Raw genomic sequence first — 144,179 nt, forward strand, 5'->3', positions numbered from 1 at the left:
CCTAGAAATAAGCAGTGGAGTTTCCCCAAGTTCATTTTAATAATGGCTTATGGACTTTTCTTTTAGGAAGCTATCCAAACCTTTTTTAAACCCCGCTAAGCTAACTGATTTTACTACATTCTCTGGCAATGAATTCCAGAGTTTAATTAGACGTTGAGTAATTTTCTCCAATTCATTTTAAATTTACTACTTTGTAGCTTCGTTGCATGCCCCCTAGTTCTAGCATTTTTGGAAAGAGAAAACAAGCAATTAATGTCTACCCGTTCCACTCCACTTATTATTTTATAGACCTCTATCATATTTCCCCTTAGCCATCTTTTCTTCAAGTGGAAGAGCCCTAGCTTCTTTAGCCTTTCCTCAAAGGGCTGTGAGAGGACCATGGACTGGACTAGTGATCGGAACATATTTCTATGGAAGTAGTTCTTTTAATGTGTTTTAGTTTCCAGATGATGTGGAACATTTTCATCGTAGTGTGTGAGATTTGTTTATTGAAGGATAGATAGCAGTCAATAGTGATTCTACTACTACTACTACTACTTATTTCTATAGCGCTACTAGATGTACGCAGCGCTGTACACTTGAACATGAAGAGACAGTCCCTGCTCGACAGAGCTTACAATCTAATTAGGACAGACAAACAGGACAAACAAGAGATAAGGGAATATTAAAGTGAGGATGATAAAATAAGGGTTCTAAACAAGTGAATAAGGGTTAGGAGTTAAAAGCAGCATCAAAAAGGTGGGCTTTTAGTTTAGATTTGAAGACGGCCAGAGATGGAGCTTGATGTACCGGCTCAGGAAGTCTATTCCAGGCATATGGTGCAGCAAGATAAAAGGAACAGAGTCTGGAGTTAGCAGTGGAGGAGAAGGGTGCAGATAAGAGAGATTTACCCAGTGAACGGAGTTCCCGGGGAGGAATGTAGGGAGAGATGGGAGTGGAGAGGTACTGAGGAGCTGCAGAGTGAATGCACTTATAGGTCAATAAGAGGAGTTTGAACTGTATGCGGAAACGGATAGGAAGCCAGTGAAGTGACTTGAGGAGAGGGCTAATATGAGCATAACAACACTGGCAGAATATTAGTCGTGTAGCAGAATTTTGAACAGATTGAAGAGGGAAGAGGTGGCTAAGTGGGAGACCTGTGAGAAGCAAGTTGCAATAGTCTAAGCGAAAGGTGATAAGAGTGTGGATGAGGCTTCTGGTAGTGTGCTCAGAAAGGAAAGGGCAAATTTTGCTGATATTATAGAGAAAGAAATGACAGGTTTTAGCAGTCTGCTGATTATGTGCAGAGAAGGAGAGTGAGGAGTTGAAGATGACCCCAAGGTTACGAGCTGATGAGACAGGAAGGATGAGAGTGTTATCCACAGAAATAGAGAAAGGGGGAGGAGGAGAGGTTGGTTTGGGGGAAAGATAAGAAGCTCAGTCTTGGTCATGTTTAGTTTCAGATGGCGCTGAGACATCCAGGCAGCAATGTCAGACAGGCAGGCTGATACTTTGGCCTGGATTTCGGCTGAGATTTCTGGTGTGGAGAGGTAGATCTGGGAGTCATCAACGTAAAGATAATACTGAAAACCATGGGATGAGATCATAGTACCAAGGGAAGAAGTATAGATGGAGAAAAGAAGAGGTCCCAGGACAGATCCCTGAGGTACACCAACTGACAGTGGGATAGAAGTAGAGGAGGATCCACTAGAGTATATACTAAAGGTACGCTGGGAGAGATAAGAAGAAAACCAGGAAAGAACAGAGCCCTGAAATCCAAGTGAGGACAGCATATCAAGGAGAAGGCTGTGATCAACAGTGTCAAAAGCAGCAGATAGATTGAGAAGGATGAGGATAGAATAAAGACCTTTGAATCTGGCCAGGGACAGATCATTGGAGACTTTAGCAAGCGCTGTTTCAGTTGAATGAAGGGGGCGAAAGCCAGATTGAAGTGGATCAAGAATAGCTTGAGATGAAAGAAAGTCAAGGCAACAGCAGTGGACAGCACGTTCAAGTACCTTGGGTAGGAAAAGGAGGAGGGAGATGGGGCGATAGTTGGAAGGACAGGTAGGGTCCAATGAAGGTTTTTTAAGGAGTGGTGTGACTACGGCATGTTTGAAGGCATCAGGAAAAGTTGCAGTGGACAGTGAAAGATTGAGGATATGACAGATAAAAGGGATGACAGTAGGAGAGATAGTGTTAAGTAGATGGGTAGGAATAGGATCAGAGGAACAGGTAGTTAGTTTCGAGGAGGAAATAAAATGTGTAGTTTCCTCTTCAGTGATTTCAGAAAAGGAAGAAAAGGAGGCAGGGGTTGGAGGGTTGAGAGAATGGACTAAGGAAAGGAGAGGTGGAGATGAGCTGGTTGAGAATTCAAGTTTAATCTTGTGAACCTTATCATGAAAGAACTCAGCCAGAGTCTGGGGGGGAAAGTGAAGGGGGGTTGGAGGTGAAGGCACTTTGAGGAGAGAGTTCAGTGTGGCAAAGAGACGTCAAGGGTTTGAGCCAAGAGAATTTGTCAATTGGATGTAATAGTCCTGTTTGGCAAGTAAAAGAGCAGACTGGAAGGAGGTCAGCAAGAATTTGAAATGTATGAAGTCAGCATGGCCATGGGATTTCAGCCAAAGGCATTCGGCAGAGCGGGCACAGGAATGTAGGTAGCGGATTCTAGAGGTCAGCCAAGGCTGGGGTTTGGTATGTTTTACAGAATGGGGAATGGGAGGAGCGAGAGTATCCAGAGGAGAGGAGACAATAGTATTATAGGAAGAGACAGCCTCATTGACAGACTTGGATAACATAGTGGTAGAGAAGAGATTTGAAACACTGGAGGACAGAGTAGAAGGGTCAATAGCCTGAAGATTCCTAAATGTATTGGTTAAGATTGGACGGGACTGGGGAGGAAGGTGTTTAAGTGTGAAAGTTATCAGATGATGGTCGGAGAGGGGAAGAGTTGAGGCACAGAAACTGGAGAGTGAGCAGTTTGAGAACAGGATAAGATCAAGACAGTGGCCATTCTGGTGAGAGGGGGCAGTGGAGCACAGTTGAAGATTGAAAGAGGATGTAAAAGCAAGAAACTGAGAAGCATAAAAGTCAGAGGGATCATTAGCTGAATGTTAAAATCCCCAAGAATGAGGGAAGGAGATGAAGGTTCAGGAAAGAAGGAAAGCCAGGCATCAAAGTCAGTGAGAAAGGAAGAAAGGGACTTATCAGGGGGTCGATAAATGACTGCTACTCGGAGAGGCAGAGGAGCAAATAGACGGATGGAGTGGACTTCAAAGGAAGAAAAGCAGTGAGACTGAGGTGGAAGAAGAGGTTGAAATCTACAAGAGGGTGAAAGTAGTAGCCCGACACCACCTCCGCGGCCAACCGGGCGAGGTGTATGGGAGAAAAGATAACCTCCATGGCATGGGGCCGCGACTGAAGTAGAGTCTTCAGGGTAAAGCCAAGTTTCAGTTAGGGCAAGCAGAAGGAGAGTACGAGAGATAAAGAGGTCATGGATGTAGGAAAGTTTGTTACAGACAGAGCGGGCATTCCACAGAGCGCAAGAGAAAGGCAGGGAAGAAGGGGGGAAGAGAGGAACAGAAATTAGATTGGAGATATCACGGTGTGACCTGCACAAATAGGATGAGAGCTGATATGGAGGACCAGGATTGGGATTAATGTCCCCAGTGGAGAGCAGAAGAAGCAAGAGAGTACGGAGAAGAGTAGGAGAAGTATGATGACAGCGACGAAGGTGAGATGTACTCAGATAGAAAGGAGAAGGATGAATGGAAGGAAGGAAATGTTGAAGGTTGAGAGCTGAGAAAAAGGAAGAGGAAAAAAGAGATGGTGAGATGATGAATACAGAGGGTGGACAATGTGTTCCTGCATTGTATAGTGGTTTCAGATGGAGAAACAGATTAGGAAGGGACAGTACCAAGAAGAGAAAGTGTACTGGAGCCATAAGTAGTAACTGGGAGAAAAATAAATGTAAAGAGAAAAATGCCCCTAGAGTGGAGGCCCTCAGTGGATCGGAGTGGACCTGGGAGTCACCCCGGAGAAGGCTGTAAAGGATATGCAGATGAGCTGCAAGTCCTCCACAGCACCTGAAAGGCAGCCGGTGGTAGAGCTGGGCACCTCTCAGCCGAGCTAAGGCTTACCAGGGGTTAGGCCGAAGCCAGCATTCCTCCCCCTGAGGGTCGCCTGATTCCCAATATTTTCAGATTGTTGATTATTGGAAGGGATGTGCCCATGATGGTGATGTTTGAGAAAGGGATTGGTATTGTTTGACGATGTATCAGGCAGTGTGTTGTTTCTTTGTTCAGTTTGAGCTTGAATGCTGCCGCCCATGATTCCATTATGTTTATGCCGTCCATTATCCTGGTTGCGATTTTGTGCAGATTCTTTTTGAAAGGGATATAGATTGTTATGTCATCAGCGTATATAAGAGGATTGAAGCCTTATTTGGATAGTGTTTCGGCAAGAGGGGCCATCATCAAGTTGAATAGCATTGGTGAGAGTGGCGATCCCTGTGGAACCCCACATTCTGCTTTCCATGGAGGGGAGAGGGAGGAATTTGTCTTCACTTGGTAGGATCTAGTAGTCAGGAAGCCTAGGAACCAGTCTAACACTTTCCTACCAATACTGATTTTATGATCAACCATGTCAAAAGCATTGGACATGACAAATTGTAATAGGAGAATGTTTTTTCCATTGGTAATTTCCTTTTTGAGGTTGGTTAATAGTGTAATCAGCACTGTTTTGGTGCTGTGTTGTGGTCTGAAGCCTGACTACGATACGTGTAGTATGGAGTATTTGACATGTAATCAGTTAGTTGTTTGGCCTCTATACCTTTCATTATTTTTGTTGTTAGAGGGCTGGATGCCACTGTTCTGTAATTCGAGGTATCCTTGATGGGGTTTTTTGGTGTCTTTCGGGATAGGTGTGAGCAGTATATTCCCTTTTAATCATGGGAAACAGCCTTCCTGAAACATGTAGTTTAGATGGGAGGTGAGTTGATCTACGAATTGGTCCAGTGCTGTTTTAAATAGATGATTAGGACAGGTGTCTAGCATTCAATGGGCAGAATAGAATTTTCTTAACGCTTGAGCTACTAATGTATGGGTTGTGTGAAGGTGGCCCATGTCCTGTCCACTGGGGCTTCTTCTGGGGGCTGATTGAGTTTATCTATGAATGTTAGGCTCTTCCTGAAGTTGAGGATCTTTTCTTTGAAGAATCTGGCAAGTTCATTCGCTGTTGTCAAAGGTTTGGTGTTTATTAAGTTATCTATAAGTTTATATAGTTTCTTTGTATCTTTTTAATCTGAGGCAATGTGTTCTTTGTAGTATTTTATTTTAGCCTGGCTAATTTTTTTTTTTAATCATTTCATGCTTCCCTCCATGCATTTTTGTTTGCATCATTTTTATTTTTTGTTTATGCTCGTTCTAGTCTTCAGCAATGGGTTTTGGCCATTTTTAGTTCTTCATCGTACCATGGTACTGTTTTGTGCCTCTGTCCTGTTTTTGTTTTCAGAGGAGCTATAGTGTCCAATATGTGAGTGCCTCTTTTGTTCCAATCTAAGAGGAATTCTTCCGCATTAGTCGGTGGTGACCATTGACCGTTGTATATGGCTGTCCAAAATTTGGTTACATCAATCTTTCCTCATGATTTGTATGATATTTGTGATTTTGTTAGATGGGTTTTGTATTCTTTCCTGTAAAGGGCCATGTTTAGCTTGAAGTGATCAGAGCATGGAATTTCTGTCCATCTCAGGTTCTGTATTCTGAAGTCATTGTATTGTGAAAATCTGTAGACTAGTAGGTCTATGATGTGTCCTTTGATGTCGGTTTTATTCATTGGTAGTTGCTGGAAGTCCCATAATTGAAGCAATTCGTCGTATTCTTTGTAGCAGTCTGTTCTCTGGTAATCTAGATATATATTAATATCTTCTAGTAGTAGGGTATTGGGGTTAGCTACACATGTGTTTGAGATTAAGTTCATGAAGTTTATTTGAGTCATTTTCCAAGTTCCTGGGGGTTAAATAGGATGCAGCACAATTGGTTGTGTAGAGTTTGATCCTTAATTTAAAATGAGGCAATTTCCAGTTGTGGTGTTATAGATTCCGCATAGGTTTTGACCATGAAGAAGGATCTGTATATTAATGCAATTCCACCGCCTTTTTTCCCATTTCTGGTCCAATGTAGGAGTTTATATCCTAGTGGGCATAGGTCCAGAGTGAAAGGGTCTTCTTTGTCATGCATCCATGCTTCAGTGATGAAAACCAAGCCAAGGTCTTCGTCAGTTATCCAGTCCTTTATTGTTTCTGTTTTGTTTATCACTGATCAGGCGTTGATGTATCCCACTGGGATAGGTAGGTAGTTGCCCTCCATTAATGCAGTAGTGTTAATTTTTGTTAGTTGACGTTGATTTGGGTTTTTGTGTTTCTTGGTTTCTTTTTTGGCCCTTTGTGTGCTTCGAGTGATTGATTTCCATTTTTTGGTTGCCTTGTCCAATTGTTTGGGTTCTGCCTGGGGGGGAGGGGGGGTGGCTCTTCCAGCTGGGTGACGTAGATTGCATAATATTGATATATTGTTGTTTTCCCCTTGGGTTAGGGCATCCATGGATGTTATTAGCATTAGGGTTGCTAATCCTACTAGTATGTTTGTAAAGTACATTTTAACTCTTGAGATGCAAGGGATTTTATTTTTTTATTAGTATGTGTGAGTATTCAGTTGAGTGAGTTCGTGAGTGCATGAGAGTATTTTAGGTAGGCCTTGAGCTACATGTGTCTTGTTGGTGTTGACTGTGGTGGATGCTCTCAGCCTCGTTAGTGATGCTTGTATGCCATGAGTCTATTGATAGCTTCATGCCTTTGAGTTCATTGATCTTTCTGGATGGTGTTTCTTCTCCAGTGGTGAGCTTGGTCTCTGGCTCCGCTTGAAGTGTTGCCATGGTGTCGGTTCCAGAGGTCACTGCAGGCACGCTTCACGTGGCTGTCCACCAACTGCGACTCCTCTCCTTCCCCAGATGCAGGCCATGGGATCCTGCAGACCCAGCGTTCACTCACCACGTGGTTGATGGTGGTACTAGGTGTGCTACTCCTCCAAGCGCTGAGTGCAGAGGGAGTGTTCCGGTGTCTTTTAGTGGCTGTCCAACTTGCTGTATCACCTCTTTGTCCCCAGAGGTAGGGGGCTGTGAGACTCTGAGGGCTGGATTTTCGTCTGCCACATGGTTGCTGGTGGCATCGGGCATGCTCCCCAATCGGTATCCGACACAGGAGGGAGAGTTCCAGCAGGGAGGTTGGTGCGGCATAAGTGTCTGCAATAGGCAACAGAAGTCGGCGCCCCAGTGCCTGGTGAGTCTCGGCGAATTCTGGTGATAGGGAGACTGAGTGTTTAAGCAGCTGGAATGCGGCGCTCCCTCTGCCAGATTACCTGGTGGTGAGTCTTGTCAATCAAGGGCCTTGTAGGGAGTAGTCTTGGGACATAGAGAGAAGACTCTGATAGAGGTTGAAGAGGGGCTGCTGGCCTGGTGGAGCTCAGAGACAGTAAGCATATCTCCCTTCCTGATAACCAGCTAGATCAGAGGCCCACAAACTTTATGGACTGATGTCAACATTGTCCGTTTTCACTCACTCAAAGGGCCAGGGAGTTTGCAGAGTGGGGGATGGGCAGGAAGGTGGTTCACCCCTCACCATCCTCATCTCCCCCTTCTTCTTCTAAAAAGTATCTCCTCCCACCTCTTGTCCAGCAGCCTTATACAGCAGATGTAGCTGAAGCTCCAGGCCATAGTTTGAGGACTCCCTCCCCCCCTCACCTCTCTACCCCTCCAAGCCATGTGGTCAAGCATCTGTACGTCTCTGTTCCCTTCCTCCCATACATGGTCCAGCATTTCCCCTCTTTGGCATCACAAAGCAGGGATCACTTCAGTATGTTTAGAGGCAAAGATGTTGAACTGCACCTCACACTGGGATGTGTTGGAGCATAAACATGATATCATGCACCATACTCAGTAAATCCCAGTGGCAGAAAAATGGCACTGTTCTTCATGCCACTATGTTTAGAGGGAGAGATAGGACACCAAGTGTTACTGCAGTACATTCAGTGGCAGAGAGGCAAAACTATATACCATACCAGTGCATTTAGTCACAGAGAGTTGGCACAAGGCAGTGCCTCGATCTAATACATTCAAGGGCAGAAATGTGGTACTATCCATTACCTCAACACATTCAGTGGCTGAAATTGGCACTATGTTTCACACCACTACATTCAGTAACAGTGATGTGGCATCATGCATCATGGGATAATGTGGGATACAAATGCAATAAATAAATAAAATAAAATAAATCAGTAAGTTCAGTGGCCGAGACATGACACCATCCATCTTATAATCGAAAGAGAAAAATGCCCATATTCTGACCTAAATCGGGAGATGGACGTCTTTCTCTCACGGGCGTCCAAATCAGTATAATCGAAAGCCGATTTTGGGCGTCTTCAACTGCACTCCATCGCAGGAAGGAATAAAGTTGACGGGGGCATGGTGGAGGCGTGGCGAAGGCGGGACTGGGGCGTGGTTATCGGCAGAGGAGAGATGGGCATCTTTAGCTGATAATCGAAAAAAAAGGCGTTTTTACCGCGATTTTGGGTCACTTTTTTTGTACCCTTTTTTTTTCACGAACAAGTCCCAAAAAAGTGCCCCAACTGACCACTGGAGGGAATCGGGGATCACCTGCCCTGACTCCCCCAGTGGTCACTAACCCCCTTCCACCAAAAAACCCCCCCCACTTTACAAACTTTTTTCCCAGCCTCAAATTCCGTACCCACCTCCATGACAGCAGAATGTGTTCTATCCTCTGACAGCCTTTCCCTGGTTCTGATGTGGGTCTCGGGTGAGTATGACACCTTTTCTGTTAAGGGCACTGCAGAGTCACATCAGCAATGCATTGTGGTGGGTGTAGGGTATTGGGCTCCGTGATTCCACTAGCTTGTGTTAAATTCTCACGATGTTGGTAGTTGGTAGGCTCTACTCCCATGGTGCTTTTCCCTCTGCTTACTGTGTCAGTGTACCCTGTTTTCTTTCCGGTAGTCCATGAGGTAGTGGCCATTTTTGTAAGCCAGTTTTAGATCCTGTTCATGTGTTAGCCACGTTATACCACTTAGTTCTTACCTTGAATGTTGCTGAAAGAGGGCATTGTACACCATTCTGCCAGCTCGGACCTACTGCTAATCTCAGTACTAGCGAGACTCATTGCCAGTGGGGCACAACCTCTGATCTGCAGTTAACTGTGAGTAAACGTGCTTATTCAAATAAAGGACATTTTCAGCGAGATTAGTCTTCAGGTGTCAACTGGTGTGCCAAGGTTATACAGCAGCAACAAGTCTTGTCCCTGGAGCACTTTTAGTGGGTACTGCAGTGCACTTCAGGCAGGCAGACCCTGGCCCATCCCCCCCACACCTGTAACACTTGTGGTGGTAAATGGGAGGCCTCTGAAACCCACTGTACCCACATGTAGTTGCCCCCTTCACCCCTAAGAGCTATGGCAATGTTGTACATTTGTCCCTCCCACGACCAAATGGCTTGGATTAGGACGTTTCTGAGCTGGACGTTTTTATTTTCCATTATCGCAAAAAAAAAAAAAAAAGCCCAGCTCAGGACCAAATCCATTGCATTTGGTCCGTCCAAACCGTATTTTCGAAACAAAAGATGGACGCCCATTTTTTTCGAAAATACGGTCTGTCCCGCTTCTTCACTTACCCGTTTTCGGACATAGATGGCCATGGAGATGGGCGTTCGCGTTCGATTATGCCCCTCCATGTATCCTTCCATTGAATCTATGAACTTTTACCTAGCTTTAATTTTAAAAACTGCAGCTACAAATTCTTGCATGCAGTGGAGCAAAACCAGAATTGTCTCAGCCTCTGCCTGAACCTGAAACCATTTACAAGCCCTAGTCCTTATGATCCAAATCCCTTTCAAATCATAGCAGCATACACGTTTCCTAGACATGTTCTGAATGATTGCTCCATCTCTTGCATTCCTGGCCTATTTTGGCAGCTCCTGTTTTGTTTATGAGGTTTGAAACTCAAATCTTTAAGGATTTACTTGTCTAATCCTGGCATTTCTCCCTGTATCTGGCACAATCAGTGGATGAAAAATGAGACAAATGGTGAGAAAGATTTGTGTTTCTCGCAGGGCTGGTGCTAGACATGATGGGGCACAGGGCAGATGCTAGGGAGGGGGGGCCCCAAAGCTTGCTTGCAGATTGTCCCACTTTCAACTTTAGGCAGTTTGGGGTCCCCAGTAACATGGGGGCTCAGAGTAATTGCCCTGTTTGTCCATCCCTAATGCCGGCCCTGGTTTCTTGCTGCAGGAACATGGTTGGTTGCTCTATGGTGCCAACTTAAGGCACTGCCTTCTTCCTTGAAATGCTATTTTGAGTGATTTTGTGAATTAAAAACAATTAATACTGATGTGGTGGTGCTTTTGTTTTATGTTAATTTCTTGAAGGAGATTTACATCACAGTTTCTCATGCACATTGAGCTAAAAAAAAAAAAGACCATCACAGGCCGTGATGAGAGGATGAAGCTGGATGCAGCCAGTGTGCATGCCCAAAAGCTTTGTTTTGCTCAGTTTCCCATGTTGTGCTTGAGAAACTTTGTTTTGATTTTTTTTTTTTTTTTGCTGATGTTTGTTCTTGATGTTTTTCTCTTTTAAAGACAATGAGGGGCATAATCGAACGCGAACGCCCATTTGTAAAAACGTCCATCTCCGAGAACGGGTCCGTGAAGGGGCGGGCCAAACTGTATTTTCGAAAAAAATGGACGTCCATCTTTTTTTTCGAAAATACATTGGATTAGGGCGTTTTTTGAGCTGGGCGTTTTTGTTTTTTAGCGATAATCGAAACCGAAGCGTCCCAGCTCAAAAACGACCAAATCCAAGGCATTTGGTCGTGGGAGGGGCCAGCATTCGTAGTGCACTGGTCCCCCTGAGATGCCTCTATGCCAGCCTCAAATATCATACCTAGCTCCATGACAGTAGTATGCAGGTCCCCAGAGCAATTTTACTTTAGTTGGTGCTGCGCGGGACCCATGCAGAGAGGAAAAATCGGAAGAAAAAAAAAAACAAGTAAGCAAGTGCAGTCAGGGACGTCCAAATTAAAAGATAGTAAAAGGGGGAATTGAACGAGCAACCTTTTGATTACAAGCTCAGTGCTCTAGCCAGTGCACCACTGATTAGATGTCCTTCCCTTTCCATTAAGTCTTTCCAAGTTTCTGTCAGCCAATCACAGCTCATTTAGCTGACATCTGTGTCAGCTAAACAGCGGTGATTGGCTGACAGAAACTTGGAGGGACTTCATGGAAAGGGAAGGATATCTAAGCACCTGAATAATGTAGCTCACTGGCTAGAGCACTGAGTTTGTAATCAGAAGGTTGCTGGTTTGATTCCCCCTTTTACTATCCTGGTAATTTAGACGTCCCTGACTGCACTTGCTTGTTTTTTTTTTTTCTTCCGATTTTCCCTCTCTGCATGGGTCCCGCACAGCACTAACTAAACTAAAATTACTTCGGGGACCTTCATACTGCTGTCATGGAGCTGGGGGATGACATTTGAGGCTGGCTTACAAGTTGGAAAAAAAGTGTTTAACATTCATTTTTTTTGGGGGGGGAGGGGGTTAGTGACCACTGGGGGAGTCAGGGGAGGTCATCCCTGGTTCCCTCCGGTGGTCATCTGGTCATTTAGGGCACTTTTTTGGGACCTGTTCGTGAAAAACACGGGTCCAACAAAAGTGACCTAAATTCTCTCTGAAAACGCCTTTCTTTTTTCCATTATCGGCCGAGCACGCACATCTCTGCTCAGCCGATAACCACGCCTCAGTCCCGCCTTCACCATGCCTCCGACACGCCCCCGTCAACTTTATGCGTTCCCGCGACGGAGTGCAGTTGGAAACGCCCAAAATCGGCTTTCGATTATACCGATTTGGGCACCCACAAGAGAAAGACGTCTATCTCCCGATTTAGGTCGGAATTTGGGCGTTTTTCTCTTTCGAAAATAAGCCTCACTGTCACAAAGAGTGTGCACAGTTTCCCTGTCATTTCAGGGCACAAATGGCATGAAGCAGCAAAGGAAATATATTTTCAAATTAATGCACATCTCTAGTGCACTGCTTCTCAACCTACTCCTTGGGGCATACCCAGCCAGTCAGGTTTTCAGGACACCTACAGTGAATATGCATGAGATTAATATTATAAAGAACAAAATTACATAGCATAGCATGGATTAATGAGACAAAGCCAACATGGATTCAGTGATGAGAAATCTTGCCTCACCAATCTATTACATATCTTTGAAGGGGTGAATAAACATGTAGATAAAGGCGAGCCGGTTGATGTGGAGGGGCATAATTGAACGCGAACGCCCATCTCCATGGGCATCTATGTCCAAGAACAGGTACGTGAAGAGGCGGGACAGACCGTATTTTCGAAAAAAATGGGCGCTCATCTTTTTTTTCGATAATACGGTTTGTGCCGGGCAAATGCATCTGATTTGTGCGGATTTGAGCTGGGCGGTTTCGTTTTTCAGCAATAATGGAAACCGAAGGCGCCCAGCTCAAAAATGAACAAATCCAAGGCATTTGGTTGTGGGAGGGGCCAGAATTCATAGTGCACTGGTCCCCCTCACATGCCAGGACACCAACTGGGCACCCTAGGGGGCACTTGTAACAATTAAACAAAAAAGTAAAATACCTCCCAAGTCCATAGCTCCCTTCCTTTGGGTGCTGAGCCCCTCAAATCCCCCCCAAAACCCACTCCCCACAACTCTACACCATTACCATAGCCCTTATGGCTGAAGGGGGGCACCTAGATGTGGGTACAGTGGGTTCTGGGGGCGGTTTGGACGGCTCTCATTTACCACCACAAGTGTAACAGGTAGGGGGGATGGGCCTGGGTTCACCTGGCTGATGTCCACTGCACCCACTAACAACTGCTCCAGGGACCTGCATACTGCTGTGATGGAGCTGGGTATGGCATTTGCAGCTGGCTTTTTGGTGGGAGGGGGTTAGTGACCACTGGAGGAGCTAGGGGTGGTCATCCCCGATTCCCTCCGGTGGTTATCTGGTCATTTAGGGCACTTTTTTGTGACTTGTTTGTGAAAAAAAGGGTCCAAAAAAGTGACCTAAATTCGCGCTAAAACGCCTTTCTTTTTTCGATTATCGGCCGAGGGCACCCATCTCTCCTCGGCTGATAAACACGCCCCAGTCATGCCTTCACCACGCCTCCGACACGCCCCTGTCAACTTTGCCCGTTTCCGCGACAGATTACAGTTGAAGACGCCCAAAATCGGCTTTCGATTATACCGATTTGGGCGCCTTTGTGAGATGGGCGCCCATCTCCCGATTTGAGTCAAAATATGGGCACCCATCACTTTCGAAAATAAGGCCGATAGTGTATCTGGATTTTCAAAAGGCGTTTGACAAAGTACCTCATGAAAGACTCCAGAAGAAATTGGAGAGTCATGGGATAGGAGGTAGTGTACTATTGTGGATTAAAAATTCGTTAAAGGATGGAAAACAGAGAGTAGGGTTAAATGGTCAGTATTCTCAATGGAGAAGGGTAGATAGTGGGGTTCTTCTGGGGTCTGTGCTGGGACTGCTGCTTTTTAACATATTTATAAATGATCTAGAGATGGGAGTAACTAGTGAGGTAATTAAATTTGCTGACAACACAAAATTATTCAAAGTTGTTAAATCGCGGGAGGATTGTGAAAAATTACAAGATGACCTCACGAGACTGGGAGACTGGGCGTCTAAATGGCAGATGACATTTAATGTGAGCAAGTGCAAAGTGATGCATGTGGGAAAGAGGAACCCAAACTATAGCTATGTAATGCAAGGTTCCACATTAGGAGTCACCGACCAGAAAAGGGATCTAGGTGTCATCATTGATGATAAGTTGAAACCCTCTGCTCAGTGTGCTGCAGCAGCTAAGAAAGCAAAAATAATGTTAGGTATTATTAGAAAAGGAATGTAAAACAAAAATGAGGACGTTATAATGCCTTTATATCGCTCCATGGTGCGACTGCACCTTGAATATTGTGTGCAATTCTGATCACCGCATCTCAAAAAAGATATTTACATTATCCTGATTGTAAAGGCCTTAAACATAAATCTACCCACGCCTCCAACTTCTCATACATAGGCACACAACTATGGAATGCTTTACCCAAATCCATAAAATCAACTCAGAACTATCTAAATTTTAGAAATTTTTGAAGACCATCCTGTTCAAGAAGGCTTACTTTCCTGACTCAACCTAACCCACCTATTCCTGGTTTTCAGCAAGATTCATCGACCTTATTAACATGTAACTTTGGATTATCTTTTGCTACCTTACTTGTTTAAATGATACCGATTTTTTTATTACCTTACTTTTACATTGTTTAATTGTACTTTTCTGTACTGTAGTCTTCCCTACGGTTCTATGTAAGCTACATTGAGCCTACAACTAGTGGGAAAATGTAGGGTATAAATGTATTAAATAAATAAATATAGTGGAATTAGAAAAGGTACAGAGAAGGGTGACAAAAATGAAAATGGGGATGGGACGATTTCCCTATGAGGAAAGGCTAAAGGCTCTTCAACTTGGAGAAGAGACGGTTAAGGGGAGATATGATAAAGGTCTATAAAATAATGAGTGGAATGAAATAATGAGTAGAATAGAACGGGAAGATGTGAATTGCTTGTTTACTCTTTCCCAAAATACTAGGACCAATATGAAACTACAAAGTAGTAAATTTAAAATGAATTGGAGAAAGTATTTCTTCACTCAGTGTGCAATTAAACTCTGGAATTTGTTGCCAGAGAATGTTGTAAAAGAAGTTAACTTAGTGGGGTTTAAAAAAGGTTTGGATAGCTTCCTAAGAGAAATGTTCATAAGCCATTATTAAAATGGACTTGGGGAAAATCCACTGCTTATTTCTAGGATAAGAAGCATAAAATGTATTGTACTGTTTTGGGATCTTGACGGGTACTTGTAACCTGGATTGGCCACTATTGGAAACAGGATGCTGGGCTTGATGGACCTTCGGTCTGTCCTAGTATGGCAATACTTATGCACATTGGTATTCCAAGGAGGCACTGCATGAAAATCTATCTCATGCATATTCATTGTGAGTATCCTGAAAACGTGACTGGCTGGGGGTGCCCTGAGGTCTGAATTGAGAACCCTTTTAAGATCCCTCTAGTCCCAGCATTGCATGGGGGGGGGGGGGGGCGGAGTACAGGTACTGCTCCCTGTCCCCCACACACCTCCAAACTCCACCCATGGTATGGTTGAAGAGTCTGTGAGGGAGACCTTCTTGCCAAGACTGTGGCAAATATAAGGCTCAGAGACAAGTATTTAGCCTTGCTATGTCACCCAGACTAGCACAAATAATGCATTACAGTATGTGATAGGGGTGCATGTAACACAGCCTAATTAGTTGCTGGCTTGTGCATTGCAGAAAAATCAGGGAACCTTCTGCAGCCCACAAATCACAGGAAAAGAGAAGGATATACCTGATTTGCTTCGCTAAAGCAACTCTGACACATTTAGACATAGAGCCCTGAAGAAACTTTTGCTGTGGTACCCCTACGTCAGGGCCCGCATTAGCTTTTCCCACACCTGCCAGACCACCCACATCAGCTCCCTTCCAGCCAGCTCCTACTCACCTGCTTGGAACCTAGGCGCCAAGGTTCTATTATACAATTGGATCCTACCACACAGCCTCAGGGTGCCTAAATGGAAGCACTCTATTATTTCACACAAATCATGTAAAACAGTGGTTCCCAAACTTGGTCCTGGAGTAACCCCAGTCTCCAGGACCAGCCTCCACTGCATGCAAATCTATCTCATGAATATTCATTGTGGATATCCTGAAAACCTGACTAGCTGGGGTGCCTCCAGGACCAGGTTTGGGAGTCACCGATGTAACGTACAATTATTCACAAAGGGCATTCCTAAACCAACCAATATAAAGCAGACATAGTGGCAGAGGAGAAAACGATAAAAAGCAAACATTACTAAACGAAGAATCAGTACCAAGTGACTATTCTGTATTGGGTCTGGAGAGACAGAAGATCATCAAGTATTAAATGATGCAATCAGAAGCCAGGACAAGGTTGCCTAAAGATATAGAAATAGTTCTAATTGTATCGCGCACATGGGCCTGATTAAAAAGAACTTCCAAGCTCACTTTGATATGGTGTCTGTACATATTACACTGTACAGGCTCTGAAAGAACACTGTTTGGCACAAGCATTAAGAAGAGCACTCTAGGAATGGAGAGAGAAAGAGTGGAAGGGTGCAAAGTCTGTAGCTGAGGAGAGGAAGAGAGGACTGTGTTTGGGGATGGGGGAGGGAGAAGGGGGTGAGGGAGTGAACTCCCCAATCCCTCTTTCCCCCATCTTATCTCACCAAACGCCATTTTCTCTGCCTCCTACTTCCTTGCACCCCAGTTCCTCCTGTCTTCTCCTCCTATCTCCAACCCGTCTCTCCACTCTCATGCCTTAATCCCACTTGACCCTTTTTCTTTCTCTGATCACTTTGGTCTCCTTCTTTTACTGTGTCTTTTTGCCTCTCTCACCCTCTAGCCACTACTGGTATCCCTGATCCAACTCCCTCTCTTTCCCCTTTCTATGGTGCTCAGCATCCTCCTTCTTCCCTCACACTTCTTCTCCCATCCTATCTCCCACTGTTCCCTCCCTCCTTCCCGCCTCCCTCAGAAGGCTAATCATAAAATAGGCAACAATCAGAGTTTTTCCCATAATGCCTCCTCCTACCAGCTGCTGCAGTCTCTGAGTTGGTTCCCAGGCAGGCTGCACTGGTCTTAGCCTACCAGTTCAAAGGTCTGGGCTGTGCAACTTCGGTAGTGCCAATGGGGGCTGTCTAGCAGTACCTTTCTCTACTTTGGCTCCCCTCTGTGACCAGTTGGCAATGGAGAAACTCACATTTCTTTTGGCTGCTTGCTCACTTCTCATAACTCCCTCTTATGAATTGCAGCTGTCATAGTGGTGCTACTTGAGCTGCCTGGGACTTTGTGGGCCCTGCACTTCAAACTGTGTTGCTATAGGAAATGAATTGCCACAAGAGAAAATTATAAGGACTAAGAATGTGGTTAAAAAAAAAAAAAAAGAAAGGATTGGCTTTGCCAGTGCTGACTGGATACAGAGTGTAACTGAGGCAAGCCTAAGTTAGGACCAAGGGGTTAGAACTGGCAGAGCACCATTTTTTTTGTTACATTTGTACCCCATGCTTTCCCACTCATGGCAGGCTCAATGTAGCTTACAAGGGGCAATGGAGGGTTAAGTGACTTGCCCAAAGTCACAAGGAGCTGCCTGTGCCTGAAGTGGGAATCAAACTCAGTTCCTCAGTTCTCCGGGACCAAAGTCCACCACCCTAACCACTAGGCCACTCCTCCACTCCATTTAGCAGAAAGGTCAACCAGGCCAGGTCAACCAGAAAGGTCAACCAGGTCTGCGTGGCTCACCCTTTCTGACACCTATGTCTGATTTGGTCCTGGACAGAAGAACAAGCCAATCAGATATAGAGCCTTTTCTGCGGCATCACCGGAAATATGGAATAAGTTATCTTTGATGTGTCTAGAACAAAATTTGCTTTTGTAACCCTTGGTTAGTTTAAAAATATGATAGAGAGCCCTGGGTAGCAGGTCATTAGGGAGTGACTGGAGGACCCAGAAGGAGCCAAAGGTTATAAAAGGGAAGCTCAGAGCAAAAGGATTTGTCCCTGGTTCTGCCTCTTGATAGAGTTCTGAGCTACATATAGCCCCCCCCACCAGGTGACCCATTGAAATTAAAGGGGGCCCTGTAGTGCTGTAACCAGCCCTTTTTCTTTTTGTGGTGATCAGAGGTGATATTCAGTGGCACTGCCCACTTTAGTGCCCCTAAATACTGGGGATTACACAGCAACAGGCAATTTAAATCACTTTGAATAGTAGCTGGTTAGTTCTTAAACCACTGTGAATGACTTTGTTACCCATAAGAGTGGTATGCAAGTTTAATAAAAAAAATGAAAAAATGTGACTCCTGCAGTATTAAACATGGGGTGGAAGAGGCATAAAGGGGGATTGTAAGAAGAGGGAGAGCACGTGAGGAAGGATAGGCAGAAAACAGAGAGGAGAACGAAGGAAATTGTGTGAGTCTTGAGAGTTCCCTGGTGAGCAGAGGTGAAGGTAGGTGAGAAAACTTGTGCAGCTCATGGCCATTTAGCCTATGTTCCTCTGCATCAGCTGGCCTCAAATAAGTGAGTCATGGGAGTGACCTGGACCATGGTATTTAAGGGGTCCTTTTACTAAGGCATGCCAAAAAATGGCCTGCGCTGGTGTAGGCACATGCATCGGACATACACAGGTCCATTTTTCAGTGCACCTGCAAAAAACAGCCTTCTTTTTAAGCCGAAAATGGATGTGCGGCAAAATAAAAACCAGCATGTGTCCATTTTGGGCCTGAGACCTTACCACCACTCACTGACTTAGCGGTAAGGTCTCATGCGTTAACCGGGCGGTAATCGTCAGCACGTGTACACTGCCGATTACCGCACTGTTAGCACCACGCGGTATAAAATAGAAATTATTTTCTGCCACGCGTTTTGCACGCACGTCAAAATTAGAATTACCACCCGGGGCAGGTACTTCTAATTTGACGCACGTTTTATGCGCGTCGGCACCTATGCGCCTTAGTAAAAGGGCCCCTAAATCTCTCATTCTTATGAAGGTTACTTTGCTTTCCATATCATTTTTAGAACACCTCCAGTAGTTTTGAAGAGTAGAAACATTTTATTTATTAAACCATATATAGCAGGAATATTCCAGCAGGAAGTGGAAAAGGTTAAGGAACATGGTATAAAAACATGAAGCAATCACTCTTCTTGTAATAAGAAGAGCCCTTGCTTTCTCTTTTGGAGACACTCCAGAGATGTTCTGCTGTCCCCAGAGTCCTGGAGTAGGCTCTTTCAAGCACAACTTCATGGAGCTGAACTGTCAGGTTCTTGTAAAAATACTTTTGATTCTTCTTAAATTTCCAGCAAAGATCAAGACCTATAAAGAGAGAGAATATAGTGAAAAACTGGGGTAGGTTAACAGGCTATTTAATTATATAAGATTTAGAAAGAAACTGAAAGCCTATCTTTTTAATTGTTATTTAGGTAATTAAATTTTGAGTATACTCTAATTTTGTAATTTTCTCAGTCTATTTTAATTTTGTAATTTCCCAATTAAGTCAATTGGTCATTTTTATTGTAATCTGCATTGAACTGGTAGGTAAATACAAAATATAATGTAATGCTATGTAGTCTCTTCTGACACAAACTGAACAGGTGTCATGATTCTGATACAGAACCACAAATACCAAGCAAAAGGAAAGGTCAAGACCCCCTATGGGCAAGACCCCCTATGGTGAAAATACCAAGAAACAGAGTAGGAGTGGACCGAAGAACTTCCAGTAGTCATGTTAAAAAAAACCTTTTTTTACTGACAAAGCACCAACTTAAAAGGACCACACACGGGGTCGTGTTTTGGCGGTGAACTGCCTTGCTTTAGGGGTCAAAAAAGCTCTGTCAGATGTATTATAAGGTTGAAAGATAAAAACAGAATCCAAATAGCAGCAACCGGAAGTCACCTGGAAGGTATCAATAGAATAAACCACGCTAACAACCAACTATAGCAGTTAACTGTCATCAATTAGGATCTGCATGCACTACTGGTTGTGCGTTATTCTAAAAGCTTAGCCCCCAATTCTCATAGCATCTATCTGAAAAGAGGGAGTGGTTGGGGCATTCTAAAATGTTGCACTCATAATTACAGAATACTGTGTTATCATACCTAACTTAGGGGATCTTTTACAAAGGTGTGCTAGCATTTTTAGAGCGCTCTAAACGTATAGATGCCCAAAATATTCCTATGGGCGTCTACACATTTAGCACGCACTAAAAATGCTATACACCTTTGTAGAAGGGACCCTTGGACGCCAACATTTACACCTGGTTTTAGCAGTCGTAAGTCTGGCGCCCAAAAGGTACGCTCAGGATCCATGCTAAACATTATTTTATATAATTGCCTATTGCTCATGTTTGATTATTCTTACTGTACACGCCTTGAGTGAATTCCTTCAAAAAGGCGGTAAATAAATCCTAATAAATAAATAAGTTAAATAAATATAAGGTGCATACCATTTATAGAATAGCGCTTTGGACCCAATTCTATATGGCGCCTACAATCTAGGTAAAAACAGAAGAAACAAATCTCCGCAGGAATATAGAATGCAAAACAAAACAGCAAACGTGACTTAAAAAAAGGCTGAATCTCAAGATAAAAATCACTATTTATTGATTGATGAACAAGACTCGACACAGCTGTGTTTCAGCCTACAAGGCCTGCATCAGGAGTCTCTTGTATCCAATAAATCCACTTGTAATATTCGTCTTTCAAATGATGATTCTGAAATGGAGCTGCAGCGTCTCATGTGCCAAAATGGAGTGGAGCTTATGTAAGCTTTCTAACCTCGAGAGTAAACCCGAATATTAGAAGTGGATTTATTGGATACAAGATATTCCTCATGCAGGCCTCGTAGGCCGAAACACAGCTGTGCCAAGTCTTATTCATCAATCAATAAATAGTGATTTTTATCTGGAGATTCATCCTTTTTTAAAATCATCTCCGCTGTTTTGTTTTACGGCCTACAATCTAGGCACTTCCGACTGAATGTGTATAATGGACTATGTTCAGTAAATGGTGCCCAAAATTTGGGTGTCAAAAAAAGTGCACTGAACACTATTCTATATATGACATTTCGAGTGGGGCGCTCTTTATAGAAAAGTGCATAGCGCCGGATCCACACCCAAACATTTATACCAACTGAAACCCGGTGTAAATCCTCACACATAAGTTAGGCGTGGATCCCCCAAACTCTGTAACACCGTACTCATCTTTAGTGAACTCTCCTGGCCCCATCCATGCCCCTCCCATGGCCTCATCCCTTTTTCAGTTGAGTGCTAAAAGATTTGCATGCACATCATTACAGAACAGTGCTTAGTAAGATGCATGCGCAAATCCTAACTGGAGCCAATTAACTGCAATAATTGGTTATTAGCACCCAATTATTGCTAGTTACTGGCATGTTACTTAATTAAATTGCGTGTGTAAACTGGGCTCATGCCTACATTTGCGCGTGCAATTTTGGACTCCATATCTGGAATCCGGGGGTATGTGCAAATAGTGCACATTTTTTTAAAGAAAGTGTGTGCTATTCCTCTAATTCTATATAGTGCAACACAAATTAGGGGTCTGAATGGAGGTAAACGGCTGCACTCAGGTGCTATTTTATTAGGGGTCCTTTTACTAAAGGGTTGCCGCGCAGCTGCCGGCAGTAGTTCTGCCTTGAGCATGCACCATTTCCTGATCTACGTAAAATAATTCCATAAATTTCTAGCACGGAGCCCGTACCGCCATCTCAATGGGTGGTGGTAAGTACTACCCCTCCCTCAGCATGGCCACGTGGTAAGAATAATCTTACCGCATGGCCATGTCTTCTTTAGGAGCTTTTTAGCTGCTGCAGTAAAAAAAAAGACCCTGGTGCACAGCAAAAACGGCCCCTGCCGCTACCCGCAGGGCCCCTTTTACCGCAGCTTGGTAAAAGGACCCTTTAGTGCCTAAATGCTTTAGCGAATACCTGCAAAGAGGGTGGGCATGTGGGTAGGGCATGGGCGGTTCTCACACTTAGGCGCCAGACTTACAGAATACTGTGTTGTATGCCTAGGTGCCAACACTTAAGTGCTCACAGTTACACAGGCCAGGCACGACACGGTAAGCACGGCAGGGGGGTGCCAACATTCGGGGGCTCCAGAAACTGCCGATGCTTACCCATTGCGCCGACCATGAATCAAGACACTCCACTGGTTTTGGCCCTCCCCAGCTGCCCTGCTCTTTGGAATACTTAGGAGAGTGACAGGACCATCTTTTTCACTGCTGCTGCTCAGCTACTAGTCAAATGGGTCTGGTGCGCCAGCACCGTGGACTCCTCTGAGTCACAAATTAGTTAATCTGTGGCTTGGAGCACGCGTTGCCATCGTGCCAGACCTGTTTGACTAGAGGTAGAGCGGCAGCAGTGAAAGAGATGGTCCGGTCACTCTGCTAAGTATTCCAAAGCAAGGCAGCTAGGAGAAGGGGAAGGCTAGATGGGGGGGGGGGGGGGGGGGGGGGGGGGGGTTGGGAGGAGGGAGAAGACAAAAAACAGATGCTGGACCAGGGAAGGGGTGGGCAGGCGGGCAAATGCTGACTGATAGTTTGCAGCGGGGGCTGCTTATGCAGACTGATAGCTTGGGGAGGGGTGCCAGAGATTCTAGCACCGGCCCTGCATTTACACCTGCCTTTTAAATGGTGCAAGTATGAGCACCTAAATACCAACTTAGGCTCTATTCTATAACAGAATCCCAGATGCCCTTATAGAATACTATATCTCAGTGCACAGATTTTGGGCACCTAATTTTTTAGAGCACTTTGTAGAATGGCCTCTTATGTGTGTATAGTGTGACCTTTAATGATATCCATTTCTAACTGGGGGGGGGGGGGGGGGGGGGAAGGGGAACAAACATGAAATAAAAAAAATTCTGGATGTCCATCCTTGCTACCTATTACCAAAATCAATGATATTGTATTATACCGTCCAAGGGCCTATGAGACAGACAGAGGATTATAAATGCACAGGCTTTGGAATCAGCATGCCACAGAAATGCATGCACAAAAGGCTACATTCTGCAGCTGTCAGGCTTTTCCAAAATTTTCAGAGTTTTCTGCAGCTTTTTGATCATTCTTTACTAAGTTCATTTGACTAGTCTCCAGGCCTTCTGCACCTGATGCTAAATAGTTATTTGGCAACCTTAAGGTTATCAGCTGTGAGCTGTCAGGGAAAAAAATGAAAAAAGGAACAGCAGGGAAAGGAAGTAGTGTCAAAAAGGAAGATGAAGGAGACAAGAGTTTGAAAGCAAAAGCAGATAAAGGGGGTGAAATCTAAATTGCAAAACAGGAACATTTCATCTAATATCCTTCCTTAGCCATCAGGCTTCTTATCTCTTTTCTAACTTTCAGTGTATAATTACTTGACATCTTGAACCAACAGTTCAACTTAATTTGATCACTATTCGACTATACTGAAATATGCTGTCAAGTATGCATTTATACAGGATAGTTTTCTAACAGGGCACCTAGTTTAAAAGGGCAATAAGGTGCTGAATTATAAAGACACATGCACAGGCACCACATTTCTGGTGAGTTTGGGATATTTTTTAAACTTCTGCAGGCATTTCTTTTCAGTAAGGCATGAAATTTCTAGTGGAATCTTTTCTTGGGTGTTCAACTCTCCCTTCAGAAAAGTAAACTAGATGAAAACGCAAGATTAAGGTTTTGAGAGCGACTACAATAATTATGGGGTAAATATTCATCCGGTGGCAGCAAGTATTTTGCTGACTGCAGCCGGCATTATTCCTGGATATTAAGTACTGGGCCATGTCCAGGTTTTGCTTATGCAGAGCCAGCTAACTCATAGCCGGTTAAGTCGATATTCAGAACTTAAGCGGCTATAGATCACCGCATTAAGGACTGTGTTTTATATGGTTACTCTGGTTACTTAAGTGCTGAGTATTGGTACTTCACTGGTCAACAGCTGACTGCACCCCGGAACACCCCCCAAAATAGCTGGTTTTCACTTAGGCGCTAACCACTAATTTTCAGTGGCAAAAAAAAGAGTTAGGTGCTGCTGAAAATTAGAAGCTAGCCCCAAACAAGCAATTTAACATGTCAGCGGCTGTTTCTGGCCAGTTAAATCATTTTGAATATCAACCGGTATAATTCTTAGTTCTTACTGGGAAATTCTGCAGTTTTTGGTGTTTACAAAGCGGCCCGTGTAGTGAATATTGCACCTCACCACGTTGTTGGTAAAATCAGATTCCAGTACTGTGTACTTAGGGTTCACCACAACCTAAAAGTGGAACAGAAAAAAGATAAGATCAGAGAATTCACACCAGCATTTCATTCCCCATTGAAATAAATATGTCCTGTCGTAGGTAAGGTAATTTTTTTAAACCTTTTTGTATGGGTAAAGAACCCTGCTGAAAAGTTTCCCTCACTTCCCAAGCTCACTATAAATACACATACTTGAGAAAGTATGAAGAGCATAACTCATGGAATTCTTTCCAACCCTTCTGCATTTAAATGCATGTGTGTGTGGTGTGGTGGGGGTGCTGATGGGTGTGTTGTACATATTTGTATGTGTCTGTACATGTATGTTGTGTGTTGCTATGTCTGTGTGTGCATACGTGCACGAATGTGTGTGTATGTTTTCTGTATGCCTCTTTTCAGGAGAGATGAAGAGAGGGAAAGGCAGTTAAAAATGTGTGATTCCTTAATCACAATGTTACATTAAATCAGTGAATGTGTACTGCAACTGTTAGAACTGCTTTTTCCATAGATATATATTGTGTCATTTTTTTGGTGGGAGTTCTTTATCTTCTGCCTCCCAGCAGATAGATAAACTTCACTTATACAACATAGAAACTTCTTCCAGATCACCATCTCCCTTCCTGTGATAGGAGGTGCCTTCCAGTGCTCCTCCCCCCATTGCCATCCCACTGGTAAGATCCTACCTTTAGTCTCTGCTGCTAGTTAATACAGAAGCAAGCAGGGCGGGCTTACTCAAAGAGGGGTGACGCAGGGGGAGAGGGAGAGAACTGGAGAATTACAGATAAAAGTTTTAAAATTCTGAAAAATGTCCAGACAGATTACCTATCCTTCTATCTTCTGGAAATTAATATACAATTCTGTTGACTTATGAAAAAATCCAGACGGCTGGCAATCCTAACCTTCTGAGTCTTGAGTACATCTTGCAGGGCTCACCTAAATACATGGGCCCAAATTTGCCAATGGTTCGATCTGACCTCACCCACGGCAGCAGATATTACTTGGCAACAGAGAGAGCAATCAATAAGAAAAATGTATGATTCATGAATTAGCTTTCAGAGCAGAATTAATCCCGCCCTCAGAGAGCCAGGTACACCCTACCTTACCACCAGTGCTTTGTAGTCTAAGTGGCCAATGCCTCAGACATGATCTGTCCCGGAGGGGCAAAGGCACATAAAAAATATGAGAAGCAAAGGTAAAAAGGTAAGGAAATTCTAAAACAAGGAACTAAAGGAAAACGGGGGAAAATAGGGGAAACAGAAAGGATAAAAACACTTTCAATAGTCCCTTCTCTTCCTCCACCCCATTTTTCCTTCCTTGCTTTTCTTTCCTCACCACCCTTTCTCTTCTTTCTTCAGTCCACTTCTGCCCCTTCCATCCAAACTCACCATTGTCTCAGCTCTTCTTCTCCTCTCATCTATCTCTAGCCCCCAAAACAGCCCCCTCATTCCATCCTCAGCATCTACCAGTATCAGTCCCATTCTCCCATCTCCAGCATCTGAAAGCATCAGCCCCCAGCGTTCGCATCAGACCCTTCTCCCAACTCATTCCCCAGCCCCAGCCCATTTTTTCCATTCTCAACCCCTGCTTTAGCCTTCAATCCCCTTCTCCCAGCTGCAGCATCAGACCCTTCTCCCATATATCAATCCCAACTCCAGCATTGCCAACATTAAGCCCCTTCTCCCACCCCCAATATGTGACAGAATCAGCCCTTTCCCCCATCTCCATCATCTGCAAGTCAGCCTCCATCTTCCACCCTCAACCCCAGCATCAAACCCTCCCTCACCTATCATATGCCAGTACCTGCCTCCTGGTCTCTCCTCTCCTGAATCCAGCATCTCCCTTCTGGCTTCCTTTTTTCTCCATCCCCTTGTCCAGTATTTCCATGCTTGTCCCTCTATCCCCTATCCAGAATGGTCCTGCATTTTCCCTCCTCCTAGTAAGGCCTAGCAAATCACCCTCTCCCTCCAACTACCCCCCTCTCCCACACACACAAGCATCTCCTTCTCTCTCCCCAAACCTTCATGTTGCACCTTCTCCCTTTTGCCATGACATATGGCTGTGGCTGTGCACTTATGTCCAGACCTACTGTTTCTTTGTATCTGGCTCTGTGACTGTCTTTTCCCTGCTGTTGATGTTCCTGCTAGCCAAGCCTCGCTTTGGTGTCCCTGAAGCCAAGCCTCACTTTGGTGTCCCTGCCTTCAAGCCTCATTTCCTAGTGTGACATCATCAGCCAACTCCTTTATAAGGACCCGGGGAACTTCCATGCCTGGCCTTCGCAATAGGTCTATTTTCCTTTTTCTCGTAGTGTTGTTGTTTGATTCTGAGGGAACTGGCCTTCTTGTTTCTGTGCCTCTGGGCACAGCCCTGAGCCCTGTGTGTGGTTCTTGTTTGAACCTGTTTGGATTACTTTCCTGTTAGCTTTGCTCTCAAGCAAAGCCCGGTGCTGTTCCCTGTGTGTGTAGTTCTTGTTGGTACCTAAAAGGACTACTTTTCAGTTAGCTTTGCTTTCAAGCATAGCCTGTCCTGTTTTTGTGTGTAGCTCTTGTCCTTCAGACCTGGGGATTTTTATCAATTTGTTTGTGATGGCACCACAAGAGAAACTTCCTATGGTGCTGGGTGAGTTCGGACCATTAGAGGTAGTTGTGGGGGACTGCATAGGGGGATGGGGAAACGTGTGGGGTGGTGGCTCATTTGCAAACGGTAGTTTTGGGGGTTGGAGCAATATGTGAGGTATTGTATCAGTTGTGGGTTATCAGTTGTGGGTTGTGTAGTTTTGGGGTGTGGGGTAGTTAATAGGGGGCTTGGGCAATTTGTGGGGTAATATAGGGGGATAGTTTTTGAGGGTAATGGGGCAGTTCACGGGTTGGTGGGACAGTTGGAGGGTTTAATTTTTTTGGAGTGGGGTAGTTTAAAGGAGGTAATATAAGGGGATGGGATAGTTTAGGGGTGGTGTGGCAGTTGCAGGGGATATTTTGAGGTTATAGGGGCAGTATGTGGGGTGGTGTGGCAGTTGAAGGAAGCAGATTTTTGGAGATGGGGAAATTTGAAGGGTCATGAGACAGATGTAGTGTGATACGTTTTGGACTATGGTGGCAGTTGTGAATGGGGTATGCTTTTGGGAGTAGGGCAGTATATGGGTTTGGAACAATAGAGAATTCCACATTTTAAATTGCCTTGCCCTGTTCTCTAATGCCACATTTCACTATATCCAAATTTCTCTGCTACAAAAGATAAAACTCCTTTTCCCAAAGAAATGCATTGGGTCATATTTTGGGAGGCTTGTTTCTATAAAACCCCTGGTCCAATATGGCAGATTTGCAAACTCAATATGTCATTTTATTATTTTTTCCCCACATGGCAAGTATTATCCCATTCTGTTAATTATTCTCTGTTACAGACATTGAACTGCATCTCCCATAAAAATGCACTAGCTCATTTTTGGGGGAACTTGTAACTTTGGAACTCTGAGTGCAATGCCCAATTTTGAATTTGTTATATTTGTTTACTAGTTTTTTCTTCATGCCAAGTTTTATCCCATTCTCTTAAATTTTTGGAGAGTTATTTTGCCCCCAGACATGCAGTCAGATGGGCATTCTCAACCCCTTTTGTTTAATTCTTTCTAACTTTCATTGAGTTATAAAAAATAAAAAAAAATCTTGAGTGGGTGTCTGAATGCATCTTTTTTTTTCAACTTTAATTTTATCAATGTTCCATTACAAACACCAGTACAATCTGTAGCATGGTTACATTCTTTCTTTGAAAAAAAAAAAAAAAGATAGCCACTTCTGCACATCCCCTTCAGATTTCTCTGATCCATCCCCTCTTGCTTTTTCCAAAAGAACAAGTGTTACATACAAACAACCTATCTACTTAAACTGTCTCTGCCTACATACTGTAGACGCCAAGCAACTCAATGCCATCTTATGCTCTACTTCTCTTACAAGTCTTTCCAACCACCTATTCCAAAACAAAATATGTGGGGGAACCTCCTTTATGGTGTTCTCATTTTTTTTTTAATATTGGTAGTAAGAATATAAAAAGCAGAGAACAAACTGCCTGGATCTAGCTAAGCAAGCTTTGGGAGCCATGAGGGTTACTGATTAAAACAATAAATCACCAGACTAGAAAATTGAGCTCCAAATTTATATCTTCTCTATCACTAGCTCTGTGACCCTCCAGGCAACTCACTTCATCTCCCTGTGTTTCTCTTTACACGACAAACATTTGATAAGAATAAAACTGTATCTTCTCCCCAATCCCCACTGGAAAATTTCACACAACCTCACATCAAATATCTGCTGCCGTCTCATCCGTCCCTAGGCTGACTCTGGATATTTCTAAACTGTTAAATTGTACAGTGCTTTGGAATCCTGCATGGTCAAAGTTCCAATATAAATTCAAATTATTTTTTTTAGACCTAGCAGTTTCCTACAGCTCTTTTGACCTTTTGGAATCAGGCCTAAGAGATGGTGTCAAAAGCCTTCATTTGCATCAACCCATGATTTTTTTCTGCTATTTAATATCTCTTCCCAACAAACCTAATCCAGACATTGCCATGATGATCTTTGGCTAGGCTTCTTCTTGTACCCTGCAATCACGGGGCCTGACTTTGGCTACCAGATGTCAGCCTAAAGCAACGATCCTGACTCCCTGCACCTCAGCTGATCTGGGGAGCAGAAAACCTGACTTAAGTGGTCCAAATTATTGTAATTAATTATAAAATGCTAACCGAAGAGTAATAACCAACATACTCTTTCCTAAGAAAATAATTCCTATTACAAAAGCATTCATCTATTGTTACCCCCCCCCCCCCCCCCCCAACACCACTAAATGCAGGTACAATCCTACACTGGAAATAGTTCTAAAAATATATATTTTTTCACTGTTCTTTTCTACTTTGGTGTTTTCCACAGTTTTCTACCCCCTTCCTCTCTTACGCAGTCGTTGCTAGAGGTCTCAGACCAGGGTTTCCTTTAGAAACCTGTATGCCAAGACTCAACAAGTCGTGGCCACCAGATTCCGTGGCACCTAGAAATTCCTGCATTTGTGAGTTCTGACTGTCCTTCCTCAATGCTCCCCCAGGAATAGCTGCCTTCTTCCAGGCCAGCATTGCATGGCTTTCAGTAAGTTTGAGCTGTGTAGTGCCTGACCAGAGTTTTATAATATTTGGGGCCTGTTCTAAATTGCCCCAGACTTCTGCCTCAGCACACCACTGTCCAGCCTAGACTCTTATCAACTGAATCCACAGGAATGGTTACTGCTACTTTCAGGTTTGGCCCAGACATGTGCAATTCTGGTCACTACATCTCAAAAAAGATATAGCGGGATTAGAAAAGGTACAGAGAAGGGCGAAAGAAATGATAAAGAACTTCCTAGTGAGGAAAGGCTAAAGCGACTATGGTTCTTCAGCTTGGAGAATAGATGATTGAGGGGAGATATGATAGAGGTCTATAAAATACTGAATAGAGTGGAATGGGTATACATGAATCACTTGTTTACTCTTTCCAAAAATACAAAGGACTAGGGAGTATGCAATGAAGCTATGAAGCAGTAAATTTAAAAAAAAAAGGTCAGAGAAAATATTTCTTCATTCAACGTGTAATTAAACTCTGGAATTCATAGTCAGAAAAAGTGATAAAAGCAGTTAGCTTAGCAGGATTAAAAAAAAAAAAAGGTTTGAATAATTTCTTGAAAGAAAAGTCCAAAAATCATTATTAACACTGACTTGGGAAAATCCACTGCCTATTTCTAGGATAAGCAACATAAAATCTGTTTTACTTTTCTGGGATTTTGCCAGGTAGTTGTGACCTGGATTGGCCACTGTTGGAAACGGGACACTGGACTTGATAGACCTTCGGTCTGTCCCTATATGGCAACACTTATATTCTTACGTTCTTATGTGACTCTTCACAGGTTACAATGTCATAGAGATTGACTCAGCTGGTCCAATGGGTGGGTGGCAGGAGGGTACTGCCTAGGAGTTGAAAGTTGAACCAACCCGGAGAGTGTAAAAAAATGGAAGAAAAGTTTTAAATTTAGCTCTGTGAAATAGTTTAGCTCTGGAGTTCGTTGTCAGTGGATACAGTTACAATGATTATGGGTTTAAAAAAAGGTTTGGACAAGTTCCTGGAGGAAAAGTCCATAGTCTGCTATTGAAATAGACATGGCGGAAGCCACTGCTTGACCTGGGATTGGTAGCATGGAATCTTGTGACCTGGATTGGCCACTGTTGGAAACAGGATAGTGGGCTACATGGCCCATCAGTCTGACCCTGTATGGCTATTCTTATGCTCTTAGAGTGCATTTCTCGAGCCTTCTGATGCAACCCTGATCCTGAACCAGGAAGTGAGACTGCTGCAGTAGCAGCAGTAGTCACAAAGAGTCAGGTGAACTGCTGCTGGGAAGAGCGTGGGAGCAGTGAGCCCTGGGAATGGAGATTTCCCCAGCAGGTCCATTGAGGCAGGTGGGCCACAACAGAGAAGAGCTGTTATGGAAAGACCTGTCCGCAGCAGGCAATAGGATTTTAGCCCCTAAGATAAGTGGTAAGAGAAACAAGACTCCCTAGAAAGAGTACACAACAACAGTGCCTGACTAGCAGAAGGAGCCAGCCAGGGATCAGGGCTGTGACAAAGAAAGGCTGCCAGGCAGAAGCAAGAGTGACAGCTGCAGCATCAGTAGGGAGCAGCAATACTGGGGCACAGGGCTGGTCTTAGCAAGTGCAGGGCCCTATGCAGACCAATTTGATGGGGCCCCACCCTAGCCCTGCCCCCATCGTAACTCCGCCCCACCTAGCTCCACCCCCACCCTAGCTCCAGGGCCGGCCACCCCTCCCTCCGAGCTCCCAGGCCACTCCCTCCGAGCTCCAAGGCCCCCAGCTCCAGGCTTCCCCCCCAGGGCTCCCAGCTCCAAGACCCCCCCCCCTCCCTCCCGGTCATTTTTTAACACCCCCCTCCAAAATCCAGTACTAGGTATGCCGAGAATACAAAACACTCAGGACCTATAGAGCAATTCTACCACATCATAAGCAGTCATTTCTACGAATCACACAAAGAAAAGGAAAACATCTTAAAACACTACAGTGAGCACTAGAACATCAATTCACCTATTGTAAAATGAAACCAGGCAGAATAGTACAGATCGTCGATCCTGCACAGTCAATGCCAACTGAAAGTCATGTCTTTTTCACAAACACAGATACACCCTAATCCACTATAGAATAAGTAGTAATATTTAAACTTTCTGTTTAGACAAAAATTAAACTGAACCCCCAAGATGTCAGACACTGCATACAATGCAACACCACAGAAACAGAAAATGTCCCCTAGTACTGTGCAAAATATAAAGACAGCAGATGTAAATTTGAAAAAAAAACTAACAAATACCAATCACCACTTTACAAATTAACAAATAGAAATAAAACAAATATAGAACATAAAATATTACCATTTTATTGGACTAATAGATTTAGTTTTCAGAGGCCAAAACATTCTTCCTCAGGTCAATATAGTATAGTACTGTTACAGTATCCTATCCTGACCTGAGGAAGGGGGTTTTGTTCTCCGAAAGTTAGCCAAAATGTATTAAAATTAGTCCAATAAAAAGATTACCTTGTTTACATGTTCTGTTATAAACATTTATTAACACATCTACATTACTACTTTATCTTAGAGCAAAAAAATAAAAATATATATTTTATTTACAGTTTGTTGTCTCTGGTTTCTGTTTCCTCATCTTCTTTTCACTGTCTTCCTTCCATCCAGCATCTGTCTTTGGTCTCTCTCTGCCATCCAGTGTCTGCCCTCTCTGCTATCCCCTCCATCCAATGTCTACCCTCTCTCCCTGCTCCTTCCATCCACATCTGCCCTCTATCTCTGCCCCTTCCATGATCCATCCACCATCTGCCCCTGTCTGCCCTCTCTCTCTCCCCCCATCCATTCACTGCCTGCCCTTTCTAACCCTTCAATCCACTGTCTGCCCTTTCTCTCTGCCCCTTCAATCCACAATTTGCTCTCCCTCTCCCATCCATCCAGGGTTTACCCTCCCTCTCGCTCCCCCATCCAGGATCTGCCCCTCTCTCCGCCCCTTTTTTCAGCCCCAGCCCTTTTCTCTCACCAGTCCCCAGCTTCAGCCCCCCAGCCACTTCTCCCTGTCCCCTTTTCAGCCCCCAGTCCCCAGTTTCAGCCCCTGCCCCTTTTCAGCCTCCAGTCCCAGTACTAGCCCACTTATCCCACCTACCCTCCTTTTCAGCCCCCAGTTCCAGCCCCCTTCATCCACATGCCTTGTATTAGGGCCCCCCTTTTCAGAACCATTCTCCCACCTGACCCACGCATGCCCAATTTTCCCACCAGCCCCAGGCATGGCCCCCATTTTCCCATATGGCCCCTTCTCAGACCCCAGTGCCAGTCCCCTTCTCCCATCCGAGAACCCCCTCCCCAGTCCCCTTCTCCCATCCAAGAACCCCAGTCCCCTCCCCACCCGTCCCCTTCAACCATCCAAGAACCCCCTCCCCATCCCCTTCTCCCATCCGTGAACCCCCTCCCCACCTCAGTTCCCTTCTCCCATCCAAGAACCCCAGTGCCCTCCCCACGGGCCCCACCCATCCCCTTCTCCCATCCGAGAACCCCCTCCCCTGTCCCCTTCTCCCATCCAAGAACCCCAGTCCCCTCCCCACCCGTCCTCTTCAACCATCCAAGAACCCCCTCCCCACCCCCTTCTCCCATCCGTGAACCCCCTCGCCACCTCAGTCCCCTTCTCCCATCCAAGAACCCCAGTCCCCTCCCCACGGACCCCACCCGTCTCCTCCCATCCGAGAACCCCCTCCCCAGTCCCCTTCTCCCATCCAAGAACCCCAGTCCCCTGCCCACCCGTCCCTTCAACCATCCAAGAACCCCCTCCCCACCCCTTCTCCCATCCGTGAAGCCCCTCCCCACCTCAGTCTCCTTCCATGGGAACCCCCACCCCACACCCTTCTCCCATCTGAGTCCCTCCCCCCCGACCCACCTACCTACCAGCTCCATTCTCCTGCCACTGACCCACCACCCTCACTGCCTTCTGAAAAAAACAATTTGGAAGCGCCGGAGTGACAGGCAGTGCCTTGCGTCTGCCCTGCTACTAAAAATCTCTTCGACGTCGTTCGGGCCTTCCCACATTGAGTCCTGCCCGCCCTCGCGGTAATTGGAAGTTACCTCAGAGGAGGGCGGGACTCAATGTGGGAAGGCCCGAACGACGTCGAAGAGATTTTTAGTAGCAGGGCAGACGCGAGGCGCTGCCTGTCACTCCGGCGCTTCCAAATTGTTTTTTTCAAGGCTGGACAGGGTGGGAGCAGTGGGAACGGACTCGGAGCACCCCCCCCACCCGCTGACATCTGGGGCGGACCGCCCCCCACCACGCTGCCATCGCGCACCGTTGGGAGGGAGGGAGGACTGGAGCTTGGGCGGTTGGGGCGGGGTGACCTGAGGCGCGCCGCGCGGGGCCCCCCTGAGTGTGAGGCCCTATGCGGCCACCTCGGTCGCCTCACCTTAAGACCGGCCCTGCTGGGGCAGCCCATACTTGGAGCCCCTAGCACAGGAAGCATGAAGAGTATTCCTCCCACAAGCCCAGCTGCTCAGGAGGATGTGACCTCAGGGTAAATTGGGAAGTATCTAGATTTGTTTACATCTTTTGGCATAAACCCCACATCATTTTTGTCGTCTTCCTCTGAATCACCTCAAGGCTTTTGATGTCCTTAGTGAGATACGGCCTCCAAAACTGAACACAATACTCCAAATGGGGTCACACCAATGACTTGTAGAGTGGCGACCAGGGGTTGCCTGTGGGGAATTCGGAAAGATGTGGGGCTATGTGTAGGGACTCATTGTGAGGCCTTATTTGCTTAAATCAGTACGGCTGAAAACCCAGGGCCACTTTTGAAAAACAGTTGCTCAGTGGTAGGGCTGGCCCTGGTATTGAGTCACTATCGAATCCCAGAGGACTTGAAAGAGTTTGCACAACCGGGGTCTGTCTGGAAAACTATGTAAGGGACTTTGTGGGATAGACTTGGGACAGGGTGTGACCTAATTCTTGTAATTTTATCTATCCACTAGTAAAAAAGGCCTGTTTCTGACACAAATGAAACAGGCGCTAGCAAGGTTTTCCTCGGAGTGTGTATGTTTGAAGGAGAGTGTGTGTGTCAGAGAGAGAATGAGAGAGAGACAGAGACAGCGTGTGTGTGTGTTTGTGTGTGAGAGAGAGTGTGTGAGAGACAGAGTGTCTGTGTGTGTGAGACAGAGAGAGAGTGTGATAGACAGGGAGTGTGTCAGAGAGAGTGTATGTGAGAGACAGTGAGTGAGTGAGTGTGAGCCCCCACCACCCCTCTCGCAGGGCCCCCCTCCCCACTCCCACCTCTCTGGTCTCAGGACCCCCTCCCCACCTCCCTCTCCCCTGCCCCCCTCCAGCCATCCATGTCCAGCGACCCTCCTCTCCCCCTGCCCCCCCTGCAGCCACCCATGATCAGCGACCCTCCCCTCCCCCTCCAGCTACCCATGTCCAGCGACCCTCCCCCCCCCCCCCCCCCCCCCCCCCCACTCATGGTATTCAGGTATCCACTATCCTTTTTATGGAACATTATTTTCTGATTTACTCTTAAATCTACACCATGATGGCTGTGCACAGACTAGGAAGACAATAAAATCTCTACTAGATAAGAAATTATATCTTTAAAAGGTCACACCCTATAGCTCAGTGTGCACAATATGAACTGGACATATTGGATGGGTGAATTGTCCTTTAGTAACATCAAAGATAATGACAGAAAAAGGATGCTACATACCTTCAGAATGTAATTTCCAGGCTGTACATCTGTTATATCAATCCACTGGCAGTCAATATCTGCATTGTAAGTGTCATAGCAACCGGGGCTCAAACCCTATGAGAAAGTAAGGAAAAGAAGAAATGACACATTGTACTTTTCCCCTCTATGATCTTGTTTAGAAAGGACCCCAGAAGCAACAGGAACTATGTGGACTCCATGGGAGAAGAGAATAGTTTACAACTCCCTTCTGTTCCCATGTTTCCAGATGCTAATGATATTTCAGGACAAAGGTCACATTTTGATTTTCTGTGGTGAAGACAGTGTGACGACACTACTACTACTACCAGACATACGCAGCGCTATACACATTATATGCAGGTACTTTTTCTGCCCCTAGTGGGCTCACAATCTATGTTTTTGTACCTGGGGCAATGGAGGGGGTTAGGTGAATTGCCCAAGGTCAAAAGGAGCTGCAAGGGGAATCAAACCCAGGTCACCAGGATCAAAGCTCTACTCCTCCACTTCACAATAGTGGTGAAATACCTTATTTGTTTTCATAGACTGTAGCGACCATCACATACTTAAAAGAATATCACTACAGTTGCCTCCTGAAGCCCACAGCACCTGGTCTTCCCAGGGAATTTGCCAACCATGTACCAGCCCGGTCTGACTCTACTAATGAGGCAGGTCTATAAGCCGACACCTAAAGTTGGGTACCAAATAGCAAATGTATGCTACAGAATATTAGCACTTAGACATGTGTGATAACCGCCACTAATTGGTGTTTCCATGTGTTAGTGTTAGGCACTATTCTGTAACTGGCATGCACAAGTTGCTTAGCACAACTCCAAGGGGGAGAGGATACATGTGGTTGGAGCATGAGCAGGCCATGGGTGTGTCACCAAGCAACATCCCCAACTTATAGAATACTATCAGTTTTGCACCTTGCATGGTATACTTAGGTACATTAAAATATACCACTCATTGACCTATCATAAGAGGGTGTGTGTACACTTTGGTGCACCAAAGCAACTTTATGCTAGTATTCTAAAATGGCTTAGGTGCACCCAGAGCCCATTACAGAATTGGTATCTCAATATATACCTCGGAAGAAATGCGGGGGGAGGGCATTTAAATACTTCTCTGGGTCAGGAGTGGATCTCTTTCAATTGAAAGAAGGTTCCAACAGCTGGACTATCAGTAGGGGTCAAGACATGCTATTTTGAATACGGGCACTGGCTTGAGCAGGAGCAAATGGGATCACTTCTGCTCCCTACTACATCTTCAGGGAAACCACCATAAGTTCCAGAAAGGATATCAGAGGAGATGTACATGGGTGTCTAGGATGTGCTGTAATTGTGTCGGGGAGAAAGGTGTCTGAGAGGGGTAAGACAAGGGGGGGGGGGGGTTCTGCTGGCTTTTGCACCTGCACTTTCTAGTTGGCACTCGTGTGTGCCTCAGGGCATTTGCAAAACCCAACATGCATATTTTTTTTTAATTCTGACATGGCTTCCCACTGTAAAACAGGAAGCACACATCTAGTTTTTTGGCATGTCCAAACCATATCCCTGCCACTTTCCCACCATGTCTCCATTCAATCTCAACATCAGGTGGTTAAAGCAGATAAACAGCAGCTTTATTAAGTCAATGTTTGCACATGTACACAATCTACACCAGTATTTCCCAGGTCGGTCCTGGAGTACCCCATTACTAGTCAGGTCTTCAGGATATACACAATAACTATGCATGAGATTGATTTGCATACTGTCACACTGTCTCCATTGTATGCAGATCTCTTTCATGTATATTCATTGCAAGGGGGTACACCAGGACCAACTTGGGAAACACTGATCTACACACATAAATGATGCTATTTACACTTGTAAATGCTTTTAAAATAAGGACCTTTATCTATTTGTTTTACAAAGGCTATCATCACCTTATTATCTAGGTGTGTGTGTGAGACACTGCCCCTAATAACAGCCCTTTACATTCTATTCAAACTTGTCTCATGAATTCCAATTTGACCAACACTTATTTTCTATATGCAATTTTTAAATTTTTTAAATTCCCTATAAACCATTCCCTATACCCTAATGAAATATTTGTAGGTGGGGTGCACATGATAAGCAATGACAAAGATAATGATTGAGGACCAAGGATGCCATGCACATTGAGAATATATTTTTCAGACTGTTTGCCTATTATAGCAATCCATTCGTTGCCAGAGAATGTGGTAAAGGCGGTTAGCTTAGCGGAGTTTTAAAAAGGTTTGGACGGTTTCCTAAAGGGAAAGTCCATAGACCGTTATTAAATGGACTTGGGGAAAATCCACTATTTCTGGGCTAAGCAGTATAAAATGTTTTGAACATTTTTGGGATCTTGCAAGGTATTTGTGACCTGGATTGGCCACTGTTGGAAAGAGGATGCTGGGCTCGAAGGACCTTTGATCTTTCCCAGTATGGCAATACTTATGTACTTACATACATTAGCAGTCAATATCTCTACTACAAGTGTCAGCAACTAGAGTGCAAGACTTACCCATTCAAGATCCTGTACTTGAATGCCCCTTTCCTAAGTGAATGCACTACATTGCCCATCGAAATCTCCTTACCTGAGTGTGTGCAGTGCAGGCATAGCGCTTTAAGTTACCAAAATCACACGTCGTATCCTCCAGACAGAAGCTGGCTTTGTGACCTTCAGCAACTTTCCTCCCTGTGGCAGCATCAAGCAGATCGTAATGACTAAACTCATCCATGCTGTGATAGTGTCTATTAGAAAATTAACAAGAAGAGGACTTATGTGTAGGAGCCTTAAAACACATATTCAAACCACAATTTAAAGACAGAGAAAACAAATCTTTTATTCGTAGAGTTGGGTTCACACATACAATAAGCCTGCCATTCTTCTCAGGCTAGTAGTTCAAGTTCAACATAAAGATTATAACGCAAACACAACAAAGGCATGGTCCATAACAGGCCTACCAGTTCAGTCTCAAAAGGTTCTCTAAGCAACCTCTGGCAGTATATAAAGAAGCCTTTCCTACCTTCCAGGCTGTAATGCTCAAACTTCTTAGCAGTCCCTCAGCCATTGCTGTAGGATCTTGGAGTCTTCCTTTAGCTACTCCAGGAGTCTCTCTGATTTTCCTTATCTCAGACATTTTATCCTTCCTGATCTAGGCCACACCCTCCTGCATAGGCTTCCTAGTCTTAACTCTGTTATGGTGACATGGGGAGGATGTGCTTTAAAAGGAATTAGAGATTGCCTAGGCAATTCCTCACACAGGTACATGGCACCACGAGAGTGAAAATAATTTGCTTTCTCAGAGCAGCATGTATCATGGATGTGATGAGACCTGATGTGGAAGGAGACCTTAAACCATTTTTGTTTGTTTTTTTTACATCTCTTCCTTATCCATTTCCATGCAGCACTTCATATTGTCAGAGGTAAGAATCAGAACTATAAGATCATCAAACTGAAAACACGACTAGAACCTCACACATATAAAAAAGCTACACCATAAATAATACATTAATAATTACATAATTAATCCAATTATTAAAATATCATCTCAAAATACCATCACTGAAACATGCAAAGTAACAGACTACAATAAAACACAAAGATGTGTGTAGGGGGGGGGGGGGGGGGGGGAACAAAAAATCAGAACATATTCTTACGGTGTAAACCACTCAACCTCATCATAGTATTACTGCAGGAGAAAATAAGTAAAAATAAACTCCCCTGTATACTAAGCCACACTAGTGGCTGCCACGCGGCAATGCCGACACAGCCCATTCAAAGTGAATTAGTAAACAGACTGTAGTTCAAAAATCCAAAATTGTTTGCAGTGGGCCAAGATGGCCTCCTGGTCCCTGCTGCGAGGAAAGGCCAGAACACCATTAATAATATGCCATTTTAAGTCCATAAAAAAAGGATTTGCACGGCTTAGTATACCGAGGGGAAAGTGAGTGGGAATATTTTTAAAAATTATCATTACATTTTTTTCTGCTCTTGTACCGTGTCTGCTCTGATGCCTTCATAACCAGATAGTGCCACTGAAAATCTGAGTCCACCTCAGGAGACCTGTTGGTGCCAGGGTGGTCTGGGGATGGAGTCTGGGCAAAGCCTGGATTTACCGGGTTAGCGGTGATTTCAGTCTGCTAACCGAGTAAGTTCCCACATAACGTTAGGACAGCAAAAAGGCTATCCTAACTTCATCCGGGTAGATATCCATGTACTAGTCTGAATATGGTACAAAAAAAGTGGGAGAGCGACCAAGGATGCCAGAAAACTGCCTGCATCAGGAGTCTCTGGGACAATAACGTTGAAAATAATTGTTCAGACGTAACGTTGTAGTCTTTAAAAAGACTGTGTTTGAAAAAAAGTAGCCGTCTGATGCGCTGCGTGCGCTATACGTCTGAACAATTATTTTCAACGTTATTGTCCCAGAGACTCCTGATGCAGGCCTGACGGCCGAAACACGACGTGTCGAGTCTTCAAATTTATCAATAAAAATTGTTTATCATTTAACATCCTCCAGTTTTCTGGCATCTTTGGTCGCTCTCCCACTTTTTTTGTTACATTGTTTCTACCGTGGGGTGTTTGAGTTCTCCGTGTTTCTGGCGGATCTTCTCCCCCCTAGTCTGAATATGGGCCAGCACCTAGTTAACTTCCAGCAACTAGGCAAAACCTGGGTATTCAGTGCCAGTGCTTGGATTAGGCCTAACACTGAATATCCAGGTCAAAATCTGCACACAGTGGTCAATACCTTAAAAATCACTGACTGCCGGGGGCTAAATATCAGGCCCCGTGTCACTTCACATCATTGATGTATTCCTTTAGCATTTTAAGGGCCCCTTTACTAAAGGACTGGTGTGGGGCAACAGGCTTGCCCCACACCAATCCAGAACTACCGCCATCCTAACCCGAGCAGTAGTGGTAATTCTGCCCCCAGCGCACACCATTTCCAACGCTACAGACAATTGTTCCATATTTTTTACCACCGGGTTAGCGTGGGAGCCCTTACCATCACCTCACTGGGTGGTGGTAAGTGCTTCCCTCAAAATGGCCACGCGGCAAGTGCAAACTTACCGCATGGCCATTTCTTTTTTTCGGGCCTTTTTACCCGCTGCAGTAAAAGGGACCTCAGCCTGCGGCAAAAATGGCTGCAGGACCCCTTTTACTGCAGCTTAGTAAAAGGGGCCTAAAATGTGGTGTTATTTCATTGTTTATTGTCATCAGTGCAGATGCACCTTTCTTTTGGGTATGGCACAATAGCATGACAAGCCAAACTCGCTGTTAAAAGGAAAAAGCCCTTTCTATCTGTTTGCAGGGTGTATATCCATTCACTAGCCCATAAGGCAGGCAGCTTTATTCTCAATTCTCTCCAGACATAATACCTTGGATTGGAGAGAGGGACTCTCATAGTACCATCACACTAGTACTAGGGTTTTTTTTTTTTTTTTAATCATTTATTTATAATTTTTTTCATTTTACAAGGATCACTTGCAAAACAGTAAAACAGAGATGATTGTATATTAAAACAATATTAGAAGAAAACAATCTTAACAAGATAAATGGATTTTATACAATATTTCTCTTTCTTAGACCACAAAATAAATAGGGAGAGTGAAACAAGACAAGGAGATCAATTTAAACAACAGCAAACAAAGAAAACGTGGTATTAACCCGATTATCCCCAGTTATTATTTATCTAAATCATTATTCCACATTGATCATCTGGTTGGTTTCTTCAAGACCATAACGGTGCATAGTCCATCAATTTCATTGGAAACATACTTATTGTCCAATATTAGTGAAAGTAATACACCTGATTTCATTTTTTTCCCTTTTAAAACCAGAAATTGTTTAACAATACAAACCCTTGAATCTCCAATCCAATTCCCACTGATTAAAGTAATCCCAGTTTCACAGGCTTCACTCCTTTTGAATTAATATATTAAGAGGAATCATTTCAGAGGAAAAAAAATATTAGGAGTCATACCTGGAACTCTGGGAAAACAACAATCTCGATATTAATCATCTGTAACAATATTCATTTTGTTCAAATTTTTCTGGTCTTTTATCATTTTCAAATCTTAACCGTTTCCTACTTCAGTAGAACTTCATTTGCTGTATATTCTCAAAGGATTCGATTAGATTATCCATGTGGCTCATTAACAAGACTATATCTGAAGCAAAGTCATTCTCTACCACCGTCAGGTCCTGGAGCACCCTCCAGATGACATTCAATGCAACCTCCACGGAAGCCAAAAACTCCAAGCTGATAACTCTTAAGGGTTTAGGAGTAGCACCGCCGACATGGGTTCAGCTGTAAACGACTTCCGTTTCAGCATACACTCCTGACTCACTCCTCCACTCCTTTGGGCATGGTGATTAAATGATTTTTGAGCGATGAAGTTGTTTCCAGGTCCAAGAGCATCGACGCTCCTTCGTCGGCGCTAATCAAAGGACTCATCAACCCAGTCATCTATGGGCAGCTCGTCACACAGCAGTCCCACACTTGCTGCACAGGGGACAAAACGCTGGTCATCGGCGGCTGACCCCCCATTGTCCCCTTCCTCTGTTAAGGCAACTGCAATGCAGAGAGGAAATTTCAAGTGAACAAAAACAACTTCAGAGGACAGCTGGGCCGTTGAGTGTACAAGCTTCAGGTCACCATCTTTCCCCTCTCCCTAATTTGGGACACTCTTTGTCTGGTTTCTCCTCAGAGGCCTGTCTGATATGGGTAACCCTTCAGCATAGCCCTCTGAGTCATTGAAACACGGAAGCCCCTCCACCACTTACAAGGTGGTGTCCCTTCGGAGGGGTCTTTTTCTTTTTTGATGGAGGTGATTTTAGTTTTGATGCTGGTACAGAAAGAGTGTAGTTAGGGTATTATGAGACGTATGATCCAGTGGTCAAGTCAACTGGGGAATATAAGAACATAACTCCTCATGTCGTCCATTCCAATCTATATAAATAAAAATGTAAATTTTCGTTTGTTCAAAATCTTAAATCTCCAAAAGTTCTTCATCGATTGCTTTCAAATTTGGACACGTTGCATTCGAATACGCGCATGTTTTTATATATCTACTATTATATGGATGTCACAGCTGTCGTACTCGCGGAGCGGAAGCAGTGCAACGAGTAATTGCAAATCAAACTGAGGAAGAACGGCCATCACCGAACGAGCAAAACAGACAAAGAATGGCTCAAATACGTGCCGAGGAAGCAGCAGAGCGACGTGCAGCCAGACTTGATGATGCACGGTTGCGAGCACGGCGATCGTGTTCTGCAGCTTCAGATCTGCTTCGTTCTCAACAGAATCAACGTGACAGGCTGAGAGTGGCTTAAATCTCCGAAAGTTCTTCACCAATTGCTTTGAAATTACGCGCATGTTTTTATATACCTACTATTATATAGATGTCACAGCTGTCGTACTCGCGGAGCGGAAGCAGTGCGACGAGTAATTGCAAATCAAACTGAGGAAGAACGGCCATCAGCGAACGAGCGAAACACACAAAGAATGGCTCAAATACATGCCGAGGAAGCAGCAGAGCGACGTGCAGCCAGACTTGACGATGCACAGTTGCGAGCATGGCGATCGCGTTCTGCAGCTTCAGATCTGCTTCGTTCTCAACAGAATCAACATGACAGGCTGAGAGTGGCTTAAATCTCCTAAAGTTCTTCACCAATTGCTTTGAAATTTTGACACAACGTTGCATTCGAATACGCGTGTGTTTTTATATACCTACAATTGCAAATCAAACTGAGGAAGAACGGGCATCAGCGAACGAGCAAAACAGACAAAGAATGGCTCAAATACGTGCCGAGGAAACAGCACAGCGAAAAACATCGCTCGAGCCTCTTGATCGATTATTGCAAGATTTGCGTGGAAACATCAGACCATTTGGGAACACATTAAGATTGCTTGCAGGAGATTTCAGGCAAACATTACCTGTAGTTCCTTGATCGACACCAGCGGACGAAATAAATGCTTGCCTAAAATACTCTACTTTGTGGCAACACGTAAAGACGTTAAATTTAACTACAAATATGCGTGTCCAGCTGCAAAACGATCAATCACCTCAGGTATTCTCACATCAATTGCTGAAAATTGGGAACGGAAAGGTGCTGGTTGATCTGACCTGAGGACGAATTTCATTGCCTCATAACTTCTGCAATTTTGTGACTTCAAAAGAACAATTGGTTGAAAAAGTATTTCCCAATATTCAAACCAATTATAAGAAACACGATTCGCTGAGTGAACAAGCTATTCTTGCGGCCAAGAACAAAGACGTCTACGAACTGAACAATATTATTCAGTCTAACATTCAAAGCGAGCCACTCACATACAAGTCCATCGACACTCTTCTGGAAGCAGATGAAGCGCTTAATTATCCAACAGACTTTTTCAATTCACTCGATTTGCCAGGGATGCCACCGCACGTACTGCAATTGAGTAGAGGAGTGGCCTAGTGGTTAGGGTGGTGGACTTTGGTCCTGGGGAACTGAGGAACTGAGTCCGATTCCCACTTCAGGCACAGGCAGCTCCTTGTGACTCTGGGCAAGTCACTTAACCCTCCATTGCCCCATGTAAGCCGCATTGAACCTGCCATGAGTGGGAAAGCGCGGGGTACAAATGTAAAAAAAAAAAAAAAAATCGGCGTGCCAATTATCATGTTGCGAAATATCAACCAGCCAAAGCTTTGCAACCGCACGCGGCTTGCAGTAAAAAATTTAATGAGAAATGTCGTACAAGCAACAATCTTGACAGGACCTTTCAAAGGTGAACATGTCCTAATTCCTCGCATTCCTATGATTCCAACAGATATGCCATTTCAATTTAACTGATTGCAATTCCCAATTCGATTGGCGTTTGCAATCACCATCAACAAAGCTCAGGGCCAATGTTTAGAATTCACCCGTTTACATCTACACACGGATTGCTTCTCACATGGACAATTATATGTTGCATGTTCTACAGTTGGCAAACCAGACAATCTCTAGCTCTGCACACAAAATGGAACAACAAAAAATATTGTATACCCACAAGCATTGTGAAATTAAACATATTAGAAACGTGCGCTTCCTCTTTTCTTTCTTTTCCATTTAACCTGACTGAGCCACAGCAACGCGTGGCCGGGTAGAGCTAGTTATGCTATAATTGTTTCTACTTATTGGTAGATATCTAGTGTTTATTTGTTGCCTTGATACTATAAGCAGTGCATGGGAACTTACTTGATGAGGCATTACTGGAGTTTAAGGATGTAACTGTAGTTTTCTTGGGGGGAAGGTTTTTCTCATGAAAAACGTGCTTGGAGCGTTTTTCTGTAATCATAGTTGTTGTTCTATTTGTCTATTATATACTGTATCTGTATAAGTTCAAAGTTTAATAAACAGATTTAAACATAAATGTTACATAGGGCCTGATTCACTAACAGCCCAATATTTAAACGCAACTGACTGGGTTCAGTCACTAATGTTGAGGAGGTTCAGAGGTGCAGCTGGAAAATATTTGCTTCAGTTCTGGTCACTGTATCTCAGCAAAGATATAGCAGAATTAGAAAAGGTTCAAAGAAGAGCGACCAAAATGATAAAGTGGATGGAACTCCTCTCATATGAGGAAAGGCTAAAGAGGCTTGGGCTCTTCAGCTTGTAGAAGAGATGGTTGAGGGGAGATATAATTGAGGTCTACAAAATCCTGAGTGGTGTGGAACGGGTAAAAGTGAATTGATTTATCACTCTTTCAAAAAGTACAAAGACCAGGGGACACTCAATGAAATTACGTGGAAATACTTTTAAAACAAATAGGAGAAAATATTTTTTTTTACTCCAAGAATAGTTAAGTTCTGGAACTCATTGCCGGAGGATGCAGTAACAGCGGTTAGCATATCTAGGTTTAAAAAAGATTTGGACAAGTTCCTGGAGGAAAAGTCCATAGTCTACTATTGAGACAGACCTGGGGAAGCTACTGCTTGCCCTGGGATTGGTAACATGGAATAATGCAACTAATTGCATTTGGCCAATGTTGGAAGCAGGATACTGAGATAGATGGACCACTGGTATGGCTATTCTTATGTCACTATTCAGTGCCGGCATTCAGATTAACTATTCCTTCCAACCTGTCCTAAATTCACCAGATACCAGCACTGTATATCACTGTTATCCAGATAATCACAGTGATCAATGGCACACCCAGATATGCAGCACTAATATCTTGGTTAGCAGCTGGAGCTAAATATTTGGGTATAATTTGAAACACTGTGGCTGTGACAGAGAATGGGAGAAAAGCCTTAGGAAGCAATTTTATAAATTGATGCCTCTGTTTAGGCTCCCCAATGCAACGCTTTTGGTGCCAAGATTCTGTTATACAATACAATATACAACAACTTATAAACTGCAGAAGACAGATGGTTCAATGCGATTTACAATAAGATCAACCTGGTAAGTTTCAGGAAAATTACAAAACAGCAATAATTCTATGGTGCTCATTTTTGAAGCAGAAAGACATCTCAAAATGGCCAAAAACATGTCCATCTGCCGAAAACATCTAATCGTGACTTTCAAGATGTTTTCCACTGAGTTTGTCCAAATATTAAGTGGGCGTATTTTGAGCAGGATTAGGGCGGCCTCAAAATTAGGATATCTTTCAGTGATAATGCAACAAGAAGAAACGTTAAAAAAAATGCTCTGAATGACCAGCAGACCTACGGATGGATTAAGGCTTGACCCCTTCCTTAATTACCTAGTGAATGCTGTCCTCCTCCCACCCACCCACCCCTAAGAACTGAAACTGAAACAGGCATAATGACAGCATCAGGTATTATGGGCATACCCAACAGAGCAGCAAGCAGCTCACAGAAGTAGCCTAGTGGTCAGTCCAGTGGACTGTACACAAGGGGATCCAGGTCCAAATCCCACTCCCCCTAGTACATTTGTGGTGAAATTGTGAGCCCTCCAAAACTACCAAATTACCTATTGTATCTAAATATAACAGATACCTGCGAGGTGGAAGGCAATTGTAATGGTGCACAGTTAGGTGCAGCAGGTTTTATTCTGCGCCTGGAGGGCTCACAATACAAAATAAAGGAGTTATGGTGGGAAATGTACCTGGGTGCCATTGTATAAAGTCCACCGAACAGACCACTAGGCTGCCTCTCTGATCTGCAGGGACATCTGCGATTAGCATATTTGGGTTTAAGCAAGGTTTGGACAAGTTTCTGGAGGAAAAGTCCATAGACTTCTACTGAAATAGACATAGAGAAAAGCCATGCTTGCCCTGGGATTGGTAGCATGGAATGTTGCTACTATTTGGGTTTCTGTCAGGTACTTGTGACCTGGCTAGGCCACTGTGGAAACAGGATACTGGGCTAGATGGATCATTGTTCTGACCCAGTATGGCTATTCTTATGTAAAAGAGAAAAGAGAAGAATGCAGTCCACATGCAAACAACAAAAAGATGAAGAAGTGAATTTAAGTTATTTCACTTTTGGATTACATTGGCATATTACTATTGGTGGACCAGCGGTGCTTTAGTAAGAGTTTGTGACTCCTGATGCAGGCTTAGTTGCCAAAACACAGCCGTGTTGAGTCACTTCATTGTTTGAGCAATGGACTTTTGTTGGAGACCACAGTATTGATTAAAGTTTTGATTTTTTTTGGATTGGACTTCTCTTTCACTTTTTCCTCACTTCTTCATCCTTATGGTCATCTGTGTGGTATTTCACACTCTCAAAATGATGCCACACAGATGTTCTAGTGCTTTTTTGGTGTTTATAATTTGAATGTGTCACTTTTGAAAAGGGCTCTTCTATTTAGATGTCTTCTGTGCAAATACATCTATCTTAGAGCCATTTTTGAAAGGGAAACCCAGATGTTTTTCCTGTCCAAAATAGGCTCTAAGATGAATGATTTATTGGATGTAATGAGCTACACATCCGAATTCTGACTTGGGACATTTTTTCAAAAATATCCCTCTATATTAAGAGTTGGAGTAACTAAAAATGAAAGATTAGTTTCAAGAAATTGTTTGAATAGATATGTTTTCAATTGTTTTCTAAAGCTTATGTAATCTTGAATTGATCCAAAAGTTACAGGTAGGGTGTTCCAAATCTTTGCCGCTTGATACTACTACTATTTAGCATTTCTATAGCGCTACAAGGCGTACGCAGTGCTGCACAAACATAGAAGAAAGACAGTCCCTGCTCAAAGAGCTTACAATCTAATAGACAAAAAATAAAGTAAGCAAATCAAATCAATTAATGTGTACAGGAAGGAGGAGAGGAGGGTAGGTGGAGGCAAGTGGTTACAAGTGGTTACGAGTCAAAAGCAATGTTAAAGAGGTGGGCTTGGTAAGAGAGTAAATTAGAGTGAAAAAGTATCTATTTGATATTTATTATAGAAGTGTAAAAAGTCAGATCACTAACAATGCAGTGGGCCCTAATGGACCTTGAGGAAAAAACTAATGGTTCAGATATATTGGGCAATGAACCTCGGCAGTAATGCACTGCACCCACAAACTCATGCGCAGAGTCTTACAAACTCAAATCATCATTGGTTAAATGGCCGCCACCTTCCTATGTTATTGTTTTAACATCAAAACTCGTAGAAACAATGGGTTTGATCCAATATCTAACATTTACTTATTTTACTTAATACTCATCTTAAACTGAGAGTTTTTGGTCTAGTTGGGAAAATATAGGATACAAATGTAACAAATAAATAAAATAAATAAATAGTTGGCTTAGGGGCACTCTACTCCGACATGGCACGTGTTTCGCTAAATACCTTTTCAAGGAAGTCCCCTAGCATTTGTCATCAATCAGCCTGCTGACATATTGCCAATGTTGGAAGCAGGATACTGGGCTAGATAGACCATAGGTCTGACCCAGCATGACTATTCTTATGTCAATATTCAATGCAAGCATTCAGATTAACTACTGTTAATATTCTGGCAGGCTGATTGATGACAAATGCTAGGGGACTTCCTTGAAAAAGCATTTAGCGAAACACGTGCCATGTCGGAGAAGAGTGCCCCTAAGCCAACTAGACCAAGAGCTCTCAGTTTAAGATGAGTATTGAGTAAAATAATTAAATGTTAGATATCGGATCAAACTCATTGTTAGCGTTTTGATGTTAAAACAATAACATAGGAACGTGGTGGCCAATGAACCGATGACGATTTGAGTTTGTAAGTCTCTGCGCATGGGTTTGTGGGTGCAGTGCGTTACTGCCGAGGTTCATTGCCCAACACATTTACGTTGACTCTTTGACTGGATTTTGGAAGATATTTATAAAGAACATTGATATCTGAAGTGAATTAATTCAGATATAATGGAGCCATACCATGAAAAACCCCCAAAATCAATGAGTACAATTTAAATAAGAAATGGGCCTGTATTGGTAGCCAGTATAAAGGTTTAAAAAGAGGGGCAACAGAGTCAAATTTACATGCATTACAGATCAATCAAGCCGAAACATTCTGTATAGTCTGTAGTTGGTTCCTTATTTTCTCAGTAAAATCCACACGGATTACATTACAGTAATCTAATTGGGAAATAATGCAAACTTGAATGACCATTTGAAAGTGCTGTGAATAAACATATTTCCTAACTTTAGGAAGTTGCTTCAGTTTTCAAAATATTTTTCACCTTTGAAATTTAACCCGAGGCTCAAAAGATAAGGTATATTTAAAGTGGCTTCAATAGGCAAGGAAAAATTGGCGCTAAGATTTCGTTATAAATACTAGCTTAAGTCAGCATTGGCCTGCCCATGTTTAGGCATGCCTTCTTACGCCATGTCAATGGCAGGTGGAAGTTGGTACACCTAAGTGCACCAAGTGACACATGTAATTTATAGTATTCAAAAAAAACTACCCCCCGGATTCTACATATGACGCCTAAAAATCTGTGCAGAAACTGAAGCGTAACAATGTGCATAACTTAACTGGTTATCTAATCAGTGCTGTTAATTGGCTGTTATCAAGCAATTATCAGCACAAATTTGCATTGAGATTTATGCACACAACTCGCTAAGTGTATTCTATAATTTGGTGCGCCTAAATTCTAAGTCACGTAGTTGAAGAGGGGGTGTGGCCATGGGCGAGGTGTGGGCATTTCTAAAATCTTTTTTTTAACTTTATCTTTATTAAGCTTTTTAACAAACACAATTTCACATTTATGAATGATAATACACAATTTGGAAATAAAAATTGTATAGACAAGCAAATATTTTTTAAAGTTTCAAATAGTTATCGACCACAAGAATAAGAAATCAATCCAAGATGTAAGATTAATAATATAATCTAAAGGAAATAAACATACATTGTAAATTATAATAATGAAGCGTCACGTCCCCGAGTGATTCACTCCAAGGCTGTTAAACAGTGTGCATATGGGATTAAACCACTACATTAACCTCTTCCCTACTGATTAGAAATTCCTCTAGCTGTTTGGGGTCAAAAAATTGAAACTGTTTAGATTGAAACACTATTCTACATACAGGGGTAATAAGAGGTGAACTAGGAAAGTTTATTAGTCTCAAATTAAGTCTCTTAGACTGATTTTCCAGAGGCATTTCTAAAATCTATGCAATTACAGAATACATTTCTTTGAAGGGGTGAACAAACGTGGATAAAAGTGAGCCGGTTGATATTGTGTATCTGCATTTTCAGAAGGCGTTTGACAAAGTATCTCATGAAAGACTTCAGAGGAAATTGAAGAGTCATGGGATAGGAAGTAGTGTTCTATTGTGGATTAAAAACTGGTTAAAAGATAGAAAACAGACAGTAGGGTTAAATGGTCAGTATTCTCAATGGAGAAGAGTAGTTAGTGGGGTTCCCCAAGGGTCTGTGCTGGGACTGCTGCTTTTTAACATATTTATAGATGACCTAGAGATGGGAGTAACTAATAAGGTAATTAAATTTGCTGATGGCACAAAGTTATTCAAAGTCGTTAAATCGCGGGAGGATTGTGAAAAATTACAAGAGGACCTTACGAGACTGGGCGTCTAAATGGCAGATGACGTTTAATGTGAGCAAGTGCAAAGTGATGCATGTGGGAAAGAGGAACCCGAATTATAGCTACATCATGCAAGGTTCCATGTTAGGAGTCACAGACCAGGAAAGGGATCTAGGTGTCATCGTTGATGATACGTTGAAACCTTCTGCTCAGTGTGCTGCTGCGGCTAAGAAAGCAAACAGAATGTTAGGTACTATTAGGAAAGGAATGAAAAACAAAAATGAGGATGTTATAATGCCTTTTTATCATTCCATGGTGCGACCACACCTTGAATATTGTGTTCAATTCTGGTCGCCACATCTCAAAAAAGATACAGTGGAATTAGAAAAGGTGCAGAGAAGGGCGACGAAAATGACAAAGGGGATGGGACGACTTCCTTATGAGGAAAGGCTAAAGTGGCTAGGACTCTTCAGCTTGTAAAAAAGGCGGCTGAGGGGAGATATAATAGAGGTCTATAAAATAATGAGTGAAGTTGAACGGGTAGGTGTGAAGCGTCTGTTTATGCTTTCCCAAAATACTAGGACTAGGGGGCATGCGATGAAGCTACAGTGTAGTAAATTTAAAACGAATCAGAGAAAAGTTTTCTTCACTCAACGTGTAATTAAACTCTGGAATTCATTGCCAGTGAATGTGGTAAAGGTGGTTAGCTTAGCAGAGTTTAAAAAAAGGTTTGGACGTCTTCCTAAAGGAAAAGTCCATAGACCATTATTAAATGGACTTGGGGAAAATCCACTATTTCTGAGATAAACAGTAAAAAATGTTTTGTACGTTTTTGGGATCTTGCCAGGTATTTGTGACCTGGATTGACCACTGTTGGAAACAGGATGCTGGGCTTTCCCAGTATGGCAATACTTATGTACTTACTTATGTACACCCGGATCTGTGCCTAATTTAGGCATCAGGATTTAGACCAAGTAAAACGTGACATAAATGGATGTGACTAAATTGCGCTGCCTAATGGATGTGCAGAAATTTAAGTCTATTCTATAACATTTAGGCATACTTTAGAGGACATGCTTAGTCGTAATTTTGTTCCACGTGGATTTTTCAGGTGCCATATGTAGAGTCTGACCCTACGCACCTGAGACACATGCCCTTGGCTCACCCATGCTCTGCCCAGATGTATGCTCCCTTTTCAGTTAGGCGCTATGGGCCCCTTTTACTAAGCGGTGGTAAGCCCAATGTGGGCTTATCGCTTGCTAAACAGGAAGTAACGCCAGGCTACTGCAGCAGCCCGGCAGTACCTCCCACCCCTAGCGTGCCGTCATATCCGGCGATACAAAAATAAATATATTTTTGTAGTGCCGGAGTGTACCTAGTGGTAATCAGGCAGAGCTGTGTGCTGCCTGGTTACCGCCAGGTTAGTGTGGGAGCCCTTACCACCACCTCAATGGGTGGCGGTAAGGGGCTCCCCCCCCAAATGGCTGCGTGGCAACTGCTTTACTTGCTGCATGGCCATTTCCTGCAGGAAAGAGAGACTTCCCTTTTACCCACTGTGGTAAAAGTGGGTCTCGGTGCAAGTGAAAAACACGCGCCGATGCCAGTGCAGGCCCCCTTTTGCTGCAGCTTGGTAACAGGGGCTCTGTGACTCTTAGGTGCTATTGTATGGAATAGCACTCAGTGCACACAGGTGCCTCACTGTCAATTAATGATGCCTTTGAAGGCTTAAATGGCACATACCTCTAGGTGTCAGCTTATAGAATTGCAGTTTTAGGGGTCCTTTACTGAGCTGCGCTAACGGATTTAGCACATGCTAAATTTCATGCAACCCACGCTATATTTATTTATTTAGATTTTGCTCACACCTTTTTCAGTAGTAGCTCAAGGTGAGTTACATTCAGGTACACTAAAAAAAAAAAAGGAAAAAAAAACCCTCTTGGCTCTGAAAATAGTGTGATCTGACTTTCATTCTGCTCTGCTGTTTCATTCTACTCTGCCTATAGTGTGCTCTGTTTAATCTGCTCTGCCTGTTGTGATTTGATTGTTGTTGTTTCTAATTGGTTTATTGGTATCTGTAAATCTGAAAAGGAGATTTCAGATTTCAAAACTGCTAGCAAGTATTAGAACTTTTTTCCTTTCCTAACAGTGTGCTGCCCCTCCCCCACTCCATTCTCACCTGGTCCTTCTGTAGACATTTTAATTGCTTAGGAGGGGCTAAACTGAGCAGCCTGGTGGACATCTCCTGGCTGAAGGAAACTCATACAGCTAAGACTTGTGCTGGCTAAATCCCTGGTTATCCCTATCCTTTGGCTGTGTTTTCTTTGGGCATCTCTTCCTTCTTTCCTTGTCTATCATTGTCACTGCATTTCTATCTTTCCTAAAAAAAAAAAAAAAAAAGGAAAAAAAAAACCCTCTTGGCTCTGAAAATAGTGTGATCTGACTTTCATTCTGCTCTGCTGTTTCATTCTACTCTGTATATAGTGCGCTCTGTTTTAATCTGCAATATAGTGTGCTCTGTTTAATCTGCTCTGCCTGTTGTGATTTGATTGTTGTTTCTAATTGGTTTATTGGTATCTGTAAATCTGAAAAGGAGATTTCAGATTTCAAAACTGCTAGCAAGTATTAGAACTTTTTTCCTTTCCTGGAGATAGGTTTTAAAACAAACACATTCCACAGGTTTTAAACTTTAAGCCCCCCCATCCCAAGACTGACACTTCCTAAATAAATTTCCTAACTATTCTACTTATTGCAAATTAACTCCACCCAAATTACAACTGCCTCTGGTGGCCTATGTATGGCTGAGGAGTAAAGTTAATCTTGCACAGTATTAACCCCATCATAGCATACCTGTTCATTCCCATTCCAACAAACAGGATGACTTTTATTCTCTGTAATAATTGTGGTGTTTCAGTTTCAAGGCCAATTATCTGGAGACTTAAGGCTTGTCCTGTCTGTCATCAGCTTGCTAGTTTAAAACAGGAGCTCAGTAAGGTAAAACAGGAATTAGATGCACTTAAAGCAGCTTCTAAGACTACACAAAACCATGCAGCACAGAATCAAGCCAATTTCACACCACTGCCTCCAAGGATAAAACCAACTAGGAATAGATGGTTCACAGTAGGCTCAGGAAGACTTCGCTATGTGCACCAGAGGCATCCGCCCTCACAAGTGTTGCCCCTACAGAATTCTTTTGCTCCATTACAGCATGGTGATGATCCTGAAAATAGAACTGAGGCAGAAGAGAAAGAAATGAAGTTGGAACAAAAGGATATGAAGGTACCCAAAGAGAAAAGACAACCCCAAATCACAAATGTTGAAGCACATACCAGGAAATGTACATGGAAAGCGATGGCCACAAATGCTCGCAGTCTAAGCAATAAAGTTCATGACCTTCAAGCCCTGATGTTGGAGGCAGACTTAGACATTGTTGCAATCACGGAGACGTGGCTAAATGGTTCACATGAATGGGATGCAAACATACCAGGCTATAATCTGTTTAGGAAGGATAGAGAGAGTTGTGAAGGTGGAGGAGTAGCTCTATATGTGAAAAATGATATCACGGCGACCGAAATGACAGGGACCTGGGGAAAGGAAGAAACGATATGGATCACCTTAAAAAGAGAGGATAGAACCTCTTTACATGTGGGTGTTGTCTACAGACCTCCGAAACAATTGGAGGAACTAGATAAAGACCTGATCGCAGATATTCAAAAGTTGGGAAACAAGAGAGAGGTGCTGTTGCTGGGAGATTTCAATCTGCCGGACGTAGATTGGAAGGTTCTGTCTGCGGAATCAGAAAGAAGTAGAGAGATCGTGGATGCTTTACAAAGCGGTTTGCTCAGACAAATGGTGACGGAACCCACGAGGGAGGGAGCGACGCTGGATCTGGTGCTCACAAATGGGGATAGCGTGTCAAATATCCGAGTGGGTGCCCACCTGGGCAGCAGTGACCATCAAACGGTTTGGTTTGATATTACAGCTAAAGTGGAGAGCGGCCACTCAAAACTCAAAGTTCTGGATTTCAAGCGTGCTGACTTTAGTAAAATGGGGGAATACCTGAGGAAGGAGATGATGGGCTGGGAGGAAATACGAGAAGTGGAAGGAAAGTGGTCCAGGCTGAAAGAAGCTATAAATAAGGCCACAAACCTTTATGAAAGGAAAGTAAATAAAAGCAAGAGAAAAAGGAAACCGTTATGCTTCTCCAAGCAAGTGGCTGAGAAAATAAAGGCTAAAGAGTTGGCGTTCCAGAAATACACAAAAACTAAAGAAAAGGAACACGAGGAGGAATACAGGATGAAACTGAAAGAAGCCAAGAGAGAGATACGTCTGGCGAAAGTGCAAGCGGAAGAACAAATGGCTAGAAATGTAAGGAGGGGTGACAAAAATTTCTTCAGGTATATAAGTGAAAGGAGAATGACTAAAAAGGGAATTGTGAGACTAAAAGATACTGCGAACCGCTATGTGGATAATGATGAAGAAAAAGCAAATTTGCTAAATAGATACTTTTGTTCTGTTTTCACAGAAGAAAATCCTGGAGAAGAACCGCGATGGACTACAAAAAGTATAAATGAGATTGAAGTGGATAGAGCACCGTTCAAAGAAGAGAGTGTGTATGAACAGCTTGAAAAGCTAAAGGTGGATAAAGCCATGGGACCGGATGGGATCCACCCCAGGATATTGAGGGAGCTCAGAGAGGTTCTGGCGGGTCCTCTTAAAGATTTGTTTAACATATCCTTGCAGACGGGAGAGGTTCCGAAGGATTGGAGAACGGCGGAGGTGGTCCCTCTTCACAAGAGTGGTGATAGGGAAGAAGCTGGAAACTACAGGCCGGTAAGCCTCACTTCGATTATTGGAAAAATAATGGAAGCGATGCTGAAGGAAAGGATAGTGAATTTCCTGGAAGCCAATAAGTTGCAAGATCCGAGACAACATGGTTTTAGCAAAGGGAAATCGTGCCAAACGAATCTCATTGAGTTCTTTGATTGGGTGACAGGAGAAATGAATCAGGGACGAGCTATGGACGTAATCTACTTAGATTTCAGCAAAGCTTTTGACACGGTTCCCCACAGGAGGCTCTTAAATAAACTGGAAGGGCTGAAGATAGGATCCGAAGTGGTGAACTGGATTAGGAACTGGTTGACGGACAGAAGCCAGAGGGTGGTGGTGAATGGAATTCGCTCGGAGGAGGGAAAGGTGAGTAGTGGTGTGCCTCAGGGATCGGTGCTGGGACCGATTCTGTTCAATATATTTGTGAGTGACATTGCCGAAGGGTTAGAAGGTAAAGTTTGCCTATTTGCGGATGATACTCAGATCTGCAACAGAGTGGACACCCGGGAGTTGAAAACATGAAAAAGGATCTGAGGAAGCTAGAAGAATGGTCTAAGGTTTGGCAATTAAAATTCAATGCGAAGAAATGCAAAGTGATGCACTTAGGGAATAGAAACCCTCGGGAGATGTATGTGTTAGGCGGGGAGAATCTGATAGGTACGGACGGGGAGAGGGATCTTGGGGTGATAGTATCTGAGGATCTGAAGGCGACGAAACAGTGTGACAAAGCGGTGGCCGTAGCTAGAAGGTTGTTAGGCTGTATAGAGAGAGGTGTGACCAGCAGAAGAAAGGAGGTGTTGATGCCCCTGTATAAGTCGTTGGTGAGGCCCCACCTAGAGTATTGTGGTCAGTTTTGGAGGCCTTACCTTGCGAAGGATGTAAAAAGAATTGAAGCGGTGCAAAGAAAAGCTACGAGAATGGTAAGGGATTTGCGTTACAAGACGTATGAAGAGAGACTTGATGACCTGAACATGTATACTCTGGAAGAAAGGAGAAACAGGGGTGATATGATACAGATGTTCAAATATTTGAAAAGTATTAATCCGCAAACGAACCTTTTCAGGAGGTGCGAAGGCAGTAGAACGAGAGGACATGAAATGAGATTGAAGGGGGGGCAGACTCAAGAAAAATGTCAGGAAGTATTTTTTCACGGAGAGAGTAGTGGATGCTTAGAATGCCCTCCCGCGGGAGATGGTGGAAATGAAAACGGTAACAGAATTCAAACACGCGTGGGATAAACATAAAGGAATCCTATTCAGAAGGAATGGATCCTAAGGAGCTTAGCCGAGATTGGGTGGCAGAGCCAGCCGGTGGTGGGAGGTGAGGATAGTGCTGGACAGACTTATACGGTCTGTGTCCTGAAGAGGACAGGTACAAATCAAAGTAGGGTATACACAAAAAGTAGCACATATGAGTTTGTCTTGTTGGGCAGACTGGATGGACCATGCAGGTCTTTTTCTGCCGTCATTTACTATGTTACTATGTTACTGGATATTTCTCTGTCCCAGGAGGGCTCACAATCTAAGTTTGTGCCTGAGGCAATGGAGGGTTAAGTGACTTGCCCAAGATCACAAGGAGCAGCAGCAGCGGGATTTGAACCGGCTATATACTCTATACCTATGAGCTGCATAGCACTTAACACATACGTAACACTCCAGCAGTCTCTGGGATACCACCAGCTTTCACCTGCTTTGATAGACCACCCTTCCCATACTCACTGGTGGCAGCTGTGCCATTCCCAGGTGTGGCGCGGGCGGTTGGGCAGGAAGTCAGCTGCTCCCTGGTTCTTCACCCTCTGCGGGAACCTCAGCAGCACCCTGACATCATAGTCGGTGGCCTCGGCGCTGTAAGCAGTGCTGAAAAAGTTACAGTGAAAAAACATTTAGGCAAACTAAATATAAACAGAAGAATCAACTTACACAGGCACCACATTAAACACTATAAAACTAACCAGGATGACACTTCTGTGGGAAAACACTTTGCAAGACCAGAGCACTGCATCAAAAATTTTATGGTGAGAATACAATAAGGACATTTTAAGACAATCCAAGAACATAAGACCTTTGAAGTTAAATGATGAAATATTTTGACACTTACCAAACAGGAGTTAACAAAGATCTGGGTTTCCTATCAAATTATACACCCTCAAATTATACTGTTTTGTCACCCTCTGAACACCAAGCTATCTCTCCTTGTTTCTCCGCTCCCATACCCCCACTGGTACCCTTCCCTGTAAGACTGACATTGGAATGCTTTTACATTTCACTTACATATTTTGATATTTATTGTACCACAATACAATGGACTTCTAGTCCACTACATTACCAGCAGGTTTAGTGCAGATTACAGAAGAATAGGATCAGTGAGACATAATATAATCCCCAGAATTAACAATAATAAAATTAACTCCTATGAAAAAAAACAAATCAAGATAGCCAAGATTTTAAAAATAAACACATTTTCAGCAATCTCCTAAAACGAAGGTAGAAAAATTCTGTTGAATATAAAGAGGTGGTGGGAGGAGGGACTGGTGGTTGGGAGGCGGGGATAGTGCTGGGCAGACTTATACGGTCTGTGCCAGAGCCGGTGATGGGAGGCGGGGCTGGTGGTTGGGAGGTGGGGATAGTGCTGGGCAGACTTATACGGTCTGTGCCAGAGCCGGTGGTGGGAGGCGGGAGAGGCAGGGAGATTCTGACTTGTTAACACACCATCCATAAGTACGTAAGTATTGCCACACTGGGACAGACCAAAGGTCCATCAAGCCCAGCATCCTGTTTCCAACAGTGGCCAATCCAGGTCACATATACCTGGCAAGATCCCAAAACAGTTCGATACATGTTATGCTGCTTATCCCAGATATAAGCAGTGGATTTTCCCCAAATCATTTTAATAATGGTCTATGGACTTTTCCTTTAGAAAGCCATCCAAACCTTTTTTAAACCCCTCTAAGCTAACCGCCTTTACCACATTCTCTGGCAATGAATTTCAGAGTTTAATTTTCATGTTGAATGAAGAAAAAATTTCTCCGATTCATTTTAAATTTACTACTTTGATGGAACCAGGCTGCTGGCGCTAACGTTTAAAAAGGGGATAAAACAGATTTTAAACTAAAATGGGGGGATAGCCAACAGTTGCCCAGGAGTGCATGGTTCAGTGTTGAGCATCCGTGAAGGATACTACTGAAGCAGGATCTTTAGTGAATCTCGAGAGAGGTTTCAATAATATTGAAATAATGTTGAAAGAAAGTCAGAAGTGTTTAATGGGAGAACAGAGTAAAGGATGCAAATTATCCCCGCCAACTTCAAAGCAACTTGTTGCAAGGGAAAAAGCACAATTTGAAGTGTCTATGTACAAATGCTAGGAGCCTAAACAACACACATAACTAGACTATTCTATTAGGTGCGTCAGGGGCATAGCCAGATGACCAATATTGGGTGGACTTGAGCCCAAGGTGGGTGGGCACAGAATTTGTCCCCTATCCACCTGGCTCCCCTCTCCGCCCCTTACCACCCCCAAGTTGATGGGGATCCTCAAACCTCACCAAATAACATTTCTTCCTCCTCGTGCAGCCAGCGCTCTTCCATATGGCAGTCAGCAGCATTTGCCTTGAATTGCCTCCGCTACCAGTAGGACACGTATGCTCACTGCTAGTGCATGTGCAGAGGGGCATATGCTGCCGGCTGTCGTTTGGATGAGTGCTGACTGCTTGAGGAAGAAATTTTCAGCTGGCAGGGTTTAAGGATCCACACCAGCTACAGCAAGAGTGCCACAATTTTGGATGGGCCTGAGTCCAAGTTGGGTGGGCCCAGGACCACCCGTTACTACGCCAGTTATGTGCGTCACTTGGAGACATGTCCATGACTCAAGATGTTGTACAATGTGAGTTTCAACACCTTCCAAGTCCCTTTTTCCAATGTCAGGAAGTCAGAATAGGGGCAAACTGCCCCATTCCATGGGAAAACAACATGGAAAAAGAATATAGAGGCAGAGGATGCCTTGTTTTAGGACTCACACCACCACTTCTCAAACCCAACTCACCTCAGAGAGAAGCACCAGATCTAGACCATGAAGGAAAAGACAGAGAAACTGTTCTTGGAGAAATTGGGAAGATACACTGGAGATCTGAGAGGCAGGAGGTGGGAAGTGGTTGGATGGGAATTGTTAGTTACACTTTTATTTTACCTAGCCAGGCACTTCTCCTCGGCAGCACAGCGGAGAGAGTAGAGGTGGGCCCTCTGCACAAAGGTCGATGCTTGGACATAGTTGGGATCTGGTATTAAATCTGGAAGTCCTGAAAAAGACAAAAGGGAACAATAAAAGCCCCAGCAAGAACTGGCAGGGTTTAGAGCAGTAAATAGAGAATTTAGCGTGGCAGGCAATCAATTTCATACAGTACAATGTGCTGCTCAATAACGTTCACACTTTGCATCGTGGGAATGGCCTCTTGCTTCATTTTGAAATACGTTTGAGCGACCCAGGAAATACTGTATTGGTTCATGCATATATGAGTTCTGTAACAATGAGCTGTAATTAGTTATGTTCTTTGTGAGTACTGAGTACAGTTCATCCTCTGAGGTACAGACTATAGGGGGAAGTTATCAAAGTGGGCTACTGTTAAAATTGATTATTTTACCACAATCCTGGTATTTTAGAACAGGGTCTCATTGCATAAAATGGGACCCTGTGCTAAAATGGCACAAGTTGTGGTAAAATAATCCATCAATGGTAGCCCTCGTTGATAACTTTCCTTCCTATTTGAGGGAAGGCAGTGTCCATTGCTCCACTGTTCCTGATGCTTGTATTAATGTCTATTTTTGTTGGGCTTTATTTATTTCAATTCAATTCAAATAAATTCTTGTTTACCGCTAATATGCCCTTTTCAGGGTTCAGTGCGGTTTACATTCTAGGTGAGACAAAAGCAAATAGTGTTAGTGTGAGGTACGAGAAACATTAGAGAACACTGGTGTAATGCATGAGACTAATTGGATTTGTGTAATTGGAACTGTCATCAATAAAAATTGTTTACACCTAAACATTAAGGAAAGGATAATGGATGATACTAGGAGGTTTGGGGGGGGGGGGGGGGGGGTTCATAACATTTTTAGTTTCTTTTCCCAGAAATAATCAAAAATATTTTTTGGCCACTGACCACTGTTCTCAATACCAATTGATCCAGTGTCTGTTGCTCCAAGAGTAGACTGTAACTATATTATATCTGGCATCTTTCATCTTGGATGGTATATGCAGATAACCTTATGCCTAGTTTATTTGTACTATTCAAACCCTGTGCAGCTGTACTCTGTCTTCACTGACCAGATGAAGGACGCATGGAGGGGTATAATCGAACAGGGACAACCATCTCTAAGGGCGTCCATCTCTAAGGACATTCCGGCGAAGGGGCGGGGAAACCTGCATTATCGAAACAAGATGGATGCCCATCTTTTGTTTTGATAATACGGCCGGGGACGCTCAAATCTCAGCATTTAGGTCGACCTTAGAGATGGTCGACCTAAATGTTGAGATGGTCGACCTTAGAGATGGTCGTCCCCGGTTTTCAGCCATAATGGAAACCGAGGACGCCCATCTCAAAAACGACCAAATCCAAGGCATTTGGTTGTGGGAGGAGCCAGCATTCGTAGTGCACTGGTCCTCTTCACATGCCAGGACACCAACCGGGCATCCTAGGGGGCACTGCAGTGGACTTCACAAATTGCTCCCAGGTGCATAGCTCCTTTACCTTCGGTGCTAAGCCCCCCAAAACCCACTCCCCACAACTGTACACCACTACCATAGCCCTTAGGGATGAAGGGGGCAGCTACATGTAGGTACAGTGGGTTTCGGGTGGGTTTTGGAGGGCTCACATTTACCACCACAAGTGTAACAGGTGGGGGGGGGGATGGGCCTGGGTCCGCCTGCCTGAAGTGCACTGCACCCACTAAAAACTGCTCCAGGGACCTGCATACTGCTGTGATGGAGCTGGGTAAGACATTTGAGGCTGGAAAAAATGTTTTTTAATTTTTTTTGGGTGGGAGGGGGTTGGTGACCACTGGGGGAGTAAGGGGAGGTCATCCCTGATTCCCTCCGGTGGTCATCTGATCAGTTCGGGCACCTTTTCGAGGCTTGGTCGTGGAAAAAAAAGGGACCAAGTAAAGTCGACCAAATGCTTGTGTGAGACACCCTTCTTTTTTCCGTTATCGGCCGAGGACGCCCATCTCTTATCCACGCCCCCGTCCCGCCTTCGGTAAACTGCCGACACCCCCCCGTGGTTGTCCCAGCAACGGAAAGCAGTTAAGGATGCAAAAAATCAGCTTTTGATTATGCCAATTTGGGCGATCTCGGGAGAAGGACGCCCATCTCCCGATTTGTGTCGGAAGATGGGCATCCTTCCCTTCCGAAAATAAGCCTGATAGCTATCCGTAGTTAGTCACAAAGATACTGGGTTAGTTAATGAAATGTACTATCTGTGACACTAAGTGAGAGCTGTGCATAGGGATGGGGACAACGGGAAACCTATGATCCTGCACAGTTAAATTAGTCTGACTGGGGTGAACTTGGATATTTAGTGGCATTTAACTGTTTAATGCTGAAGGAGTCTGGACAGAGCCAGCTTTATCTGGTTTGTGCCAATTTTCAGTAACAAGAAAAAGTTAGGATAAGAAGGCTGTCCTAACTTTATCCTGTTAGTTATCTGTAGGGTTACCGTATGTCCGGATTTACCCGGACATGTCCTCTTTTTGAGGGCATGTCCAGGCAACCGGACGGGTTTTGCCAATCTGCCCATTTGTCCAGTAGCCCACTTTGCATCCTTCTTGTTGCTGATCCTTGGAGCCGATTCAAAATGGCCACCGAGAGTTGAAGTGACCTCATGAGACTTCAACTCTCGGCAGCCTTTTTGACTCGGCGCCGAGGATCAGCAACAGGAAGGATGCATGCAGGGCAGCGCTCCGGGCAGGAAAGAGGGGGCTCTTTCCTGCCCCGAAGAGGTCACTAGACCACCAGGGCAATAGTAAGGTAAGGGGAGGGGGGTGACGGGGAGGGGAGGGGTGACGGGGTATGTGATTTAGGGGCTCATTTTTGAAAAAGAAAAAGCATCCAAAAAATAGTATAACAGTCAGATATACATATTTCTCGCAGAAAAAAAAATGCCCACGTCCACTAGCCACCAAAAAGATGTTTCCAGATGGAGTGTTTTGTGAGCAAGACATGGACAGTGTTTACATGATGAATGTTTATTGCCAATAACGGATAGCAAAATGGCTTCCTGGGGGTGAAAAGAAAAGTGCCCAGAATTAGACCTGCTTTAAGAACATAAGAACATAACAGTAGCCATACTGGGTCAGACCAACGATCCATCTATCCCAGTATCCTGTTTCCAACAGTGGCCAAGCCAGGTCACAAGTATCTGGCAGAAACCCAAATCGTGGCAACGTTCCATGCTACCAATCCCAGGGCAAGCAGTTGCTTCCCCATGTCCATCTCAATAACAGACTATGGACTTTTCCTCCAGGAACCTGTCCAACCCTTTTTTAAACCCAGAAAATCTAACCACTGTTACCACATCCTCCTGCAAAGAGTTCCAGAGTGTAACTATTCACTGTGTGAAAAAATATTTCCTCCTATTTGTTTTAGAAATATTTCCATGTAACTTCCTTGAGTGTCCCTTTGTCTTTGTACTTTTGGAGAGAATAAAAAAATCAATTTACTTCTACCTGTTCTACACCACTCAGGATTTTGTAGACCTCAATCATATCTCCTCTCATCTGTCTCTTTTCCAAGCTGAAAAGTCCTAACCTCTTTAGCCTTTCCTCATATGAGAGGAGTTCCATCCCCTTTATCATTTTGGTTGCTCGTCTTTGAACCTTTTCTAATTCCGCTATATCTTTTTTGAGATACGGCGACCAGAACAGAACCCAAAACGCAAGGTGCAGTCGCACCATGGAGCGATACAGAGACATTATAGTATTTTCAGTGTTATTCACCATCCCTTTCCTAACAATTCCTAGCATCCTGTTTGCTTTTTTGGCCACCGCCACACACTCAGCAGAAGATTTCAACGTATTATCTATTACGACACCTAGATCAAAACTCTTGAACCAAAATCTTCTTTAATGCAGTAATTAAACAAGGAAAAATAACTTACAGATCAAATGTGCTGGACAAGAGTTTTTGCCTTGCAAACTGGGAATCTGTTCTCCGCTAGTTCTCTCTCAAGCAAAAGAGGCTGGGAGATTTTCAGTCACACACTGAATAGCAATGGTGCTTATACTTTTACAGTGGTGAAATGTAAGGATCATACAACATAATACAGCACAGGCAGTTTCAGTTCACAGAGGAAATATGCTGCAAACTAACTCTCTAGACCCAATGGAGAGAGAAGGGTGTGTTTGGGTGGGGGAGGCTACTTGTCCAGCAAGCTTACAGAACAAGGCAAGCCAATAGAAAGAGTCCCATAAGCAGGGCTTTTTTGAGGGGGTACTTGGGGGCACTGAGTACCGGCACCTTTTCCATTGTCTGCTAAAATTGACCCATGGAACCCAAGTTTTAATGATAGATCTCAGGGTCTACACACCAATTCTGTCTTGTCATAGATTCTGTGACTGGTTGCAGGGGGCCTGGCTATTATGGGGTGGGTCCCTCAGTGATCACCCCACTCTTGAAGGGTGGCCTACCATTTGAGTACTGGCACCTTTTCTGGTAGAAAATACACACTGCCCATAAGACAAAGGGAACTGGACATGTACTCTGAAAGAGCCTATTGCGGGGAACTACAGGATTTATTTGTAGTCTTAGAATATATCCTATCATTTGCATCCACGCAAATGAGGGCAGAACAATTTTCTTGAGTATTTTGTGCTCCGATAGATTTCTCTCCACTCTGTAGCTCTGAGCTCCCCAGTGCTTTCTCTTTCTCAAAATCTGGGACCAAGCACTCACTAGATCAACTGCTTCCAGCTTCCAATACTCTCCCCATTAGGACTGTGGGCTATTAGCAGTTTCACTCTTCTCGGCAGGAGTCCACCCACTTTGGGCTTAGGCCCACCCTACGGCAGCACATGCTTACTACCAATGTACTAAACTTATGGCATGCAAATTACTATTGTGTTAAAAAGTGTGTGCTTTCAAAAAAAAAAAAAAAAAAAGAACAGCATCCATTACAGGGGTAATAGGTAGCCAGCCATCTGTATCACAATTAAACATCTTCCTTCCTATTAGTACATGAGTGGAGATTGGCTCACACACTGACATGGAGATTTAAAAAACAACAACAAATAAAACTAGTCAGTCTCCTGTTTGATTCCCTCTCACTCTCTGGATCGTATACCTCTAACCCCTAATCCCTCCCCCCCAAAGATCTCATTGGTTACCCAAATATCCCCTCCACTCACCCCTGATCCTCTACAAAATCTCATTGGTGGAATGTGGGCCCCCTCCCTTTCCCTCATACCTTTCCCATAATCCTGGACCCCCTCCTCCATGCACCTCCAATGTCAGGAGGCAGGAGTAATGGCCACACACTCCTGTCTCTGCACCGCCTACTTGTCCTGACACTGGCCATTTCAATAGTCTTCAAACATTAGATAAACTAATCCAAATTATTTTAGAGTGCTATTCACTGCTTATTTAATTTGAAGATTATGAGTTGGCAACTAGAGAGCAAACTTCAAGCTGAGGCAGTCTCAATGATAAATATTCTTATCTCTTGGTTTTCAAATGTTTCCATGTTCCCAAAGAATTCTCTAGTTTTTTTTAACATTAAGAAAGAAAAGCAATGAGCCTCCCACCCATCTACCTGCTCCTTTGCCAAGAACATGCATTAGCTGAGCCCCCTGCTCTGTTGTTCTCTCCGTTATTTTAGTTATTCTTATCCATTGAATAATCTCATTCTTTAAGAATGAGCCACTAATGGAAAGTGATGTCATTGTGTCGAGGCAGGAGGCACTGAGATTAATGACCCCCAGAACGCTGGATTCAGTTCCATAAACATCTTGCCAAACTCACTTGGAAGAGCATCAGATCTCACTGCTCATGAAGGGAAGCACCATGAGGTCTTCCCATTCCCATCACGCTTTCAATAGATAAAGTAGAAAATGTTGCGATATCGTTTGGCTCCCATCCTGCACATCAGCTCAGTGATGCTCTCAGCAAGGAAGGAAAAGGTCCAGAGTATGATGTTGTTGTTTTTCTGTTTGCCAATAGCATCCATAAAGGCAGTGCTACACCCCATGGTCCTTTTGCAACAGGGTATGTGAGGAGACATTGCTTATGGAGGGTGGTGGAGCTCAAAAAGAGCAGTCCAACAAAATAATAGATCTGGAACTGAGATAAAATCCTGAGCCAAATCCTTTTGGGAAACTGAAAGGCTGAGAGTGCATTCAGTTTTTCCTCCCAAGATCTGGTGTGCTGGCTTCCTCTGCTTTCATTTGAGTTAAGCCTCAAGCCTCTTATCACAGAGAAAAATGAATCTGCAAACACATTTCATACAAATCTGAACTGTTTTATTAAACTCATAATCTTCAAATTAAATATGCAGTGAAAAGCACTCTAAAATAATTTGGATTAGTTTATCTAATGTTTGAAGACTACTGAAATGACCAGTGTCAGGACAAGTAGGCGGTGCAGAGACAGGAGTGTGTGGCCATTACTCCTGCCTCCTGACATTGGAGGTGCATGGAGGAGGGGGTCCAGGATTATGGGAAAGGTATGAGGGAAAGGGAGGGGGCCCACATTGGGCAACCAATGAGATCTTTTGGGGGGAGGGGTTAGGGGTTAGAGGTATACAATCCAGAGAGTGAGAGGGAATCAAACAGGAGACTGACTAGTTTTATTCTTTGTTTTTTTGTTTTTAATCTCCATGTCAGTGTGTGAGCCATTCTCCACTCATGCACAAATAGGAAGGAAGATGCTTAATTGTGATAAAGATGGCTGGCTACCTATTACCCCTGTGATGGATGCTGTTTTTTTCTGAAAGCACACACTTTTTAACACAATAGTAATTTGCATTCCATGAATTTAGTACATTGGGAGTAAGAATGTGCTGCTGAAGGGTGGGCCTAAGCCCAAAATGGGTGGATTCCTGCCGAGAAGAGTGAAACTTCTAATAGCCTACAGTCCTAATGGGGAAAGTATTGGAAGCTGGAAGCAGTTCATCTGGTGAGTGCTTGGTCCCAGATTTTGAGAAAGGGAAAGCACTGGGGAGCTGAGAGTGCATTCAGCTTTCCCTCCCAAGATCTGGTGTGCTGGCTTCCTCTGCTTTCATTTGAGTAAAGCCACAAGCCTCTTATCACAGAGAAAAATGAACCTGCAAACACATTTCAAACAAATCTGAGCTGTTTTATTAAATTCATCCTTAGAAATGAGTACCCAAAATTTATATCAACTTGCCATATTCTTCCAGTGGCAATGGATGTTCTTTAAAACAGATTCTTGCTTGTATCTCAAAATATTAGGAAAGAGAAAGAGGCAGAAAGTTCATTCCCCACTCCTCTTCTTGATTAATCTGTTGACACCAGAACCATCTGCCCTAATTCCACTTTCCCTAAAAGATCTGCAGTCATAAAGATAGCTCCAGATTTGACCATATATAGAAATATTTGTAGACTATACAGCAAAGGTGTCAAACTGCAATCCAGGGGGGGGGGGGGGGGGCACAAACCAGTCAGTTTTTCAGGGTATCCCTAATGAAGATACATTCTAGTATCTTTATTGGGTTCCAAACACGTTAATGGTTACTAATCATAATAAATCTCTTACCATTTTGAACCTGGTTCAGGTTTTATAGTCAACTTAACCAGGCTGAACGAACAAACAGTAGCTGATTTGATTGGAATGTTTACAGCGCATGAATGTAGCTGTGAAAAAAATTACAAAATTCTTGGGATCTAAACATGATGGGCAGAACGATATTAAAAGATTTACATAACGTGCCAGGAAAAGGAGGGCATTTACAATGTACAGACATAAGAACAATAGCTTTGAAATTAAGACCATTTCCAAATTCAAACTGTGCTCTTGAAGTTCTTCTCTCGGTTTTGAAAGTGAAAGAACTTCGAATTTGGAAATGGTCTTAACACCCTGAGGATACCATGAAACTAAGCTGAGAAGCTAAGTATAATTTAAATGAAAGTTTTTTGGAACATGTTAATTAAAAATAAAGTTTTGAGTGAAAGTAGGGAGGCTGGAAGGTTTTTATGCCTTTGATGGATATATGAACGAGTAGAAAATTTAAAGGCATCCATCAGAAGTCTGAGGCGTTTCCTTTCTATTTTTCATATATAAACATATATAACCTTTTGGAGTATGTAAGACCGAACACAGTGTTTATAGTGAAGTATTACTGTTTTGGTGACTGGTACAAACCTTTCCATCCAATTAGATTAGAAATGACATTATTTGCAGATGCCAATTTGGGAAAATCTTAGCTTTTCACTTCAAAGAATGAATTATTTACCCATCCCTCCCTGAAGATATAAAACAGGTAATTTTCAAAAGCATGGGTGGTTACTGTGACTACAGATATTTAAGCTAATTTTCAAAGGTACTCAAGTAGTTTCTCTTGAGAATTAGCTTAGGCTAGGTCAACAGGTATTTTATACTACTTAACTTGAGGGCAGAATCTGTGCACAAAGGTACATTCAGGAATTTAAAAATGAAATCCTAGAGAAAGCATACTTTCCCTCTCTAGACCTCTCCAGGATATCCCTTCATCCTTGAGCTAAATCTAGCTGTCTGTGGAATTTGGCAGCCAGATGTAGCCACTGCTCAGGAGAAGGAGTATAATTTTCAGTCCAGGGATTAATCCCTTTGAAAATAGTTTCCAATCTTGAAGTGCACTCAGCAAGAATTGAGAATCCATGGAAATAAAAATGAAGTCAGACTTACTTGCAGCCCCCAAAGGGACTGATGTAATAAAGTATGGAACCAAGTTGCAGTTTATTAACATAGGTCCCAGTTTACAAAGGTGTGCTAGCGATTTTAGCTCGCTCTAACTATGTAGATGCCCATAGGAATATTATGGGCATATACACGGTTAGCGCGTGCTAAAAACAGTAGTGTAACTTTGTAAACAGGGCCCATAGTTTGTTGAGAATACAACCCCACACAGAACTGGCCAAAGGGTATCTGATGCTCCGAGGTGGTTCAAGATCTTTCCCTTCCCCTCTGCAGTTCAGCATCTCCCCTTCTCTCCCTATTCCTCTGCCCAGGTGTTCAGCATCTCCTCTCTCTTCCTTTCCCCCTTCTGGGCCTTCTGCCACCACTGTCGCCCTACCTCCTTTCTAGCTGGGTCCAAAGCTATAAATGTATTGAGAATCACATGGCTTTTTATGCACATGCCTGGACTCAAACATGACCATGTATCTCTCTCTCCCCTCAAAGGGGCAGCACACAACGGTGCTTGAGTGCAGGCCTCAATACTTTCATAGCTTTGGGCCAGGCTCAGAAGTAAGTAAGGCGGCAGAGGCAGCAAACCCAAGACAGGAAAGGGAAGAGTTGCTCTGCTGTGCTGGAGATGCGCCACTCCCCTCATATTCTGTTGTCGCAGGCTTAGTAACTATCCCTCTTAGTTTGTTTTGTGCCCTAAATTATCTAAAAATACATTAGTGGTACTGATGTATCTATTTTATTTATTGCATTTGTATCCCACATTTTCCCACCTATTTGCAGGCTCAATGTGGCTTACATAATTTTGTTATGACATTGTCATTCCAGAATATCAGTTACAATTAGTAGTGTGCAGAGATTGAGTAAGGTAAGAAAGAGGAAGTGATTAGGTGGGTGATTGTAGAAGTGGATTTTCATAGCTGGTTGGGTTGGTAGAGTGGATCAGTGAAGCTGTTGGTTCTCTTTGTAGGCCTTGTTGAAGAAGTGTGTCTTCAGAGATCTGCGAAAGTTATTTATTTCGACAATTGATTTCAGGTCTGTAGGTAGATCATTCCATATCTGCGTGCTCGTGTAAGAGAAGGTGGTGGCATGCATCAGCTTGTATTTTAGTCCTTTACAGCTGGGGAAGTGCAAATTGAGAAATTTGCGGGATGTTCTTGTGGCGTATCTGGGAGGTAGGTCCACTAGGTTTAGCATGTAGATAGGGGCGTCTGCGTGAATGGTTTTGTGTACAATCGTACATATCTTGAACGCAATGCGTTCCTTAAGTGGGAGCCAGTGCAGTTTCTCCCTTAGGGGTTTTGCACTTTCATATTTAGTTTTTCCAAATATGAGTCTGGCGGCAGTATTCTGGGCTGTTTGGAGTTTTTTGATAGTCTGTTTTTTGCAGCCTGCATATAGTGCGTTGCAGTAATCCAAATGGCTTATTACCATTGACTGTACCAGGGTGTGGAATATGTATCTCGGGAAGAATGGTTTTACTCTTTTAAGTTTCCACATGGTGTGGAACATCTTTTTCGTCATGTTCTTCACATGGGTATCGAGAGTGAGGTTTCGGTCAACAGTAACTCCGAGAATTTTCAGGTTTTGTGAGACAGGAAGAGAACAGTGGTGTGATTATGGTGGAGACGTTTTTTGTGTTATGTTGGGAGGTGAGTACAAGACATTGTGTTTTTTTCTGCGTTTAGTTTTAGTTGGAATGCATCCGCCCAGGTGTGCATGATGTGGAGGCTTTGGTTGATCTCGTTGGTGATTTCAATTAGATCATGTTTGAATGGGATGTAGATTGTGACATCGTCTGCATATATGTAGGGATTGAGGTTTTGATTGGCTAGAAGTTTGGCTAAAGGTGTCATCATTAGGTTGAATAAGGTTGGTGAGAGGGGGGATCCTTGGGGTACTCCACATTCAGATGTCCATGGGGGTGATCTGTCTGCGTGCGTTGTTACTTGGTATGATCTTGTGGTCAGGAATCCTTTGAACCATTTGAGAACTGTGCCTCCTACTTTGAAGTATTCTAGTATATGTAATAGTATTCTATGATTAACCATATCAAAGGCACTCAACATGTCGAATTGTAGGAGGAGTATATTGTCACCTGTTGCAATTGCTTGTCTGAATGAGTTCATTGCGGACACTAGAACAGTTTCAGTACAATGATTTGACCGAAATCCTGATTGTGAATCATGCAGAATTGAGTATTTGTTTAGGTATTCAGTAAGTTGTTTCATCACTACGCCTTCCATGAGTTTGGTTATGAGCGGAATGGATGCTACTGGGCAATAATTGGTTAGGTCCAATGTGCTTTTCTTGGGATCTTTTGGCAGCGGTGTAAGTAGGATGTTTCCTTTATCCGTGGGAAAGAGCCCATTTTGGAGCCTATAGTTTATGTGGTTCGCGAGGTCTGTTTTGAATTGTTTGGGTGCAGATCTTATCAGACTAGTAGGGCAAGTGTCTAGTTTGCATTGCAATTTGGCGTATTTTCCGAGCCAGTGAGCGATTTCGTCTGATGAGAGAGAGTATGTCACAGTTGGTCCAAGATCGATCTGCTGGGTATTCCCTGGGTTTTGGGTCTAGACATTCAAGGATGTCTGTGTACTCCGTTATGTTGGTAGGTATCATGAGTCGGAGCTTTGTTATTTTTTCATTGAAGTATTTCGCAAGATTGGTTGCTGATGGGGTGTCTGTGTTGTTGGAGGTAACCGTTGTAGTATTTAGGAGATTGTTTATGAGTGAGAAGAGTTTGTGTGTATCCTTGTAGTTTGGTCCTATTTTGGTTTTATAATACATCCTTTTGGTTTGTCTGATAGTGTATTTGCATTTTCTTTGTAGTTGTTTCCAGTCTTTGAATGTGTGTTCGTCTTTTTTCTTGCTTCATGCTCGTTCTAATCTTCTGACCTGTGTTTTTAGTTCTTTCAATTCTTCGTTGAACCATGGTATTGAGTTTTTTCTATGTGAGGTTCTGGTTTGCAGTGGTGCTATATTGTCTAGTAGTGCTCTGCATTTGTTATCTAAGTATATGGGATGCCACATATATGCAAAATCTTCCTTCTAGCATCAGATTTGCTATCCTTTGTCTTCCAAAGTACTCAAGCTAAAGGGGACTTTGCTTTCTGCTCTCATCTTTTGGTTCCCCTCAACTCTCCAGCCATAAAAATATCTGTTGTGAATTGATGACTTTTGCCTTGTATGTCCTCTTGGATTTCTGCGACTCTGCCATGTACAAAACTGAAACATTTTTCCCTAACTCCTGCTGTTTATATCTTGATCAAAACAGCCAAACTCCCCTCGCCAGCTCCCAGTCCCCTCTAGGCATCACACAATCTATTTGGAGCTCATGCTTGGTCATTTCTGGTGATGTAAGGCTCAGAGGAGGTAAAGAAAAGAAAAGGAGAATGTAGAAGGGAAATGAGGCACAGACTAGGGAACAGGCCAAACTGCTCATATGCAATCTTTTCCTTTTGTAAACACCATGAAAGAAAGCTGCACCCTTTCGTGCAAAGTGCACATGAATAACAGTTATGTGGTTTATAGTTTATTCAATTTGCTATATCGCCTTTCCTGGAGACATAACAATGTGGTTTACAGACTAAGAGTAAATTTAAGAAGCAAAAGGAATGCCATTCAATTAATAGGAAAGAGAGGATGGAGAGGGAGAGAGTGATTATATCCAAATGAGACAATAGTTTCAAATTAAAATTAGTGGTTACTAGATGAAAGTTAAAAAAGTGAAAGGAATTCCACTGAAGTAATAGGAGAGAGAAACCAATGCCATCTGAACAGCAGGAAAGCGATTGCGGAGAGGGAGAGAAAGAGAGAGAGGGAGAGGGAGGGAGAGAGAGAGAATAATGACATCATAATGAGGTACCAGTTTCAAATGTGCATTGAAATGCAGACATTGAACAAGATACCCTGGAGGTCATAGTTACAAAGTAGATGATGGCAGATAAACATTTGTACGGTCCATCCAGTCTGCCCAACAAGATATACTCATGGCATAAATATGATGTCATACTACATATGCATACGTGGTCTTGATTTGTCCTTGCCATTTTAAAGTCACACACCATAGAAGTCTGCTCTGCACTACCCTTGTTCTCCAACTACTGAAGCTGTCATTGAAGCCTCACTCCAGCCCATTCAAATCTATCCATCCATGATCAAGGCACAGACCATAGAAGTCTGCCCAGCACCGACTTTCCTTCTCAATTACTGTGTTGCCACCTAATCACCTCTAAGCTAGTTTGGTTCCATGCCTTCCATACAGGATTCCTTTGTGTTTATTCCACACATTTTTTAATGTCATTACTGTTTTCAACTCCACCATCTCTGTTGGGAGGGCATGCCAGGTATCTACCACCCTCTCTGTGAAAAAGCACTGCTTGATATTATTCCTGAGTCAGCCCCCCTGCAACCTAAATTCATATCCTCTAGTTCTACCGCCTTCTCGTCTCTGGAAAAGGTTTGTTTGTATATTAATACCTTTCAAATATGTGAATGTGTGTATCATATCACTCCTGTCTCTCCTTTCCCCTAGGGTATACATCTTCAGATCAAGTCTTTCCTCATATGTCTTGTGGTACAAACCCCACACCATTTTTGTTGCTTTTCTCTGAACCACTTCAAGCCTTTTTACATCCTTAGCAAGATAGGGTCTCCAAAACTGAACACAATACTCAAGTGGGACCTCACCAACAACTCGTACAGGGACATCAACACTTCCTTTCTTCTGCTGGTTATATCCCTCTCTATGTAGCCTAGCATCCTCCTGGCGTGGCCACCACCTTGCCGCATGGTTTGTCACCTTCAGATCCCACCATCATCCCAAGGTCCCTCTCCTGAACTGTGTTTATTAATCTCTGTCCTCCTATCTCTTACATTTCCTTTAGATTTCTGCACCCCATGTGCATCACTCTGCACTTCTTCACATTAAATTTTAACTGCCAGACCTTTGACCATTCTTCTAATTTTTGGAGATTTCTTCTCATGGTTTCTACTCCCTCCGGGGTATCCATTCTATTGGCTATCTTCATGTCATCCACAAAATTCAAACTTTTCTTTCTAACCCTTCAGCAATGTTTTAGAATTAACTGCATTGTTCTCGATCTACTGCCTTTACAGATTTTAATACATCAGGTGTAGCATAACACCACAGTACATGACCTTCTCTAAAACCCCCTCTAATACTGACCACAAAATAGTTTCTCCCAGCTTTCTCATCCCCATCCCCATGATAACAAAAAAAAAAAAACCAGGAAATAATTTTACCTTTTTTTTTAAATTTCTAAAATGACACTTTTAAACAAAATCATAGGTTAACTTGGACATATGATCCGGCTGCATTTACAAGCTTCCTTCCAGCCATTCAGTGCAGAAGAGGTTCAAACTTGTCAGGGAAGGCAGCGCCCATTCTTGCTGTTACATGTCAAATGATTTTGGACCATTTAAAAAATGATAGGAATGCAATTATAGCAATCAGGACCTAATAGGCTCTTAACCTTTAGAACACCAAGGATGCCTAATCAAACAGAAGCATTTACAACTCTACACTAAGCTTTCAACACAGAACCTGCTGGCGTTGTCAACTCTCTCCAGAGGAGAAACATATGAGGAATACTGATTGTTCCAGAAGAGAAAGTCAGTGAGAGAATATCATACCTATTACTTAGTAAAATGCATAGAAAAATATTTAGTTCATTTCTGGGTAATTTTCATGCACTTTTCCAGTTGGAGATTTTTTCAGTTCATTTCAAGCTTCTTTAAAGTATAAAAATGTGCATTTGGCTTGTTAGTTTATGTTTAAAAGTATACTAACAAGCCGAATGCACATTTATAAGTGCATATCTCTACTTCCAGGATTAAGAACTGCTCCATCAAAACAGCCTGAGCTATAGTTCTCAACTTAATCCAGTTCATCCCCTTTCTTTTCTTCCATCTATTTCTTCCACATTCACCCTTCATTTTTCTTGCTTTCACTTTCTGTTCCTCTCTCCTGTCAAGTTTGGTCTTCAGAGGGGTGAGTGCAGCAATTGATCCTGGTTCTGTAGATAGACAGTCTCCCCACCAGCCAGCCATCTTCTTTTCCAACTGTTCTGCCCACCAGTTCATCAGGTGTGTGCCAGTTGGTTCCTTCCTCTAGGAAGTGGGCCTCAACTTGTGCCAACATCCACCATGCCCCCGTTTCCTGCTCCCCCCTCCTTGGATGTGTCCTGCCTCCTATTATTTCTTCTTTTCCTCTTTTGTCACCACCTCAACTGTCTTACAGTTGTACCTATGTCACCACACTAACCATTATAAAAGACCAGTATAGTGAAGTCTATCCTGCCAAAGCTGGGGGAAAAGTGATAATGGAGTAAGAGGCAGTCCTTGCAGGCCTTTACAGATAGTTGATCACATGATGATTTTGTCAATAAAATACATCAGGGAAAAGATGAGGATGAGCACATAACTCCATGTCAAAAGGGACAGGCTGAGTCGGTGTTATCCCCACTGCATTTATAAGGATAAGTCCCATTGAATACTGGCCCCAAAGTAAATAAGGTGGACAATAAATGGCAGATCCAGATACAGGCATAGCAGTGGCAGCAGTGCTCTAGGGCCTACCAAAATCTGACAGCAGAACCAGTTGCATAAGCCCAAATCAGGGCCGGACCACCCGTTTCTTATCAAACATTCTCGCCAGTTCTCTTCCACTTAATTCTAAATGAACTAAAGCTTAATACCTGCAAATCTGAATCTGTCATTTTCTCACAACATTCCTCATTCTTCCCTTCCTTTCTTTCCTACATCATCAGGACTCATTTCCCTCTTAAGCTACTGTGAAGGTTTTGGGGGTTATACATGATAAGAATCTTAACTTTCACCAATAAATCGCTTCTGTTATCCAAAAATACTTCTTTACACTGAAGCAAACACACTCTGTCAATTCGATCCTAGATCTTCCCTCTTGGTGTATCTTGATCCAGGTCTTAGTTATTTCTAAGATGGATTACTGCAATTCCTTATATCAAGGGCTCACTTTCTCTCAACTTTGATGCCTCATAAGATCAGCCATACTGGATCAGACCAATGTTCCATCCAGCCTAGTATCCTGCTTTCAGCCAGAACACTTCTATCAAGTTACTCTTAGGAAAAAAGAAGTTTGATTATGTTACCCCCCCCCCCCCCTAATGGCTCAACATTGGTTCCCTGTGGACTAGAGGATTCTTTTCAAGATCCTATTACTTCCCATGCCTATTATATTGGCCTACCCCTATTCCTTTCTAATCTTCTGATATCCTAATAAGACCCTCCCAGCAAAATCTTCTAACGGTCTTGTTCCACCATTGAATTAGGCTTCATCATATACAAAACGTCTGTGTGGGTAACAACCAAGTCTGGAATCAGAGGCAATTTTCTTCTGAGAGAGGCCTGCCCTCTATATCAGTGGTTCTCAACCCAGTCCTTAGGACACATCCAGCCAGTCAGGTTTTCAGGATATTCACAATGACTATACATAAGAGAAATTTGCATACCAAGAAGTCACTGTATGTCAATCTATATTCCAGGAGGGCTCACATCTTTGTACTGAAATTAAGGAGTTAATGGGGAATTGAACTTGGGTCCAGTTGCTCACTGTCTACTGCATTTACCACTAGGCTACTCCATCCACGTGCTTGCTGCTTTGTTAGGAATGGCCACAATATCTGGAGCCATCATAGAACCTGGTATCTACTGTCACATCTTTGGGGGGTGGGAGGGGGAGGAGTGACCACTGGAGGATTAAGAGGGGGTCATGCCTTAATTCCTTCAGTGGTCACCTTTTTCTGACAGTCATGACTGAAATAGGTCTAGATAAAAACATGCTTCATTTTTGCCCTGGACCTTGTTCCCTGTTCCATTATCACTGAAAAACGTCCAGATTTTAAGCCTGTCTAAATCCCTCCCAAAACATGCCTCCAACATGCCCCCTTGTGATTTAGACAAACTGCGGAGTAAAACGTCCCAATTTTGAATTTCAAAAATCACAACTTAGACTTTTTGAGAGAGAAACATCCATCTGCTGCTTTGTGCCGATTTTGAGATGTTTTTTCTCTTTTGAAAATGAGCACCATAGGCACCTATGTTGCCTTTATAAAATAGACTTAAAATAGATACTTTCTTGGACTTCAGAAACAGACTACTGTTATAAAATCAGGTCTATACTCCCCATCTCCTGCTCACTAACAGAGTCACTACAACAATACTGGAAACAGTTTAACAGGCACCAAAATATTTACTTAGAAAGAAAAGGAAAAAAAAAAGCAAGGAGAGAAAGAAGAATAAAACAGGAGAATGGAGTAAAGAAAAGGAGGGACAGTAAAGGAGAAAAGTATATGTAGGATACAGGAGAAGGGAGGGGTGTTAAATCCGTACATAAAGAATAAGGAAAAGAAAAAAAAACATTTAAAAAACACTCCACACATCTGTTTAGTATTGCTAGCTTACAAGACTATATTTATCCTCTGTTTCCCACTTTGCCTCTGGAGCTGGGCCAGGAGGAAATTAGGTGAAATCCCTGAATCTTACTCTTTGTTCTGCACACCATGCAACACGCACAGGGGGCTGCAGCAGGCAGACCACAAGAACAAGCCGGCATTCTGCAGGCATGGAGTCATTTTCCATCAGCTGAGTCAGGGCCAGAGAGGGGTTTGTTTTCCATGAGGCTTTCTAAAATCGGTTTTACAGTTATGTTTTGAAAACAAAAGCAAAAACCTGTCTATAAATGTTATGCCAGTAAAAAGGGTCAGAATGCCATTTGCCATGTTCCCGAAAGCTGAAACCCTCCGCAAAGAGGTTACTGCATAGCAGTGGCTGTGCCAGTCTCAACCATGCTGTCCTGATAGTGTTATTTATCTATACATGGCAGAAAGGGATCACCTCGGGCTCTAAAGAGGGTTTGCAATTAGTCATAAGTATTGCCACACTGGGACAGACCTAAGGTCCATCAAGCCCAGCATGCTGTTTCCAACAGCGTCCAATCCAGGTCACAAATACCTGGCAAGAGCCAGAAAAAGTTCAATACATTTTATGCTGCTTATCCCAGAAATAAGCAGTGGATTTTCCACAGGTCAATTTAATAATGGTCTATTCCTTTAGGAAGCCGGCCAGACCTTTTTTAATCCCTGCTAAGCTAACCACCTTTACCACATTCTCTGGCAACTAATTGCAGAGTTTAATTACACGTTGACTGAAGAAAAGGTTTCTCCGATTCGTATTAAATTTACTACTTTGTAGCTTCATTGCATGCCCCCTAGTCCTTGTATTTTTGGAAAGAGTAAACAAATGATTCACGTCTACCCATTCCACTCCACTCATTATTTTATAGACCTCTATCATATCTCCCTCAGCTGTCTTTTCTCCAAGCTGAAGAGCCCTAGCAACTTCAGCCTTTCCTCATAGGGAAGTTGTCCCATCCCTTTTATCATTTTCCTCGTCTTCTTTGCTGCCAACCCAGATTTCAGTTGTAGTGGTGTTTTTTTTTATGGGATGTGAACATTTGTCCACCAGGAATAAAAGTGGATTTGTTTCTCTATGCCAATCCCTTGAGCCCTCAGTTCTTGAGAAACAGGTTCTATATCCATGTACAGATCTCCTGAACCATCCCAGTCCTTGAAAAACTTTGTAACCTTTCACCGAACCACAGGGCCAACTCATCCTAAGGGTGAATGACTTTATGATGCCATGTCAACCCAATGATCCTGTCACTACTTTAGCTGAGTTAATGACGGATGTAAGGTAACTGGCACAGTGGTGAGGGAGTCTTTACTTTTGGTTCACCGATTCAAATGCAGCTCAGGCAGGCAGTGGAAAACTGTCAGAGAGATGTTTAATAGCTTTGGTAGAAAAGGTCTGTGGTCTTTGCCTCCTACAGAACAGTTTGATTAATGCCTCTGGTCAGTTGCAGTCTTCTTTGCCATACAGTCTGGGACAAGCGGATGTTTCAAATAGATAATGCAAGTGTAAAGAAGCAGGCGTTGGGCTCTTATTATTGTGAATATTTTGATTGTAATTCATTTAGGAATTATGTGATAGGTGAACAAGTATTTTAATAATAATCCATGGATGCTAATGAAGTGCTGTTATTAATAAAAAAAAATAGAGCAAAAACAAATGTTTAATTTTGTTTTGTCTCTTCAAAATAACATAAAATAACCCAACAAAATGTTGTTTTGTTTTATTTCCGTCATTTTAACTCAGGCTGAATCATTTTAGCATGCACTTGACTTAATCCACTTGAGTGCATGCCAGTTACTCCTGGGGGAATGCTGCATAAAAGTTTTGAAAATTCTGCATTATTTGCAGTGTTTTTGCATGGAATTTCCCAATGATTATTTATTTGAATTCTGCTCACACCTTTTCCAGAAGTAGCTCAAGGTGAGTTACGTTCCAGTACACTGAATATTTCCCTGTCCCTGTAGGGCCCCTTTTACCAAGCTGTGGCAAAAGGGGGCCTTTGCAGGCATTGGAACGTGTTTTTCATGCATGCCGAAGCTCCCTTTTACCACAGCAGGTAAAAAGGAAGTCTTTGTTTCCTGCAGGAAATGGCTGTGCAGCAAGTAAAGCACTTGCCACGCAGTCATTTCGGGAGGGAGCCCTTACCGCCACCCATTGAGGTGGCGGTAAGGGCTCCCGCGCTAACCCGGTGGTACAAAAATAAATATATTTGTGTAGCACCGGATATGACGGCATGCTAGGGCTGGGAAGTACCGGTAGCCCGGTGGTACTTCCTGTATAGTAAGTGGTAAGCCCTTAGTAAAAGGGGCTCTTAGTTTGTACCTGGGGCAGTGGACAGTTAAGTGACTTGCCCAAGATAACAAGGAGCAGCAGTGGGATTGAACTGGCCACCTCTGGATGGCAAGAGCGGTGCCCTAACCACTAGCCTACTCCTCCACTCCACTGTGGAGCTGGGCCAGGAGGAAATGAAGAAATTAGGCCTGAAATTCCTTCCTGTCTTTCCCTCTTCAGGCTCCAGCCTTCCCAGTTCCCTCTCTCACTCTGACTGCAGTTCTCTCTCCTTCTACTTCACAGCAAGATCCCTAATTCTGTCTACCCCCAAAATCGTCTTCCACATGCAGTACTCCCACCTCTCATTCTTCTTCCCCCATACTCCGTTACCTCTTATTCTTTCTCCCCACAGGCACAGCTCCTCCCCCCCCCCCCCCCCAGCTATTATTGTATCTCTCCTTGACCCTAATCTATTCTCCAGGGCATACTCTTTACCTTACTCTATTGCTCTGCCCCTCACTCCCCATAGCAATGATGGCACATTCACCTTGCTCTGCTCCCTCCTACCCTCCCCATGGAAATAATGGCACATTCACCTTGCTCTGCCCGCTCTTCCACCTTCCCCATGGCGATGATGGCATACTCACCATGCCCTGCTCTCTCCACGCTCACCATGCTCTGCCCTGCCCCCTCCACGCTCCCCATGGCAATGATAATACATTCATCATGCTCTGCCCCCATCCACCTTCCCCAAGACAATAATGCAGTTTTTTTTTTGGTTACATTTGTACCCCGCACTTTCCCACTCATGGCAGGCTCAATGCGGCTTACATGGGGCAATGGAGGGTTAAGTGACTTGCCCAGAGTCACAAGGCGCTGCCTGTGCCTGAAGCGGGAATCAAACTCAGTTCCTCAGTTCCCCAGGACCAAAGTCCACCACCCTAGCCACTAGGCCTCTGCCCCCCTACCCTCCTCATGGCAAAATAACAACACATTTTCCTTGCTTTGCTTCCCCTCACACCCTCCCTATGGCACATTTACCTTGGCCTGCCCCCAACCTTCTCCATGGCACACTTACCTTGTTATGTGCCTCCTACCACCCTTCCCATGGCACACTTACCTTGCTCTGCCTCCCCCTCCCCCATTTATCTACCCTTCCAACCATCCCCATGGCACATTCAGCAGACATCAGGTACTCTCTCCCCCTCCACTACAGGAGGAGAGAGAGGAGGAGGAAGCGAACCGCTGCACATTGGGTCACTTCCTCCTTTGCTGGCTTAGAGCTGACTGTTTATGTGAACTACTGCTGTCCAATTCAGTCAAAAAGATTTTGATTCGATTAGATTCACTCATATGAATTGATTTTTTGATTTGATTCAGTTTTTTAAGGCTACTATGGAAATGAGTAGATTAGGTGTGTTATATTTATGTGAGGTCAATAGTTTTATTAACAAATTTCACCTTACAGTGTGTCAGCAGCAATTGAACAAGGATTTAACTGTGATATGAACAACTGCTATTGTGAGCTGCCATCATTTAACAACTGAATATGCAGTGTATACAAACATTAAGCAAGAAAAAATGACCAGCGGGAAGTAAAAAATTGCTTTGTCTTGACAAACAACTAGAAAGCATCAAAAATCAGCATCTGACATGCTGTGGAAAAGGAGAAATGCCATGTGACCACAGGTGCAAGAGAATCATCATAAACATTCAGTAGAGATCTAAATCTAATCCCTAAAGCTTTTGGAGGAAATGCCATTTCATACCTGTACCACAGGAATGCCATCACTCAGAATTAGAAACGCTGACACAGGTGAGATCACATGAAAGGGGGGCTCCTAGGACAGTCCAAGACCCAGAAATCCCATCAATGCCATACTAAACAGTTACATTTGTGTGGAAAATCCATCTGCACAAATGGCTGTCTTATTTTATTTATTTGTTACATTTATATCCCACACTTTCCCACCTATTTGTAGGCTCAATGTGGCTTACATAGTGCCGGAGAGCTGTTTGCAGACTCCAGAGTAAACAAATACAAGGTGATGTTTTGGAAGGATAAGGTTCATGTTGTAGGACCACATAAAGGGATCGTACAGTGAGGAGTTGTGTGATGGCTTTGAAGCGGTTTACAGGACAAAAACAAGCTGCTAGAATGAGAAGAAAAAGTCATTAAGTAGCAGAATAGGCAAGGCTGAAGAGGTGGGTTTTCAGAGCTGATTTGAAATTAATGTAGGAAGGATCAGAGTGGAGGTGAGAAGGCAGTGAATTGTAGAGTTTAGGACCAGCATAATTAATAGCAGAGGCACAAGTAGAGGGGGGGGGGGGGGAGTCAAAAGTGACCAGCAGTGGAGGAGCACAGGCAGGGGCGGCCCAAGACAAGATGCTGCCCCCTCCTGGGTCACGGTCTGGCATCTCCCCCTTCCCTCCTCCACCCCCTTCCCCAAGTCTACCCCCTCCTCCCACCTTGCAAAAGGCAGTGGCAGCAGCAATTTCTACACGCTGCCCCTTCGCCAGCACCAGCCTCCTCTCCAGTGCGGCCCGCCTCTGAGGAAACAGGAAGTTACATCAGACAGGCGGGCCACAGTAAAGAAAAGAGGCCGGTGCCGGCGGCAGGGCAGCGCAAGGGAATCGCCGCCGCCGCTTCCTGAAAAATGGGGAAAGAAGGTAAATTCGTTAAATTTAACTGCACAAACCAGATAGTTGGCCACAACTCTAGTCAGTTAGCTGCCTCTGAATATCAAACCAAAGTTAAGTGGTTACAATGAACTTTGCTTCTCAGTGGTGCTTTGAATATATATCTTTAAATTTTATTCAACTCTGTGTGTATAAAATGTATTATTAAAGGAGAGATTAAATAAATGGCTAGAAAAAGAGTTATGCAGTCCAGAAACCAAGTTTAAATCTTGTCACAATCTTCCATGCTTTTATAACAAGTCAGTCCGATTTGTACAGCAGGAGTGCACATAAGCTACATCACTTTTAAGCCAAACTCCTGCAACAGGTACCTTTTAAAACCGTTGTTCTTCTCCAGCAGCAAACAGGAGCAACTGTTGAATGATGCACTGCTCCTGCAGGCCCCACAGCCTTTCCTCTGGCCTATTCCCACCTCTGCGGAGACAGGAAGTCGCGTCACAGGGAAGGCTGTGTGGTTGGCGCAAGCAGTGCTGCTGGCTGCTTGTACTTGCTGCCAGTGAAGAACAGTTTTAAAAGATACACAGGAAGAAGCGGGAGGAATCGAACTATTGATTTTTTTTTTTAAACAAATTGATTCACCAACAACAAATCTGCAAATCGATTCAAATCATGAATTGGACAGCACTAATGTGAACCAAACGGGTCTCCCTACAGACTCACAGTTTCACATGAGCACTCTGGTCCAAGCCGGCAGAAAAGGGAGGAAGTGACCTGATGTGCAGCAGTTCACTTCCTCCTCCTCCTACTGTCATGAGATCTCTGCGAGGGAGTTGGGGAGAGAGAGAGACACCTGATGCCAGTACTTTGCAGAGTTCTGCACAAGTTCAGAATTCCTTAAGTTCTGCAGGTATAGGGAATTCTGTGCAAATTCTATGCTGCGCAGTTATGCAGAATTCCTCCAAGAATAGCTAATACAAAAAAAAAAAAAACAAGCGGGGAAAGCATGCAGAGCATGGCTCACGGAATTCTTTCCAAACATTCTTCATTTGTGTAATATGATGTCTTTGTATTTGTGTGCATCTGTGTTGCCTGTGTATTTGTGTACCTGTGTTTGCTCTGTGTGTGTCTCTGACCTGAAAGGGAGAAAAGGAGGTGACAGTTTGAATGGAGTAGTACCCAAACATTTCCTTGCTTTGGAAAGAATAATACAGTTAAACAAAGTATGATAATATATCTAATTAGATACCATTGTAAACTGATTTTAAAGGATGAATTGTACAAGTTAATCATAGGGTGCTATGTCCCATGAAAACAAATATTGCTGCGTGTCTCCAGCATAGTATCCAGGAGGTGTTATGATATTTAGCAAACATTAAGAAAACTATATGGTTTAGTCACTAATTTTCACAGTAAAATTTACAACAAAGAAAATGAAATACACATCTGAATCACTAAGAGCCAGCAAGGATGGGGTGTGACAGCAAGGAGAGAGGATAGGGGTCTGTGGTATAGAAAAACTGTTAACTGCTTTGATTGTTTTCACTGATTGACAGTATATCAAGTGCCTTATAAACATAAATATAACCATGCAAAGCAATTATTTCAACCTTAGGTGTGTGTACATATCTGTGTGTGTGTTGGAGTGTCTATGTTTTGTTTGTGGTTGCATGTGTGTGTGTATGTTTCATTTGTGCTTGTCTGTGTCTGCATGCCTGTATCTGTGTCAGCACTGAGTGTCTCTGTGACCAAAACAGCAGAGGAAAAGGGTCCCTCAGTAAGGCACTAGCTTTTATGATAAAAGCTTCTTTTCCAAGAGCCTTTAAACACACATTGGTAAAGCCTCTTTGAAGAAAGCCATGCTGGATGCAGAGAACAAACAACTATAAACTAGTGATAAATCTCCCATTCATTACTAAATTAACTGATACTTGAGGAATTTCTTTCTAATGATAATCTTAATGCTAGGCAAGTCTAGTTTCTGAGCTTGGTTTTTCAAGGAAACAGTTCTGGTTAACTCTGCCCGACGTCGCTGTGTTTTCAAAATGGCTGCCAAGACTGCCGCAGGGAAGTCTCAGCGGCCATTTTGAAAATGCAGTGGCGCCAGGCAGAGTACCAGCAGCGGGCAGGAAAGAGTGGGGATCTTTCCTGCCCCAAAGAGGCTACTAGACCACCAGGGCCCTTTAAGGTGGGACCAGAGGGGGCAGTAGTTTGTGGTGGGGGAGAGCCTCTGGGCCCTCAGGCACTGCCTGGTTGACCGTATGGTCAGTCTACCCCTGATCTACACCTTATGTACATCTTTCTCATGCATGTTCATTAGGGATATCCTGAAATAAATAAATAAAATAAATAAAACCCGGCCTGTTTGTGGCACTTGAGGCCTGAAGTTTTGCAGTGGCATTCTTATGAATTTTTGGCACGAAATATATCCTTGGAATTGTGGGATCAGTTCTCAGTAGATATTTAAATTCTTTACTTGAAATGAGCCCATCTTGATTTGCTCTAATTGACAACTCTCTTACCGAAGTCAAAATATCCAAAGTAGGATCATTCTGCAAGATCTTATAAAACTTCATATCTTTTAATTGACTTTCAGCTTCCAGGATATAATCTGATTTATTCTGTACCACCACTGCACCGCCCTTGTCAGCCCTAGACACCACTATTGTAACATCTTTTTGTAATTCTTTCATTGCTTGTTGCAACTGTTTTGACAGATTACTCTGGGACCAAATTTCTTTCCTTTCCATATATACTTAATTGAAGACAGTCAGGATGATGTTGTATATGAAGAGCAGTTATTAGCCTTAAGAAACACTGCACGTGTACTTAATGTGCAATTACCTAGTATGATTAACAATGTAGGAGTGAATGGAAGTATGAATGAAGCCAGGATATAGGAAGTTTTATATGATTGAATTTGTAATCTAAACATTATTGGTTTAATAAAGCAGATTGATATAATAAAACTTTAAAAGTGATTACCTTGGTAAAATAATATAGCTGTAATCAGATTGAAATTACGTAATTCAATTGGGATATATAAAAAATGTATATTCATTAGGGATATCCTGAAAATCTGACAAGCTGATAGTCCCCCAGGACGGGTTTGAGAACCACTGGTCTAGGTGATAATTTTGGATTCATTTTTCAATTGCAACAATCATATTTTACAGATCTGTAGAAATACAGTACTTCAAACTGCAGTTTACTTGTCCTTTGAAATCAGTTCTACAGAACTGAGAACTCCTTGTGCAGTCTTTGGTTCTTTCTCCTACGGACTATAATAACTTCCTTTTGGGGCCTGCCCTTGAAGACTTTAGAAAGCATAAAGCTGATACAGAACACAGCTGCTGTACTGATTTTTCATAGTCATGTGTGGGACCACTTAACCCTCATTCTGTATCTTCACTGGGCTTTAAACTGGTGCTAAAAGGATATTAAAAAAGAATTGTAGGAGCATGAAAAATAATTCCAATGCGTCAGCTTTAACCATGGCTCTAGAAAGCAATTATATGGTTGTGATTACTATAGTTTTCATCATGTCAGACTTCCACTTTTTTTTTTCATTTTAACTCTGCAATTTGTGAGTGAATTCCTGGTGAAGGTATTAATGTCCAAATAGCTTGAGAACTAAATATTTAGCTATAAATTTCTCGGAAGAATCGTGCCTTTCTTTGCAGCTGCTGTTTGTATATTCAGTTCTGGTTCTGGTTACATTTAATTAAAAAAAAAATCTTACTAGCTTCTAGCCTCAGTTCAAGATTCACTATGGAGCCTTTATACTTCTACCTCTATGAGTCCAGACTACCTATTCAATAAAATCAAAAGTATGTCCTTAAGTATAACTTGGGGTCAGAAAATGATCTTTGGCTTTGTGTACTTCATAGGCAGTGGAATGAAGTGGGCTGCTGGGGCCATGGCCCAACCCAAATTTGGTTCCACATTGCATCATTAACTGACTGCACATGAGCAGCTATGAGAGATCTTAAGTTTGCATTGCTGCTTTGCCTTAATCTTTACATGCCAAACCATGTTGAGCTAAGTTCAAAGCTACTCTTAAAACATATTTGTTCAGTCTTGCATTTTCCACCTGAGATATGTGCCTAGCGGGTTTTTGCAACACATGGGGTTCGTGCCTAACTACTGCTTACTTGTGCATTTGACTATGTAGTTCATTTCTACTTTTATAGACTTTAATTTTACTATTTGTAAACCTCTTTAATGTGGTTCACAAAAGGCAGTATAGAAAGTAATCCCCACCCCACCAATCTAACCCTCCCCTTTCAACAGCCTCGCTCCCATTAATGGGGTCGATCCTTAACACTAGAAATATATATCAGACACTGGTGAGGTAACTCTACTATTACTACTACTTATTTCTATAGCGCTACTAGACGTACGCAGCGCTGTACACTTGAACATGAAGAGACAGTCCCTGCTCGACAGAGCTTACAATCTAATTAGGACAAACAGGACAAATAAGAGATAAGGGAATTACTAAGGTGGGAATGATAAAACATGGGTACTGAACAAGTGAGTAAGGGTTAGGAGTTTAAAGCGGCATCAAAAAGGTGGGCTTTTAGCTTAGATTTGAAGACGGCCAGAGATGGAGCTTGACGTACGGGCTCAGGAAGTCTATTCCAGGCATATGGTGCAGCAAGATAAAAGGAACGAAGTCTATAAAATAAGTGCTAACATTTTACATGTTGATTACTTGCAAAAATGATTTCATTTAAATTCTTCAAAGGAACAAAACAACCTTTTCTAATAACAGAGATGAAATAGAACTAGAGAATATGAACTGAAATTACAAGGAGGGAAAGCTAAAAGCAGAATCAGGAAATACTTTTTCATGGAAAGCATTCTGGAATTCTCTTTCACGGGAAGTGGTGGGGTCGAAAGCAATGATGGAATTCAAAAAGGCATATGATAAACATAGAAGTTCCCTACAGAGCATGAAGATGAAATTAAAGTATTGAGCATTTCCACTCACAGTAAAACTTACACAACTTTCTCACACTTGAAAGAGTAAAAATAAAAAGAGGCAAAGAAGGGGTGAAGGCTGCACCGGGAATCAGTTACAACTCTATAGGCGGGGGGGAGGGGGGGAATAACCCACACACAGTCACAACCCTGGCTGCCTTTCTGGGCAGACTGGATAGGTCATGCTGGTCTTTATCTGCTATAATTTTGTTGTAAGAAAAAACATACACATGTAAATGCTAAAAATCCACTGAGTGCTGTTCTGTAAATATGCACATATCTTACATTCTTATATATCATGTATTTTACAGATAGGTGTACACATAGGTAGGCTTACATTTGTTACTTATAGAATGCAGTAAGTTATGCATATACCTCCTGAATTTAGCACAAGCACTTATACCAGTACTAAATTATAGGCATGGACAGGGTGAGGCAAAAAAATGTAATCTCTCCCCCCCCCCCCCCCCAAAGTTATTGTTTAGGGGGGGGGTTGCTTGCTTTTTTGCCATTTTCACAGCAACCACTTTCAATTTCAACAATAAACTTTACATACTTATTTAGAGGGGCATTTTCAATATGAAATCTAAGTCCGAATAAGAAATGTCATTCTTGAAAAAGAAACGTCTTATCTTTTTTTTTCAAAAATACTGTTTCGAACAAGGTTTTGTGCTTTGGATGTTTTGTTTTTTGGTCCATTTTCGAAAAAAAACCCCAACAAACAAATAAGTGCAAAACGTAGAGATTCATGCCATTGGGATATAGGAGAAGCCAGCATGTTTAGTAGACTGGTCCCCCAGACATCCTAGGAGAGCAATGGGGCACCCTAGAGGGCACTTCATAAAAATGCTCCCAGGTATACATCTCACCTTTACTTCCTTACCTTGTCCCAGGAGCCCTCCAAAACCCACCCAAAACATACTGTCCCCACTGTAAACCACTACAATAGCCCTTATGGGTGAAGGGGGCACCTATATGTGGGTACAGTAGGGTTTTTGTGACCTTGGGAGGGATCACAGTTTCCACCACAAGTGTGACAGGTAGAGGGAGATAGGGACCTGGGTCCCCCCACTGTGTACTGCACCTACCACTACAGTACTCCAGGGACCTGCATGCTGCTCTAACAGACCTGTCTTTTAAACATGTGAGGCGGTCATAGAGCAGGGGCGTAGCCAGACAGCAGATTTTGGGTGGGCCTAGTCAAGAAGTGGGTGGGCACCAAGTGTTCTCCTCCCCCTCCCCCTAATGCAATGAGGCCAGTATCAGCAGCTTAGGAAGCTTAGACTGCTGAAGTGGAGAGCAGTGTTTTCAGCACCATCAGGGGGAGGTCTTCAGCTGGCGAACCTTGGGATTGCCACTAGCTAGTACTAAATATGTGCTGCTGTTGGGTGGGCCTGAGCCCTAAGTGGATGGGCCCTGGCCCACCCAGGCCCACCTGTGGCTACGCCACTGTCATAGAGGCTGGTAAGTCAAAATTTTATTTACATTTTTGGGGGGTGGGAGTCAGTGACCATTGGGGGGCGGGGTATTGGGGCATCACCCCTGATTCCCTCCAGTGGTCATTGGTCATCTGGTCATTTAGGGCACCTTTTTGTGCCTTATTCGTTCTGAAAACAGGTCTAGACCAAAACGTCTTGTTTTTAGTCCTGGATATTTTTGTTTTGTTCTATTATAGCTGTAAAACGTCCAAGTGTTAGGCATGCCCTAATCCCACGTTCAAAACATCCACGACACACCCCCTTGTGATTTGGATGCACTACAGACAAATTGCATAAATAAATGTATGCAAAATAGGTTTTGAAAATACTGATTTGGATGTTTTGAAAAGAAAATCATCCAAATGCTGCTTTATGACACTTTTGGATGTTTTTTTTTTCTCTTTTGGAAATGAGCCCCTTAGTCAACATAAGTATTTGTATTAAACATTTAATTATCTTAAGCTATGTGGATGTTATAGACATTTTAGCATTACTACCTAGCGATTTTTGGACACTAAAAATGTTTGAGCTGGAATACAGCATAATAACATCATCAAAACGATATAATTAACAATGGGGCTCATTTTCAAAGCAATCAGACTTACAAAGTTCCATAGGTTACTATGGACTTCTTTCACAAAGCCACGCTAGCGACTGCAGCGCAGTAAATTAGAGGAAGCACACAGGAATTGAATGGGCTTCCTCTCATTTACCGCACCAAGAATCGGTAGGACTGCATTGTAAAATAAGCCCATAGTAACCTATGTAACTTTGTAAGTCTAAGTGCTTTGAAAAAACGCCTTCAAGTAACTTTGCAAGTCTAAGTGTTTCAAAAATACAACTCAATGTGTCAGAATTTCGCAGTCACTATAAATGCTCAAAGTGTCCTCCCCCAGCTTTAACACAGGCTGTCAGTTACTTTGGGAAGTTCTTAACAGCTGAGAACCCAAAACTGGCCTATATGACTCTTATGATACAGAATAGGGCAACCAGCTTCCTTTTGAAAAATGTATGATGAAAAGCAGGAATATATATGGTCACTGAGTAAAAGTATCCTGGGTCCATGCTCTGAGAGGTGCTCTTTATGTTTAATGACATTTGCAGGGTTCGATTCTCACTGCAGCTCTTTTTGACTCTGGGCAAGTCACTTAACCCTCCACTGTCCCAGGTACAAAATAAGTACCTGTATATAATATGTAAACCACTTTGATTGTAACTGGGTAAAATAGTGGAAACTATTATAAAGAATAAAATTATGGAATACAGACAAATATGGTTTATTAGAACAGAGCCACCATGAATTCAGCCAAGGGAAGTCTTGCCTCACCAATTTGTTTCATTTCTTTGAAGGCATGAATAAACGTGGATAAAGGTAAGCTGGTTGATGTGGTGTATCTAGATTTTCAGACAGCGTTTGACAAAGTTCCTCATGAGAGACTCCTGAGAAAATTAAAAAGTCATGGAACTCCTCTCATATGGGGAAAGGCTAAAGAGGTTAGGGCTCTTCAGCTCAGAAAAGAGACAGGGGATATGATTTAGGTCTATAAAATCCTGAGTGGTGTAAAATGGGTAAAAATTAATTGACTTTTTACTCTTTCAAAAAGTACAAAGACTAGGGGACACTCAATGAAGTTACAAGGAGATACTTTTAAAACAAATAGAAGAAACTTTTTTTCACTCAATGAATAGTTAAGCTTTGGAACTTGTTTCCAGAGGATGTGGTAACAGCAGTTAGCGCATCTGGGTTTAAAAAAACGTTTGGACAATTTACTGGAGGAAAAGTCCATGGTATGTTATTGAGACAGACATGGGGAAGCCACTGCTTGCCCTGGAATCAGTAGCATAAATCTTGCTACTGTTTGGAATTCTGTCAGGTACTTATGACCAGAATTTGCCACTAATAAAAAACGCTAAAACAGAATATGAAGAAAAACTTGCCACAGAAATGAAAACTCATAGTAACGCTTTTTTTCAGGTATATCAGAAGCAGGAAGCCTGCAAGAGAATCTGCGGGACCGATAGATCAGGAAGGAGTAAAAGGAGCATTCAGGAAAGGCAAAGCCATAGTGGAGAGATTGAATGAATTCTTTGCTTCAGTCTTTACGGAAGAAGATGTAAGAGATCTGCCTGTACCGGAAATGGCTTTCAGGGGTGACGATGCGGAGGAACTGAAAGAAATCTCAGTAAACTTGGAAGATGTACTGAACCAAATAGACAAGTTAAAGAGTGATAAATCACCTGGACAGGATGGTATACACCCCAGGGTATTGAAAGAACTCAAACATGATATTGCTGATCTGCTGCTAGTGATCTGTAACCTGTCGTTAAAGTTGTCTTTAGTACCTGAGGACTGGAGGGTGGTCAATGTAACACCGATTTTTAAAAAAGGTTCCAGGGGTGATCTGAGAAATTACAGACCAGTAAGCCTGACTTAGTGCTGGGCAAAATAGTGGAAACTATTATAAAGAATAAAATTACAGAACACAAAGTCAAACATGGTTTAATGGGACAGAGTCAGCATGGATTCAGCCATGGGAGATCTTGCTTCACCAATCTGTTTCATTTCTTTCAAGGCATGAATAAACATGTGGATAAAGGTGAGTCAGTTGATGTAGTAGTGCATCTAGATTTTCAGAAAAGTTTTGACAAAGTTCCTCATGAGAGGCACCTAAGAAAATTAAAGTGTCATGGCAATGTTCTGTTGTGGATTAAGAACTGGTTATTTGACAGAAAACAGAGGGTAGGATTAAATGGCCGTTTTTCTCAATTGAGGAGGGTGAATAGTAGAGTGCCGCAGGGAGCTGTACTAGGACCAGTGCTATTAACATATTTATAAATGATCTGGAAATCGGATTATATTTGCACATGACACAAACTATTAAAAGTTTTCAAAACGCATACAAATTGTGAAGACTCGCAGGAAGACCTTAGGAAACTGGAAAACTAGGCATCCAAATGGCAGATAAAATTTCATGTAGACAAATGCAAAGTGATGCACATTGGGAAGAATAATCCAAATCATAGTTATCTAATGCTAGGGTCCACTTTAGGAGTCAGTACTCAAGAAAAAGACCTAGGTGTCATTGAAGACAATATGCTGAAATCTTCTGCCCAGTGTGCGGCGATGGCCATAAAAGCAAGGAGAGGGATACAAAATAAGACAAAAAATATAATAATGCCTCTGTATCACACCATGATGCAACCTCACCTTGAGTACTGTGTTCAATTCTGGTCGCCGTATCTCAAAAAAAGATATAGCGGAATTAGAAAACGTTCAAAGAAGAGCAACCAAAGTGATAGAGGAGATGTAACTGCTCCCGTATGAGGAAAGGCTAAGAGGTTAGGTCTCTTCGGTTTGGAAAAGAGATGGCTGAGGGGGGATATGATTGAGGTCTACAAAATCCTGAGTGGAGTGTAATGGGTGGAGGTGAATCAGTTTTTCTGTCATTCAAAAAGTACAATGACAAGGGGACACAATGGAATTGCATGGAAGTACCTTTAAAACAAATAGGAGGAAATATTTTTTCACTCAAAGAATAGTTAAGCTCTGGAACTTGTCGCAGGATGGTGTGGTAACATCAGTTAATGTATCTGGGTTAAAAAAAAGGTTTGGACAAGTTCTTGGAGGAAAGTCCATAGCTTGCTACTGAGATGGACATGGGGAAAGCCACTGCTTGCCCTGGGATTGGTAGCGTGGAATGATGCTAATTGTGTTTCTGCTAGGTACTTAGGACCAGGATTGGCCACTGCTAGAAGTAGGATACTGGGCTGGATGAACCATCGGTCTGACTCAGTATGGCTGTTCTTATGTAAACCTATACTTCCTCTGTATACATCTCTATGCGGCACAAGCCGACATGTTTGAAAATATGTGAGATCAAATAAAAATGCTACCAAAAATAAAGAACGACAACGTGGATGCAGTATCTCATAGGTTTGTTTACTTTGTTGTGGGTGTATGGGGATGAGGGCTGTGCAAGGGAGAGGGAAGGGGAGACAAACCTCCTTGGCTTCAGCTTTTTGATGTCATGCCATCTTCTGTTCTCAATGTAACCTCCTTGTTCACTATAATAAGACTGTCACAGCAAATGTCCATCTCCTAGCAGCGCGAACATCCTATATTTCTTTGCCACTAAAATTGAAGTTAGAATCAGTGTTGCCAGGTGGGCGGTTTTACCGCCCAATTGGGCGGTTTTCCGCGACCCGCCGCGGGAAATTTTTGCCCGCGGCGGGTTGCGGTTTTTTGGGCGGCTTTTTGGGTTTCTGTGCGTTTTTTTGGGCGGCTTTTTGCCTTTTTCGGCCGCGGGGGGCGGGGTTAGTGACGTTTTTTGGGCGGGGTTAGTGACGTTTTGGGCGGGCCGATGACGTGGGAGGCGGGGCCGATGACGGGGAGGCGGGGCCAATGACGTGGGAGGCGGGGCCGATGATGGGGAGGCGGGGCCGATGACGTGGGAGGCGGGGCCGGTGACGTGGGAGGCGGGGCCGGTGACGGCGGGGGCAGGGCCGATGAGGGCGGGGGTGATGACGCGGGGGCGGGGGTGTCAGGGGCGGGGTTTGTGTTTGGGCGGGTTTTGGGCTGGTTTTTGGGCTGGATTGGGCTAGAAAAAAATTTTCCACCTGGCAACCCTGGTTAGAATGGGTTGTTTGTCATTTGCTTGTTCTCATGCTCAAACACATTCTCCCACATCTCTGCTGCAGAGGTGAAAGCAAGACTCTGAATAAACTTGAAACTCGATAGCTGCTGGCACACATATCTCTGACCTTGAATCAAACTTCTTAAGGGCTTGTCTTTGGGTCAGTTCTCTATTCTTTGGTTTTTGTTTTTTAATGTGGGAACTTGTAATCCTTGTTTTCTAGCTCCATAGGCCAGAGCAGAAATTGCTGAATGTTGTGAGGGTCAGACTTTCTCTTCATGACAAAGTTTGCAGAAGAATCCAAACAGTAATAGGAATCTGACAGCAACTGCAATATGAATGCTCTAGTATGGTTCCTGAAGTTAGAACGAGGCCACTGTGCAAGTTCCTATTCAACTGAGGTGGATTTGACCTGTGATATAGAGATGAAGCTCTATACTTTTGTGACAGTTCTCTTGATCCATCCAATCCTTACATTATGCTTAATGAAAGAGAACTACTCCCAAATCACATGGGTTTATCAGACCAAAGAATGCATAACGCCAACGGCTTCCAAGCTCCACTTTGTGACCCTTTATAGTGGTAGTGGAGAACTAGAAGACTTTCTCAGGATAAAGGGAGGTAAAATGACAGTAGATTTATAAAGCTCTGGAATAAGGCATCAGTTCTAGTCCTTGTTTCGATACCTGGAAGCTTAACCTAGAGTCCATTGTAAAAGTTCTGTGAAGGGAAGGACTTTTTGTATTTAGCTCACACCTTTTTCAGTTGTAGCTCAAGGTGAGTTAAATTCATGTACAGTAGGTATTTTTCTGTCCCTGGAGGGATTACAATGTAGGTTGTACCTGAGGTAATGGAGGGTTAAGTGACTTGCTCAAGGTCACAAGGGCCTGCAGTGGAATTTGAAGCAAGTTTTCCTGGTTCTCAGCTGGCTGCTGTAGTTATTAAGCCAGTGTTTATCAGCTTCATCTAGCCAAGTACCCCCTAAGCTGAACAAATTTCAACCAAGTACCACTGAGCTCCAATCAGCTTTGACAGATGCACATTCCAAAAATTGATATATTCTAATCACAAAATAGAAAATAAAATTACATTTTCTACCTTTGTTGTCTGGTCATTTTATTTTTCCAATCATGTTAGTCCTGGTATCTGGGTTCTGCTTTCTCTCTCCATATCCCATCACCCATTTTCCTTATCTGTATTCCTATCTTTCCCTTGTGTCCAGCATCGCCCCTTTCTCTCTCTTCCCCCTCTATCCCAACTCACCTTCTTACAGCCTTCTCCGGTCAGCAGTAGGCCAACAGAGGTATCAGCAGTAAAATCTAGTGAAGACAAGTAGGACCATTTCCCTGCTTGCGCCTCGGCTAGTTCTGCTGGTCATGCCCCTCTGATGCAGGAAGTTACATCAGAGGGGGGGGGGGGGTGTTTCCATGTGTCTTCACTTTCTTTCTGTGCTGCTGCCTCAGAACTGGGAAGACAGCAGGGGTAGCAGGAGAGAGGGGAAGGTCACAGTTCAGGCTGAGGTGGCTTAGCTGGGTCACCTATGATGACCAACTGCCGGAAGGAGAACATTGGCCGGTTTTCTGTCTTGACGTGCACTGTGTTCCCCCCTGCTGATGTCTCACGTACCTCTTGGGAAATACGTACCATGTGTTGGGAACCTATGTATTAAGCTACTCCTGCACTCCTTCCTGGCACAGGGGATATTATTACATGAGCAGATCTTTAATATCAAGCACAACTGTATTCTTTTGTTCCTCAAATTCACAAAAATGCTACACGGGGATGCCAATAGGAAGTATGTGCCGATCCATGCAAAACAATGCAGCTTCCTGTGAATATCCTGCACTAATGTGGATCTCTGAAGAAATCTGCCCTACAAATGAAAGGAAGAATATCTCTTAAAAAGGAGGAAACACTTGCTTCCTCTTTGATTATATCATAAAAGAAAAACCATATATTCTGTCTAGAACTCCTATGTTTATTTTTTCTAACCTTGCAGAAATTGGAAAGAATTATACGAAAAAGGTTGAGAATGTCTGTCTGTTTTGTCTGGGGCCAAAATAACTCTCCAAAAATTTAACAGAATGGAATGAAAGTTGGGATGAGAAAAATCAGTAGAAAAACACAACGGGGCCGATGTTCAACCCCCGGAAGGCAGCCCGCATAAGTGCCGTGATCAGCGCTGACCCCGGATATTCACTGCTAACCGGTTAACTTTTTAGCGGTCAAAGGTGGGCATGCTACTTAAGTAGCCAATTTTGACCACTCAATGTAGCTGGTTTGGCACTGAACCGGTTATCTCCCACTGAATATCTGCAGTTAGGTGCTTAAACACTATTTAACAGGCCAGGAGCTGTTCCTGACTGGTTAAACAGTTTTGAATATTGGGGGAATGAGTTCAAAGATGAGCTAAATTGGATTGGAGGTTCCAGAGAAATAAATTCTCCCCCTGCCCCCCCCCCCCCCAAAAGGACCAGTGCATTTCAGCATTTCAGCTTCTGTAGCATAGAAATTTTTAGTGAAATTTAGCAGTTAAAGACTAGAGCAATAAGTTTAAAAGGTGGAATTCCTTTTTCTTCCAAACCCCCAAGTTGCCCCTATTACTCCAAAACAACCGCCCTCGCTACTTCCTCACCGCTCAAATTGCCAACAACTACCCACCTGTAACTGCCACATCACCCTCCATACTGCCCATCCCAAAAATACTAACCCCTCTCAGCTGCTTCCCTGCAAATTTCCCTATTCTCAGAAACTACCCTCTGCAACCACTACACCATCCCACATACTGCCCATACCCACAAAATACCCCATTCATCTGTCACATCATTCCAAACTTTCCCACTCCAAGAAACTACCCCCTTACTGCCCCATCACTTTACCCCCCAAATCTCTCCCCTACAAGTATCCCTCCGCCTTGCAAACTCCCTCGCCAAAAAAAACTGCCCCTCACAACTGCCCCATCATCGCACAAAACTACCCCAATCCATAAACTATCCACAACACACCATAATGCCCCAACCTCACAAAGTACCCTTTACAATTCCCCCACCCTACCACAAATTGCATCAGATCCAAAACTAATCCCTCACAACTACTTTGACATGCTCTAAACTGCCCCACCCCCTCCTTCCTCTCCCCCAGACACAACACAGGCCCAGCACAAACATAACACAGAACAGAGATACATACATACGCACACAGAGGGAATGTTAATATTTCCCTATTCTTTTATTTCACTTTCTTTATTAATTCTACTCTGAAAACTACAAGAATCATACAGTTTTCTTATTTGTTGCTAGGTGTATTTCGAAGTAACATCTGCTGTCAGAGAAAGGGCAGATTAAGCCATTTGCAAACTCTGCACATACTCTGTGTCCACATGGTTAGGGGTTCCTGCGAGATGTGCTCAAAATTCGGAGGTTAGGATTGCCATCTGTTTTGCAGAAGTCAATAGAATTTTACATTAATGTCCAGAAGGTAGAAGAATGGGTAATGTGTCTGGACATTTTTCTGAGTTTAAAACCTTTAACTGCACTTCTCTATCCCCCCCCCCCCCCCCTACTTGCCTCCTAGAGAGTTGCATAAGGACAGAACTTCACCTATCCCCACTGGAATCTAACCCGTACCCGCTAAAAACAATTCCATCCCCACCCATTCCCTCAATTAGTCTTCTCTATCCCCACTGGTACCCGCAGGAGTCGACACTATTACTTATCTGCTCAAGCCCTCTGTTTCCTCCCAACCCCAGCAGCCTCCCGCGTTTTTTTGAATGGTATTCACTATTCAACCAATGAGTATCCAAATTGCCTTGCTCGGTGCCTTCCAAGCCTCTTTCTAGCATTGCCAGAGATTTTGACTGCAATCCCGTGGGAATCCCACGGCAGCTTCTTCCATCCCTGTGAGAATCCTATGGCAGTTTCTTCCATCCTTGTGGCAATCCCCTGGCAACTTCTTCATCCCTGTGGGAATCCTGCAGGCTTTGTGGGATTCCTACGATCCTCATTCCAATACAGCTCTCTAGTATCTACTTCCATTGTAAATTAGCAGCAGAAACTATAGGTAGGATCCAGCCCATGGGAAGGAAATGGGGTTAGAGGACTGGAAGGCAGCTTTAGTCACAGGAAGGTAGGAGGTGACTGTGCTACAGAAGAGAAATTTCTGTATGTGGTAGGCAGGAAAGGGGATAAAAGAGAAATTAACACCCTCCAAAAAATGGCCCAATACATTTCTATGGGAAAAGCAGGTCCATCATCTGCAGTGTACCTACACTGATTCACTGTAAAGTAATGATTGGAACTGCACTTTTCAAACTCTCTCTTCCCTCATTTCCTCTCCTGATTACAGACAAACAGAAAACATGCAACACACACACACAACCATGCATACACACACATACCAACACAAAACAATATATACCCCCCACCACACACACACACAAATGCACTTACATTTACACACAGAGGGGTTGGAAAGAATTCCATGAGCCACGCTGTGCATGCTTTCCACTAAAGCAGCATGACAGTACCTGCTGAGCTCACCACTACCTAAGAAAGGAATCTCAGTAATCCCAAAAAGCTTGCATTTCTATGACTATTGAGGCATCACCTACCCAGATATTAAGTTGGTTCACTTTCACATAACTGTAGAAATGGGGCATGTAGAAATTTGGTTCTGACTATAGATGAAGCAGCAGGTAAGAAGCGCTGCCTGCCAACTTCTCCTGCTGATTGAAGGACAATGTACAAAAGGGTGCGCAGATTGGACAGATCTCTGGAAGGCAGAGGTGGCTCTGCCTCCCCTCCCCCACTCTTCCTTGTGACTCTGGGCAAGTCACTTAACCCTCCATTGCCCCTGGTACAAAATAAGTACCTGAATATATGTAAACCACTTTGAATGTAGTTGCAAAAAAAACTCAGAAAGGCGGTATATCAAGCCCCATTTCCCTTTCTTTCTGCCAGCAGCTGACTTACTAGGGCAAAAATATGCCATGGGAGCCATTGAATTAGAACATTGGAGAGGACCCTTCCTAAACATTTGGGCCCTAGTTTGCCTATGCTTTAATCTTGCCCTGATAGAAATGTGCAACTTCCAGGTATGATACGCCAGCACCGAATAAAAACCTGCAACTGTATACATTATGGTCTGCAGTTCTCTCATCCTCCAGTATCATGCATGCAGTGTCCCCTGAAAATGTCCTCTAGCAAAAGTACTGAATTCTGATTGTTGGTGTCCCATTGAAAAATTGCATCCTCTGAGCACTACTGCTTGTGCAATACCACTTCAGGGGTAAACAATGTCAATAACACTTCTTATTCCCCCACCCCCATGGTATGTTATGTTTGTATGCACAAACACTTCAGGTACAATGTTATGAACTGTAAGAACTTTGGGACCAGCACTCAGATTAGAATAAGAAGTCAACTGGTCCAGAGTCTCAGTGGCAGTGAGGCAGCACTGTACAACAGGGCAAAAGGACCTGGAGTGGAGGAGTAGCCTAGTGGTTAGTGCAGTGGAATTTGATCCTGGGGAACTAGGTTTGATTCCCACTGCAGCTCCTTGTGACTCTGGGCAAGTCACTTAACCCTCCATTGCCCCAGGTACAAATAAGTACCTGTATATACTATTTAAACCGCTTTGAATGTAGTTGCAAAAAAACCACAGAAAGGCATTATATCAAATCCCATTCCCCTTCCCCTTCACTATGCAAGTCTTCCATTATCCATGTTGGCCAGGGCTGGGGATGTGGTGCTGTCAGTGTTAATGAAGAGGACTAGTGGCCAAACGGAGAGCCCATGATTACAGGGTTCTGGAATGAGCCCTGGTGGATGGTCCCAGCAGGTCCAGCGCAAGCTTATTAAGTGCCCTAGGCAAAACTTCAACCATGTGCCTCCTCTCAACAAAGTTTATATTCTACTACTATTTAGCATTTCTATAGCGCTACAAGGCATACGCAGCGCTGCACAAACATAGAAGAAAGACAGTCCCTTCTCAAAGAGCTTACAATATTCCTACTGGAGTTGGTCCAGAGGGCGGCTACAAAATTGGTAAGTGGTCTTGGACATAAAACATATAAGGACAGGCTTATGAACCTCAACATGTATATGATGGGAGAGAGGAGATATGACAGAGATGTTTAAATATCTCAGGGGCATTAATGTACAGGAAGTGTGCCTTTTTCAAATGAAGGAAAAGTCTGAAATGAGGTGGGGGGAGGGAATAAGATGAAATTAAGAGGAAATAGGCTTAGGAGGAATCTAAGAAAGTATTCATTCACGGAAAGGGTGGTGGAAGCATGTCATGGCCTCCTGGTGCAGGTCGTGGAGATGAGTGTAACACAATTTAAGAAAGCATGGGACAAGTACATGGGATCCCTTAGGCAAAGGAAGCGTTCGTGGTTACGGAGGATGGGCAAACTGGATGGGCCATTTGGCCTTTATCTGCCATCATGTTTCTATGTAACCTAGCAGCCCCTCCAAGATTAAAAAAAACAAGAATCATGATCAGGGCCACCAAGGAGGGGGGGGGGGGGGGGGCAAAATTCTGCAGGCCAGCCTCCACGGGGGGGGGGGGCGGTCTGGGCCTGGCGCCGGCAATCGTCTTCCTGCCTGCCTGCTTACGCATCTGTCCTCTCCTGCTCCTGCGTGCTGCCCAGGTCCTGGCACGGACAGGAGCAGGAGAGGACAGACCAAGGGAGCAGCAGTCAGAGACAAAGGTAAGGAGGCGGGCGGGGGCAATGGCGCAAGTGAGGAGGCGGGGCGCAGCGTGGCAGCGGCTCAGGTGGGGCCACGCACAGTGCATGGCGGTCCAGTTCTGCCCCGGTCCTGGCTGTGTCTCTCGGCGGCCCTGATCATGATTATCCCAACACCATCACTTCCAGAACAATCCTATAAACACATATATTAGGACATCAAACTTCTCAATATGTAAATATTTCATTAAAAAAAAAAAATATATATATATATATATCTTATGAGAACATTTTCTAAAAGCTATTTACAAGGGCAAATGGGCTATTTGAAAAATGCCCATTCCTCCTGCAGGTGAAAAATACACACCTGGGGGCCCTTTTACTAAGATACGCTAAAAAGTGGTCTGCGCTATAACTAGCATGTGGATTTCCCCGCAAACTGAGGCCACTTTTAGCTGGTTGTAAATTGGCAGCATTTTCTATTTCCCCCATTAATGGCCACACGCTAATTTCCCAATTAGTACATAAGCCCTTAAAGACACCTATTTTATAACATAGTAGATGACAGCAGAGAAAGACCTGTACGGTCCATCCAGTCTGTCCAACAAGATAAACTCATATGTGCTACTTTATGTGTATACCTGACTTTGATTTGTATCTAAAGATATAAACACAGGGAGACTGGTTCCAATTCTTCTTCAGTATGCTTATAAGTACAGAACACAGTTTTTCAAAAAGTAAGTCAGAGTTTATCTGATTAAAGGAGGAAATCGCCTCAAGAATGAGCCCCTCCCAAAAGTTACAATATGGGATAAAGGCTACGACTTCATCATCATGGGCGTTTCAATAAACCTCCTCTTATTCTTTTAACGTTTTTTTTTAAAGTTATTTCCTGTGAAATGTGACCGGACAACTGGGTGATTAGACAGCTGTGGTCCTGAAGCAGCGGAATGTGAAACGGGACCGTTGACCACAGTTAAACCACGGTCTGAGAGGAGAAAGCCTACAGCCAGCCAAAGTTAAGTTGAACAGTTGTATATAGTGTATTTGGCTGAGTGGCTTTTTTAGAGCATTTAGAAAAATAACTTTCAAAAAAAACGTTAAAAGAATAAGAGGAGGTTTATTGAAACGCCCATGATGATGAAGTCGTAGCCTTTATCCCATATTGTAACTTTTGGGAGGGGCTCATTCTTGAGGCGATTTCCTCCTTTAATCAGATAAACTCTGACTTACTTTTTGATTTGTATCTGCCATTTTCAGGGTACAGACCGTAGAACTCTGCCCAGCACTAGCCCCGCCTCTCCCGCCGGCTCTGCCACCCAATCTCCGCTAAGCTTCTGAGGATCCATTCCTTCTGAACAGGATTCCTTTATGTTTATCCCACGTATTTTTGAATTCCGTTACCTTTTTCATCTCCACCACCTCCCGCAGGAGAGCATTCCAAGTATCCACCACTCTCTCCGTGAAAAAATACTTCCTGACATTTTTCTTGAGTCTGCTCCCCTTCAATCTCATTTCATGCCCTCTAGTTCTACCGCCTTCCCATCTCCGGAAAAGGTTCGTTTACGGATTAATACCTTTCAAATTTTGTAGGCTGAATGGGCTCATGCGCTAATCGGTTGATGTGGCGCTGGGCACACCTACTCACCGCTTCCCCAGACATTCCCCCAGTGCTAAAAAAATAACACATATTTTTTAGCACATAGGAAGCATGTACAGATCCTAAATCTACTGCAGGACACCTGAGAACGGCTCGCAGTAGTGCTGCATTTTACTGCACGGGAAGCAGGCATTAGTGCTTTTTGTCACTTGGTAAAATGGTCCCTAAGTTTGTGTGGCTGACAGGATCTATTGTTTTGCTTTGACAGAAGCTGCTCCTTGATGACCCAGAGCAGCTGCTGCCCTAGGCGCCCACCTAGTATGTCTAATGGTTGGGGCCAGCCCTGTGTCCTAGCCAAAAACTGTCACTGCAGTGACTCAGCTGACCTGAAAAGGAATAAAAAATGAGAAAGCATTCTAAGGCAGGTGTGAGTGAAGGCTTAGGGTACTGGATCTCAATCATAGTTCCAAATGAGGTGGAAGTGCAAGAAGATCAAGAGAAAATGGTGGGATTAAGAAAAGTAAATAAATAAATTATGAATTCCAGTTCCCATTTATTGTTACCTATATATGCTTCTAGTAGGATGGGTCCTTCCATGTAGATTTTTTGTAAAGCAAGAGTTAATCTATTTTATCAGACAGGATCAAAGGTTAGCTGTTTCAGTACAAAAGCTCAGTCACCCCTAGTTAACATTATAAGACTCAATATATTAAAAAAAAAAAACCTGAGCTCCTAAATTTATGCTTTTCAGTTATGCTCCAAAAATTGTGCCCTATTTTCAGCCAATCTTATGAATATAAGGTTTCAGCTAAAAAGTCCTCTTAATTTAGGAGCTTAAAAGTTATACTTATAAATTAAGCTCTGCCATTCATCTGCCTAGTTTTTGAATCTAATTTATAAGCCTAGTACCTGTGCTAACCTCCTATCTTCCTAAATCCACCTCGATACCATCCAATTTTAATGCTCCTAAATTTAGTTTAGTGAAATTTTGAGTAAACGTTTATGCACTCAGCCTAGAACATTTTCAAACAGGTCAATTTATGAGCATAACGGTCAGAAATATAAATCCTTTGAATATCAGGTACGTACTTTTTCATTTATCACTACATCTCTAGTAAAGCAGTGTTCTAGTTTTAAATCAGACCTGCATTATCTTTGTATTTTGTATCCAGAAAAGCTTTAAGAGTAGCACAGAGCCAAGGAAGGCACCAACAGTTTAGATGAACTGCTTGCTAGGCTCCAAACTAAACTACTGATTGTTCCAAGTTTCACTGGCCGAAGTGGAATGCTCTTTCTTTTTTTAAATCATGTTCTGAAGCTTGTATTCATTTTTAATCTGATAGTTACAACTGGGATTAACTGCATTACTGTACTGTAATTTAAATAAAGCTACTAAGGTTTAACTGCTTTTCTCCTGGACTTGTGAAAATCCAAATGTGACAACTTACCTCGCCCGTTCTGGCCGGGTCTGAAGACACTTCCCACACTGACCCTGGCATGCTGAACATTCTGGTTCTCCAAACCTGTCTGGGATGTCTCAGGACTTCTCCCAGGAACATAGGGGTCTGCCCTTGGTACAGGGGGGTAAAGATCTGTGCTCCAGGAAGGTGATTGGGGTTCCACATTACGCGGTGGTATAAAAGGTTCCACTGGCTCATTTCCATAGGGTGGGTAATACCCAAATCTGGGATTAGTACCATATCTGGTCCCTCTTCCTGCAGAGTCTCCAGGACCAACCTGAAGTATACCTAGAGAGGGGGAGCCCTGGTCAGGCTCGGGGGGATTTTGTGAAATGAAGTAAGGCTCCTGCCCAGTCTGTTCATGGCCAGTCCCGCTATCTTGGTATACACTGTGACTGAACCGCCTGTCTAGCCCATCAGCAAACTGGGGTTGGGATGGTATGCCAAATTCATTATACCTTACTCTGGGCTGAAATGGGTGTCCACCTCCGCCACCTCCTACATTTCCCATGCCTTGAAAGTACATATAGCTGTCATCATACGTTCGAGGAGGTTGTGGATCATATGTCTCATAATGATTTACATAAGGAGGTTGGGGGTGGGATGAGAACTGTGGCTGGCCAAAAGGGGTCTGAGAAAATGAAGAAGAAAATGATGATGAAGAACCAGCTTGACGCAATCTTCCAGAAGATGGTCTCCTATGGGAATTGGAAGTGTCTCCAGTGGCACCATCCCTCCAGTTGTCTGGAACCTGGCCAAACCCAAATGGATGACGTGTCTGACCCCGAATGGTGTCAGACCCCGTACGTACAGGCTGGGAGGGGGCTTGTCTTCTGGTATTCCCAGACACTCTTCGACCTGGTCTCCTTGAAGTGTCTGCCACTATGACTCTAGAATTGGTCTCTGCATGCTGCTGGGTGGCAGGAACATATTCTGGTGCAGTGTTCAGAAGACTATACACTCTGCCATTGTTCTCCCATTGGATCATCTGCCTCCACTGGTTCCTGTCTGAACTGGTCTCCTGTCCACATACCAGTACAAAGATCTCCAGATTCAACCAAGTCCGAAGAGCCCAAAGCCCTAGAGGCAACATTCTACACTGAAAAAAAAAAATGTGTGTATGTATATATAAAACGGTGAAAATAAATGGAGAATTCCACTTGAAATGTCTCTGCAAATGACAGCTTCCACCTTCCACGCAGATTCCTTGTGATTTACACCTTCCAAGAAGTTTCCAAACCAGATTCCTTATGAATTTTCGTTCCGTCTTGTAAACTAACTTTGTTTATTCCTAGCTTGTTTCCAACAGTAGGAATCTCCTGAAGGCATGTTGGGGATGAGAGAAAAAAAATCGAGCTGGATAAACTTGGAGAGAAAACAAGCTAAACAAAAAAATAAAACAACAAAACAAAGACGATTTTCTGTAAGAAGTTGGTTTGTAGATGATTGTTTTTTTTTTTTTAATTGCTCTTAAGTTCTGTGTAGGGATGTAACCTCTGCTCTCCCTTGGCTGGATAGCTTTGCTCTAGCCCTGAATGAACAAGAGGCAGGCTGTGAAAAGTTTGCAGGATATCAGAGTAGCCTGGGGTGACTGCCATGTGGGTCCTAGTGCCTGCAATGTTCACAGCTTTGTTGTAGGATAAGGAGAGCTGTTCCCTCCCTAAGTTAAAAGGTACATTGCACTTTAAAAGCATCACTACGTTTTCCTGGTGAGAAAATGAGAGGAGACCTTTACAGAGCTGATTAAAATAAAGATTTTAATGTTTTCATCTCCCTGTCTCTTGCTGACACTATATAAAGACCCGGCCCATCTTTAACCTTTGGCATGGGTTTTAATTTGGGGTTTCTTTGTTATCAGGAGGGTAAAGGAAGGGGGAGGGGGTTTGATAATGGGAGGCGGGAGAGTGTTGGGGATTAGGGGGGGGGGAATTTATACAAAACTCTGTTCATTAATAAAATAGTGAGGCTGGAAATGTATTTGATAATTGTATTGTAATCCATGCAATGTTACAAATCATGTTCTATTTTTGCTTGATATGCTTGTGTGCTTAAGTGTACTACTACTATTTAACATTTCTGAAGCGCTACTAGGGTTACGCAGCGCTGTACAATTTAACATAGAAGGACAGTCCCTGCTCAAAGAGCTTACAATCTAAAGGACAAGTGAACAGTCAGTCCGATAGGGGCAGTCAAATTGGGGCAGTCTAGATTTCCTGAAAGGTAAGAGTTACGTGCGGAAAGCAGCATTGAAGAGGTGGGCTTTAAGCAAAGACTTGAAGATGGGCAGGGAGGGGGCTTGGCGTAAGGGCTCAGGAAGTTTGTTCCAAGCATAAGGTGAGGCGAGGCAGAATGAGCAGAGCCTTGAGTTGGCGGTGGTGGAGAAGGGTACTGAGAGGAGGGATTTGTCCTGTGAACAGAGGTTTCGGGTGGGAATGTAAGGGGAGATGAGGGTAAAGAGGTAGTGTAATGGAATATATTTAATAAAAGGTCTCTGCGAATAAAAAAATAAATAAACATTCCAGTCAAATGTGCATAAAAGTGGAACTTGAACTGTGAAATGTAAAAAAAACAAAAGCATGGGTTTTTTTTTTGAGTGTTGTTCAATTGGTTTCCAGAATTGTGGAGACTCTGGAGAAACTCCAGAGGACAGCAACAAAAGCTGACAAAAGTGGCCCACATATTTACTGCAAAGTGCAACTGTGCTACCAAGAGTTAACATGCATTAACATGCATGATTTACCAGTCCCATTTTATGCAATAGGATTCAGGGCCAGTGCAAAGGTTTCAGGTGCTCTAAGAAACTTCAGTTTTGCACCCTCTTCAATTAACTTGCAATGCAGGCCCCTAATCCATTCCCCCTACCCCCACACAAAGAATTTTAAAATTAAACTGACCACCCAACACCACTCCTCCCAGAAAAAAAAAATGTAACAATGCATAATTGGACATCAGCTTTTCAGTATTAAACTTTTGATATGTATGAGGGCAATTTACTCAGGTAAATAGACTATTTGAAAATGTCCCATCCTCCCTGCAAATAAAAGTCCACATGGCTGGTTCTTTGTTAGTGTGGCATCAGAATCTATCGTTTTGCTTTGACTGCAACTGCACTTTCCCACTCCCTAGAATCTGCCACCCTAGGCACCTGCCTAGTTTGCCTAAAGGACCTACTTACTAATAATGCACATTAATGGTATCAGTACACACTAATATGGCACTATGCTTTGGTAAATCTAGCAATTATAGCAATGCTACTCCTTTGACAGGTTAGATGACTGACATGGGGTTCCATATAGGAATTTGTACATATGTGGCATAGAAATCAAACAAAATAAAACATGGAAAAGAAAATAAGATGATACCTTTTTTATTGGACATAACTTAATACATTTCTTGATTAGCTTTCGAAGGTTGCCCTTCTTCGTCAGATCGGAAATCAACCACACTCCTCTACATATGTGGCCAATGCATAAGCTCCCTTAAATAACTGTCCCATGTATTTCTTCTAGGATCCTTCTATTAATCCATCTATATGAAGGAATAACCCCTTATTAGGGTATATCATCTATTATATCCTCCATGATAAACGCTTAATTCAAAAACAATTCTCAGCTTTTCAAATCCACAATTGTAACTCACATATACCATAATGCCCAGAAATATGTCATAATGAAAAATGACAGTAAGATACCTAAAAGAAATGCTTGAAGTTAGTCTATTAAAAATAAAATTTTACAATTAATCCCTCTATTGAGGCCATATAGTTCTGTAGTATTTGCACATTCACTTTTAAGCCATGGTATGTTGAAAATGATTTCAGTCTCTTAAGTTCACTGTTAACGCTCAACATAGTACTTGCATTGTGTCAAAGACAGCTACATTCTAGAGTTAATAAGATGTAAGATGTATAGGCAACTTTGCTTGTGGACAGACCTCTAAGGTTCAGCTCTAAGGTGATATTTGGTCTTACATGCTAATGGAATGGAGGAGTGGCCTAGTGGTTAGGGTGGTGGACTGTGGTCCTGAGGAACTGAGTTCAATTCCCACTTCAGGCACAGGCAGCTCCTTGTGACTCTGGGCAAGTCACTTAACCCTCCATTGCTCCATGTAAGCCACATTGAGCCTGCGATGAGTGGGAAAGCACGGGGTACAAATGTAACAAAAAATATTCCTTTTCTTTAGTCCTACTAGACCAGTCCATACAAATGGGCCACACCTCAACCAGCAGTTTGAGGCAGAGAACCCTGACACTCGGTGACAAAAAGATCACTGCAGGACCAAATATTACCAGTATTCGTTTGACAAAGCAGAGTATGCACAAATGTATACTATTCTGTAACAGTGCCATAGCCATTGGGGCTGGGTGGCCACTGTTAGCATTGTTGATTTTAAAGGAAGCATGTTTGAGTTTCTCCACATCTGATGTTGGAATATCCAAGGCCCATCCGCAGTTCCTCTCAGTCACAGGTATATCGCATCGCCTTGGGAGGAAGCAATTTAGCGGAGGGGGAAGGAAATATCTGTATTAAAGAAACATAAATATGTCCTACTTTCTTCTAAATATGAGTGAAAAGCTATTCTTATGCACATTTCCTTTAACACAGAGAAACAGAAGAAATGTATGATGATATGGGAAGGGTATATTCACACTTGGCCTCCTAAAACTCATAGCATAGTACTCAATGAACTGTATATTTATATCAATTGTCAGATTGGTACATTTATATATAAGCAACATAAGAAGGGGGGAGGGGAGATGGGTTAGGAAGAATGAGGCTTGGTTTGGCTGGAGGCCATAAGAACACAGGCCTTCAGCGTTAAACCTGCAATAGTTTGGATTAGTGTGGGAGAGGGAGGAGAAGTGATAAAGGGTGCTTATAAGAGGGTGAGGCGGGGGGGGGGGGGGGAGTTGTGGATCCACAAGTAGGGGATGGGGTTCCATGTATCATATTATTTGTATATACAAAAAGCTTGGTTTATATGTTATACAGATTGCAATTTTTCTGCCGCTTGTATGAGTAGCAGCTCTGCAATGGTTTCTCTATGTCTTCCCACCCAGTGAACATCAATTCCATTTCCACAACTAGATCCTTTAATCACTGCTCCACCTAAAAGATAAAAATTGAGTACTATAAGATAGATCCTCTTAGTCCCTTATAGCTTAAGTAAAGATTTATCAAACTGTGACTTGGATTTTATTTGACTATTAACCCATTTCTGTGTGCCTCGTGATTATATTCTTTCACATAGATATTCAAAACCATTTATCCTGATAACTGCCACGGTCATTAATCCGCAAACGAACCTTTTCCGGAGATGCGAAGGCGGTAGAACGAGAGGACATGAAATGAGATTGAAGGGGGGCAGACTCAAGAAAAATGTCAGGAAGTATTTTTTCACGGAGAGAGTAGTGGATGCTTGGAATGCCCTCCCACAGGAGGTGGTGGAAATGAAAACGGTAACGGAATTCAAACATGCATGGGATAAGCATAAAGGAATCCTGTGCAGAAAGAATGGATCCTCAGAAGCTTAGTCGAGATGGCAGAGCCGGTGGTGGGAGGCATGGCTGGTGGTTGAGAGGCGGGGATGGTGCTGGACAGGCTTATACGGGCTGTGCTAAAGCCGGTGGTGGGAGACGGGACTGGTGGTTGGAAGGCGGGGATAGTGCTGGGCAGACTTATACGGTCTGTGCCAAAGCCGGTGGTGGGAGGCAGGGATAGTGCTGGGCAGACTTATACGGTCTGTGCCAGAGCCGGTGGCGGGGCTTGTGGTTGGGAGGCGGGGATAGTGCTGGGCAGACTTATACGGTCTGTGCCCTGAAGAGGACAGGTACAAATCAAAGTAGGGTATACACAAAAAGTAGCACATATGAGTTATCTTGTTGGGCAGACCGGATGGACTGTGCAGGTCTTTTTCTGCCGTCATCTACTATGTTACTATCCTGCTTATTTTCGAAAGGAGAAAAACTCCCATGTTCGGGAGATGGGCGTCCGTTTCCCGTGGGCGGCCAAATCAGTATAATCGAAAGCCGATTATGGTCGTCTTCAACTGCACTCCGCCGCGGGAACGAATAAAGTTGACGGGGGGGTGTCGGAGGCGTGGTGAAGGCGGGACTGGGGTGTGGTTATCGGCCAAGCAGAGATGGGTGCGCTCGGCCGATAATGGAAAAAAGAAAGGCGTTTTTAGCGAGAATTTAGGACACTTTTTTTGGACCCTTTTTCCTCACGAACAGGTCCCAAAAAAGTGGCCTAAATGAATAGATGACCACCGGAGGGAATCGGGAATCACCTCCCCTGACTCCCCCAGTGGTCACTAACCCCCTCCCACCAAAAAAACCCACTTGCAAAAACCTTATTTCCCAGCCTCTATGCCACCCTCAAATTCCGTACCCACCTCCATGACAGCAGAATGTGTTCGATCCTCTCACAGCCTTTCCCTGGGTCAGATGTGGCTGTCGGGTGCACTGCAGGGTCACATCAGCATTGCATTGTGGTGGGTGTAGGGTATTGGGCTCCGTGATTTCACTAGCTTGTATTACAGTCTCACGATGTTGGTAGTTGGTAGGCTCTTCTCCCATGGTGCTTTTCCCTCTGCTTACTGGGTCAGAGTGTGCCCTGTTTTGTTTCCGGTAGTCCATGAGGTAGTAGCCATTTTTGTAAGTCCGTTTTAGATCCCTTTCGTGTGTTAGCCACGTTACAGAACTTAGTTCTTACCTTGAATGTTGCTGAAAGAGGGCATTATACACCATTCTGCCAGCTCTGACCTACTGCTAATCTTAGTACCAGGGAGACTCGTTGCCAGTGGGGCACAACCTCTGATCTGCAGTTAACTGTGAGTAAATGCGGTCATTGAAATAAAGAACGTTTTCAGCGAGATTAGTCTTACGGTGTGAACTGCTGTGCCAAGGTTATACAGCAGCAACAAGTCCTGTCCCTGGAGCACTTTTAGTGGGTAATGCAGTGCACTTCAGGCAGGCGAACCCAGGCCCATCCCCCCCTACCTGTACCACTTGTGGTGGTAAATGGGAGCCCTCTAACCCCCCAAACCCACTGTGCCCACATGTAGGTGCCCCCTTCACCATTAAGTGCTATGGTAATGGTGTTGAGTTGTGGGGAGTGGGTTTTGGGGGGGATTTGGGGGTCTCAGCACCCAAGGTAAAGGAGCTATGCACCTGGGAGGTAATTTAATGTTTTTTCCTATTTTTTAAAAGTGCCCCTTAAGGTGCCCGGTTGGTGTCCTAGCATGTGAGGGGGGCCAGTGCACTACGAATCCTGGCCCCTTCCACAAGCCAAAGCCTTGGATTTGGTCGTTTTTGAGCTGGGACGCTTCAGTTTCGATTATCGCTGAAAAACGAAAACGCTCAGCTCAAACAAACACCCACATCTCAAAATCGCCCACATCCAATGCATTTGCCTGGCACAAACCATATTTTCGAAACTAAAGATATACGTCCATCTTTTTCGAAAATACGATTCGGCCCACCCCTTCATGGACCCATTCTCGGAGATGGACGTTCTTACACATGGGTGTTTGCGTTCGATTATGCCCCTCTATGTCATCCAGATAAGTGTCACAGTCTGGATCAGTGGTTCTCAAACCTGTCTTGGGGGACCACCAGCCATTTGGGTTTTCACAATACCCACAATGAATATGCATAAGATAATCTGTATGCTTACTGTCTCCATTATAGACAAATCTCTCTCATGCATATTCATTAGGGATATCCTGATTGCTTGTTAATGTCTGCATTACTTTTAAATTAACTTGCTGAGTTTCCTACCTCTTCTCGATCTGGGGATTTTCTTCTCAAAAGAACATAAGAATAGCCATACTGGATCAGACCAATGGTTCATCTAGCCCAGCACCTTGCTTCCAACAGTGGCCAATCCAGGTCACAAGTACTTGGCAGAAACCCAAATTGTAACAACGTTCCATTCTACCAATTCCAGGGCAAGCAGAGGTCTCACCATGTCTATCTCATTAGCAAATGATGGACTTTTCTTCCAGAAACTTATCTAAACCTTTTTAAAACCCGGATATACTAACTACTATTAATAAATGCTGTGGCAACAAGTTCCAGAGTTTAATGAATTGTTGAGTGATAAAAAAATATTTCCATGCAACTTCATTGAGTTTCCCCTAGTGTGTACTTTTTGAAAGAGTAAAAAATTGATTTACTTTTACTGGTTCTTCACCACTCAGGATTTTGTAGACCTTAATTAGATCCCTCCTCAGCTGTCTCTTTTTCAAGATGAAGAGCCCTAACCTCTTAAGCCTTTCCTCATATAAGAGGAGTTCCATCCCTTTTATCATTTTGTTTGCTTTTCTTTGAACCTTTTCTAAATCTGCTACATCTTTTTTGAGATGTAGCGACCAGAACTGAATTGATCGATAAAGAGGCATTATAATAGTTTTGATCTTATTTTTCATCCCTTTCCTAATAATTCCTAGCTTCCTGCTTGTGTTTTTGGCCAACTCTTCACACAGGGCAGAAGATTTAAGTGTTTTGTCTATAATGACACCTAGATCTTTCTCTTGGTTGTTGTCTCTTAAGGTGGATCCTAGCATCAGATAACTATGATTTGGATTATTCTTTTGAATATGTATAACTTTGCATTTGTCCACATTAAAATTCATTTGCCATTTAGCGGAGACAGCGGTGAGGTGGCAGGCACCACGGGTGACTGCTCAGAGAGGCTCAACCCCATAGGAGCTCAACCCCGCAGCAGCTGCTCTTCCTGGATCCCAGGCCCGATCCAAGACAGGGCAAGAGTACCTGAGCGGGGAGCCACGGGAGATCACTTGAGACAGCACAACCCCGCAGGATCTGCTTTTCCTAGCTTCCAGGGCTGAGCCAGGACAGGGCACGAGTGCTTGAGCAACAAGGGACTGTACATGAAACCAGATGGCCAAAAAGACTGGCAGAGACCTCTTCAGGTAAAAAAAAAAAAAAAGAGAGAGAGATTTTTTTTTTTCTTACAAACAAAATTCAAGAAAACTGTTTTTTGCCTGCATATTCCCAATGGTTATTAATGCAGTGATCCTCACTAGTACAGGAAACAGGAGCTATTAACACTACTGACCACCACAAAGAAAGGATCATCTTCAAAATCTGCACCCTGGTCCACAAAATTATCTACGGCGTAGTTCCAGCATACATGACAGACCTCAAAGAGCTACCAACCAGAAACAGAATCAGATTATCACGATCATATCTAAACCTACATTACCCAAATTGCAAAGGACTTAAATACAAAACAACTTACGCATCCTGCTTGTCCTACATAAGCGCATAACTATGGAATAGACTCCCAAAACTTGTTAAAACAATCCATGACCATCTAAACTTCAGGAAATCACTAAAAACCAACCTCTTCAAAAAGGCTTACCCCCACCGATCCACCATAAATCACCATACCCAGCAACACAGCATAACCAATGATCGTACAGAACAATAAACAATTTACATTACCTTCGACCCTCATAGTGCCTGACCCACACCTACCTCATCAGACCACAATATAACCTTGTATTTGTTATCAACCGACATGGCGAACGCCATTACGGTACTATGTAAGCCACATTGAGCCTGCAAATAGGTGGGAAAATGTGTGGTACAAATGTAACAAATAAATTTTTAAAAAAGTCATCCCAAAGCCGCACAATCAAACATAGTCTTGAGCACAAAACAATCGACAAATGTATTAGCAGCATCCATGTACATAGTCTTGAATGTATAACAGTCACTAGCTATCTTGTTAATTAAGCACAATCATAGGAGCCAACTTTTCAAAATGATTGGGGGTGCTCCTTCCCCTCCCCCTCTTCCCCCTCCCTCCGAGTTCCGAATTTTAAAAGTCATCTTACCTCAGGGTCCCGGCGGCAGCAGTGAAAGGCGTGCAGGCTCGGCGTTTCAGCCTTCCCTTCTCTCTCTTTGAGCTCTGGTCCCGCCCTCATTTCCTGTTTCCACAAGGGTGGGACCAGAGCTGAGAGAGAGAAGGGAAGGCTGAAGCACCGAGCCTGCACGCCTTTCACTGCTGCCGCCGGGACCCTGAGGTAAGATGACTTTTAAAATTCTGGGCGGCACGCAGGAAGGCGAGGGCGGACTGGCGGAGGACTGAGGGAGAAGAGGGTAGGCACCGGACAGGTCGGGCTGGAGAAGGGAACTTCCAGTTCCGGTGGGTGAAATATTGGGGGTGCTCGAGCACCCACAGCACCCATGGAGTTGGCGCCTATGAGCACAATAAGGTTCAGTTTTATTTGAATGACAACAGACTACATACAAACTGTAACCTACACTACAACTAGTCACTTACAATAATGAATATCAAACACAGGTTATTACATGAGGAACAAAAGGATAAAATCTCAGCCCACCTGACTGACATGGAAAGAATACCTTAGAATCAACACAGAACCAAAGCAATTACAAGCAAAATCATTGACTTCCTGTTGCTTACATTCATCTTCCCCGCCTATTGCTCAATATGTGTCGCTATAGGCCTGTCAAGATAATATCGAACAGACTGTTAAGGGTCTCTTCATAACATATGTAAATACAGGAGGAAATCATACAATGTCTCGTAGACCTTGAGAAAAGTGAATATTCACGTAGATGAAACTTCTAACATGAAAGTAGGTTTTTCAAATGCCAGATCTGTTCGTAACAAGACATCACTGATATACAACCTAATTTTGCAACCTAATTTTGACGTGTTCTGTGTTACAGAATCATGGCTCCTAAAAATCAGACTCAGTAGTGGTTAGACAATGCTGCCCTAAAGAATATAAATGGGACTGGTCGTGCAGGTCATATAAAAGAGGAGGAGGAGGAGTAATTTAAAAAAAAACAGAGGCATATTGAACCTATGGAACTTTGTAAGTCTAAGTGATTTGAAAATGAGCCCCACTGTCACTTAAGCTACTTGGTGCAGAATCATCCAAATTTGCAGAATTCCTAATTATAGAATGCACATCTATAGCCTTTTGCTTATTGTACTGCCCTCCAGAAAAAATAAATGCAGACTTCACCATTCTTAGAATTTTTATTGACTTTGCCCATTGATCTGCAGAAAGTATGCATTAAAGGTAACTTCAGTGTACCAGGTGAACTGTCTGTAGAAGAAATATCACCACAACAAAGATCATGGAAAATAATACTAGAGCAATCACAATTCACACAAATCATGAAAGATAAATTCTCAAGCACCATGGGTATGAGCCAATCCGCAAATGAACCTTTTCCGGAGATGGGAAGATGGTAGAACGAGAGGACATGAAATGAGATTGAAGGGGGGCAGACTCAAGAAAAATGTCAGGAAGTATTTTTTCATGGAGAGAGTAGTAGATGCTTGGAATGCCCTCCCACGGGAGGTGGTGGAAATGAAAACGGTAACGGAATTCAAACATGCGTGGGACAAGCATAAAGGAATCCTGTGCCGAAGGAATGGATCCTCAGGAGCTTAGTCAAGATCGGGAGGCGGGGCTGGTGGTTGGGAGGCGGGGATAGTGCTGGGCAGACTTATATGGTCTGTGCCAGAGCTGGTGGTGGGAAGTGGGACTGGTGGTTGGGAGGCGGGGGATAGTGCTGGGCAGACTTATACGGTCTGTGCCCTGAACAGCACAGGTACAAATCAAAGTAGGGTATACACAAAAAGTAGCACATATGAGTTATCTTGTTGGGCAGACTGGATGGACCGGGCAGGTCTTTTTCTGCCATCATCTACTATGTTACTATGACTCTACACACTCAGCAGGGCACATCTTAGATCAACTTATTCCAATCACTGATTGCATCCTCTGTTCAAGAAATTCCATGGTCAGATCACGCTTTAGTAACCTTTGAACTCTCAAGGAAAGATTTAAAGAGCAAAAAGGACAGACAAGTCAAAATGCTACAAACAAGGTCAAAATTTGAACTGGCAGACCTAAAATCTTTTCTAGTAGATAAATTCTCACGCACCCTGGACATGAGCCAACATGATATGGTTGTCCACTGGACCAAATCAGTAGCAGATGCCTTAGATCAGGTAGCACCAATAAAGACAGTACAAGTGAAGAGCACAGGAGAGACTTGCTGTTGGCTTACACCTGAAGTAAAACAACGAAGAAAAGATCTAAGAGCGGCAGAGAGAATATGGAAAAAAAAAACGAACCAACGATAACCTGGAGACATATAAGACTAAAATGGCTGAATATAAACAATCATGGGAAGAAGAAAGGAATACATACTTCAAAGATAAAATTAAAACTTCCCTAAACAAACCCAAAGAACTATTCCACACAGTGAACTATTTAGTCGAGAGAAGAAAAGAAGAGTCAGCACAATATATAGATCCTCAAGATTATGCAATGTGGCTACATCAGAAACTTAACATGAAAAATTCAAACTTTGCGCCTGCAAATAGGTGGGAAAATGTGGGATAAAAGTGCAATAAATAAATAAAATAAACGTAGAATCTGTTGCACTAGTTCTGCTCACTTCAAAGGTAGAAGCAGCAGATAATACTTGGAATTCAATCCACATAGTAGACAACAATATGATGGACAAATTGTTCAAGAGCCTATCGCCCACCAGAGCTCAAGTAGACCCCTGATCTTCAATAATATTTAGATCAATGCCAGAGATAATTGTGCCCTTTTGAAAAAATCTTGAGAATAAATCACTGCAGGGAGATGTACTAATAGACTCACTTAAAGAAGCCACTGTTTAACCATTACTAGACACCAACCTAACAATGCAAAAACATATAGACCATTGATTTCATCATCCTTCTTTCAATTACGCATGCTGAACAAACTGAAAGATATGGTACCACCATATGATTTTTGGATGATTGTACAGAGCTTGATACTGACAAAGATTGATTACTGCAACTCCCTATTTCTGGGACTGTCATCATTGTGAATCCAAGCGCTGCAGGTCATCCAAAACGCAGCTGCACGACTAAATCACTGGAATCTCAAAGTCGGAACACATTACTAACACTATACAAATTACTCTGGTTCCCTGTGACATACAGCATTCAATTCAAGACCCTTGTTCTGACTCACCAACGTATATTTGGAAATATTCCAGCCTATGTTTGAAATACCCTACATTCATAGAAACCAAAATGAGCATTAAGATCCAAGACATCCCATCAGCTCTGCTTACCCTCCTTGAATTGATATAACTACACAGAGACAAAACTGCAAGCCTTCTCCACCGCTGCTCCATCCTAATGGAAAGCCCTACCTAGATACCTAAGATCATGTGAGGACATTCATAAATTCAAGCGGCTGCTAAAAACGCATGTGTTTATCAAAGCCTTTTTAACTACATATTTACCAGATTGATTATTATAGGATCTCTCTCTCCCCCCCCCCCCCCCTCTTTACCTTTTATATGCTAGGACCAGGCCCAAGGGGTTTGTTGAGAACTCCTGCTCTAGAAGTTTTTAATAAAAATGTACATTTGTTTGAAACGAAAGGGTAATTTTTAAAAGAAATTTCTTATTTCATTTCAATTCATTTTTAATGAAATGAAAGATACCTAGCGACTGTTGTACGTTCAAGACTATATGTGCATCGATGCTGCTAATACACTTGTCAATTGTTATGTGCTCAAGTCTATAATGTGAATACTGTGACCCGCCTTGGATAAAGGCAGAATATAAATGTAGTAAATAAATAAATAACAGAGTTTCCTGGTGATATCTGTAGATACCCCCATGCACCGTTAAGATCTGTGTGCTTTTAAAAGGTTTGTGCTCAATATGTATAAATAAATATGTGGCTCTGTACAAGGAGCTTTAGGACCCAGAAAGCTTTTTTAGCCTGTCTGCTATTTCCTAATCTTGTTTTCTTTTCTTGTTTTTATCATTTCCCCTTTGAGAGTTTGAAATACCAGAGATGATTTCACAGACAAGGCAGCTCTTGCCAGCACTGAAATCTTGGGCCAAGTCTGCAGTCTCATATTCCCCTTCCCTCCCCACTCTTTCCTTTTCCTACCTCAGTCCATTCCCGGTACTCAATCAAGGGGACACACACTTAGGAAAACCTTTCCCTGTTTGCTTCAGTTGAATTGCCTTTTTCCCTTCCATTACTTCTTTCTCCTTTCATCTTCCCTGCCTGGGTCACATCTGCAGGTAATAGAAACCTGGTTTCTCTCCACAGGCAGCACTTCAAGAGGACTACAGTCCATTTTCAGAGACATGCCATAGGCCTGTTCTGTCTAAGATAATAAAACAGAATCATGCAGCTTTATATTTCCTTCCAGAGCTGTCCATCTGTATTACACAAACAGGAAGCAGAGAGCACATGCAGAGATGCCAAGTTACCCATTTCCAGGCTGGAGATTTTGGCCAGTCCTGATTTCTGACCACCCTATCCTGCTGCATTATGGGACTTGGAGCACTGATTTCAATGGGGAAGATCAGGCACTACAAATCCCACACTGCTTTGGGATGTAAGTTCAAAATCAGGACTCTCCCAAAATCTCCAGCCTGGAACTGAATAACTTGATGTCTCTATACAAGACATGAGGAATGGCAGAGCTACCATATGTGCAGCCAAGCTTACGGGGATAGTAAGAAGTTTGCTATTTATTTTTTGTTTTGTGATTATTATGCTTTGCATGCCTGATTTCTCTCTCTGCTAGATTTCTACACTGTTGATCCCGATGCAGAGAGGCGAAACACTGGCCAGTGTTGATCCAGGGTGTTATTTCTAATGGCTTGAGCGCACTTAAATTGCACCAAAGCTAAGTCAAATATTCATTTTTTACATTAAAACTCAAAAATTTATCAAAATTCATAAGGATACACAGCAATAAGCTGAAATGAGTTTTTAATAAAATGGGCTTTGTAGAAGGAAGGTTTTTTTTTATGCTGATGATGACATACTACAGCTCTTTAAGGTAGTTTTTCTTCCTATTGTCTGCACTTTAAGCTTCTGTTTAAGATTTTTGGGAGAATATTTATATAGTGCTGCTATTGTGTAGTTTGTGTTTTCTAGTTCCCTTTATTGTTGTAGTTGATTAGAGCTACCACATTTCCCAGTTCCAGGACGGAGACTTTTTGGCCACTTCTGGTTTTGAACTTGCATCCCAAAGCAGTGTGGGATTTGTGGTCCCTGATTCTATCCATTGCCTATCCCATAATGCAAGAGGATGAGGGCTGTCAGAAATCTAGGTCTAGCCTGAAATCTCCCCTGGAATTAGATAAATTGGCAAGTCTGAGTGTGAGGAGGAATTAAAAGTGCATTATTTAATGCTTTCCAATGTGAACTGGAATAGAGAGATTTTAGTAACAGCAGAAAACAGTTCTTTTCGGGGTCAGTTTTCAAAGAGATGCTGACTGACAAAAACTTCATGTTACTTTTAACCAGGTATCTTTAGACATATTTTCAGCTAAACTTAACCAACTAAGGGTTTGTTTTTTACTAAAGCTTAGCTCAAATAGCTTAGCTCGAGTTATCTGCAGCAGGGCCCACAGGAATAAAATGGGTCCTGCAGCAGATAACTCAAGCTAAGCTTTAGTAAAAGTCCCCCTAAGTTACTGGCTAAAAACTCATCTGAATATTGCCTTAGTCAAAGGGGGCCAGTTTTATTTAAGTTTGCAGACCAGTGTTGAAAATCCACACTGAAAAGCAGAAAAACCAAGTTACCCAGTTCAGAGACTTTTTGGCCAGTCCTGGTTTTTGAACTTACATTCCAAAGCAATATGGGATTTGTAGAGCCTGATCCTGCCCTTGAAATCAATACCGCATGTCCCATAAGATACTAGGATGAGGTGCTCAGAAACCCAGGACTGGCCCAAAGTCTCTATCCTGGAACCGGGTAACTGGCATTTCTGGAACAACCAACTTCTCTTCTCCTCCTACTTATCATTTCTATAGCGCTACTGGATGTACGCAGCGCTGTACACTTGAACATGAAAAGACAGTCCCTGCTCGACAGAGCTTACAATCTAATTAGGACAGACAAACAAGACAAATAAAAGATAAGGGAATTAATAAGGTGGGAATGATAAAATAAGGGTATTGAACAAGTGAGTAAGGGTTAGGAGTTAAAAGCAGCGTCAAAAAGGTGGGGTTTTAGCCTAGATTTGAAGATAGCCAGAGATAGAGCTTGACGTACCGGCTCAGGAAGTCTATTCCAGGCATATGGTGCAGCAAGATAAAAGGAACAGAGTCTGGAGTTAGTGGTGGAGGAGAAGGGTGCAGCAGCAGCCTGACCTAAGTATGCTCCATTTTTAACGGGCTAACTAGGAAAGTTAAATTTGGCCAGTCAAAGGATGAAATTATACAGGTCAATTTACTCAGCCAGCATTTTAAAAATGCTGACCGCTTTGGATAAGTTAGACCAGATATACAATACTGGGCTATGTGTGGGCACCAGCATTGATGGGTGACTAGCAATACCTAGAAGTTATGCGGGTATACCTAATACTCAGTTCTGCACCCACATGGCTAAACTAAACAAAGTTTATTTTACTATTTTTAACTGGGGTGGACTGATAGTGATCTGTGCTCCCAGGCACTAAGGGTCATGGGCCACTAACCACCTATCAAAAATGATTAAACCAGATGGAAGCTAGGGGAAAGTGGGTCCCCAGGCAGTGTCCTATTGTTCAAATGGTTAGTCCAGCCCTGGTATTTAAGCAGTCCTACTTGCAGCCACCAACACTGAATATTGCCAGTACCCGCATAACTTCTACTGCTCCAACTCCCACCTTGGAACTCCCTGGCTCTGCTCGGACAGTGTTCTGGCGGTCAGAGGGGAGATTTTGTGCACTGCCTGGTTACATGTCACTGAATATCCTCTCATGAGGTGCTCAGCAGAATTTAATCGGGCGGGAGCCCTGGTTGTCACCTACAGGTCCTAGCTGAAACCATTAAAATGTATTGTGAAGGATCTACAATCCATCCAGGACAGTGATGCCATCTTCTCACAGGCCTTGGGCCTGACATACTCGCCAGCAGGCACAAGACACCTCTGTCCCCATGTTCACCCAGATAACCCTATCACAGGACCCAGCAATATCAACTACAACATCAGGGCTCATTCACCTGCTCTTCCTCCAATGTAATAAATGCCAGCAACATCCCTCTGCTGTCTACATAGGACAAAGAAGTCAGCTCCCAAGAAAACGAATAAATGGACACAAAGAAATGGCAACATTAAAACAGTCATATGAGAATATTTCAACCTTCTAGACCCCTTTCCTTAAAGGAACATCAGAGGGACACTCCAGCATGAAAAAGCTGAACTGGAACTCATCAAAACTTGACCCCATGCTGTCAATAGATTCATGTCTCACTACAGGTTTGAATGGGCTTAACTGTTCTGGCTAAATTCCATCTTGGCCAATTTAACAGGTCATGCAAATCTCTGTCATGAATATTCATTGTGGATATCCTGAAAACCTGACTGGCTGGGGTGCCTCCAGGACCAGGTTTAGGAACCACTGCCATAAGCTGTTTGAAGTGAGCCTAGAGCAGGGATTGGTTTATTCAATGGGATTTATTAACTGCCTTTATGAAGAGATTCACCAAAGGTGGTGTACAGCAGATACAGTTTAACATAAGACTTACAATTTTGTTAACAGCATAACAATAATAAGGTAACCAAGAATAAATATAAAAGCAATAAATGAGGTAAACTTGAAAACAGTAAATTGAATCTTAATAACAGAACTACCATGAAACAGTATAAAAAATATGCACATTTAACAGCACTGGAATTCAAATGCCAGCGATATAATACTAATGATACACCTAATAAGCATGCATTAGAGCATTCAACTAACATAGATATGATGCTAAAGAGTTTCTACAATACAGCTTACCATACAGCTGAGGGACCAAGAGCAGATATATGATGGGAATAAAATGCGTGGTACAGAGTCAGTTGGGATAATTTGATGGTTAACTAAAATCAAGGCAAGTTCTTTGTATAGTTAAGCAAGAGATAAGGAACTGATCCAAGTTACAGTATCCAGCTTATTTTGGAAAGAGAAAGACGCCCATATTTCGACCCAAATCGGGAGATGGGCGTCTTTCTCTCGTGGGCGAACAAATCGGTATTATTGAAAGCTGATTTTGGTCGTCTTCAACTGCACTCCGTCGCAGGAACGAACAAAGTTGATGGGGGCGTGTCGGAGGCGGGACTGGGGCGTGGTTATCGGCCAAGGAGAGATGGGCGTCTTTAGCTGATAATCGAAACAAGAATGGTGTTTTTAACGAGAATTTGGTCCACTTTATTTGGACCCTTTTTTTCAGGTCCAAGTCCCAAAAAAGTGCCCCAACTGACCAGATGACCACCGGAGGGAATCAGGGATCTCCTCCCCTGACTCCCCCCAGTGGTCACTAACCCCCTCCCACCAAAAAAGACCCACTTTACAAACTTTTTTTCCCAGCCTCTATGCCAGCCTCAAATGCCATACCCACCTCCATGACAGCAGAATGTGTTCTATCCTGTGACAGCCTTTCCCTGGTTCTGATGCAGGCCTCGGGTGAGTGTGACACCTTTTCTGTTAAGGGCACTGCAGAGTCACATCAGCAATGCATTGTGGTGGGTGTAGGGTATTGGGCTCCATGATTCCACTAGCTTGTGTTACATGCTCACGATGTTGGTAGTTAGTAGGCTCTACTCCCATGGTGCTTTTCCGTCTGCTTACTGGGTCAGAGTGTGCCCTGTTTTGTTTCCGGTAGTCCATGAGGTAGTGTCCATTTTTGTAAGACAGTTTTAGATCCCTTTCACGTGTTAGCCACGTTACAGAATTTAGTTCTTACCTTGAATGTTGCTGAAAGAGGGCATTGTACACCATTCTGCCAGCTCTGACCTACTGCTCATCTCAGTACCAGGGAGACTCTTTGCCAGTGGGGCACAACCTCTGATCTGCAGTTAACTGTGAGTAAACATGCTTATTCCAATAAAGAACGTTTTCGGAGACATTAGTCTTCAGGTGTCAACTGATGTGTCAAGATTATACAGCAGCAACAAGTCCTAGAGGCCTGCGTGTATGCAGGTCCCTGGAGCACTTTTAGTGGGTACCGCAGTGCACTTCAGGCAGGCGGACCCAGGCCCATCCCCCCTACCTATAACACTTGTGCTGGTAAATGGGAGGCCTCCAAAATCCACTGTACCCACATGTAGATGCCCCCTTCAACCCTAAGAGCTATGGTAGTGTTGTACATTTGTGGGTAGTGGGTTTTGGGGGAGGGGGTTGGGGGCTCAGCACGTGTGGTAAGGGGCCTATGCATGTGGGAGTGTTGTCTGAAATCCACCGCACTGACCTCTAGGGTGTCCAGTTGGTGTCCTGGCATGTCAGGGGGGCGAGTGTACTACGAATCCTGGCCCCTCCCACGACCAAATGGCTTGGACTGGGACGTTTCCGAGCGGGGCATTTTTAGTTTCCATTATCGCTAAAAAAAACAAACGCCCAGCTCAGAAACGACTAAATCCATGGCATTTTGGTCCGTATAAACCGTATTTTTGAAGCGGAAGATGGTCGCCCATTTTTTCGAAAATACGGTCTGTCCCACCCCTTCACGTACCCGTTCTCAGACATAGACGCCTATGGAGATGGGCGTTCGCGTTCGATTATGCCCCTCTATGTGTAGCAAGCTAGTCCAGGTGCAGAATGGGGGTCAGTCACCCTACATATTAAAGGCTTCGGAGAGAGCCAGACTTTCACCTACTTCCTGAAGTAGAGATAGTCTTGAGTTACAGTAGCCCCTCTGGGAGTAAATTCCAGAGCGCAGAGGCTACTCCTGAGAAGGCTCACTGGCGGGTATCACATCATACAATTTCTTTTGATGAGGGTACAGATAGTGATGATCCTTGAAAGGATCTTAGGGGTCTTAAAGGTGTGTAAAGTCCAGGCCCCGAAACACACCCAGCCAGTCAAGTTTTCAGGATACCCACATGAGAAAGATTTGCATACAATGGAGGTTGTCTAGCTGCATACAAATATATCTCGTGCATTTTCATTGTGGGTATCCTGAAAACCTGAATGGCTAGGTGTGTCTCAAGGACTTTGTTGAGAACCCCTGCTCTAGAAGTTTATAATAAAAATGTACATTTGTTTGAAATGAAAGGGTACTTTTAAAAATAAATTTCTTATTTCATTTAAATTCATTTTTAATGAAATGAAAGAAACATGAGCAAAGTTGCACTCATATTTATTTCAGTTTTAAAAGTTAGGCTACCTGTGCTATAAACAGACAAATCCCTACGGAGCTCTGCCCTCTCCTAGACCCTCTTCATGGTTTTCTCAGGGCATTTATTTTTGGCACTGGAAGAGTGTAGTCAGCACCAGTGCTAATTTCTTCTGCATAAAGCTTAAGCTGGCATCCTTTTGTACGGAAGGAATTAATAAAGCCCACTGACCCATCTGAATGAAATAATCTGCCGTCAGCAGTTAGAACCTTGATGAATTAACTTACTTTTAGAAGGCAGGTAAAGAGGTTCCTGTTTTGTCAAGCATATGGCATGTAATTATTACTGCAGTATGAATAATGATTATCATCAGGTATTCTGATGAGTGTGTAGTAATGGTGTGTGCCTATTGCTAGTTCATCTTCATCATCATTGGGCTTTATACCACACTTATGGAAATCCATTCAATGTGGTTTACATTTTTTTTGTTACATTTGTACCCTGCGCTTTCCCACTCATGGCAGGCTCAATGTGGCCTACATGGGGCAATGGAGGGTTAAGTGACTTGCCCATAGTCACAAGGAGCTGCCTGTGCCTGAAGTGGGAATCGAACTCAGTTCCTCAGGACCAAAGTCCACCACCCTAACCACTAGGCCACTCCTCCAAATAAAACAATTAAAATTGAAAGAGGTTAAGAACATCCAGAAATTATAGATATTTATTTATTAATTTTATTTGTTGCATTTGTATCCCACATTTTCCCACCTATTTGCAGACTCAATGTGGCTTACATAGTGCAGTAGTGGCAGTTGCCAATACTGGCATGAACAAATGCAAAGTGAGGTTATGACAGACTAATGATCAGAATTGATAGACATATTGGGGATCAAGGGGAAGTGTAGGTTATGTCCAATATGAACATTTATATTGTGTTTGCGGGGTTAGGCATTTAGGTTGAGTTGTTTGAGTATGCCTTTTTGAACAGGTAAGTCTTTAGGAGTTTCCGGAAGATTAGGTGGTCATATGTTGTTTTCACAGTGGTCAGAAGCGCGTTCTATAGTTGTGTGCATAAGAGAAGCTGGGTGCATAGGTTGATTTGTATTATATAAAAAAGTATCAAACATATAAACGGCGAGTGACCGTACTCACTCGCAAATGCGCAGTAGAGACCTCTGCCCCGCCCCCACGTCAATACGTGATGACGGGGGGGCGGAACACAGAGGGTCTGTACTGCGCATTGCTGAGGGAGGGACACCGCCGTCTAACGCTCCCCCCACCCGAGTCGCTGCCGCCACCCACCTTCTACCCGGTCGGGCCCTCGCTCCACTATTGAAACAGCGAGGGTCCGGGAACGCAGCACTGAGCTCTGCTGAGCTGCCGACATAGCCCTTCCTTCTTCTCTGCCTCTGTCCCGCCCTCGACGACGTTACGTCACACGAGGGCGGGACAGGCAGAGAAGAAGAACGAAGGCCGATGTCGGCAGCTCAGCAGAGCTCAGTGCTGCGTTCCCGGACCCTCGCTGTTTCAATAGCGGAGCGAGGGCCCGGCCGGGTAGAAGGTGGGTGGTGACGGCTTGGTGGGGGGGGCGCGAACTCGGAGGGGGAGGGGCAGTGGCGAACTCGGCGGTGGGGGCGGGCCTTTCAACCCCCCCTTCCTATAATAGCCCGTTTTTACGGGCTCAAAGTCTAGTATTATATAAAAAAGTACCTACTCATTTGAAAAAAAAAAAGAATGTCTTTACACCTTTTCTAAATCTCTCAACTCTCATGGTAGTTTATTCCAATACAAAGGACCTAAAATACTGGAAGCCTTGTTGCTCCATTTCACCCTGGGGCAGAACTCTAAGGACTGGTTAACCAACAGCCTATGGGAGGAGGATCTTAATGCATGGGGAGGTGCATATTGTTGGATAACACCCAGTAAGTAACTAACGGGACCTTTTGCTAAGCCGCGTAAGCATCTACGTGTGCCCAACGTGCGCCAAAATGGAGTTACTGCCCAGCTACCACATGGCACTTGAGGTAATTTCATTTTTGGTGCACATCTGATAAGCGCATCCGAAAAAGAACTTTTATTTTCGGACATGCGTATTGGACGTGCACTAAGTGGCATTTGACACTCATAGGTCATTACCGCCCAGTTACCATATGAGACTTTACATGTGCCTTAGTAAAAGGGGCCCTAAATACAAAAGAAAGGAAAAAATAGAACAAAAGAAAAAAAAAAAAAAGAAAAATGCATAATCTAGAGCTGTACTTCTTAAACATTTTCAATTTCATGGTATGCTTTCAAATTCACTCAGTCCTTCAACTGAATTTAATGGCACATTTTCAAGTTCACAAAGTCCTTCAACTGAATTTCACAAGATTTCTTCACAGTCTCTCCCTCCCCCTCAACAGCAGGTTTAGTCTGTATGTGTTTCATTCTCATGGCTTCAGTCTGGTCTGAACTCAAGGGACTTGCAGATCATATGAGATTTCAGAACCCTATGACCCCCTGTCTTTTTTTTTTTTTGTCTTTCAAAGTGGATATTTTAACATTTTTTCTTCCTTCAGTCTTTCTGTTCTATTTCCTTCATTCTCTCTTTTCTGCATCCCCGACTCCTCTTCCTGATTTTCCTATCTCTGCTTGGTCACTTTTTCCCATCCCTCCTTCTCTTTATCTACATGTGGCCCCTGTCATGAAGTGACCAGTAATTACAGCATGGGCCTTTTTTACTAAAGGATTGCCGTGCAGCAACCCAGAACTACCGCTGGCCTAACACGGCTGCCGGCGATAGTTCCGCCTTGAGCGCATGCCATTTCTGGCGGTACAGAAAATAATTCCGCAATTTCTAATGCGGTACTAACTTGGCTGTAATTGCTGCCTAGTTACCGCTGGGTTACCATGGGAGCCCTTACCACTACCTCAATGGGTGGCAGTAAGTGTTCCCTCCCCCCCCCCCCCCCCCATGGCCACGCAGTAAAACTAATCTTACCGCATGGCCATGTCTTTTTTAGGGGCTTGTAAAAAAGGGCCCTGGCGTGTGACAAAAACGTCCCCCGCCACTACCGCAGGGTCCTTTTTCTGCAGTTTGGTACAAGGACCCCTATATTTCTAATGCTGTTGACTTATTCTGTGTGATTGACTGAAGCAGATGTAGCACTTGTCTTTGCCTGTGAGTGTATATGTGATATAATAGGAAAGGGGAGGAATTTTTGTAGCTAGCTCTCCCCATTGGGAATGGCCAAGGGAGGAGTTAGTGACGTCTTCCGATTCGACCCCTCTACCCCATTATTTGTGTGGTGCTGATCCGCCTGAAGGATATAGCCAAGATCTTAGGGGTTGTATTTAATAACAGATTGACATTTACAAGTCATATCTTCAGTAGTCAAGAAATACTTCTTTGTGCTGAGACAGATGTGTGCAGCTCATTCTTTCTTTGATACAGATTCTCTCTGCTTGCTGGTTCATTCCTTAATCATATCACAGTTGGACAATTGTTAACATTGTCCATCATTTCCAATTAGTCCAAAACACTGCCATTAAACTCATTCATGGTGCAAAGAAATTTGATAAAGTTACCCCTCTTCTAATGAGTGAGCACTGGCTTCTAATTTAATATCAGATTAATTTCAAGGTCTCTTTATTGACTTTCAAATTCTCCATTCCGGAATACCACAGTTTTTAGATAGCTCACTCACCAATCTGACCCTTGCCATCTTCTCCAACAGCATTTACTTTTTAAGACTTCACATCTTCAAATGTGGTCTCACTTCGCTCAGATGTCTTGCTTTGCTGTGGTTGCTCCCTTGCTCTGGAATCCCATTCCTATTGAACTGTGGCAAGCTTTCATTTGAAAAGTTCAAGGCTCTTCTTAAAACCTACCCTTTCTCCAAATCATTTCCTTCTCCAAAACATTGAAGTTACACTGCTGACCACGAGGTGTTTGGTTGCCCACACCCTTGCAAGGACCCATGAGGAGAGGGGGCTGTGTCTGTTACTTCACTACCTTCCTCCCTTATGCATTTAAGAGTAGACCCATCCCTAGTATCATTTTATTCCTAAAATGTTATATTTCATTCAATTGTAACCTAAGCCACCTCTCATGTCTGTTCACCCCCCCCCCCCCAATATCTTTTGTTTTCTTTCATGTTATTGCTTTAAACCACTTTGTCTTCTATTTGTGGTATATTAAATAAATGTAAAATAAATTGAAGTGTTTTGGAGAGAGGCAGAACTTTGCCTCCTTTCTGCCATACAGACAAGAAGGAGCACAGGGCACCTCTGTCAATGGGGTCTTGGGTACTGAACAAGGCCCTGGCCCCAAGGAAAATTGAGGAATTTACTGGATTTTGCCTCCTTTCATCTGAAGAAAGGGTTGGCTGAAGACCTATGAGTGATATGGTACTGCATAACAGGAAACATGGGGCACTTGCACTTTAAAATGGGAGAAGGGGAAGCTGCAGAAATTATATTAGTGAAGCAGAGTAAAGGGCATTGGTGGATAGGGGAGTCAGAACATTAAGATATAAGCTAAAGTAAATAACATTCCAAAGCTCTCAAAAAAGCAGATGGACACCATAATTATTGTAGAAAAAAATATCTTTATTGGCGATCCGCCAAAATTAAGTAAATTACCATGCAAACACAGAGTATAACAACAAAGAGAATCAGAAATGATTAAGGTACCCAAAGAATCAATAGTTTAATATCCTAAGACATGGAGCAGTCCTTTCTGGTTCTCTCCACTTCTGTTTCTCTCTTTCTCTTGTGGCTCCCACGCTGGGCACCTTGGACTCCCTCCAGAGAGTTTCTGTAAAACGGTTGCAAAATAGAAATGCTTTTTTGCTTCCTCCATAAGAAAGTAAAGTGGGAAAATTCCATAACCACAAAAAGTTCAACACAATCCTTGGACTGAGTGCTTAGGAGGCACCAGGGTGTCTGACCCTTGGCACCTCAGCTCTGAGCCTCTCGGAGTGATGGGATGATCTTGATCATCCCACTCACCTCACTCAGCAGGGCCAATGTTAGGCAGAATTAGAGAGAGGGCTCCTATATCTGTCAGGCTGTGCCATCTTCAGGTTCAGCAGGTCTGAGGACCTAGGGCAATTGCCCCATTTGCATCCCTCTAACACCGCCCTGCAACTCAGGAAAACCATGTCTGGCTGCTCCTTCAGCCTTTAGACTCCTCTGCGTTCCTTCCAATCTGCTACTTCAGCATTTAGTGGTGGTTAAGCAGAGATGGCTTAGGGATACCAGCACTCCCTGGGGTTGAATGACCTCAGGGAGTGCTGCCTTCCAAGCTGTACCTGAGCCCCTTTTGGGATATCCTACAGCCTCTCCTCTTTCCCCAAATTTCTGTGGAGGAGACAAAAAGACACCCACAAAATAGCTGGTTAAGTGTCACTAAATATGTTTGCTTAGCTCTGGACAAGTAATGTGAATGGCCAAGTGCCTCTCCTGGTTATTTAAATAGCTTTGAATAGTGACCCCTATGTAATCCCCTGGACTATTGGTACCGAGGGAAATTAATAAAAAGAAAAGAAAACTGGAGGGACGCCTCAGGGGATTACTAAAGCTAGAAATTAAATCCTCCAAATAGGAGAAGGGAGGGACTATGGGGAGGTTATAGGAATGCTGTGGGGTTATTTTTTCGGAAGTGGTTATGAATAATTGATTGAAAGCAGATGTCATATGGGGGGGGGGGGGGGGGGAGTTAGGATTTGATAGAAACTGTTGCACTGCTGACCATGAGGTGTTTGGTTGCCCACACCTCTGCCAGGACCCATGAGGAGAGGGAGTATCCCGATCGGGCCCAACAACCTGAGGTTGAATAAAGAGAGGTAGACTCTGCTAGAAGAACAGTGACTGGAAAGAAGGTTCTGGGTGGGAAGACAGAGAACCCCCTGGGAGCAGAACAGGGAAAGGCCTGTTTGGAGGCAAAGGGGACAGCTCAAGGAAGCATACCTTTGCAAGGAGAAGAACCAACAGGAAGGTCCAGCCTGAGGAGGTCTGATGGCTGGGGAAAAGCCCAGTGGGACACTTACCTGTGGAAGGAGCAGGAAGTCACAGCCTTGACTTGTTCTGCCAGAAGGAATAGGATAAAGGACAAGGACTATTTACTGTAAATATGTAAATAATTTGGGATTCCTAGAAAAGCACATGTTTTAGTTACCAAGACCTCTATTACTCTTATAAACTGTTAAGTGAGTCTTATAAACAGTTAAGTGAGAGATACGAAAGTTAATACCTGCCTGTTGCAGAATTTCAGTAAAGAGTTTGCATTAATATAACTATCAGAGTGAAGAGTATTTACTGTGGAGTCGGGAGTAAACAGAAGTTCACAGAGATTTGCAGAGACTTGTGGCTTAATAACCCATGGCCTACCAGGACTTAGCCCTGCCTTAGCCTACACCCAGCTCAACACAGACAATTCATGTTTTGTAGGCCCTGGTTTGGCTGCCTGACAGTGCCCAGGACTGTTTGGAGGAGACCAGACTGAGTTAGACATAAATTTGTATTCTTAGCCTACTGGAGTGCACATTGGATCCTATCGTGATGAGTGTGAGAGTGAAAAGGACTCTGGAATCCTGTTCCTAAATCTTCTGTTCCTCATCCCTCTGACAGCCCTTTCAAAACTGTTGCTGGGGAATCCATAATTTGAACCTCTGCCAGTGGGCTCCACATTCATTCCTGTAACCCTTGACCCCCCAGTCCACCAAGGGACCTACTACAGGGATAAGAGTTTCATTCCAACAGCTGCAAGGGACTTCTTCACAGCTTGATGAATTTAAAAGATTTTAAAAATAATCCAAACATGATTATTTTATAGTAGGGGCTAAGATTGGAAGACTGAGTTGACCCCTGATAAAGGCTTGTGCTGAAATTTGGCTGAGTAGCATCATTTCTCAATAAAATTCCTTGGTGAACCCTTTGTTTCATTTCCTACTTCTTTGGACCACCACTGCTGTTCTTTTGGATTTTGTCTGTTTCGGCAGAGGTCTTCTTCCCTTTTTTTTGGTCTATATTATCAGCTTCCAAATAAGGAGAATGACCGATTGCAGATGGTGTAAAGCCAGGGCTTTTTTTGAGGGGGTACTTGGAGGTACTGAGTACCGGCACCTTTTCCATTGTCTTCTAAAATTGACCCATGGAACCCAAGTTTTAATGAAAGAGCTCAGGCTCTACACACCAATTCTGTCTTGTCATAGATTCTATGACTGGTTGCAGGTGGCCTGGCTATTATGGGGTGGATCCCTCTGTGATTACCCCACTCTTGAAGGGTGGCCTAGCATTTGAGTACCGGCACCTTTTTTGCTAGAAAAACAACACTGTGTAAAGCACACATCTTGTTGGGTGGCAGGTTTGTGTCCATGTGACCACATTACCCTGAAAAATATGCACTGGCTTCTGAGTTTCAACTTTAACGAGCAGTTTTCAAAGCACCATACATTATTGGACCTTCCTGTTTCTCTAAAAAAAATATCTTGATACATTCCAGTGAGAAACGTATGATCCCCTCAGGAAATTCTTTTCAAATTACAAACACCCAAAGAGGTACAACTTAAAAAAAAACCCTGGAACAGATCCTTTTCTTATGCTGGTCCAAACTTGCGGAATATTCTGCCAAGAGAAACCCTGAATATGGCCAATTGCAGAGACTTCTGAAAAAGGAGGAATGCTTGTTCCCTCTGGGATATGAGTAACTGGTTTGTGCAAACTGATAATTCTTTGGCCTTGCAAGCTCCTCTTGTTAATTGCAGATGATTAAAAGTGCATTTTCTTTGCTTAAATAAGTTTTATTTTTTTTATTTTTATAATCTAGATGATGCTGTAAATGAAATAAGCAAATAAAATCTATGTGATATTCTTGCATCCATTATCTCCTTGCCATCGCCTCTACAAATCTAGGATACTCTCTCTTTCATCCCTGCTCTCTCGTTATTCACACAATAGATGTCTCTCCTCCCCCCTGTTTTTGAGTCATTTCTCCATCTTCCAATATCTAGGGCTCTCTCCCTTGCAGCACAGCAATCTAAGACCAGTATTTAATCAGCAAGCAGAATACTATAGAGAAGTTTGTCTTCCATACAGCAGATGAGGATGGGAAGGAATCAGAGAGTCTTATTTGTTACCCTAGAAGTTGGCTTACAATCTAACCCCCGTTTACTAAGCTGGACTGCAATGCTGACACAGCCCATTCAAAGTGAATGGGCTGTGTCGGTGTAGGCATTAGCACACAAACACTAGTGCAGCTTAGTAAACGTGGGGGGGGGGGGTGAGTTTGTATGGGAAGCAACAGAGGATTAAGGGGGTCTTTTACAAAGGAATGCTAGTGGTTTTATTGTGCGCTAATGATTAGTGCATGCTAAACACTAGAGACACCCATAGAAATATATGGGCGTCTCTAACATTTTTCATGTGCGCTAAAAGTGCTAGTGTGCCTTTGTAGAAAGACCCTAAGTGACTTGCCCAAAGCCACCAGGAGCACTGATGGGATTTGAACCCTTGTCTTGGTAATTCACAGCCTGCTGCTTTAACCACAAGACTACCCCTCCATTCCAGCAACAGGAGCTTCAGGGCATTATCCCATAGATTCAGACTATGGCCTGGAGGGGTGCTGAGGTTGGGTGATGCAAGAGGATCATGATAGCGCTACAACAGAGGAAAGACTTTCTGAAGGCACACTAGTTGAGAAGCTCTGATCTCAAGAAGGGAAAGAAGAGATGTGACATTCAGATATTCCAAAGGTATAAATAAAATAGAAAGAAAACTCAAAGGGATCACAGTATGAAGTGGAGGGAGGGAGGGAGGGAGGGGCGAAAGTTGTATCACAAGGAAATATTTCTTCACAGATGCATGGAATTCCCCTCCTGATGGAGGGAAAAACAGTCACAAAATTCAATAAAGTTTAGGATAAGCTCAGATGATCTTTAGTTAGGGACGTGAAGATAAAATATAAGACTGAGCTGAGCCCATAGTTTCCAACAGGAAGGGAAAAGCCCTTGCACTCTTATTTGCACTAAAATCTGTGCTCTTTGGTGATAATGATAAGAGCATTTGTCCATCTCTGGCTTCGCTTTCCTTCAGCTCACTTTGCAAAGTGCATGGCAGTGTGAATGGTATGTGCATATGTTTCTGGTAAACTAGAAATGCAATTGCAAAGCAAACTGCAATCCAGCTAGGCAAAAGATGTTATGTAAACGCCTGCCTGGTATTTTATAAATGCATATGCTACATTCATTTTCCCCGATAAGATACTTTTCAAGTTTCAATTTTAATTTCACAGACCACCTATTAGAGAACCATCTAGGCAGTTTACAATAATAAAATACAATAAAAACAAGTAACAAGTATTAAAAAGAAATAACAAATACAAGAGAAGGAAATACAGTTGCCGATAGATAGATCACTGTTGTTTCCTAGGCCCTGGTTGACAGCCATTTCTTTAAGAAAAGTCAAACCTGCCGTTTACCCGCTGCGGTAAATGGAGGCCTTGGCAAGCGTCAAAAATATGCACCAACGCCAGCGCAGACCCTCTTTTGCCGCAGCTTGGTAAAAGGGGCACTGAATTTGGTCTGGAGACTTGGTGTTTACTGTCTTTTGGAATTGGACCAGAGCCTTTTCTATGCAGTATGTTTTTCTGTTAATTTATGTTTTTTTTTGCACTGCACTTTAAAGAGTAGTTGTACAGCACTCAGGCCTGGCAGAAGAAAGAGGTCCAGCAAATGACTCCTGAAGAGGTCATTAGATTGGTAACGAGAATTAATCGAGTAGAAGGTGAAATGGAGGTACTGAGGAAGCAGGTGAAGCTAGCAAAAACTGTGTGTAACCTGGCTTCCACTTGACCACGAGACAAGTACGTTAAGGGAGTTGAAGCACTCCAGAAGCAGCTTACAGCAAAGCAAAGGCAGCTGCAAGAACTAAAGAACAGCAGAGGTAATCCCCTTCGTGAGGTTTTCCTGAACAGGGAACGCATGCAGCAGACCCAGACGCAGTCCCAGATCCAGCAGGAAGTGGAACCCAGAGACACACAGGACACGGTGGTTCCAGAGACCACAGAGGCTATGCTGGAAGGGACAGCTGGGGAATAGAAACAGCAGCCGGCAGAAGGAGGAAAAGATAAAACTGACACAGATAATTCCCAGTTATCACCAGTATTTTATTTCTTACAGGATTCCTAAGAGCTAGGCACTCCATCCACTTACCAGCCTGGTGGAACAGGGGCACCTAGTCCAGTTGTGGTAGACACTGCAGATAAGGAGGGGCTCCAGCACTGCATGCAGCAAGAGAGCCTGGCAAGTTTGGAACACAAAAGAGCTATGAAACTGAAAAAATTTCAAAAACGTCCATTATACTTAGAGAGCTGGCAGGGCATTGCTGAAACCACAGAGAAGAGCTTAGGTTTGCTGGGAGAGACAGGGATGAAAGACAGCCTGGAGAATCAGAACAGTTTGAATGCTGAGGCTGGAGAAGAATCACCGGACACTGAAAAAGTGCAGAAGTTACCAGGAACAATGGGAGAAAAAGCAGAGCAAAAACAAGGGGTTTTGCAGATGGAGACAGAGACTGAAGAGGATGGGAAAATACAGGAATGGAGTAGTGGAGTACTACGAGAGATGGAAGAAACTGAGAGCAAAATATGGTGGACAGAGGGCGGGAACATTGTGGGAACACCACAGTCACTCATGGACAGAATTGATAGGGCAGACCTCTGAGTGGGGCTGTCCAAGAGCTGCAGTCCAGTCTCAATCAGAAGTGCTGATGACATCATGGGGGAAGCCCGGTGACAGGCAGGGGCTCCCAATAGATTCAGCCACTCAGAAACAAGAAGAAAGAGCAGAAGGGAGCTTCCAAGAAACTTAAGCCCATCAAGGTTGCCAGGTGGGTGGTTTTCCCGCCCAATTGGGCGGTTTTCCGCGACCCGCTGCGGGAAATTTTTGTCCGCTGCGGGTCGCGGTTTTTTTTGCTATTTTGGCGGGTTTTGTGCTGTTTTTGTGCGGTTTTTTGGGCTGTGGGGGCGGGGCTAATGACATTTTCGGCGGGGTTGATGACGGATGAGGCGGGGTTGCTGACAGCGGGGGTGGGGCTGATGATGTGGGGGTGGAGCTGATGACCGTGGGGGTGGGGTTGATGACAGTGGGGGCGGGGTTGATGATGGCGGGGGCAGGGTGTGAACTTTTTGGGCGGGTTTGGGGACTGGGTAATTGGCAACACTGAAGCCCATCAAAGCAGGAGTCCAAGAAAGGAGCAGGGACTGTCTCTTCATGTTCAAGTGTACAGCGCTGTGTACTTCTAGTAGCGCTTTAGAAATGATAAGTAGTAGTAGTAGTAAGTTGCTTCAAAGGGAAGGCTCTGGCTGTTGCAAGCAGGGGGAATGGGTTGCTACTCGCTGCTGGTGAAGACTTAAAGGATTTAAAATTACCGGGGGGGGGGGGGGGGGGAGGGATGTCAGAGGAGTGGAGTTAAGTGACCCAACATGATCTCCTGGAGGAAGAGATGCCAGAAGTCTTCAGCTGGCGGGGCTCGAGGATACCCACCAGTCACATCGCTGCTGTGCTGTTGCTGGGTGGGCCTGAGTCCAAGCAGGTTGACCTATGCCCACCGGGGTTCTCCCTTGGCTACACCACTACTTGCGTAAAAAAAAACCACACTCATTGGCCTTTAATCTCCAGCATAGCAGTGGAAATTTTCCTGCTTTTGGAAGGCACCCCTTTTCTTACTGATATTATGTATTGGATGTATAAGCTTTGATTTTTTTTTAAATTATTGTGAAAGGTGGTATATCAAGAGCCTGATAAACATAAACACCCTTAATATCCGCATCAGGGGACTGATAGTAGAGGAAGAAAGGTGTACATATGTGTGTTTCCTACATTATTGGGCCTGCGAGGATGGAAGGAGTGCATGTGTGATGCATCAGGGGCCTGAGAAGATAGAGGAGGGAAGGAGTGTGTGTTTGCTGCATCAGAGGACTGATGATGGAGGATGGAAGGAGTGTGTGTGTGTTTACTAAATCAGAGAATTGAGAGAGTGGAAAAAGTAAAGGGGTAGGAGGGACTGTGTGCTACCAGGCTGCAAGCAGAGAAAAAGGTACAATAAAAACAATCCTAGCTTGACTCTCAAGGGATTAATTTGCAGAACCAGTCTGCATCATTCATTACCGCATGGAGGAGACTCACAAAAACAAAATCCATCAGCAACTCCCTGGCCTAGGAGATGGACTGAGGGCAGCTTGATGTCTGTGGTCTTGACAGTTCTTGCTGTGAATGTTTTCAGCTTAATAAAATTTCTTAAAACATACTACATCAGACAGACTTGGGCTCCAAACTGCTTTCAGTCCACTGCTAGTGTGAAAATAGAGATCTCAATCAATGAATACACGTAAAATATTATTCAGAGAAGATTTATAATAGCAACAGAGGTTTGCTTATTTAAATATAATTAATGCAGGATCAGAATTGTCACTGCATTTAGTGTCAGCATCTGCAATAGGTGTCAAATAGAATTTCTTTTAACATATTGTCGTGCAGTTATGAGTTTCTAAAAGTTTCAGGACAGAACAACACGTGTGCCTTACTTTAACATTGAAATGTTTGGCTGTGCCTATTTTCTTTCTATTCCGCACACGCAAAACTGAATAAAAGTGTATGCCAAGCACTCAGATATTCATGCATTATGATATAAGGTTGTCAGAACTTGACATGTAGAGGATTGGAGTATCTGACTGATCCCTATCATTATTTAAAATGCATGTAATAATTTGCCAAAATCACAATGGCAAGAGCTATTATTTTTCCTCTGCACCAAACAATCTGCTCATTTTCTCTCCCTGCTGAATTACCACAGATCCCTTTTCATCTCAGGCTTTATATTCCTTATTCCTACTGCATTCCTGAATTGCAATGCCAGTTTTGTCCCCACTTCCCTTTCTATAAATTAATGCTTTCTCACATTCTTCCTTACTTGTTCTCAACCAGCCTCATTTCATGACCCTAATTCTGTAACATCATCACAATTCATCCCTTTCTTTCTGAACACACTACTGAAACCCTGATGTGCAGTGTGATCACCTCCTGCTGAGACTACTGCAACTTTCCTCTCATGGGTCTCCCACTGTGGAGTGGAGGGGAGTGGAGGCGAGGAGAGGAGAGGAGAGGAATGGCCTAATGGTTAGTGCAGTGGACCTTGATCCCAGTATCCTGGGTTTAATTCCCACTGCAGCTCCCTATGACCTTGGCCAAGTCACCTAACCCTCCATTGTCTCAGGCACAAAAAACAAGATTGTGAGCCCTCTAGGGACAGAGATAGCACTTGCTTATAATTTGGATTGTAAGCCACATTGAACCTGAACTCCATTTAGGATAATGTGGGATACAAATATCATAATAAACAAAAAAACCTAGCTTTCTACTCTCAGGTTTTCTCAATTCAGTCCTTGCAGAACCCCAGGCCAATCTGGTTTCAAGGTATCCACAATGAATATGCATGAGATATGTTTGTATACAAAAGAGGCAGTGCATGAAGTATACCTTATATACATTTTCACTATGGCTAACTTGAAAACCAGACTGGTTTGGGATCCCCCAAGGACTGAGTTGTGAAACCCTAGTTTTTAATCTGTTAAAAATTCTGTTGCATAAATTATCTGCCAATGTCACTGCACTCACATAAAGATGGGGAGGTGGGATATTGGAGGAAAGAGGAGCAGCAGATGGTAGGGTTAAAAAAAGAACCCCCATCATTTTTTTCACAGACTCCTTAAACAAAAAGCAACCCCGCTATCCCTCAGTTCCTCTTTTACAATTCCCAACCACTCCTTGCTTCCAGAATCCCACCTCACCATTTTATCTCTCCCTCATGGCAAGAGAAGGAAGAGAGCAGCGCTGCCTCCTCCCTCTCTGCTGACAGGGCCCATTTAAACCACAGATGGGAGCAAACCTTTGTAGACCAGCAGGAGTAGCTTATAGGTAATATGGTGAGATACAGGTAACCAGTATCCTTCTTGAAGGAAAGAAGTAAAATGATAAAATTTATGAGCATTATGTAAAAGTTTTACTGCAGTGGATTGTTAAATTGGAGGTGTTTTAATGAGGAAAGAGGTAAACCAATGAGAAGGGCGTTGCAGTAGTCGAAATGGGTAATAACAAGGGAAAGGAGAAGAGTCCGGATACATGAGGTTGGAAGGCAAGGCTTGACTGAGCAAATGTGTTGTAGAGCAAAAAAGGATGATTGGATGATTTTATTAATATTTATTTATTTTTGTTACATTTGTACCCCGCACTTTTTCCCACTCATGGCAGGCTCAATGCGGCAGGCAATGGAGGGTTAAGTATGATGTCTGAATGTAAGTTTAGGGTAGAATACAACTCCTAGAATACAAAGTTTATCAGTAAAGGTCTTGATATGGTCATGAAGGGAAGGGGGGGGGGGGTATAATACAGTATGGATTAGGGAAGTGCAGTGCTTCAGTTTTGGTAATATGTAAAGAGAGTTTATGTTCACTAAGCCAAAAGGTTACTTGTTTTAAACAGGAGCTTAAGAGGAAAGAATCTGTGTTTTCTGAGGTATGTGAACAGAGAATTTGTATGTTGTCTGCATAACAGTATGGATTACATCCTAGAGACTGTATGAGCAGAATCAAAGGAGAGTTAAAAAGATTAAATAAGATTGGTGCCAGTTTAGATCCCTGAGGGACACCTAGGGTGGAAGTATAGCGAGCCAAAAAAAAAAAGGTGCCCTGAGACGAGTCGATAGGAACGCTGATGGAAATATGAGGTAAAGCCATGATAGAACAGTACCAGAAAGACCCATGGAGTGATAAATGGTGTAGAAGTAGGTCATAGTCAGTCATGTCAAATGCTGATGAAAGATCCAAGGACACAATAAAGACAGATTATTTATGATCCAGTGATGTACATATCTCATTATAAAAGGCTGTAAGAAGAGTTTCTGTGCTACGAGCGGTGCAAAAGCCCACCTGCCTTGGGTGCAGAGTGAAGGTTTTATCTCTGAAGGAGGTTAACTTCTTCAGGACATTTTTTTCTAGAAGTTTACAGAATAATGGTAGATTTGAGATAGGATGATAATTTAATGGAAGAGAAGGGTCCAGATTTGTTTTTTTTTTCCCATTACAATGGTATTTGTTTTTATTATTGTATAGTATTATATACTTATATTTAACTTGCCTTAAGCCACGCTGGTGAGGTGGGAAATCAAGCAAAAATAAAGACAGTAGGGATTGCTGGGTGGTTTTTGCCTAGGCTCTACTGCAGGATTAATCCTGCCCTGCAACTGGCATGGAAACTGGCTTGCCAAAAAAAAAAAAAAAAAAAACATTTAGAAAATAACATACCCATTAAAGAAGGGGAGTGGGTTACTTGTTAATACTTAAGGCTTGATTCACTAATGTTTTCTCCCATTCTGTGTCTATGAAAAAAGATGCTGATGAATGAAGACCTAAATGTCTAAACAACCCTTGGAGAAATCAGCTCAGGAATGTAGGAATATAAATCAGTGGCTTAGCCAAGGGTGGACTTGGGTGGGCCGAGGCCCACCCACTTTGGGTTCAGGCCCACCCAGTAGCAGCATACCTATGATGTGGCTGGCAGGGATTCCCAAGCCCCACCAGCTGAAAACTCCCAAGTGTCCCTCCTGCATACCTTGTAAGTAGCAGATCTTCGCCTGCAGTGAGCAGTGACATACATACTGCTCGCACCGGCCCCACAGCCTTCCCTCTGATGTATTTCTGCCTAGGCAGAAACAGGAAGCTGCATCAGAGGGAAGGGTGTGGGGCCAACATGAGCAGTGTGTATTAGCTGTTGCTCGCTGCTGATGAAAATCTGCTATTTAAAAGGTATACGGGAGAGGGGGGATGTTTGAGAGACCATATGGCATGCAGGCGAGAGGAGAGACCAAATCACCTGTGGGACGGGGCGAGGTTCTTCTGCCCACCCATCTTGGGCCCAGGCCCACCCAAAATTGGGTGTCTGGCTACGCCCCTGATATAAATGACCTCTGAAGAGGGAATCATTTTCTAAAACAGCTATTACTGACTCCATAAAAGAAACTTATGTAAGCGGTTATATAAGACATACACAATTCCTGTTAAATGCCTTTGAAATTGTAACATTTCTGATGCCTGCTGGAAAGGTGGTGGAGCAGCTGGAACATTTTTTCACCTCTACTAGAGTTGTGCAAGGGTTACAAGATGAAACAATGCAACCTGCAGTGGATAATGAGAAAAGGTGTCTTTCGACTGAGCTGCTAGACAGAGCAACTCTTAAAAATTAGCACAACATCTTATAGCAGCTGCTAAAACATCCAAAGTGAGAGACTGAAACACACGCAAGGTTCCAGAGAAAAGAAGTGGCAAGGCACGATACTGGCCAAGGAGAAACTTCGTTAGATATATTTCTTGATATTATGGGATATATAGAAAACTGGGGTCATGCCCCATTTCTTATATCTGTCTTTTTGAAAAAGAATGCATCCAAAAATGGGTAAAGCAAGTAGAGGACAGATGGTAACAGGATGATGACTCTCAGACGAAGAGAAGAGAGGCATGGTCCACACCGAGTAAGGGGGAATACAAACAGCGAGAACTACATGAGATGACTGTCACAAAGAAGTGTATAGTTAAAAAGGGAATAATTGATTCCACAATCACGAGACCCATGTGTTAATATACAATATAGCTAAAACATATGAATATCACATAAAACCATTACCCCCCCCCCCCCCCCCCCCCAATATGGCCATGTTTTGGTAAAAATGTGCAACAGGGACATATATTAAAACTATATCAAATGATAGAGTAGGCCACATAAAACTGTGCACCAAATAGGGCATAAACAGAATATATGTATTTAAATATACACAGAGCTTAATTTCTAGGGGAATGGCAGTTCCACCACTTCTTTTAAGATTCCAGAGCAGCAGAGGTGTTCTCCAGTTCCTCCCTCCTAGAAGCCTGTAGGGAAGAGGAAGGTAAGAAGGAATAAACCTAGGGTAAAGCAGAGAACAGACAGACAAAACAAAGGAGGAGGAAAAGTCCCTCACATAGGTGTGAGCTCTGAAGAACAAATTAAGCCTTGTATACTTACAGGTAGATAAAAGGAAAAGGGGGGGGGGGGGCACTGCACAACTGGCCACTCTTCAGCTAATTTATCCTAGAGTCTACCTTTTATAGAAACAGAGAAAATGAGGGCAGATAAAGGCCATATGACCTATCTAGTCTGCTCATCTATACCAACTGCTAAGCTTTGCAATCCTTTCCGCTCCTTCAAATGTCCTCCGTACTTATCCCAGGCTTTCTTGAATTCTAATACAGTCCTCGTTTTCACCACCTATTCTGGGATGCTGTGGCATGCATCCACCACCCTTTTATTATAAAGAAATAGTTCCTTAGATTACTCCTGAGTTTCTCTTTTTAACTTCATCCCCTTGTTCTGAAGCTTCCTTTTAATTAAACAAGGCCCACTCTCACCTCCTGTGTGTGTATTATTTATTATTATTGTTATTATTATTTATTGCATTTGTATCCCACATTTTCCCACCTATTTGCAGGCTCAATGTGGCTTACATGATTATGTTAACATTGTGTATGCCAATGCAGGGGTGTTTAAATGTCTCTATCATATCTCCCCTCTCCTGTTCTTCATCCAAAGAATACATGTTGAGATCTTTAAAATCAATGGCTCTCAGAGGTGGAGATTTGATAAAAGGATTACTGTATTTTCACTCATATAATGCCCTCACGTATCTGTAACAGGGTATATGTCCTGTCGAGGTGAGGTGTCCCCGCCCCCCCCCCCCCCCCCCCCAGCCAGTCAGGGTTTCAGGATATCAACAATGAATATGCATGAGGTAAATTTACATGAACTACCTCCATTCTTTGCAAATCTCTCTCGTGCATATTCATTATGGGTATCTTGAAAACCTGACTGGCTAGGTGTGACCTGAGGACTGGGCTGAGAACCCCTGCTCTAAGCTGTGTGGGACTTCTTCAATCATATTGCTGCCAGTAGAGGTGGTGCTTCAATATTGTGTCTTCAATCAGTGGGTACAGATAGGTACTTTGGAGTCCTACAAAACTTGCCTGTCCCTTGCTATTGAAAATGTGATACTGAAACAGCATCATACACTGGCAGGAATCTACATGTAGTAGTGGAGGAGTAGCCTAGTGGTTAGTGCAGCAGACTTTGATCCTGGGGAACTTAGTTCAATTCCCACTGCAGCTCTTTGTGATTCTGGGCAAGTCACTTAACCTTCCATCGCCCCTGGTACAAAATAAGTACCTGAATATATGTAAACCACTTTGAATGTAGTTGCAAAAACCTCAGAAAGGCAGTATATCAAGTCCCATTTCCCTTTCCCTTGCATGAAGGATTCCTGTACAACTCACAGAGAGCATTGCTCCTAAGTGCTATTTGGACAGCAGCTAAATATTCTTGTTATCCAGATAATGCCAGCAACTCACCGCTCTGTTCAGATATTCAGCGGGAGACACTATCCAGATGCTGCTGCATAACCAGGTTTTTATTTTTGTTGTTGCAGCAGCCGGCAATTGAATAAAAAAATAAATAAAACTCTGACCACTACGGGCTCAGTATCCAGAGGTACGTTTACAATATGAATAAACAGCCAGATATTCAAATATGTCCTAAGTAAAAAGAGAATCAAAGTGGTTTCCTGGATTTCCTAATCTATTTTTACATATTTATGAACAGATATTTTTCAAGGAGATAGAAATATTAAAGAGCAGATCAAAAATATATTATAATCTAACCAAAGAAGGAAACTGCTCTGTAACATCTTAGAAAGGTACTATGATAGAACCTGCGGCTAAAAGGGGGAGTGATAGTGGTTATGAATTGGTGTGGATGACATGAGGCAGGACATAGCGGAAGCTTGAGGAATGACAACTAAGATTTAATGCTAAAAAATGCAGGGTCATGCACTTGGGTCACAAGAATCCGAAGGAACGGTACAATATAGGGGGTGAAGTGCTTCAGTACAAAGGAAGAGCGGAACATGGGGGTGATTGTGTCTGATGACCTTAAAGTGGCCAAACAGGTAGAAAAAGTGATGGTCAAAGCCAGAAGGATGCTTGGGTGCATAAGGAGAGGGGTGACCAGCAGGAAGAAAGAGGTGATGGTGCCCTTGTATAAGTCTCTGGTGAGGCCCCATTTAGAGTACTGTGTGCAATTCTGGAGACTGCACCTATGGAAAGATATAAACAGGATGGAGTCGGTCCAGAGGGCGGCTACAAAATTGGTAAGCAGTCTTGGACATAAAACATATAAGGACAGGCTTATGAACCTCAACATGTATATGCTGGAAGAGACGAGGGAAAGAGGAGATATGATGGAAACATTTAAATATCTCAGGGGCATTAATGTACAGGAAGAGAGCCTTTTTCAAATGAAGGAAAACTCTGGAATGAGAGGGCATATGATGAAGTTAAGAGGAAATAGGCTTAGGAGGAATCATTTAAGGAAAGGGTGGTGGAAGCGTGGAATGACCTCCCAGTGGAGGCTGTGGAGACGAGGACTGTGTCTGAGTTTAAGAAAGCATGGGACAACATCTGGGATCCCTTAGGAAAAGGCGGAGTTAAGGTTTACAGAGGATGGGCAGACTAGATGGGCCATTTGGCCTTTATCTGCGTAATATTTCTATTGTGAATTGGTTGAAGTTGGTTGAAGGCCTGTCATTGTAAAATGATTGTACAGCAGATTACAGTGATCGAGCTGTGATGGTATCATGACACGGGGCTATTGTAAGCAGACTCACCATCTCAGTGTATGCAGAGAGTTAAGGAGGCAAGCAAAGCGAATGCAGAGCAGCTGGACATAACATGGCGGCTGCCGCATGCTTGCCCCCTGGTCCGAATTGCCCCCTGCTTCCGGCTTCCCCGCCATCCCAGGTGACGTAGCAGGTGACCCGCTGCGTCATTGGCGGAGAGGCCAGAAGGGGGTGGGGTCACAGCGGGTGGGCTGCAGACACAGGAGAAAAGGCTGCCGAGCGGGTCTGAGCGGTCTTTTTGAAGCGGGCGGTACACAAGTTTCCCTCCACACCCTCCCCATGAATGTTTTGTAGTCAAGACGGGCAGAGGGGGCCACTAGGAGAATTTTACTGTTATGTTAGAATAAGCAATGTGAGGTGGGAATAGTAGTGTGTTATGTTATACCAATAGGGTACGGATTGTTAGCGAGTTGTACCATGTTAGGTTTGGGTTTTCATTGTGAATATGATTTGTCACTTATATGCATTAATACATGTACCCATGTTACCCATTATGACTGTCCTGACCAGTTAGGTGGTACTAAACAATGCGGGGTGGGAACGGTTAGTTTGTTATGTTATAGCAATAGGATATGGATTGTTAACAAGTTTACCATGTTAAGTTTGAGTGTCCATTGTGAAGATGATTTGTCAATGATATGCCTTAATACACTTACCTTTGTTACCCGTTATGAATGGCTTTGCCAATTATGTATGCTGTCACAGCAGCGGAGGCACCCGAGCCAGGGAATACTGGGAGGTGCATGAACAACGGACAGAAGGAAGATCGGAGCTTCTAGCAAGAGACTGGGGCACTCACCACTGGCAGACTATTCACCTCACTGGTTTACATGGCAGGTGGAACATTGGTCTGGAGCACCGTGCCAAAATCCGATGAAGGTGCGGCCACGCTGGAGGCGGAGACATGGCTGGCCGCAATGCTGAATGGAGACATGGGCCTTCTAGCTGGAGAGCATGGCGGAGGGCCGGAGCATCTACAGCATCATGCCTAAGGCTCGGGTGCTTCCTAGAGGTGGTGTTGTTAATGTGTTTGCAATAAAGCTGTGGCCAAATTTTCCCAAAGATAAAACCTATCTCATGCATCGTCTGTGGGGCGACGGGATAATGATGAGGGAGGGGGGCGAGAGTGCGTGCTGCCTGCCCATGTTATGTGTAGTCATTGCAGATGCTGGAAGCAGATTTGAAAGGCTGCCTAAATTTGAAGTGACATGGTTAGGACCAAGTTCAGCAGAACCTCAAGGCTCTCAATCTCTTGTTGTAAGGGTGGGTCATAGCTTCAGAAAGAAATTATGATGTCAGCAATCTGTTTACATTTTGAGCCTACAGAATATCCATTTTACTTGGTTCAAGCAGAGTTTGTGAAGAATAGTTACATGCGCAACTGTTTGTATTCATGGATTTTACTCTGGCCAGATGATCTTGTATATCCCATCCCTGATGGAAGGATTTTGATGTAATATTACAATGAAAAGGTAAGACAGCTGGCTGCTAGAGAATTACGATGAATAAGCAAACATGAATGAAAAAAGTGATAAAACTCAGGCTAGCAAGATGGCTACTGACAATTAAAAGCCAACAGTATCTGAAAGGTGAAAAATGTTGCAGCTATGCCAGTGGACGTAAAGGTGACATTTATTTATTGTAACAAAAATATTTTAAGATTACCTTATAGTTCTCTGATGGAAGTCAGTTTTTCCTAATATGCTGCTTTTTTTAAGCTGTGGCTTGCTCCACCAATAGCAGCTGTTCTCAAGGCTCTGTCTGTCCATCTGTCTGCACACATGATGTTTTCTTTCAAAAGTGCTCTTCAGGCTGTAATACAGCCCCATGCAACTGTTGGAAACCCTGAAGATACTTTTAGCCATTTTCCTCAACCACTTCCAAAAAGTGTAAGTCTTAAGCCTGTTCTGTATCATCTCTCCCTCGTTACCATTCTTTTTAAAGAATTCCACATTTGCAATCACAGTTACCTGTCTGCTAATTCAGACAAAGAGTTTCAAATTATTACTCTGTCTCTGCATTGTATAGGAAACAATGGGCTTCTCTCAGGTCTTATTATAGGTTGCTGTGCTGAAGACACTGCAGCAGGAGAGAGTGTGGATAATTAGATGTAAATGATGCTTTCCATGTTAACACTCACTGGGTAACTCTGATCTAAAAAAAAAAAAAGTGGGGAATGTGTATAGCTGAATAAAGTGAGAGCCATGGGGATGGCAGTTGATTGCACCTAATGTGGAAGGCCTGAATATGTATGCCCTAGAAGAGAGGAGGGCAGGGCAGGGGAGATATACTAGAAAGGTATTAATATAGAAACAAATATTTTTCATAGATGGGAAAATGGTAAAACTAGAGGACATGAATTGAGGTTGTGGAGTGGTAGACTGAGGAGTAATGTCAGGAAACTCTTTCACGGAGAGGGTAGTTGATGCCTGGAGTGCCCTCCCGAGGGAGGTGGTGGATAAAAAAACGGTGGTGGAATTCAAAAAGGTATGGCATGAACATAGAGGATCACTAATTAGAAAATGAATGGTATAAAAAACAAAACTTCAAAGGTTGAATATGTGTTTGCATGTCAAGCAGTGCTTAGATGGCA

At 43.3% G+C, this 144,179-nt stretch overlaps 1 protein-coding gene across 1 annotated transcript; it reads right to left on the reverse strand.

The window, feature by feature from the left end:
• Nucleotides 1-18,699: 18,699 nt before the first annotated feature.
• Nucleotides 18,700-103,198, reverse strand: LOXL1 (lysyl oxidase like 1). The gene is made up of 7 exons (XM_030187110.1): nucleotides 101,641-103,198; nucleotides 58,727-58,835; nucleotides 56,263-56,400; nucleotides 37,366-37,522; nucleotides 34,770-34,865; nucleotides 23,866-23,981; nucleotides 18,700-19,048 (listed from the first exon to the last, which is right to left on the reverse strand). The coding sequence occupies exons 1-7, from the start codon at nucleotides 102,743-102,745 to the stop codon at nucleotides 19,042-19,044; spliced, it is 1,728 nt and encodes a 575-aa protein (XP_030042970.1). The 5' UTR covers nucleotides 102,746-103,198; the 3' UTR covers nucleotides 18,700-19,041.
• Nucleotides 103,199-144,179: the final 40,981 nt, after the last annotated feature.

The sequence above is a fragment of the Microcaecilia unicolor genome, chromosome 1 (assembly GCF_901765095.1).
Source record: "Microcaecilia unicolor chromosome 1, aMicUni1.1, whole genome shotgun sequence".
In the NCBI taxonomy this organism is placed as follows: Eukaryota; Metazoa; Chordata; class Amphibia; order Gymnophiona; family Siphonopidae; genus Microcaecilia; species Microcaecilia unicolor.

Bases quoted from the DNA above. Each gene is read 5' to 3' on its own strand.
- LOXL1 (XM_030187110.1), bottom strand. From the start codon at position 102,745: ATGTTGCCTCTAGGGCTTTGGGCTCTTCGGACTTGGTTGAATCTGGAG. The intron at 37,523-56,262 runs GTGAGTATGGGA...ATTTTCTAATAG, and splicing joins GAATGGCACAGCTGCCACCA to ACACTATCACAGCATGGATG. The intron at 23,982-34,769 runs GTATGTAGCATC...TTCCACTTTTAG, and splicing joins CTGGAAATTACATTCTGAAG to GTTGTGGTGAACCCTAAGTA.